Source organism: Meriones unguiculatus, chromosome 2, assembly GCF_030254825.1.
Source record: "Meriones unguiculatus strain TT.TT164.6M chromosome 2, Bangor_MerUng_6.1, whole genome shotgun sequence".
Lineage (NCBI taxonomy): Eukaryota > Metazoa > Chordata > Mammalia > Rodentia > Muridae > Meriones > Meriones unguiculatus.
In genome coordinates, this window is record NC_083350.1 from 168,384,217 (window position 1) to 168,501,660 (window position 117,444).

The window sequence follows — 117,444 nt, forward strand, 5'->3', positions numbered from 1 at the left end:
CCAGTCCTCAAGGATTTCAGCATGCAGTGGTGCCTAGGGGTAGCTCCTGGCCAGGCAATGGTGGGAATGCACGGAAGCAAAGCCCACAAACCACAGAAAGTTGACAGAACCCTTTCTCCATACACTCATTCAGTTCTTAATAGGATTATACCGTGACTGATGCACTTAATGTAAAAGGGAAGGATGGAGATGTTGCTTTTACAGGGATGGGTGGTAGGTGGTCTAGTTCCTATCTGTTTCTTTTCCTTCTCCTTCATCTTCTCCTCCTCCTCCTTCTCCCCTCCTCCTTTTTCTTCTCTTTTCTCCTTTTCCTCCTTCTCCTCCTCCTTCTCCCCTCCTCCTTTTTCTTCCCTTTTTTCCTTATCCTCCTTCTCCTTCTTCTTCGTTTGTTTTGAGACAGGGTTTCCCTATGTGTAGCCCTGGCTGCTCTGGAATTTACTCTGTAGACTGGGCTGGACTTGAACTCAGAGATCTCTTTGCCTCTGCCTCCCAAGTGCTGAGATTAAAAGTGTGCACCACCACAATCAGCTCCTTTCTGTTTTGATGATAAAAATTAAAAAAAAAAAAAAAAAAAAAAAAACCCAACAACTTCGGGGACAGAAGTTGATTTGGATTATACTTCCAGCTCATTGCCCATCATTGAGAAATATCATGACAGGAGCTTGAAGCATAAGCCATAAAAGAATGTCACTAGTCAGCTCCCTTTCTTCTCTAGTTTCCCCAATATGGCCAAAGGCCACCTGCCCAGGGAATGGAATTGCTCACAGTGGGCTAGGCCCTCTTACATCAGTTAGCCATCAAGACAATCTCCTGCACAGATGCTCACACATCAGTCGTTCAATTGAGATTCCTTTTATTTATTTACTTATTTGTCCCCAAGTGATTCGGAATTTTCTGTGTAGTTAATACTAAGTAGGACAGTAGAAAAAGGAAGAGTGTCTACGCGTTGCCAACTATAGTAAGAACCATTATCCCCTTGAAAAGTAGTTTGTCCCTCCTGGGGGCTGAGCCCACCTTATAGCTATATAGATTAGGGACTGTTGCCCTATTGGTAGCGGTAGGACAAAAATCAAAAGCAAATCTGAAACCAAAATAAATCCAAGAGAGAAATAATAGGAGTCAAATATTTTTGGAAAGTCCTTCCCACATCTTCTTCCTAAGGAAAACAAAACATAAACAAAAACAAACAACAACAAAAGTCCAAAACCAAACAAAGCAAAAACAAAAACTCCAGAAATTGTGATCTCAGTTCTCTTTCTGAAAAAAGGCTGAATGAACCATGGAGCATTGTATTTCTTTCTTACTTTCATTCTTTTCCTAAAATATTGTTAGGAAATAGGCCAGACACCAGATTAACACCTACTTATTCTGGCAATCTCTTAGAAGAATATGTTTACAAAAATATCAAGGGTGAAAAAATATAACTCTAAATTATTTTAGTTTCTACTAAACTTTACTTTGTCCCATAAGTTTCCAAAATTCTTAGATTGAAAAACAACCTGTGACTAGGCCGTAAGCCTGGAGAGGAAAACTCTGAAAAGGCAGTAATACTGCCAAGGCCTAAGCTCTATGGCTTCTTTAGCTCTCTAGGTTATGTAACCCAAATCGGCTCAATCCAAATGGTTCCTTGTGGAACAAGATTCATAACAGAAAGGACTGTGGAAAATAAATCAGGACAACTCCATCTCCATTTCAGTCTGGTTCTGCTTAGGACCTAAGAGGAGGGCAGAGAGTGTCCAAACAGAGGTGGGAAGATGGGACTGATACCACTGATAACAGGAAAGCAGGAAGGAAGATCTACTAGCAAGTCAGGCAAGCAAGGAAAAATGCTTAGGCATGATATTGCCTTAGCCATAAAAAAACACTCATTTTCCCATTCCAGTCCAAATACAAGGAATGATGACAATTTCTCCTGAGTCTTCTAGAGTGGTGGCAGGCAAGTGGTGCAGTGGGAAGAACATGAGGACATGTCAAACAGTCAGGGAACTACCCTCTCCTGGCACACAGGATGAGGTAAGAAAAGCATTTTAAACAAAGTGGCACCATTTTGCTAACCTCAGCTTCCCGGCTGTGTTCCCTTCATAAGCCCTTCCTCAGGGAACACTCTAGAGGGCAGAATTTATGTGTGGCTCTTGCTTCCCAACCCCTATACTCGAACCATGGGCTCAGTTTATCCAACAACAGGGAGAGCTCTTGTTGTCTAAAAATGTACAAAGGGGCCGAAATGAAAAATTCTGTCCCTTATGAAGGTGATGAGACTGCTCCTCTAAAGAAATTCTGGATACAGTTAGTTGGATGAGAGATGACCCTGTCTGATCTCTGTCTCCTAGCACTAATTCCTTCACAATACTGAAGACAACAGGAAGAGCTCCCCTACTGGTTCAACTTTCACACAGCCTCCTCAATCACACTGCTTTTTCTAGTCTGGTTGGATCCCTGGGGTAGGAGGAAGGCATTGACCGGCACAATGAATAGATCAGATCCATGGAGTCAAGAATAGGAAGGGACCATCTATACTAAACTTATGTCTCTGGCATAATATATCTAGTGTGGATATTCCAGAGTTGGCGGGGAAGAGTTCTCTATTATCTTCCCAAGGATCATAGCTGAATCCTAAGCACCTCCGAACAACCAGGTTGTCCTTTGCCAAGCCCGTACCACTGGGTAGAAGGGAAAGAACAAGGGCCTCCATCAAGCCAAAGGCTTGGTCTCATTTCCACATGCGCTGAAATCACTGGACTGCTGGACCCTTGGAAAACAATTTTGAACTTTTCTTCTCCTGATAGTCCACCCCACCAATTTCAACTGAAAATTTGTTATCTTGGCTAATCTAAATGGATACTATTAATATCCATATATCATGTCTGATTGTAATTTGTATCAGAAAAGTGCAAATCAGAGATTTAGGAAGAGCAATGCTGCCCACCTCTTTATGACTGTCAGCAGTGTTCAAAATGCAGGAGGCCCATGACAGCAAGTGGAAGGAAAGCCTGAGGGAAGAAGGTTATTGTATATTGGTTAAACAAATGCTTACTTGTGCCCCAAGGGAAACACAGGGATTGTGTACATATCCAGGTGTGCTCAGAGGTCAATACACGTTGCAAGATGCCCAGGCTATGCACTTCCTCCTGCCATGCCCAGAGTCCCAGAGTCCCAGGTAGCTCTAGGTCCTCTTCAAAAAGGACTAGAATCCTTAAATTCTTCATTTGGAATTTTCAATGCTAGGATCTTCAGTGGAGTTGGGGCTTTTGTTGATCCCTCTTCCCATCCCCCCTCCCCAACACACACTTAGTTTACTCCTCAATCCACAGCACCTATGTATGATATGCTCCTAGTGACTGGCAGACTTTCATTTGGCAGCTTCTGTAGGTGTGTGCTGCAGCTAACCGATGGAGGCGTCCTCAGGCTCTGCAGTAAAGGGAGCAAAGAATAGCAGCGTGCTCCTTGGTCTTCCCTGGGCCCAATGCCCAAATCCTTCCCATTCAGTCTCTGTGAAGTAGCCACACCAGGCTGCCCTACACATCTTTCAAGCAGAATTCTAAACAGGAATCATCATCTATCAGGTCTGTATACTGGATTATAGTTAACACTTAAGAAATGTGGGTAGCCTAGTTACTTCAGTCACATTGGAACATCTCTTTTAGAGGCCCATTAGTTCTTTTCTACCTTGAAATATTTTGACCCAGTTGTAGCCCCTTAACAGAGGTTTCTGTAGAAACCTTCTGCATACCTCTATTTGAGCATCTTCTGTTGTCACTGTAATGTTTTAGGCACTTGAGACAAATTGTAAACTACAAGTTGGCCTGGCTCATTGCAACAGTTTTAACTGCACCAAATAAGTATTTGTGGGAAGAGTAGCTAAGTTAATAAACGGTATGTAGACATACCAACAAATGAAATAAATCTAATCAACACAGTGCCCTATAAATTAGCTAAATTATTGTGCCAAACACAATAAAAGTAAATGTAGAAATATATCCTGCAGTATACTACTGAAAACACTAGTAATTCAGCATGGTCTGAATTACTTGGCCGAATTAGCAATTGGCCAAGTTACTGTGATTATAGTGCAGTTGTCATTACCCCTGTATTTCTCAACAACAACAACACATACAGTCAGAGAGAGAGAGATCCATGTAACTACATTGAACAAAGAATTCTGTGTGGTAATCAGAGAAAAATGAAGGCAACAGATTTGGCATATGGTTAGTAATGGCTAGAAAGAAAATGCCAAACACGGGACTACGACACGCCCTTTAAAAAGACTGTATTATTGCTGCTCTTTTGTGGGAAGAAAAGCCACACATGTTAATAGCTGTGTGCTGTATAAAACTTTAACCAATTTACTCTGCTTATATTTTATACTTTTTATATGTGCATGATATTAAAAATTTGTCTAAGCTAACCTAAAAAGTCTTTTCAGCAAGTATGCATAACGCCATATGACACTGTATTATGTCATATTTTTAATTCACAATTCATTTGGCAACTGTCTTAGTTGGGGTTTCTATTGTTGTGACAAAATACTATGACCAAAAAGCTAGCTGGGGATGAAAAGGTTTATTTGGCTTACACTTCCATATCACTGTTCATTGCTGAGAGAAATCAGGGCAGGAACTCAAACAGGGAAGGAACCTGAAGGCAGCAGCTGATGCAAAAGCCATGGAGGGGTGCTGCTTACTGGCTTGCTCCTTGTGCCTTGCTCAGCCTGCTTTCTAAGAGAACCCAGGGCCACCAATATAGGAATGGCCCCACCCCAATGGGCTGGGCCCTCCCCCATCAATAACAAAGACATTGTTGTACAGCTGAATCTCAAGCTTACCTTCATATGGATAACTCTAGTTTGTCTATCAAGTTAACATAGCCCCACAGCAACCAATTTGGAAGTATGTAATAACGAAATGGAGGCTAACATATACAGTGTGTATTTCCAAACGCTCCTGAAAGAATGGAGTTTGGTGTTTCAGTATTGTTTTGGGGTCACGAAGGAGCTAAGTAGAATGCGTCTTCTTCATAAACAGCAGTCACAACTCAAGAACCAACATGATTTGCAGAGACGCCAACTTCTCCCATCATCTCTTACAGCTTTTTACCTTTGATCACGGATTGTTATCCTGATCCGTATTAAACCTTCCATTTATCAATTTCTGCTCTTTCTGAAATTAAATTTATTATACAGGACTAATATTATTGACATAAAATTTCCCCATATTAAAGGTCTATATATGAACATAGAATCTGCCTTGTTGCATATGAAATTGTCGGTAAACCTCTTTTTAAAGAATTACTTTGGTAAACCTTTTGATGTTATTTCTTCTAGTTCAAAAAAGGAAGCTCTTCATTGTACAGCTTTTGTAAGTATAGAAAAGTATGAACACGATAAACATTGCTCTGCCTTTTGTCACCCAGAGCAGAAACAAGCATGGCTTTAAACAGGGGTGCTCACATGAACGCTGAAGCCTTACAGACTCCCCTATGTCTCACTAACAGAACCCATTCTACAGGTCTGATCAACTCAAATCATCTGTCTTTTCAGGCTCCTCATTATCCTTATGTACCAGGAGTTTCACCAGGGCAGAGTCAACCAGCAGCTAAATGAGGAATGGTCGCTGGCACCAGCTCATTTCTTTTATTCATCTACTCACCTACTTAACAGATATTTATCATCTACTGTGTTCATGGACCACAGACATGACCCCTGCCTTTTTCAAAGGCAGAATAGATTAAGCACATATAAGCATACCGGTTTACAGATTTTGATTAGTGTGGAAAAGAAAGATATCAGGTGGCTGGGGAAACAAAGGAGCATTCCAAATCAGGAGGCTTTGTGATGGAGGCACAAGCCAGAAGGCCAAGAAATGAAAGGGAAGGGTCTGAGGCTGTGGACTTGGGTTGGCTAAGCACAGCTAGTAAGAAAAGACTAGGCTGTAGGAGTAGGGCCACCTCTAACCATCTCTTAACCTCTAATAAGGATTTGGAATGTACTCATTGTACGTTCGCTATCTTTTTCTACACACTGATTTTCAATATATATTATACATAATCCCACACTAACAAATATTTTGTATTTTGTTTACTTTTACTGTGTATCATACAAGATCCAAAGTTTATGAAATGAAGAGTCCTGTTCCTTTTGGCCTTCCAGCCAGTTTTCCTCTGACTGCACACAGCAAATCTGTTTATAGTCCATACAGTATTTATTTATTTTTTTTTAATTCGCTTTACATCCTTGTTGTAGCCTGATTCCTCTTCCCCTCCCAGACCCATCTCACCTTCATTTTACCTTCCCTTTTCCTCAGAAAAGGAGAGCTCCCTTTCCCATCCAGCCCAGCTCATCAAGTTGCATCAGGACTGAGCATGTCCTCTTCCCCTGTGGCCTGGCAAGGAAGTCCCACCAGGGGGAAGTGATCAAAAAGCTGGCAAGTGAGTCCGTGTCCAATGTAGACCCCACTTCCCTTAATGGAGGAACCACATGAGGCCTAAGCTGCCCATCTGCTACCTCTTTGAAGGGGGCCTAGGTCCAGTTGCTGCATGGTCCTTGGTTGATGCTTCAGTCTCAGCAAGCCCTTCTGGGCCCTGGTTAGTTGGCCCTGTTGGTCTCCTGTCACCTCCATGTCTTTCCTCCCACCTTTCCACAAGAGACCCTATGCATTGTCCAATGTTTGGCTGAGTCTTGGCACCTGCTTTGAGGCGCTGCTGGATAAAGCCTCTCAGAAGACAACTGTCGGGCCCTTGTCTGCAAGTTTAGAAGAGCATCACTCATAGTGTCAGGGGTTGGCACTCTCCGATAGAGTGGGTCTTTGGTTGGACCAGGCATTGGTTGGGCATTCCCTCAGTCTCTGCTTTATCTTTCTCCCTGTACATCTTGTAGGTAGGGTAACTTTTGGGTTGAAGTTTTTGTAGGTGGTTTGGTGTTCTCTCTCTGATAGGAGATTAGCCTAGTTTAGAGGGCGTCCTCTTCAGCCTCTATGGCCTCCTCTACTAGGAGTCCCTGCTTGAGTACCCCTCATAGCCCAATGAGCCTACCCTGACTTAGGTCTCCAGCTTGTCTCCGAGATACTCACGCAGTATTTTAAGTAGGGGAGTGAGACCCCTTAGGGACGTTCCGGTTGAAGTCAAGTGGCGCAGCACCATGTTCCAACCAGGTTCACCCTTCCATGCTCCTTCTCCAGGGCTAGCGGGGTGGAGGTGGGGGTGATCGTAAAGTACACCTTGGCACTACTCTCACGATCGTTCCCACGCTGTGCTCCGAGCCTCGACCGCGCCCTCCAGCTGGCCCCTAAGGCCTTCCTCTACCTGCGCTCCTGCCTTCTCACCTGGCACCCTGCTCAGGTGAGCTGGTCCTGTCGGCGAAGTGACCTCAGCGCACTCGGGGCAGGCAGGGGCGGGAACTCCGGGGCTCTTCTCGGCGAGCTTCCCGGGCTACAGGGGCGGGGACGGGAGGGGCGGGGTCTAGCGTGTGGGCGGGGCCGGCGCCTCGGGCGGCTGCTGCGCGGTGCCGCGCTGTTGCCCCTGCGCTTCGGCGAGGACCCAGGCCACCCACGGGGCGGGGAGCACTGGCCGGTCTGCGCTCCGGACGCCCGGCAGGGTGAGCGCGCTGGAGGCCGTGCAGCAGGGGCCCGGGAGCCTGGCGCGGGGCGGACGGCTGGATGGAGACGCGGGGGAGCGTCCCGCGGCGAGCTGTCCCAGCCAGCTGAACTCTTTCCGAACGTCCCGCCGCGAGTGGGTGGCGAGCTCTCTGGGTGCCAGCGGGCTTGGGGCGCGGGAAGGACGCAGAGGAGACCAGATCCATCCGCTCGGCTGCGGCTCGGGTCTCTGCCCTCGGTCGCGCAGCGCGGCGGGCGGTGCTGTGCCCGGGAAAGGGCGGGTAGGCGCGGCGCTGCCGAATCCCGCGCGACACCCGAGTGACTGCCGGGCTGGAAGCCGGCTGGGCTCCAGACCAGACCGGTCGTCCGGAGGCAAAGTTTCTTCTTCGTAGGCAACCTGAGCAGCTCTCCTCCTCCTGGGGCCGGCGCAGAGGCCCCGCTATGGACGGCGAAAGCGAGGTGGATTTTTCCAGCCACGGCGTCACCCCTTTGTGGCGGAGACGGTCCACCTCTCCGCTCCAGTTGCTCGGCCGGGGCAAGCCGAGGCCGCAGTCCTACCAGAGCCCCAGCGGGCTGCTGATCACCGACTTCCCGGTGGAGGAGTTGGCTGCCCTGCCCGCGCCGCAGACTCCGGCCCGCGTGCCGGACGGCGGGACGGCGTCCAGGAGCCCCCATCTTCCGTGCGCGCATCGGAGGCCGGTGACCAATGGCCGCACGCTGTCCCCGGACTACAGAACTGCTTCTCCTCGACTCCGACGGCCCAAGTCACCCCTAGTTCCTCACGCCTCCTCGGGCGGCTCCCTGAAGTCGCCTGCTAATGGCACGGTGCCCTCGCCCGCGGCGCTGTTGCCGAGCGCCCCGCGGACTCCGGACACTCCTGCCTCCTGCGACCCCGAGGAGGACCTCGCCGGGGTGACTGCCAGTAAGGTGTGTTCACCCGTTGCCAATGGCCTCGTCCCTAAAACCAACTCACCTGGCCCAGCATCACAAACTGCTCAGTCCGCTAGGGACTTGGAGCCCAGCCCCTTGAGACTCTCTCCTGCTCCCCAGCCCAGGTCCTCAGAGCAAAACCTGCCTCTCCAAAGGCTGCCCTCCCAAGAGAATGAGCTCCCCAGTCCCTCCGTGGTTTTGAGTACCAACAGCCCGGCCGCCCTCAAGATGGGAAAGCAGCAGATTATCCCGAAAAGCCTCGCCTCAGAAATTAAGCTGAGTAAATCCAACAGTCAGAATGTGGAGCCCCACAGGAGGCTTCTCAAGGTGCGCAGCATGGTGGAGGGCCTGGGAGCACCCCTGGGCCACGAAGGGGAGGAAGGCGAAGTTGATAACGACATAGACAGCCCGGGCTCCCTCAGGCGAGGCTTGCGGTCCACGTCTTACCGAAGGGCAGTGGTCAGCGGCTTTGATTTTGACAGCCCCACCAGCTCAAAGAAAAAGAACAGAATGTCCCAGCCTATTCTGAAGGCAGTCCTGGAAGACAAGGAGAAGTTCTCCAGCCTGGGAAGGATAAAGGTAGGACTGGGCAGGCTCACAGGCCATTCATGAAATCCAAGGCAGATGTGTTGGGGACAAATTTTGAATGCTCATACATGACACGTTTGATAACATTCGAGTAGAATGAATTTAAATCAGCTGCCCCAAACATGGACCAGTTTGTTTTAATCACCATGTCCCATGTTTGTGTTTTATTGTTATTAATCCATGAGTGTGTGTGATAAACTAATAGCTTAGAACTTGGGTGATATTGTGAAATATTATACCCTGATATAGGCCTAGCAATTGCACTTACTAATATATATATGTATATATGGCCATTGTGACCTAGAGGAAAAGAGACAACTAGAGAGGAATGTTTTGGAGTATGTGCCACCTTCTTAGAAACAAGACGCGCCTAAGCAATAGGGCAAAGATTGCCTTTGGCAATCACATTTTTCTTGACTAAGCAGACAACTGGGACCAGCCTATATAAATGCCTCATATGTAACACACAAGCAAGCCTGTTTTATGTTAGACATACAGTCTTAAAGAAAAGACATTTTATAACATTTTATGTGCAACTCCCCTCCCCCACCCCAGCTGTCAAGGATAGCAAAGTTCAGTTTAACAGTGAGAGTGAATCACGAAGTGAAATGAGTGGGACTCTGGTCATTTGATGATTTTTTTACTCTAGTTTACTGGGATGTGAGGATGCACATTTTATTTTACTGTTGCATTGAATTGCCTTGAGGATTCCCTGCCTTCTGCTTTTGGAAATCTGAGGGCTATCACAAAAAGGGGCTTTTACTTAACAATAGCTGTATTTTCTACTTGGCTTATTCATACATAGTTTGCTTTTCTCTCCCCCCCCCCCCTTTTTTTAAATTTTTCCTTTTCTCATCTCTTAGAAAAAAATGCTGAAAGGACAAGGAACATTTGATGGGGAAGGTAAGCATTTAAATTTCCAGCTTTTTGTTGCAGCTTCAATATGGTACATCAATTATAAGTTGGACCTAATTGCAGTAGCAAAACTTGAGATGGAAAAACAAAAGTACCCAATTTTGTCTTGGATTATATCATGCAAACCCATAGGGGGCATTTTTATAAGCTGGTAACTTCCTCAATTCACATCTTGGGAGCTTTCATTCTTCTTTCCCCTGGCCCCATTCTTCACCTGCCTCATAACATGGGGGTCAGAGCAAGCTCCTTAGTCAGGCACTCTGAAATTGCTTGGATCTTCTGTGGTATTTCCTTAGGCCACGTTTTTTTTTTCTTTTTCTTTCTTTCTTTCTTTCTTTCTTTCTTTCTTTCTTTCTTTCCTTCTTAATCTTCTTTTCACTATATTTCCACATTTGATTTTTATTTCTGACTTCCTGTTTTTCTGCTAAGCTTCACTGTTGGGGTAATGCAGCTTTTCTGGTGGGAAAAAAAAAAGAATATAATCTTAAAATTTTCTAACCTGTATATTTGTTGTTAATGATTTCAAAAACCCAAGCAGCCTCAGCCAGGTGTTCACATGCTAATCAGATTAGTAGACTCTGTAAATAGATGGGTCAAGTGGCCAAGTAGAGGAGCCTGAAGGGAGCAGTCCCAGCTGCTCCTGGGGACAGTGAGTGCACTCACTTTCTGTCATGCTTTGAAATGCTGAGAGTTTCCATCCTCTAATGGATAATGATGGGAAATCTGCCCTTCCATGAGAAAAGCTAATGGAAAATCATGCAGATTTAAAAAACGTAATTTGGGTGATTGTAAGATAGTTTCTGCATAACTACAAATGAGCAATTTATCAATTCGTTATATTAATTGTAGAAAAATGATTGTTATTTGGAGAGAAGAAACCCAGATATGGTATTTTGGTTAGTTGGGATCAATTCATCTTCCTGATTTTGTAACTGGGAGAATGAGAAGCTTTGGCAGTTTTTGTAACTCAGCCCCTGTGACGTGTCTGGCAGCACAAGCTGAGGGACATGGAACTGCTGCTGCATGTCCTCTGCTGTTCCCTGAGGCATTGTAAGTGTGAAGCTGACAACCCTCCTTCAGAGCGGCCATTCTCAACCTTCCTAATGCTGCCTCCTTTAATACAGTTCCTTATGTTGGCGATCCCTAGCCATAAAATTATTTTTGTTGCTACGTCATAACTGTAATTTTGCTATGGCTATGAATTGTAATGTAGCTATTTGATATGCAGGATATCAGATAAGGAACTCCTACGAAAGGGTCATCTATTCCCAAGGTGGTCATGACCCACAGGTTGAGAACCACTGCTACAGAGGATGCTTTGCCTCTTGGCTTTGAGCTTGATTTTGCTTATGCCTTAAAGAATTGCAAATTTTGAGTGTTTTGAAGTTAGAACAGGCAGTGTTATATTATCTGCTTCTATCAAGAGCTGTTTCTGAGTATCTTGTCTATTCTTATACATGATGGTGTAGACATCTTTTTTTTATACATATGTAAGTGAAGAATGCAGAACTCTTAACAGTTAATGGTGTGCAGGAAGGGTTGTCCAGTTGTGAGAACTTGAGCCAGATTCTTGATGTTTCTAATCAATTGAGTGATAGGGATGCAGGAATTGTGCATCATTAAACTCTGTCTCATGGGTGAAATGAGAGTGATGCTATTCTTTGTAAGAATGACTGAGAAATAGTATCAATGATATATATGTATATATCATAAATATGTATACGTTATATATATGTATATATATTATACATGTTTTGTGTCTCCCCAGTAAATTAAAATTGCAGAAACTGAGTTTGATTTATTTATTTTCATATGTAGAGCAATCACAGGATAGTAAAGTCTTGCATTCGCTCTACTGCTACTGTAGACACATTGAACACAGAGCTATATGTGGTTGCCAAGAGAAAAAAAAAAAAAAACAGATGTGGGAAAGCATTTCTAACAGCTAAATCCTATACTAAGCTCAGAATCTTCCCCATTATGCCCGAATCTCTTCTCTCTGTACAGTCTCAAGGTTTTGAAAGCTCACCCTACTTGTCTCTACTCCCACATCCAGTCTGTCACCAGTCCGTTCTAAGTGGCACAGCTCAGCTCTCCCGTACTGTTCATTGACTACTCTGCTGGCACCCTAATTAGTCCCCTGGGTAGCTAGTGCTTGACTAGCCCATTGAAGCAAACCTGGTTCTGGTGTGTTCCCTTGTATTTAGTATAAAATACAATCATTAAAGCGTGAAAGAAACCGAATCCTTTTGAACTCAGGATAAAATCTAATCCTTTAACACAGGTTATTTAGATTTGGACTCTGTGGCTCATCTGTGTAAACATACCTTGCTTTGTTTGACCTCGACACATATCTGTCATACAACTGAGATTTTCATTACTGCTTTTAAGGCTTCTGTTTCCTCTTGCTTCAGCATTTGTCCATCTGCCTTTTCCCTGAGCTCTGCTGCTTCTCTACATTTAGAGCTTGGATTTTCCTCTTTGTTGCCTCTCTGACCCCCCAGGCTGTATCATACTCTGGCAGTTCTGTCAGAGCACCTATACGTGCATGACTTCTGTTTTGTCAGTGTGTATTTAATAAGATCATGTACCCTTGACCCTTCAATAACTTGTCATTCCTCTTGGAGTGGAAATCAAAGTCCTGTCAGTGGCCCAGCAAGATCTGCCCTGCACTTGCTCTGACCTCTAACTATGATTTTGGCCTTTTTCTTGCTATACCTCACTCATGCATACAAGGCTGACCCCTGCCCCAACACATTTATAGTTGTGGTTCACTCTCATGAAGACTTCCTTCCTGGGCTGAGAGATGTCTCGGCAAGTGAAGTGCTGGAAGCCCAAACATGGGAACTTGAGTTTGTGTTACATAAAGCCAGATGTGGTAGAACACATCAGGTGTTCCTGTGGTGAGCTGGTGTATGCAGCTGTGAATGAGTCTGTCTCAAGCAAGGTGGAAAGCAAAGACCAGACTTCTGACTTCTCAGGCATGCTTACATGACTGTGTAACACACACACACAGAGGCATACACACACACACTCAGACACACACACAGCTTTTTCGCCAGTTGTACAGATGGCTTGCCTTCTTAACTCTTACATCGTACCTCAGATGTCATTTCTGTGAGGGCCTTCTTAAACTAACCCACTTAAAACGAACTTCCTTCCTTCCCAGAATTTCCTACCCCTTTCCACCATTTGTTTTTCTCCATGACAACATCGCCATATTTGAAATACTATGAAAGTTAATTGTTTATTTCAGTTCTCTTTCATTTTTATGTCTGCTTCATGAACATGGAGATTTCTCATCTTTTTGTCCATTGTATTCCTAGTTGCTTAGCAGTTGCTGGCATCTCATAGACATTTCCTAAATGTCAGTTGGATGAATAAATGCATGAATATGAAGTTCATGTTTTTACTAACTTATTGGTTCATGAGGGGATGAGAAGTATCTTTTCACTTTTATTATTAGAAAAAAGAAATTATAGATGTACAGTAAACGTTTGCTAAATAGACAGACATGAAGAAAACATGACACATGGATTTAATTAGCCTAAATTACAATGGGTTCAGGCTGACCATCTCTCATGAGTAGTGGACAGAGACACCAAAAAATTTGCTTCAGTTGGAATGTCATATAGTCTTTGGTGACAATGTGTATTTTCTCTTTTCTTTTTCAGCTATTAATTAAGCCAACACTAAATATTTTATGAATGTAAACTTTGTTTAAAGCAAGTAGCATAGCTACTGGGAGCAATTACTGACATATCTGACTTGTTTTCTTGGAGAAAATGCAGTCCTGTATCAAAACTACAAAGAAAAGGCCCTTGACATCGACTCTGATGAAGATCCAGAGCCCAGAGAACAGAAGCCAGAGGAGAAAATCGTGATTCACCATAAGCCGCTGAGATCCACATGGAGCCAGCTCTCTGCGGTGAGTGTTTACATTCCTCTTGTCTATCTGTGGGAGGAAAAGGCCAATTTGTGGAAATCGTGCATGAATGTGGCCTTTATTTTTCTTCTACCAATGATCCTGTAATTCTCAGAAAAAGGACTCTTTGGATGGTAACTGTTTCTGGAAACTCTGCAGACGCTAATAAGAACATGGAGCTTGATCAGGAAAAGCAGGTCTGATAAAATGGCATGACATGCCCCCAGACGGATGTACTGTGGGCTCAGTTATCATGCGGTAGCTTCCTTTTTCTTTTTAATACAGCGTGCATGCAGTGATCAATGTATCCCACATGCTTTCATAATTGGCTACACGTATATATGGATGTATATGTGCATGTAAATGTGTTATATAGGTATATCGGTAGATTTGTGTGTTCATGTACAAGGGGGGATCAATTACAGTCATTTCTTGTACACTTTATTTTGTGTAACCATATCTATATTTCCTTGAAATTAGTTAATGAATATCCCTACTCTGTGCGTTTTCTGTGTATGTGTGTGTTTTAATGCTTTTGTAATAATATGTAATTTCATCTTTCTGGAACAAACGTATTTGGTTTTAGCCAAAGTCAGTTTTCTTCTGGGCTTATACAATGCTATGTGTTGCTTCGTTTTCTGGATGGAGTCTGGGCATAGAGTATCTGATGGTCTGATACGTTAGCAAGTTGAAAGGAGTTCCTGTGGCTAGGCATGGGTGATAAAAACACCACATGAAAAACAAGGTAGTTAGTCTCTGAGAGTCTTAGGTACTACCTAAGGTACTACAAGCAGAGGCAGCTCCCTCCTAAGCCATGCTGCGTGCGGTTAGTCATGATCCTCCTGGGCTTTGGGAAGCTACCAGCATAGGAAACACTTGCATATGTTGATGCAATATGCCCAGAATCATGGAAATGCTATGCTAAAGGTAGGGGGATGATTTCTGTTCAGATTCTTTCTCTCCTTGTCTAACATATATAATTTCAAAGTCTAGAATCAAGTCTCTTCTATCTCCCTTTCTCTATATTTTTTGGACAGGGTCTCGCTATGTAACACTGGTTGATGTGGAATTTGCTACATGAACCAGGCTATCCTTCAGGGCTGGGATTAAAGGTGTGTGGCACCACACTTGGTTGGTTCCACATCCCAATCTTGTTTTGTAACAAATCAGTTCCTTTCTAGTATTTCCAAGCTGTGGTTCCTATGAAACCCAAATTACAATGCTAATAGCTACAGGGCAGTCAGTGTGAATCAGTGATGCGGATGATTGTGGGTGATAGGGAGTAGCGAGGGCTGTGTTAGGCTGGTCGTTTCTACAGGAACAACTACCTCTTAGCTCATTGTTGCCAGGTCCTCCGAGACAGAAATTCAGACTTTGAGTATTATCAAAATTTGAGTTTTAGAGAAATGCTACATGAAGCCAGCAAAATATCTGTACGTCAGTCTTGGCCTCTCCACCAATAGTGTGCAGCTTCTATGATAGTTCTTAGGATTTGTTAGGAGAGGGGTATGTTGCTAGATGGTGAAATGTCTCCAGAAAGTTGGTGTAGTAGTAGTCTTTTTTAAAAATTCACTTTACATCCTGAACGTACCCCATTCTTCCTCTTTTCCTGGCCCCACCATCCCACCCTCTTCCCCTAGTCTCCTCCCCTTCTCCTCAAATAAGGGGACTCCTCCATTTACTAACCCACCCCGGCACACCCAGACCCATCAGGACTAAGCATATCCTCTTCCACTGAGGCCAAACAAGGCAGTGCAGCTAGGAGCAAGTGGTTTAAAAGCAGGCAACCAAGTCCATGTCAGAGACAGCCCCTGTTCCACTTGCTAGGGAACCCAGGTGTAGACCAAGCTGCCCATCAATTACTTATGTATCAGGGCCCTAGGTCCTGTCCATGCATGCTCTTTGGTTGGTTCTTCAGTCTCCATAAGCCCCCATGGGCCTATGTTAGTTGACACTGCTGTTCACCAGCCCCACTTCAGACAGAGAGCTAATATCCAAAATATATAAAGAACTCTAGATATTAAACACAAACAAACCAAATAGCCCAATTAAAAATTGGGGTACAGAGCTAAACCTAGAACTCTAACCAGAAAAATCTCTAATGTCTGAGAAGCACTTAAAGAAATGCCCATTATCTTTAGCCATCGGGGAAATATAAATCAAAACAACTCTGAGATTCCATCTTACATCAGTCAGAATGTCTAAGATTATATATATATATATATATCAATCAAGTGACAGCATATGCTGGAAAGGATATGGAGCAAGGGGAACCCTCCTCCGTTGCTGGTGGGAGTGCAAACTTGTGCAACCACTTTGGAAATCAGTCTGGAGCTTTCTCAGAAAATTGGGACTAGTTCTACCTCAAGACCCAGGTGTACCACTCCTGGGCATATACCCAAAAGATGTTCCACAATACAAGGGCTTTTTCTCAACTATGTTCATAGCAGCTTTATTCCTAATAGCCAGAAACTAGGAACAACCCAGATGACTCTCAACTGAAGAATGGATACAGAAACTGTGGTACATTTACAGAATGGAATACTACTCAGCTAGTAAAACCAAGGAAATAATGAAATTTGCATGCAAATGGGTGGAACTAATATATATGTATATTATATACATATATACAATCCTAAGTGAGGTAACCCAGACCCAGAAAGACACACTTGGTATTAGTAGTCTTTTACTCTAATACAACAGTCTTATGATATGTAGACATCAAAACAGATACCTGGAAAATGTGGCTGTAAATGACTGTCATTCAGCTCATTTCATAGAGGACCTGGGAGAAAAGGCCTGTTTTTGAATTTTCCCTTGGTGATGACCACTGTTCTTATAAGCCTAAGTCTTGGAATTGGTTTTGAACTCTCAGCAGAAATGTGGACACCTGTGTCACTTCCACCTCAATCCAGCTTAGCTTCAGGAGGTGCCCTGTTCATGACCTTCTGGCCTCTGGCTTTCGTTGAGATGAACACAGATGTAGTTAAATAGTACTGTATATCCTTCAGTCCAGTTTTACACAGGTGCTTGCGTTTTTCCTTTGCCAGGAGAAAATGTGCTGGTACGCCTTTACCTTTAGAGTGGGTTATCTTAGATTTGAGTGTTTCCAGGAATCTCACGTGTATTTATCATGTCACCTGGCTGCCTTGTGATCAGATTTTTGCCACCTAAATTGGTATGAATCTGCATTTTCTTTGCATCTTTTATATTTTTTAAAGTGCTATTAACATGTAGAAAAGTAAAAAAAAAAAAAAAAGCCAAGCACACATTCATGCAGATTAATAGATTTAATAGATTCCATGTACCCACCAGCTATAAGGAATCAAGGTTAATATATTTTAACCTATAACCTTCAGCCTCTGTTGTTTGTTGTTGTTGTTGTTGTTCATTTGTTTGTTTGTTTTGAAGCAGTCCAGTTCAACAGCCCCTGCTCTCCGGCAGTCTCTTTTTGCCTCCCCAAATCACTATTCTGAGGGCCTTGGCGTTTTTCATATGGTTTTCCTTTTTCTAAAATATGTTTTAAGATACAATCTCGGTGTTTACTCTAGTGTTTAACACTCAGGTCTTCTGAGTGCTGTGAAAACAAGTGTCTACCACCATAGTTATCCACAACAGGAACTCTGTCTAGTACAAAGATGAAACCTGCTCTGGAGCTTAGCAGAGTTGATCGCTTAATACCAAAAGGCAGCTACTAGAACCTATCTGTTAACAGACGTACAAGCTGTAGTCAGGACTGTAAGTAAGAGGAGGCTTTGTGAGTCACACTCTCAGGATGTCTGCCCTTGTGTCCTGATGCTTTCTCAGAGAGCAGAGGCAGCATTGATGGTGGTTCTCAGAAGACTTCTGTCATGGACACCAGCTTTGGTATCCTCTCAGCGTGCCTAACTTTTAATGGGTTGAATTAGTGGAGTAGCCCTCAACCAACATTTTTGCCTGTGTCACTGTTACCCAAAATCTTCCTGGAGTGTGGCCTTGACCCCTGAAAGGGAGTAAGGCAAGCAGTTTTCTAGCTGTCATTAGTGTTTGGCATACACTGAACATTTTACTTAAAAGGGCTCCGTGTGAGAGCACATGCGCCTTGGCCCCTTTTGAAAGTTTATTTTCTGAAACTCTCTTATCTTTGTTGCAAACACCTGCCGGCCTTCTCGTATGATGCAATTTCCATATCAGTTGATTGTAAGAAGCCTGCGGTGTGCCAAAGTCTCTTTTGATGTGCAGCAATTTGCAGTAATTTATGGTTGTTACGTAAGCTCTTTAAACCTTCACTCTGTAGTGTAATTTATCTGAGTGTTTTTATGCTTAAGACTCCTTTGATTTCATTGGATAATGCCAGGTAGGGGAGGGCTCAGCTGCCCAGGTGGCAAGCGATCCTTCTTTACAGGGATGGGACGGATTTAACTGTGGTGTTATGATCATTCAGAGAAGAGAGGCCTTAATCGCACACACACACCCCCGGTGGTGGAATAAGCATTTAGACCGCACAGACTTAAGTGACCTGGGGATATATGTATTTATCAGTGATGTCTCAGCCCACAAGTTCTTCACGTGCAAGTGGGGATGTTGTGTCGTAGTCCACAATGTGCCCGCATTCCTTCACCCCCTAGGATGGGACAGGCTTGGTCCTTATTTACGTGGATGCTGACAGGTCAGTCCCTCCAGTTCCTCCCTTTGTGGGTTTTAGTACTCAGGTTTTAATTGTTCTGTGGAGGGGATCTGAGGCTTGGGGCTTGTGAAGCTGCTGTGACCTGGAGAGATGACTACCTGGAACTGTGCCCAGTGTCAGCGAACCCGCTGCACACAGGTGAACGGCGCAGTGACTCACCGCCGTCCACAGTATGAACCCGAGCCAGCAGGTCTTAGGTCTCTGGGAAAAGCTGTGGGTTTAAAGGAAAATATTGATTGTGTTAGTCAGAGGTGGAACACTGGGTACTTGTTACACGGAGTGCCAGGTGCCCTGCCAGTTGAGCCCTGGCTGAAAAGAGAGCTCTGGTTTCCTCCAAAGTTTTGTCATTGCTAGGATCACAGGACTCCCCCAGTCTTCTGCGTGGCCTTTTGCTTTTCATCAGTAGCTCTCCCCACCAGGCACATGCTGCGGATGTTTAAGATGTGACTTGTGAAACCAGTGTTTGTTCAGTTATGTTCAGTGACAGCACCAACACAAGCCTTGCCAGCCACGCCCTGACATCCTCCCCCCCCCCCCGCAGAGGGGTGTGTTTGTATAATTTCTGTTACCTCGAAATGCCAGGTACCTTCGAGAAGGGTGTTCAGGCTCCAAAGGCAGGGCCTGGAATGAGCCGGCACACTTTCCACACCTAATATAGTCAGCGACTCATGGACTCTGTTACACTGGCTGGCATGCAGCTTTATCAGTCATTGTACATCAGTTCAGAGATTTCTTCTGTGTGCTTACAGAGTTCAGACTCTCCACTCGGGGATTGGTTTTTATATTCCCATCAGTGTACTTTGGCTGCATTTAGTGGCCGATGGTGTGATGTAGAACCCAGAATTAGGGCTTGTGTCCTCTGCTTCTTGGCATATGTAATCACCTTTGGGAGGCTTTTTTGGAACTTGTAGAAACAAGAAAGGGAAACTGGGACATTCATAAGAATTATTTTGTTGGGTTAAAGATAAGGCATATCTTTTGAATGTTAGCAGTACAGTCTGATGGGACTCACTCTTTTAGGATTCAGACCACATATATTGCAGAAGATACTATTTTTGCTTTAAACCAGGATCAACAAATGTAAAAAGAAATGAATATTATTCCTTTTAGCAGAAAGGCTTTTAATATATTAAAAGCCAAAGAAAACTTCCATTTGGGTCTTTAAATTTTATCACTTGTCCACACTTGTTGCTTAAAATAGTAACTGTGCAGTTCAGTAACTTTTCATTAATAGTTTTGTAAGATAACAATCACATAAAGTTATTTTTTACCTTAGATGGCAATTAATGCTGGCTATTGTATTTTTGAGCTGCTTTCTTCTTCTTCTTCTTCTTCTTCTTCTTCTTCTTCTTCTTCTTCTTCTTCTTCTTCTTCTTCTTCTTCTTCTTCTCCTTCTTCTTCTTCTTCTTCCCTTTTCTCCTCCTTTCCCTCCTCTTTCTTGTCCTCCTCCTTCCTAGTTTTTAGAGACAGGGTTTTCCTGTGTAGCTCTGCCTGTCCTGGAACTCACTCTGTAGAACAGGTTGGCTTTGAACTCATAGAGATCCAAATGTCTCTGCCTCCCAAGCATTGGGATTAAAGGCATGCACCACCATGCCCGGCTTTCAGCTTGATTGTTTTTTTTATTATACTCATTTATCTAGGTGCCCACAATCATGGGCCCCTGCCCATGCATGCCATACCAGTGGAGGTCAGAGTACAATTTTGGGGAGTTGGTTCTCTCGGGTCCCAAGACCCGTAACCTCCTAAACCTTTGCCTGTTCTCTTTTATGTTTAAAATATAAAAAATAATCGCCATTCACTTTTGGTTTATTTTAACCCCTTGTAATTATATAGTCGCCTTGAGTGCTAACATACATGTCCATGTTGGACAGTAGGACTTCTCGACATAGCCTTGGCATGTCACTATAATTTTATTGAAATATTCTCTAGCATTTTAAAAATTAACTTTAACTTACACACATAATATGTAATATGGTCCTCATGGAGAAAGCAATCCAAATGTTCAAATTAAACTAAAAAAGCCTTTTTCAGTCTTACCTAATCCCAGTTTACTTTCCCACATATAAGTTTTTCTAAGTTTGATACTACTTTAAAAAAAATCTACATACATATTTAAGAAAAATAGGTTATATGTACTCATGTAAATAATTAATTTATAACAGCACTTGCCTTTGTGAATTATGTGTCTTATTCGCATTTGATGTCTATATGCGATTGAGAGTGCTGTAATTGTTAAATTATGTAGGATACATATGTAATACTGTGACTTATTCATTTATTGGCATGTACTCACTGTATGAAGAGCAGATTTCATAAAGATGTTTTATTTGCAGTATATCATGTGCTTTGACTTTCTTTCCCCCATAACTTCCCTTTTGTCTCACTTGTGTTAGTTTCCTTTCTTCTCCCAGCCTTCCTTCTGTATATCATGTCATGCTCATTTTTCAAACTCTATTTTAATTGGGCTGTTTACACATCTACCCCCTTTCCACCAACCCTAGGTAGACCAGAGAAGGTTGGTGGGGAGAGGAAACTTAGACCCCTTTACTTCTCCCAGCTATTTAGGGTCAATGGGTCTTTGGGGGATATAGAAGTCTTCATCAACAGTGAGCACAGCTAGCTAGCACTCTCCTCCAAGCCACTGCACCCTGAAATGTCTCTCTCCATCCATCCGCCTGTTGCAACTCACTGCACCATCTGTCTCTGGTCTCTCCAACCTGCTACACGCCACATGCCAGCACTGCACGCCATACCACACTTTCTTTCTGGGCTCTCAGTTTATACCCTGAGAGCCCTAGACAGTGCCCTTCTCTGTGCTGCATGTGGAAGGCCCCTACCAGCTGGCCGAGAGCATCCTGATTGGCTGGGCAGTGTTGACAAGGCAGGATGGAGGAATCTGAGGCAGAAAAAATACCTTATGCACGAGTGTTCCCGTGACCCAGGGTAATCAGAGTTGAGGCATGGATAACACAGCTGGGGTTCAGGATCCTCTCTGTTAGTTCCTCCCACCCTTTGATCCCCTACTGCATGACTTCCCCAGGCTCCTCCTTTACTCCTTTCCTCATCTGCACTTGCGTGGTAATCCTCTCAGTGTCGTGACTTTAAGTATATACTGTTTGCTGATGAGTTCTTCCTATGAAATTAAATTAAAGTGGACCAGGTGTGGCTTATAGGGAGGTGGGCGGGACGCATGCGAGAATAACAGCAGCCTCTTTGGAAAATGTAGTCTTAGGTTAAAAAAAAAAGAGGGCTGATTCCTTTGAGGGGCTCCAAATCTCTGCAAAGAAAGGCTGATGCAGTGCAGAGCCCTGCAATGTGGATTTCATTTATTAGAGTTTTAATTTGCTCTCTGGACCTTAAAGTGTCCTCTGTGTCTCCTTTTGCACTCAGGGGATGAAGCTGATAGTTGGTCTCCATAATGTTTGTAGAGTATCAGGGGTCACCAGAATTGACTGTTAATCCTTACATATGGAGCTAGTCCTCAAAATTTTGTTACTCAGGTTTTCTGGACTTACCCAGAACACATATAGTCTGATGACCTCCAGATGATCAGTCTGCCTGCTGCCTTTGAATTATTAGGGCATTTGTTATCTGCACGCCTATTATTTGGGAAGACGTGGAATACAAAGTCAGCAAAACAGCTGCAGGAGAGAGAAGTAAAAAGAGAACCACCATTGAAAGAGAAATGTACATTAATTCTCTCTTTGGTGTGAGAAGCGAACTCTGCCACCTGGTCAAACTGCAGTTGACTTCAAAACAGAGCAGTTTCTACTTTGGATGGCAAGAAACCCTACTTCTGGAAGTGCTGTTCTAAGGTGTATTGTTGTCTTCTCACAGAGCAATAGGGAGGTCTGAGGAGACAGAGACACATGGATCCTGTGGAAACAGGAACAACTGGTAGCTGGCTGTCAAGAGAGCTTGAAAGTCTTCCATGGACCATCAAAATAATGATTAATTTACGTGTAGTTGAACTTTGGACATTTCATGGTGTATGTAGCCCTTGAGAGAATACCATAAAAGCTGAGGCAGCTTTGGCTCCGTTAAATATGTCTGCTTCTCTGCTGCTTTGAGACTCTTTAGATGGCCTGGAACAGAACATGTACCCAGTCACTGGAAAAGAAGGCCCGCTTTCTCCTCTAGTGCTCTGCCAATGAAATGACTTAGGTCTGCCTGCTGGCTGCCTTCTATTCACAGAGTTGGCTTCATTCCCATTTTTAGTGTGCCTCCTTTCCCTGCAGAGCTCCTACATACTCTGATCCCATAACTTTGACTTGAGGTTGCCTAACATGGCCTACTCTCGTATTCCTTCTAGCTTCCAGATGTAACTTATCACTTTGGTTTCTTGAGGAAGAGGGTTATATAGGCTAAGTTAGTTTCTCCTTCCTCACAGGACACTTAAACATGTTTCTGCCAGGTGCCTGACTAGCTCAATTCGCGCCAATTTTGTCCTCTGTGATGTGTTATGATATGAAGAATGACCACTAACCACTTCCAATAGTGCTTTTCTCCTTATCCCTGCCTTTCTTCTCTCTCCTTATGCTGCATGTCAACTTGACACAAGCTAGTGCTATCCAAAAGGAGGGAACCTCAATTGAGAAAAATGTCTCCAGAAGATCTAGCTATCAGACCTTTTCTCAATAAGTGATCAGTGGGGGAGGGCACAGTCCATTGTGGGTGGTGCCATCCCTGGGCCGGTAGACCTGTGTTCTGTTACAAAAGCAGGCTGAGCAAGCCATGGGAGCAACCCAGCAAGCAGCAACCCTCCATGGCCTCTGCATCAGCTCCTGCCTCCAGGTTCCTGCCCTGTTTGAGTTCCTGTCCTGACTTTCTTCAGTGATGAACAGCAATGTGCAAGTGTAAGCCAAATAAAACTTCCCTTCCAAACTTGATTTTGGTGATAGTATTTTATTGCAGCAATAGAAATCCTAATTAAGACACTCCTCTTATTTTATTCCCAGAAGCTGTGCTTGTAGACTAACTTTTGTTATAGGGGTCCATACAAATATCATTGCAACTATGGTCTGTATCAGTGTAGTATAGTAACAAATATATTTTACTTTCACATCTAAGCTTCCCTGTCTGCCCATCCCATAGCCTGAGCTCTCAGCCACTGCAGCACATGGCCCTCTACCCAATACTTGTGTGTGTGTGTGTGTGTGTGTGTGTCTTAAAATATTTTCACGTTTTTGAGTATTTTACCTGCATGTATGTATGTGTGCCATATACATGCCTACTGCCTGTGGAGTCAGAAGAAACCCCTTAGGGGCCTCCCCTTCTCTGAGAAGAAGGAAAGGGTGGAATAGGAGGAGAGGAGGGAGGGAGGGGGTTGGGATCAGTCTGTAAATAAATAAGTAAATGAAGAATAGAAAGTCTCCAACCTTCATAAAGAAATACGAAGGGCCCAGGAGACAAGTCAGCTGGTAGCAAACACGAGGACCTGTGTGTGTGTGTGTGTGTGTGTAAGTAATAAAGTCACTATGTTTACTAAAAGAGAAGACATTTGTATTGTCTTGGGAAAATGCTAGTATCTCACAACAAGGTATATTTGTATGTTGTTGTACTGCAGTGCGTGGGACAGATAAAATGATCTGGAAACCAGCCTGTACTCTGGGGGCTTATCAAACAGTTTAGAAGATGGTGAATATCAGAGGCTTAAGTGATGTTTTCAGAAGAATATAGGGGGAAAAAGTGAATTTGAGTGACACAGAAATCATGCACAGCAAAGATTAGTAGGGTTTTAGTCATAGATGTCAACAGATCAGACAGGACAGAGAAGCAGAAAAGTAGGTATAAGCCAATGCTTGTGCAAAGTATGTCAATAAAGTTTGGTACATGGGGAAATAGAAGAAGAAGGGAAAACACATTTGATGTCTGGTATCTATTCCTCAGGTCTCTATACAATGAGCTATTTCACTCTTAAGGAAACCATTATGTGCTTCATACATGCCTAAATAGAAAGCATCAGGTTTTGTCACCTGTTTTTTGTTTTTTTTTTTTTCCTGAAGTACATTTTGTGCAAGTTAAATTTACTGCAGACCCAAGAAAGTAACCCCAAGTGTGGGTGTTCTGAATTACTGATTGTTTTGCGTCCACCTGCCACTTTGCAAGAAGAATAAACACAATGGAACAGCAGCTAAGATGCCGGCTCCACCTGTACAAGCAGGTGTCCTTTCTTCTGTTAAGAAAGGCCTCTCAGCCCACCTTCCTCAGCCCCTCCTGACTCAGGCCTTCGCTATGTGTCCTGGCATCATTCTCAGATCATCCCCCGTATCTCTGGTGCTCGAAGCTCTGTCTGTTGTCACTCATTTTCAACACAGCCTCATAAGCCTTGCTTGGTTTGGACCTGATTCAAGTCTGTCTGGGTGCTTCCTCTTGTCTTGGTGTCTTCATTTCTTCTTGCTGCTAGTGGCTACTTCTTTTTTCTCTGGCTTCCCTTTTACAAGGAGATACTGTTACTATTGACATCTTCTGAATAGTTCTGTTTGGAGGCATTACTTGTTTTATTTCTCTTTTTGGAATGAAGATATTAAGACATTTTAGTTTTTGTTACTGAAAGTGATCTTTTCGTTTAAAAGCCAAAATGTATTTATTTATATGAAAGTCGAGAATTACTAGTAGACAAAAAAAGGAATCAGTGTGGACAATTTGGTTCACAGCATCTCTGGTCTTTGAAAAACATATATTTACAGAGGGGTTGGAGAGGTTGCTCAGTTGTTAAAGGCACATACTGCTCTTGTGGAGGACTGAAGTACCTAAATTGAGTGTTTCAACAACTACCTGTATTATATCTATGGAGATCTGAAACCCTCTTCAGACCTCCAGGAGCACCTGACTCATGTATATAAGCCCCTACAAAGACACATACTTAAAAGTCAAGGAAATCTTTAAAAGATTTTTTAAAGTATGTATATTTTCTTTCAAGTATAAATTCAATAATGTAGAAGTAGCTTTGTCACTTGTCATTTTTCCTTCAACAATGTCTGAGTCAGTGAACTTGCAGTTGTATAATTTATGTTGGTTTTTTTTCATTTAATACTGTCTCAAATGGCTTTTGCAAGTATCATACTTTCTTCTATATCTTCCTAAAGCTCATATTCTATTTCATTAAGTAAGTAGAAATTTTAGTTTCTTTAATTTTCTGTTGTTTGGCATCAAGTTTCTAATTGTTCAATTAAAATTTAATATTAAATTCTTTAAAATAATTTAAATGTGTCTTAAAATATTTTCACGTTTTTGAGTATTTTACCTGCATGTATGTATGTGTGCCATATACATGCCTACTGCCTGTGGAGTCAGAAGAAACCCCTTAGGGGCCTCCCCTTCTCTGAGAAGAAGGAAAGGGTGGAATAGGAGGAGAGGAGGGAGGGAGGGGGTTGGGATCAGTCTGTAAATAAATAAGTAAATGAAGAATAGAAAGTCTCCAACCTTCATAAAGAAATACGAAGGGCCCAGGAGACAAGTCAGCTGGTAGCAAACACGAGGACCTGAGTTAGAGCCTACTTAAGGCAAGCTGGATGGTCTCCCAGAACTGGAGTTACAGATGGTTGTGGACCACTGCATGGGTCCTGGGACTGAACTCTTTCAAAAGCAGTAAGTGCTCCCAACTGCTGAGCACTCTCTTCAGCCGCTAAAAAAATAGAATTTTATTGCAGAAGCAATACAAATACATTTTCTCGTCAGCAAAGTTGACATACAGTTCAGACTGGCGGCTGCTCTATCTTTACTCCCAGTCCCAAGCAGTCAACTGTTAATTGCTGTTCCTGTTCTGTTCCTCATTATTTTTATTAAATAATCCACTTTCTGAAATTACTTTTTTTGTTGTTAGATAACATTATGGAATTTCCCTTTTATACTGTTACATTTTTTTCTACTTTTGTATCTCTAGCTTCCATATGTTAGCTCACCTCCTACTCTTTTAATTACTGATGTATACATAAGAAAGACATCTTGCACTTATTTGGGGTAAGAAAATAAATAAATTCGGGCTCAAACTCAGAAGCACATGGGGGGGTGTAGGTGAGAGAGCACAAAATATAAAGGAAAGGAGCTTGTTTTATGGGAGAAGTGTTGGGAATGATAACTTAGTTCGATTAGGAGGACCTGCTGACCGACCAGCTCCTGGTGCAGCTCTCTTTGGGAGTCCACACTCCCACACACACACACACACACACACACACACACACACACAAGTATTGGGTAGAGGGCCATGTGCTGCAGTGGCTGAGAGCTCAGGCTATGGGATGGGCAGACAGGGAAGCTTAGATGTGAAAGGCAAACTTTTCTATGTCTAGTTTTTAACATGTAAACTTGGGCTAATATTTACTTTGAAGGGGTGTGGGTTTAAGATGCATGACTAGAGCTGTGCCTGGTGCATAGTAAACCTTTGATATGTTGGTAATAACCAAGGACTCTGAGTCAGGAGTTGGCTGGCCATAGCTAGGGAGAGCTGGTAAGAACTGCAGCAAAGGAAGTAATGCACACTCATCTCCTATGTCATATGATGCACAGCAGTTCATTCTTGTACAGCTAATTACCTATCTACTTGTATTTTCAGCCTCAGATCTGTACAGGAATAACTTAAGTTTATTTAAGAATCTTTGTCCTGCATATGACTGCAAAAGCCTCAGTCCCTGACCTGTATTATCTGACTTTCTATCATTGTAATGGATCTAATACTTGCCTGCTTGACAATGCATGCTTGCTGTTGAGGACCAAGAACTTTGGTGAGGATGATGCAATTGGGCTTAACAACAGAAGATCAGAAAGGGGATTGGTATTTTGAAGAAAGGAATCAGGAGCTCACAGGCATGCTATGTGATGCACTTTAAACTAAAAAATATGTAAGGCCTATGCCTTACTGGCTCTTTGTCTCCCTTCCTCCCTCCATTCTTTGTGTTGCTTCTTTCCTTCTGGGAGAGTGACACTGTCTCCATCTTGACATTTTAGGTCTGGTCTTAGGTTATGCAGGTCTTTGGTACTTTGAAATGTCCCATGGTGTCTTGTAGCTTATCTAATTTGATGTCTCAGTAGAGGAAGTGGAACTGGAGAGGGCCTATGGAGTGTGTAAATAGAGGGCACTCTTTTTGGACCCTACCACACAAACTGTTGCTGTTGCCATGTTTTTGTTTTTTCCTTTTTTCTTTTCTTTTGTTTTCTTTACCCCTTCCTTCCTTCCTTCCTTCCTTCCTTCCTTCCTTCCTTCCTTCCTTCCTTCCTTCCTTCCTTCCTTCCTTCCTCCCTTTCTTCACAGAAAGAACTCTGGCTCATTTATACTTGAGGGGTGACTTCACTTATGGAATACTGAAAGGATTCAGGAATGACTGTGTCCTGTAGCATAAACTTATTCTTTGCAGTGCCATTCTTCCTAGGCTGGTGTAAAGGGCACTTGTGAGTAGAGATTGGCTACTGGAGATAAATAGCCATCTTACTTTCAGCAATTGAGTTACCTCTGGCAAGTTTAAAGGGCTTACTTAGCTCCCACAGAGACCTAGGAGAAAGTGCTTTGTGAAACTAGCATGATTTTAGATATAAACATGTAGTATAGTTTTTAACTGACTACATTTCTGAGTCTTCTTGGTTTGTCAGTTTACATGGGCCCCCTGTTCTGTTTTCCCTGAGTGGTGGAGAAATAGAAGGAACAGAGATATCCATCTTATCCAGAAAGAGCCTTTCATCACAGAGGGGCAAGAACATGGCTTTATTTGCATCACAGAAATAGTTGGTGTAATGAGCAAGTACTGGTGCTCTTAATCTCGGCTCTGCACAGAGGTTATGGAGAGGTTCAGTGTTAAGGGACCTTGTTTTAGAGAACTTGGCTTAGAGAATTTGACTGATAATCCTGTCATAGGGCATAAAATGCTTTGGAAGGTCTCTGGGTTTCCTGTCGGCTCTCTGCAGTGTGAAGATGCTCAGTGTAAGTGTACCTGCTGCAGAAGTCAAATCCATGGGAAGCCAGTCTGCTCTTCCCTGTGATAGTCATCTGCAAAGCTTAGACTTGCAGAGTGCCATTTTCCAGGCTGCTATTACAAAATACCTCGACCTAGGTGGATTATGAAAACAGAAGTTCATTCCTTATAGTTCTGAAGGCTGAGAAGTCCAGTTCAAGGCAGATTTGGTTTTGTTGACGTGCTTCTTTCTGACTCAGAGTTTCCTCTTGCTGCACATGTACATGCTGTCAGGAGCAAGGGATCTCCTTTTGGCTTGTTTCTAAAAGCACCAATCTCAGTGCTGAGGGCCGCACCTACATGACCTTATCACCTCCTAGAATACCCGGCCAGCACCAGCTGATACCATCAGCTTGGAGGATGGGGTTTCAGTATGTGAATTTGAGAGGGAGACCCCAGCATTCAGACTTCAAGAAGGAAATTGGCGTGAATTAACATCCAAATGTTTCCTTTGAGTTATTTACCCTTTTAGAGATTTAGCAAACTCTGTTTAAGGATGGAACTGGACAATTTCATATCCAAGGAAGTAGTTTAGCAAATTGTTAATTTGCTATTCAGGTATATAAATATATAGGTCACAGAGATACACAACAGTGAATATAATCTATCACTGTGACATTAGTCATTTTAACATAATGACTTCTCTGTGTTCTCTGTCTTAAATCTCGGATGTATTTTCCTGTCTATAGCAGGTCAGAAGTGCAGCCTTACACATTCTGATGCTTTATTGGACGTTAATTTTTATTCACTTAAAATGGTAAAATTATTGACTATGTCTGACTTTGTGCAGAATTTGTGTGGCCACATCTGAACAGTTTTGTGACCTGGTTAGACTGTCCAAAAGCAAGAACCTCACACTAATTCAGTCCTTAAAGTCTCATGAATATACTTTCAAAATTCTACTTATTGATGAGGAGTAAAATTAATTAAGCAAGGAAGTTCACATGCAGTTACTCCAGCCACCTGCTTGTTCCCATTTATATCCAGCTGGGTCTTTGGAGATGCAGTGAATATTTAAGAAATGACAAAGGGGGCTTCCATGCTTGCATCTTGCCAAGAGGCTTTAGCTGGACTAGGAAGCTATTTGCTCAGCATCAAATGAGTGTGAAAGTTCAGCTTTGGGAAAGAAGAAATAAGAAGCTGCCCACATGGATAAACCCCATTTTCAAAGCAATTAGTACCAACAATAAAGCCAATAAAGAAGATACTGTGATTTGCAGGCTAAAATAAGATTTAAAAATAGAAATAAAAAGAAAGCTGAACAATTTTACTTTCTTTGACTTTAGATGAAAAATTAGGACTCATAGTCTCAGTGGCTGGTATTTTCTTTTTCTTTTCTATACATGGAAACAAGGGTTGCGCTTAAGGATATGGAATAAAGGTGATTATTCTTTAGATTCTCCCAGCAAAAGCTTGCAAATTTCAGAAAGCAAAATGACTTCTAGTCATTTTGGCTTAAGTTTCCTGACAAGGTTACTGTTTTGAATCTTGAATTCCTATGTTAAAAAGACTTTCTCAATATATACATATTATATACAGTCTTTCTCCCCCCCTCCTTCGAACTGTGCCTTCCTCCCTTCTTCTGTCCCTACTGCATGATGTTCCTGTCCTCTCTGTCCTCTGGCTCTGTCTGCCTTCCAACACTCTGGCCTTGTGGAGCACTCGCTCCTTGTTCATCTCTCCACACTCCTCAGTTCCTCATGCCATCTTATCTGCTCATGACCTAGTGTCTCCGGACAGTTGCCAGACACCCTGGGTGCTACTGTGGAAGTGCCCTCAGGTAGAGAGAATGGTTCCTCTGGCATCCTGTCCATGGTGTTAGTGACTGATGCAGGAGGATGGGCAGGGGGAAGACAGGCTCTGTGACCTTGGCTGACAGCCACAAAGGGACTGCTTTGTCATAACTCACCAGAGTGAACTTTCAGCCTCCCTGATTGTGCTCCAATACAGTTTCCTTAGTCATAATTCAAGAACACTTCCTGGAGTCTTTTTTATTTTTTTGTCACCACATTTGTCTGGAGGCACCACTGGCTTTTATGTATGACTTGGTAAAAGGAACATTTTGTCATTCATTGCATTAATATTACAGAAAAGTAATAGTTCTTTGCAATAGTTTAACGTCTTCAAAATATTTTGTCTTCCCACTCCATAGGGCAACTTCTTCTTTTCTCCCCTTGATTGGATGAGGTACTCTTCAACCCTCAGAAATTCCAGCTGTCATCTCTGTGGGTCTCTAAGTAGATATTTAATTTTGCTCCCTAGAAACATTTCAGATGTAAGTTCCAATTGGACAGAGAACCAGCAGTATGGCAAGGCTTGCTGGTGACCTCACCTGCAGGGATTGTGGCCCTGTGCCTGCCTGCACATCCATCCGCCAGGACTTTGTCAGGCAGGAAATCCTGCCAAGTTCCTGCCCAGGCTCACCAAATGCAGCTCTGAAGGGTTTCATTCTTCTGGCTGGTCTCCTGTCTTAGGAAAACATGAACGCCTTTTTACCCATGAGTTCATGCTGACAGGTTGACCTCAGGTCAGGCTGGTTTCATAAAGAACGTTCCGTGATAGGCATGGTCCAAGAGACACATGGGAACTTTGGTACATACCTGACAGGAGAAGAAGTCTTAGTGAGGTCCCAGCCCTTGAAATGGGGTGCCAGTTACAGCGAGCAGGAGTCACTGTGGCTCACTATAAATCATTAACACTGAAGCCTTGCAGTTGGACAGGAATAGACCGGATCCTGGCCTTGGTCCTATTAGCTGTGTTCCTTTGGATTCCAAGCCTCAGTTGACACCATCTGTGAACACTATCAAGTTTCCAGAATTTTTATGAGAGCCCAATGGGGAACTATATAAAGTGCTCAACACAGTTCCTAGCGTGTAATTAGTGATCAATGATTATTGATTTTACTATTGATTTGGGGCTCCTTCTGCTCTATTTCTCTCTAAATGGTTATCAAATGTAAAGACAATGGTGTGACTGTCTGCAGTTTCTACAGCAGTACTACACAGAGAGCATCATGCCCCACTGGCCTTCATGATAAGTAATGTGTCATTCCCCTGGGACCTCGGGAAGATCTTGAATTACGGCCAGGAATACTTTTAAGGTTTCATCTTCTAGACCCCCAGCTTCTGAGTATTCTTCTAAAAGTACATTTGTAGCTGATATTATGACAGGGCTGCTTTTCTACTTTCTTGTCTGTTTGATACACAGAGCTTTCTCTTACCCATCTCAAGCCTTTCCATGGCCTCTTGTCCTGGGTTGTAAATCTAAGACCCTAGTGACAGGATGACAAGAGAAAGTTTGAAATACTGGTTTCAGTGGAATCTTCTTGGTTAAAGGTGTCATTAGTGGGAGACATCATTATAAAAGAATTACTTTTTATACTTAATGAATTAAAATTGTTAGTAATAAGTTGACGTTGTCAAGTGTGGTGGCTCACAACTTTAATCCCAGCACCTGGGAGGCTGAGGCAGGTGGATCTCTGTGAGTCTGAGGCCAGCCTGGTCTACATAGTGAGTTTCGTGCAACCAGAGCTACATAGTGAGAGCCTATCTTGACAAACAAAACAACAACGGAACAAAGTCAACCGAACAGAAAACCCCACAGAATGTTAGTGATCATGCTGTCTTGAGTGTACCTTGTTAATGACATCTGTGGTGATTATATGTTCTCGGAAAATTTCTTTATACTTGGAGGGGATTTTAGAAATTAAACTTGAAAAATATCTCTGGTTTCCAAGTACTCCAATGGTGGTTAATAGGAGACCTGAACACAAGTTTTTATATTACATTATGAAATTTTGATAGGAAATTGACATAAAAATATGATTTTTAAAAGAGAAAAGAATAATATGTACTGTCTAGCTGCTAAGGAAATTTGTTCTCCATGGGTGATAGAGGGTATTAAATAGTTACATTTTTCATGTTACTTTGGGTGCATTTTAAAATTTGAAGATGTAACAGTTATCAGACATGTTCTCTTAGGTTTTCAGGCTAAAGATGAAAAGGTAGGTGTCAGTTTAATGATGAGGCTAGAGAAACAGTTCTTAATGGTTTGGGAAGGTAAGAGAGCAAAAGATTTAAAAACAGTTCTTTCTGTTTCATTGATGTAGATTTCCTCCCCAAAAGAAGCACATGCTTCTGTCTTGCAGCAGCCTCGTGCTTAGGGTGTGACTGTTCCTCTTCTGTTAAATGAATCGTTGACTGAAAATTGGGAATATATCTCTTATGTTGGCAGAAGTGTTAGGTATACCAGGAGAAAACCAGGCCCCTGCTTTTTGGAGCTTAGGGGCTGCCTTCATTCTCAGGCTTAGACACTGAACCTTGTCGTGTCTTGACAGCAGTCAAATAGGTGTGTAGTAAAGATGAATCTTTCAGCGACCCAAATGATGACGCCACAGCTTTATAACAAGTCCAATGCTGGTGCTCTTGCGTCTTGGAGACACTGCTGCTTTCACAGAACAGGAAGATTGATGTCCTGGCTTGTCATGTTTAAGTCTGCTGAGATCACTGGTGCTTGGGGAGGTGGTGGGAGAGCTCTCCAAGAACGCTTACAGTCCCATGGTTAAGGGATAAAATGGTTCCTACGTGTAAACATGAACATTTAACTCTTAGAGCCATCAATCATTATAGCACTCGGCGAGGCAGAGGCAGGTGGATCTCTGTGAGTTTGAGGCCAGCCTGGCATACAAAAGTGAGTCCAGGACAGGGAAGGCTACACAGAGCAACCCTGTCTCAACAAAAACTAAAAACCAACAAACAAAACCCCAAACTTTGTATCTGTTTTCTTTTATGGAGAGGAAGTAATTAGCTATTCTGGAAATAGCCAGATCTAAAGACTAAAACAAAACCTTGAACCGATGGCATTGTGTTGTGGGTTTTTTTTTTTAATATTGAACTATGCTAATTCCACATTTTGTATAGTTTGTTTTAGCTTATTTTTAAAGAGCATGCTTTATGTTGAAAGCAAGCTGTTGAAGTCAGTGAGATGAACTGGTCTGCTTTGCCTTTTCTTCTAGGTGAAAAGAAATGGGCTGTCTCAAACAGTGAGCCAGGAGGAAAGAAAGAGGCAAGAGGTATGGTTAACGCTCAGTGATGCAAGTCTGCATGCATGTGTTTTTGTCTTCACCTCCTCTGTGCACTTGTCCAGTGTTTGAAAACTATTGCTTTCTTTCTATGAACATAGCAAGTTTTGTCCTTGAATAAGGCTTCATATATCTTAGCCCCCACAACAACAGCAACACAAGTCTTCGCATCATTTTCATTTAAATAGCAAAGCACGTGGAAGACATATGTTGAAATACAAACATTAGATCCTGGGACTGAAAAAGCCAGAATTGGATTCTAGTCCATGCAGTATGCCCCGATTATGTGGTGCACACTGCTTGGGAAAAACTGGGAAAAGAATACATGGACTTATGGAATATCTCTGCAGATTTTGTATAAGTTAAGAAATGCACCAAAAAATGAAGTTGACTTTAAAAAACAGCCAGATAATAGGACTTTATAATTTGAAATTTAAACCAATACACTTTAATATTCTTGCTCTCTCTTTCACTCTTTATTCCTTTTTTCCTTCCTTTCTTTTCTTCCTTCCTTTCTTTTTCTACTCTCTCTCTCTCTCTCTCTCTCTCTCTCTCTCTCTTGAGACAGATTCTTCCTATGTAGCCCTTGCCTGGTTGTTCTGGAACTTACTACATAGACCAGGCTGGTTTTGAACTCACAGAGATCCACTGCTTTTGTCTCCCAAGTCCTGGGATCAAAGGCATGTACCACCACCTCCTGACATTGTGAAGCTGTTGCTTTCCCTCATCTTATGCATCTTAGCATGTATTTATGCATGTGCTTTTACATACAAGTAAATTAATTCAGCACAGAAACACAGGTATTCTTGTCTTACTCAAAAGGCATGGATTAAAGAAAAAAATATGTGAGTACATAATAAGGACATTTTCAGGTTTACAAAGGTTAAAGAATGTAGCCGTAGCACTTGAGGGTACCCAGAGGTGAAATTAACAGATGCAGCACATTTCGGTTTTTTTTTTTTTTCACATTTTCCAAAGAAAATAGGACTTCATCAAAATCTGTTGTTTTCTTTAATTCAATTCCTTTCTCTCTTTCCCCAGAGAGAAGTTTAATTACAAGTTGCTGTGTATTCTCCAATCCATGTTTTTAGACCATGAATGCCATATACCTTATTTTTTAGACCACTTATTTTTCACACAGTCTATTTAGAGGTTTTTCTATGACAGGCATTTTGTTTTGGTTTGGTTTTCATTTTGGTTTTGAGTCAAGTTTTCGCTGTGTAGCCCTGGCTGTCCTGAAACTCGCTCTGTAGACCAGGCTGGCCCTCAAACTCACAGAGATCCACCTGCCTCTGTCTCCTGGGTGCTGGGATTAAAGGCATACGCCACCACGGCATGGTCATGTTTTAAGCCTCTTTGTGGTGTTCCAGTCTCTGAAGGCCTATAGCAGTTTTACCAAGGACTGTCAGAGAACAAGGCTCTCCTTTTCTGTTAATATTATGGAATAGTGATACTTTTCTCTCCTTGTTTATAAAATCAGGAATTTCTCCAGAGTCTGAAGTCTAATGAATAAAAAATTCCCCTTTTAAATCTTCTGCATTTGACTTTTTGCCTCTTTCTATTGAATGCTAAAAATGTTTATTGAGATTCACGATACAAATTATCAGGACAGCTTAAGTCTCATGCTGACTCTTTTCTCTTCCTCTGCCACACCTCTACTTTTGTGCAGTCTCTAACACCCTTTGGTGTTATAGTCAACCATTACTCCTGCAACTTTTCTGCACTGGAGCCACCACTTGCCTTTTCATGTAATCTGTTCTGTATGGTTTAGGGTATCTCTTCTTTGTCTTTTATTTTGGGTGTGATGGCAGAAAACTTTGTTGTTGAAAATATTTGAAGTCATTCTAAGGCACAGAATATATCAACCACCTATCACTGCTATTTCTGTTCAGGAATGGAGAACTTTTTTGGTTTGTTTTGTATTTATTCAGGACAGTCATGTTGATTGCATAGACTTATACAAGGTACGAGCTAACTTTTGAAGTTCTTACTGTTTATTTTTTTTAAATAGTTATGTAGTTATTTCCTTGGAGCTTAGCAGAGGCTAGACCAGCATCTTTAAGGTCAAAGGCTCCAAAACCTTAGAGATGTTTAGAAGGGCAGGGACAGCAGGCTAGCTCTGCTAACCTGATGTGCAAGATATAGCCCAGCCACCAACAGCTAGGAATGCACCTACCTATGCCTGTCCTGCTCCCACACAGCCTTCATCCTCTGTACTCTAGGGCAAGGGCTTGAAGGTAACAGGACCTAGAAGTCAAGGTACCCAGGCTTGTAAGAATGTTTACACCTACACGCTACCCCCGACATGGAGAAATTTTTCTAGCATTCCCATTAGTAGAGAATCTCACTCTGAGTTGGTTGAAGAGGTAGATGAATTCTTTACACAGGGCGTTGGTGTCTCTCTAGATGTGGCTTGGCACTTCATCATTCATCGTTATCAGAAATCTCTGTGTCTGTCATCAAGGGTCTCTGCCGAGGATGCTTTGTTCCTTCTTGAGACACTGATGAGTGTGGAGTGGGTGGCTTGTGGAACAGATGGAATTATTTTCAGTTGTCTGAATTATATAAAAGAATTCCTGTGGTGGCTGAGAACCTTCTAAGGGTACTCAGAAGGTCATGCCACACAGTATTTGCTTGTCGAAGGCAAGTTAGTCATATTAAGACCTGGAGAGAAAGAACAAACACAAAAAGGGAGTGAGGGGACTGTTTGTGAGAAGATGATCATAAATTCTCATTGTCCCTGAAGCAGTGTGCTTTGAAAGCAGGCAGGGCTGAAGGAGGTGACCCCTAAGGTTAATTACTGTCACAGTGAGATTTTTATGACATGCCCTACTTCCTTCCATAGATTGTACCCTGTGGCAAAGGCACGACCTCAGGATGCCATGGAAAGTCATCCTGGCTCTGTTGCTTTTGCTTATGTACAGGCTGTAACAGTCCTCAGTTTGGGTACACAGGCCTTCTATAAAGACAGTAGTTTGGTGGTGTACTTCCCATGCCAGTCCTATACAGAATAGTGGAAGCTGTATTTAATTATCCAGTTGAAATAATTAACAAAGTGTTTATTTATTTATCTACTTCTCTATTCATTCCTCCATGCACTCATCTATTTATTTATTTATTTATTTATTTATTTATTTATTTATTTATTTATTTATTGCTTTTCCAGGCAATCTTTGAAGTCATATCCTCAGAGCATTCGTACTTACACAGCTTGGAGATCTTGATCCGGATGTTTAAAGATTCTAAAGAACTGAGTGACACGATGACTAAGACAGAGAGGCATCACCTTTTCTCTAACATAACAGATGTCTGTGAGGCGAGCAAAAAGTAAGTGCTTTCCCGTGTACCTGTGGCCATTCTGGGGCATTACTTAGCAGGCTATACCTGAGTCCTCTGACTAACTAGCTGGTGGGGAAGTCTCTTGGCCACCCACTGGCCAGTGTCCTCATCCCTTGAGTTGCTTGTTGAGATGTTTCAGCTTGGAGCTACCTCAGGTCTCTCCAGCCCTTTTGTTTCTCTGCTTGTCCCCTCTCTTCTGTTTACAGGAGCAGGGGCCTATTCTGGGTTGGGCTGTGATGCTTGTCTTTTTTAGCAAAAAAAGAGAGGCTTCAGGCTTTGATCCATGTGTGCAATATTTAAGTAGGCTCCAGTGTTTCTGTTGTTTCTGATGATTTTGCTTTGTGTTTTTTTTAACTTTTATTAATTACACTTTATTCACTTTGTATCCCCCTTGCTTTGTGAGAAGTTGATACATTTGTGTAACACAATTTCATACAGTCAAAGCTTATATTTAACCTTTTTTCCAGATTTACTTTTTAAATATTTTCAGGTGCACACAGATGATAGTTTACTGATAAATGCCTCAGTTTCTAATAATGAAAACATTTCTTTATGTAACTACACTTTCTTTTTTTCTTTCTGTTTTATTTTTTTATGTATATGAGGGGTTGGTATCTTTTGTGTTTTGGAGACAGAGTTTCTCTGTGTTGCTCTGGGTGTCCTGGGACTTAGGACCCCGGGAACCACACAACTCTTTGGTGGGACAGTGTCCTAATAGCAGGGCATCCTGACACATGGGAGCCTAGCAACCACATAGCTCTGAGAGGAAGTCTCCTCAGCTGAGCTAAGGAACTCAGGAACCTCTGCTCTGCTCTACTTCTTCCTTTTTTCTCTGTATTACCTCTTAGCTTCTTTGGATGAGAGTGTCACACCAGGGAGCAAATCTCATAAAAGGGATTTATTGGGAGGGTGTATGGTGTAGAGGGAAGAATCCAAGGTTGGCTGCCCTTGTTCCTGGGGAGAGGAAAGCAGACTTATTTTTAAAATTTTTATTTATTTTAATTTATTTACTTTGTACCCCACTGTAGCCCCCTCCCTCACCTCCTCCTAGTCCTATCCTCCCTCTCTCTTCTCCCCCTAAGCCCTTTCCCTAGTCCCCTGATAGGGGAGGACCTTCTCCTCTTCTTGCTGACCCTAGCCTATCTGGTCTCATTAGGGCTGGCTGCATCAACTTCCTCTGTGGTCTGGCAAGGATGCACCCCCCCAGGAGGAGATGAACAAAGAGCCAGCCACTAAGTGCATGTCAGAGACAGTCCGTGATCCCCTTACTAGGAAACCCACTTGGAAACTGAGCAGCCTATGGGCTTTCTCTGAGCAGGGGGTCTAGGTCTTCTCCTTGCAAGGTCCTTGGTTGGAGTATTGGTCTCTGCAGGACCCCCTAGGCCCACTTTGGGAACTTCACAAGGAGACCAACAGAGATTTACTAATTTTTAAGTGCATTGGTGTTCTGCCTGCTTGCACTTCTGTGTGAGGGTGTTGGATCCACTGGAAATGGAGTTACAGACAGTTGGAAACAACAATGTGTTCGCTGGGAATTGAACATAGGTCCTTTGGAAGATCAGCCAGTGCTTTTAACTATTGTGTTATCTCTCCAGTCCTACACTTTTCTTTATAATTTTATTCTATTTGATTTTTTTTTAATGTGTGTATAGGTGTGTGTGTCATAGGTTCATTTATTTTAAAATGTGGATGCTACAAAAAGTTAATGGTAAGACTTCCCTTTATGTACTGCTTTCTAGCCACTCAAAAAGCAGCTAAAGCAAGCATCTCTTCTATATGCATCTTACAAAATAGATTGTAATTTATGTAAAAAAAAATATTTTTTTCTCATTTTTATTTAAATGGTAACATTCTGTAGAAAACCATTCTTCCCCCTTTTACAAGCCATTACATGCCTGTACTTAAAAGTATTTCCTTTTTTAAAAATACTTTTTTAAAAAATATTATTTAGTGATAATTTAGATCATCAGTTCTGCAGCAGTTCTCAGGGTACAGAACAGGGTGGTGGCAGTCTGTCACAGATCTGTCAGTTCAGTAAGGACCGCAGAATACTGTTTCTCTAGTCTACTATGGTTTAGGTGTTGACTAAGGCATAGTTCTCCAAAGGAAATGCACATCTGTCTATTAAGGTACCCAGTGATGCACTTACTCTTTGTTGATGCTTAAGTTTTTCTATTAGTCTTAATACTCTCTGGCCGTCTCCTTGCTATACAGTATTTCAAGGTCACGCTTTGTAATTCTTGCTCTTGGACCTGCAGTCAGCCATTTTTCCGAAGAGCCTTAGTATCATTGATGTTTTTAAAGAATCCAGGACGTGCTCATTGCTGGCTGGTTTTTCACTTTCAGTAAGTAACCAAAACCACACAGTCCAACTTCAAACCTACAGAACAAGATATACTCAAAAAAAAAAGCCCATGGATATTCCAAGCTCATCAAAATACATGTGCTAAATGTACAATTTTTATGTTAGTTTAAGCTCCATTATGCTTACACAGTTTTGTCGATCGGGAAACCCGTTTTCTATCACTCTCTCAACCACCTTGCTCTCTCCTTCTACACTTAAATTTTTAAAAATTACTGGGTTTTGTTACATTTATTTGGGGGTAGGGATGCCGTGTTCCATAATGTGTATGGGTCAGAGAAAAAACTACAGGAGTATGTTTTCTTCTTTTACCGTGCAAGTTCTGGGAATTGAACCCAGGTTGTCAGGGTTGGTGGCAAGTGCCCTTAACTGTTGATTGATCTCATTACCCTCCTCTCAAAAGTTACTGTTTTTCTTTGTTTTTAATGTAAGTGTGTATACACATATATACACATATATTGCATTGCTTCCCTTAGAAAATGCAAGCGAAGTCCTTACACTTTTCCCAGCCTTTCTTTTTTCACATAATGGGATGGGTCAGAGGTTCCTCCCTAGTCACTTATAAAAATAGCCATTCTTATTTCTGGCTGTGGGATTCTCCATCCAGAGGCTGTGTCCTGGCTTTTTCATGTAGCCCTCTGCTTATGGACATAGACTTGTTTTCAGCCTCACTATTGTAGAGTTGTGGTTTGGGCATATGTTTTGTAGTGTTTTAGTTATTTTATCTTTGGAAAAAATTTTGTACAGGGATTGCAGTATCAAAGGGTAAATGAGTATGCACTTTTGTAATATATTGCCAAATGTCCCCTAAAATATTTGAAGTACCTTGCGTTCCCAGTAAGAACTGACAAGCTACCATATCTCTATAGCCTTTCTGGCAGTCTCTCTGATAAACTAGGTATGTTAGCTCAATGTAATTTTAGAATTTCTTTCAAAAGCTTTTTGTTTTTAAACAAAACATTCTGGAACATACTATAGTTCAACTGATCCTAAATTAATGGTGTTCTTCAGTATAGTGAGTAGACTGTTCTCAATAATGACCATAGGACGACGTTGAAGCCTTAGGGTAATAACAAGTGTATTCATGTGTCTCCTAACAGGATAAGATCTAAGAAATCTGTCACTATGAGGGGGTTTTGTCATTACGAAAACGCCTAAGATGGAGCACACTTGCACAAACCTAGATGGTTTAGCCTACTATACACCTAAGTGATAGCTATTTCTCTTAGAGCCACGATAAACAAAGCAGAATTAAATGAGTATAAGATTAAAAAAAAAACACTCAGAAAATACTTCATACAAGAAACTGGTATAAGTTTAACGTGGCATATTTCTTCTTATGTAAAAGAAGTATAACCTAGTGATAAAATTGTAGCTGGGAGACTCATGAACTGCTGACTCGTTTGATCACTGACAAATGTCTGTACCACTCTGCTTTCGCACAGCTGGCAGCATCTTAGGGTTGTGTACACTAGTGTCACCACAAACACAAGTACAGCATTGTTCTATGACCACATGGCGCTGGAAATTTTTTTGTGGTCCACTGCTGACCGAGGAGTTATGTGGTGTTCCACACTTCGGTCTTGTGGGTAACATGTAACACTCGTTACTTCAAGCAATCAAAAAAATCTGGGAGTCAAAATTTCTTGAAAGGGTGGACATTCAGAAATGAGTTTAATTGAGTTATAGATCTATATCAGGAATAATTATGCAATCAATTAAAAACTTTGGAAAGATGTTCTAAAATATTAAATTTTTCATAATATATTCAGGATATGAAGTAGATCCAAAGAGGAGTATTTTCAATTGTAATAGGTTTTAATTGTTTGTAAGGAAAAGTTTATCAAAATATAAAGGGTGGGCTGTGGCTATAGCTCAGTGATTAGAATGCTGTCTGGCATGCATGAGAGCCCAGGCCATGTAAGCTGGGTACGATTGGCCTACTCCTGAAATCCCAGCTCTTAAGAGGTAGAAACAAAAGTTAAGTTTCTTATCAATTACATTTTGAGCTGGAGGCTACCTTGGGCTACACAAGAGCTGTCTCAAAATAAAAAATCATTACATTTGTCTGATAGAATTATATATATATATATATATATATATATATATATATATTTAGTTTTTATAGTTTACCTTGTATAATTCATTTTACATTTACATAGACAAAGAAACACATAGAGGGAGAAACAACACAAGGGACATGAAATGTACACCAAAAATCCAGTAGAGACACTGAGCAGGTTAATGGCTGACAACCTGTCTTCAGTTTACCCTGAACAAGTCAGCTTGTGAAATTATGGGTTAAAATTCTATTTTAATTTTTACCAAGTAGCAGTTGAAATATTTCACAAATTCATTAAAAGGCTTTTGCTTCTGTGATTGCATATGGTAAATAGCTATTCTGAACATTAGTACCTGAATTTTATTTAAAGAATAAAGCTCTGGAGTCTGGATGGCTCACAGATGAGAGCACTTGTTACTCTTGCAGAGGACCCAAGTTCACTTCCCAGCGTACACATGCGTAGTTTCAGTTCCTGAAGACCCAGCACCCTCTACAGACTTCTGTGCACACACACAGGCAAAACACTCATACACGCCAAATAAATAAATCTAAAACAAAACATTAAGAAAAAAACCTAACTCTGGAGCCTCTTAACGTTCATTAAGCAAATAAAACCAGAAGGACCTCTATTGATCACATTTCTGCTTTGTTTCCTTACAACACAGTGCTCTGATTTGGATAGCTGCCCAAATCAGCCATCCAAATAGCTCTGGTGTGATCTATATTTAAGCTGAGCCCCTTCTGCCTGTTGCCTCTGTGTCTAAATTACAATAACTCCAGCTACACTCATTTGATTGAGTTGAAATGTCATTTCATAGGTAGCATCTTAAAAACTGAAAGTTCTTAGGATTGTTGCAGAGCTTTTGTGATGTAGCATCTGCTGGGTGAACCCCAGGGGTGACTTGTAGGCGAAGGTATTAAACATGGCAACCATGAGCCTCAGTGTAAGAAAATGAAAAACCGCGATACATGTTCATTACTGATGATGGACAGTGCTGGTGAAGCAGAGCGCTGCTGAGGCATCAATAGCCCCGCTTGTGCACAATTGTTCTTTCATGTAATGAAGAGTGGTAGCTGTGGGTGATAGCACATAGGGTGTAGATTGAGGAGGGAACGCTGTTGACATCCAGATTGACAGAGTGACATCTGGTGCTCTTTGGAACACCTCCGAGTCCTGTTTTCTGATTAAACACCAGGAGGCCCTTCCGTGTGAGATAGCGTTATTTGCACACAGGTAGCAAGGACAAAGACCATTTTGATTTAGAGTGTATACATAGGCAGTTGTCAGTAGTGTGTGTTCCTCTTAGAGTCTCTTCTATGTGACTAAGCACCCATTTCAGTCACCCTTACAGCCTCCTGTTCTGCTAGGCTCTGGGTTAGTGGTTGCTGGTATGATGGAGCCAGTGATGGCTGGTAAGAACAACCCCAGGTTATGGGCTGAGGCATCCCAACACCTCACACATTGCTGGAAATAAGAATGCTTGGTTCACACTAGAGGTCAGAGGATGGGGAAGGCTCCTGTGGCTGGGTTCCTGCTGTTTGCTGAGGAATTTCACACCTAGCATTTGCATAGGGGGCTCCTGTTGGTGTTGCAGAGAAGAGTGTAGAATCTGCTATAGAGAGAAACATCTGGTCATGGGAGATTTGAGGCAGTTTCAGTAACAAAACCAACCAGGATGGGAATGTGTTAAAACAAAGAGGGAGAACTCAAAAGATGTTTAGAATATGGATTCCTGACGCATTGCTGGAAAAAGAACATTTTTATTTGCTTCCTAGGTGTCTGGCTGGCTGACTGAAGATGGAGGCTCTATAATGTTGGAATTTAGTGAGGGAATTAAAGGCTTCAGTATGGGACATGGTAAACTTGGCAACGTGGAACTTAATGAAAAGGTGTCTAGTTGAAAAGAAGAGACAGGCCAGGTGTGGTGGCCTATGTCTTAATCCCAGCGCTTGGTAGGTAGAGGCAGGAAAATCTTTGTGAGTTCAATTTGAGGCAAGCAGTGAGTTTGTTCCAAGATAGCATAGCTACATAGTGAGACCCTGTCCAAAGAAACAAAACAAAACACAAATGAACAGCAATAGAAAGAAAAAGGAAAGGAAGGAAGAAAGGAAGGAAGGAGGGAGGGAGGGAGGGAAGGGAGGGAGGGAGGGAGGGAGGGAGGGAGGGAGGGAGGGAGGGAGGGAGGGAAGGGAGGGAGGGAGGGAGGGAGGGAGGGAGGGAGGGAGGAAGAAAGAAAGAAAGAAAGAAAGAAAGAAAGAAAGAAAGAAAGAAAGAAAGAAAGAAGGGAAAAACAAAATTCTAAAAAAAATTTAATGGTTCTATAGAATTGAGTCACAAAGTAGTTTATTAAACAGTGTAGTTCCTTAGCAAGTAGTTAATTAAACTATAGATTTAAATAAGTTATCAGCCTTATAGTAGTGTCTTTTAAAGTGGTGATGATGAAACCATTTACTTTCAAGACTAATAGGAAATGTATTTTTGGGTATCTTGTGACTAGGGAGTTTGACAGACATTGGTAGATGAGTTCTGGGTACAACTGGTAAGAGTCCTGGACAAATCTGAATGCCTGCTGCCTTGAAATGCATAGATAGAGTACAAGGAAGATGAGTAGCAGCACTTTGACACAGAAACAGTTGAGGACCCGCTGGCTATAGTAATGAGCTAGGTAGGTGATATATGAACCACATAGTGGGTACCAACCTTTAGTCCTTTGGTTCTAGAGAATTTGCCTCTCACTAGCATCTCTCTTGGTGCCGTGGGCCTGGCAACTGTGTGCTTTCTAACTCTTTGTTAAGAGTCTATTTGGAGGGAGAACTTAGCCTCCTGCTGACCCTTTATGTGTCCCTCCTAGAAAGAAATGCCACCCTGTTTGTATGGTATAACTAGAGAGAAGTCTGTAAAGTTATGTGGCACCAGGCTGGCTCTGGGCCAGTCTTTGACTCCCAACCATAGGCCTCCTTACTTGAACCTTAACTGAGTGAACTTTTTGCCTCTGCCTCAAATTTGTGAGCTACCTGACTCATGGTCTTTCTCTCTTTTAAGGACCAAAAGCCTAATGATAAAAAAAAAAATGAAAGCAGAAAGTATTTGCTATATTCTTCCATTTAAAAGCAAAGTTTTGTTTCATAGTTAGATAATACATGTGGCATGTGCTTTGCCTGTCTAAATAGTTCCATTTAATTCTTGTTTGGGTATCCAGTTAGAATAATGTGCTGATAATAGGAAGAGATCAGTGTTATTACCTTACATCAATTTGCAGTAGAATATATCCAATTCTGAATTATTTATGAATTTAAAATACTTCCCCATTAAAGGTTGATAAAGTCTTGATAAAGTCAGCAATGGGAATTCACTCATTTGCTGCTAGGTATCAGCCACCCTGTTGGGGTCAAAAGCTATAAGGTCTAAGCAAGGGCTAATTGTTTTAGAAAGTTTTCTGCAAAATGAAAATTAGATGATTCTTTGATGTTTTACATGTAATATATTTATATTTATTATTATATATTTATTATTATTATTAATTATAACTTATCCACTTTGTATCCTGGCTGTAGCCCCCTTCCTCATTTCTTCCCGGTCGGTCCCACTCTCCCTCCCTCTTCACCCCCTCTTTCCCTCCCCTAGTCCACGGATAGGAGAGGACCACTCCTACTATCTGACCCTAGCCTATCAGGTCTCATCAGGAGTATTTTTACCTGCAGTTCTATATAATCAATATTATGTCATGCTAGCAATATTTGTGCTGTTATTTTCATCCTATAAAATAGGTAGTGGAGACCTTTGCAAGGGGTTTATGTCCTCTTTTCCCCATTAAAAAATGAAACTTCAGATTTTTTTGGAAAGCCATATGAAGCATAAAACTATGCTTGTCTTCTGCAGAGTACAGTGAGAATGTCCTTCAATGTGCTTTTGTATCCTGAGTTGGTATTTTGTTCTTGGCATATAATGAGGAGCTAATCCAAACTCATTCCAGTTACTGCTTTGTTTAGGGAGTAAACTGTGACAACAATAAACACACTAAACAATACTTATCTTATTTGCTTGTCCATTTTAATCACGTTATATTTAAATTGAGATAAAAAGGAACAATAAATACTATTGTAAGTACACATGTCTTATGAAATTGCTTATAGTACCAAAAATGGCATTTTATTCAAATACTGGCAAAGCCTATATGCATTGTGAAATATGTTTTCTATTTAATATTAAAGTTTTAAGCTTCAATGCATTAACCAAATAACAGTAAACCTTTCAAAGTCTTTAATGGCATTAATATTAACATTTCACCCTTTTAGCTGATTCATACAGCTAACTTCTAAAAGAAAAACATATTAATGTAACTGGGCCAGAGAATACAAAACTCTTTAGGTCAAGAGTCCTGTTTAGTTTTTGCCCTGAAGTAATGGCTCTTTTGTTGTTTCTTGTTAGCAAATGTTCTTTGTTTATTCAGCATGTAATATAATTTACCAGAAACTTTTTGGAAAGTAAACCTATTACCCTACTTGTCTTTATTAAACAGATAAACTAGTTCTTTTGTTTTGTTTTGTTTTTTCTTGTTTCTAAAACCAAATTCTTCATCTGACACTTCACAAACAGAAAGATAGGAGCCACTCGTTATATAGCCTTTATTGGCTTCTTCTCCACCTGGAGATGGATGCTTATAAATGTAACTTTTATTTCCCTAATTTAATTGTCATCTCCAAAGCTTACTGCCACCATCTGCTAACCTAGATCTAGTCCTGGACGCTTCTAGCCTCCGTAAATCTAACCTAGGCCTAGAATGCTGTTAGTCTCTGAGACTTACTGCTGAATAACCTTTGCTAGCTGTTTCTGAACTCTGTATGGCTGGTTCAAGTTGGTTGTTCTGGCTCAAAGCTCTATCCCAGCTAACTTATTTATTCTAGCTTTTCTCTCGCTCTGCTTGGCCTCAGACTGACTTTGACAATATTTTCTAATCTTCTGACTCCTTCCCACTCTCTGCTTGTTCTGTTTTCACCTGTGTCTAGCTTCTTCTTCAATCTCCCTCATTCTCTGTTCTTCTCCCTTAAGTAGCTTCCCTTTCCTTTCTCTTCTTGTCAACATTGGCCATAATCCTATGCTGTCAAATATTTCTCTGATTTGTCACTTTATTTGCCACTCAATTATACATTATTTTGGAACATGGCTACTTCCTCCTACAAACTAACTTTACCTTAATTGTTTGGGATTAAAGGTGTGTACCACCACAATTGTCTCTAAGTTTTTCTTTATCTGAAACTTGTTCTGTTTCAGGCTGGCCTTGAACTCAGACATCTGCTTGCCTCTGTCTCCTGGGATTAAAGGCGTGTGTCACAGCCGCCACCACCACTACCCAGTGGGCGTCTGTTCTTTTCCTTCCACTATTGAAGTTGCATCCTTACAGGGATGGAACTCAGGCCATCAGACTTATCCATGGAGGAATCTGAAATAGGCCTGGGTCTTGTTTTTCTACTTTTTCTTTTTTTTTTTCTTCTTCTCTTTGTAATTCTCTATTTAATTGCCTCTGCCAGCATTGGTCAAGAAGAAGGCTAGTAAGTCGGCCTAGAGTCATCTGAAAGAGAGACCCTTAGTCAGGGAACTGCCTCCCTGTCTGTGGGATGTTTTCTTGATTAATAATTGATACCAGAGGGCCCAGCCCACTGTGGTCAGGGCCACCCTGGGGCAGGGAGCGGGCAGGGTTGTATAAGAAAGCAGTCTGCGCAGCCTAGAAAGAAGTGTCCCTCTGTGGTCTCTCTTCAGCTCCTGTCCGAAGATCGTTGCCCTGATTTTCTTCAATGATGGACCTCGGTATGGATATGTAAAGCCAATAAACAGCCCCCCACCCCCACTGTCCCCAGTGGGTTTGCTTAGTGTTTTATCACAGTTACAGAGATGCTAATTAGGACACTGGTCATGGGTCACAGAATATTATTATGCCACTTTAGCAATCCCCTTAAATTTGACATTGAATGAAATCAAGGTTAAGGCAAATGGAGGTCACTGTGATCATACAGAATATATTAGGACTTATTTGGTAACTAAAACCTGAGTGATTTATTTTTCATCAGGCTGGTGATTTCCATGTGAGTAGTAAGGTCTACTCACAGTATTTGGAAAAGGCCCTAGCATGCTCCAGCTGCCAGCTGGGTTGTTCTGATTACCTTTTTGGAGGCATTTAATACTACTGCACCCCCCACGCACATTCCACACCCCACTCTTATGTATTGCCTGCACAAGCTCCAAGAGCCCATGCGTTCTGAGTTGACACATAAAGACTTAAGCGTAGATAAAGATCCCAGTTGGAACCCCTGCACTGTTAGCAACTTAGGCACTGTGATCAGCTTTTAGCTAGAGTGGAAAGCTATGGAAAAAGAAACAATGGTTGGGGTTTAGCTGCAGTATTTCATCTGCCTTGCATTTGCAGCTGTGGATTTTAAACCATTCTTGGATTTTTGACTCTGCCAGTTGTGAGTAAAACAAGCAAGACCACCCAGGTTTTTTTTTTTTTTTTTTTTTTTTTTTTTTTTTTTGGCAGTGGAAAAGAACTTAATGTAAACTTGACTGTGTAGTGTGTTAAATCTAGTTCTTGGTTTTTAAGCACAAAAAGGGAGGTTGATAAATGAAGTTGCATTGGCAAGCTGTTGTGAGTATTCTAATTGTTTGCAGCTAACTTTGTTCATTCATTATTAGCATCTAAGCATGAATTTCCTGTAGATTCAACACCTGGCATTTCATCTTACTAGATCCTGTAGGATACTATAAAGTACCATCACTTTACATCACTGAGTGAAGACAGGAAACTCAAAGTAATTATGTGAATCTACTTATACTCCTTGCTTCAACGAGATTGAAATAAGTGAGGTTTTGGTTTTTCAGATGTATTTACCTTGAATATACATGTATAGCAGGTAGCAGTTTAGTCTAAAGAACTAAACTTCAACTTAGCATACTAGGGAACATATACACTTGCACAAACACACATATATACACTTATGTTGTATACACACACACACACACACACGTGCGCGGAAAATTACTGATTTACTCTTTTTGGTATACATCCTCCAATGGACTCAGAGTTGTAAATGCTTTTCTTATATCTAAATGGCTTTGACCTCCTCGAATATAGAGGTCTTAGAAGCCAAGGCATTGCACCCTGTTTTCAGCCCCCTGTTGTGTCCTCGTTGCCACTGTAAGCAAGGGGAATCGTCTAGTGTCTTTATTATAAGTTGTCTCTGAGTGTGTCCCTTCCCATTGCATTGCTACAGTATAATCTAAAAATGCACTAATAGGTCACATGAGTATCTGACAGTTCATAATTAATTGTGTCAAAATGGCATCTCAATAGCCTATGTTAAATTCCTTCAACCACTTTGACAGTGAGCTGAGGAAGAAAAGGAAAGTTTTATTTCCTTTCAATTCATATTTATAATTTTCTGATACTCAGTACAAAAAATACATTTCCAAAATAAACTTTCATAAAAAGCTTTGAAAGCCTTTCAAGACTTAAGCGAAAGAATTCTTTAACTCTTGTGATTATGTAAATATTGAGCAGTCTCTCATCAAATTTTATTTTAATTTTTTAAGATCTCAACTTTATGAAAAAAAAACTGTGAAAATACGATTTCCCTTAAAAATACAAAAAATTATTTATTTTTGTATTCTGAAAGGAGAGATGAATACTATCTTAAATATCAACTCAGCATATTATTACCACTTTCTACAATTTTTCAGGCTATGGATTAAGTCTAGAAGTCTGTCCTGTGGAACTCATATATTTAGCGAATAGTATTAGGTATAGGTCTTAGCAAAGACTTTATCTACACAGTGTTTTCTTTGGATTTCAAAAAGGTTTCGGGAAATGACTTGGGCTTGGAAAAAAAATTTGTGGAAAAGTTCCATGGAAATGTCAAGATCGGCTCAGATTGACCCTGCCACTTGTGGGGGACTCAGACAAAGGTCTCCTTGTGCAGAGCAAACTGCCTTTGTATTGGGAGTTCATTGGAATGTCTTTTCTGCAGAGGAGACCCATCTGCAGAAGCCCTCCTGGGCACAATAGCCGTGTTTGTGCTCGCCTGTGGAAGTGGCCCTGCTTCTCCTCTGAATTGTGTGTGCATTCCATGTTCATTTACTTGCATGTGCATATACAAATCTGTACTTGTGTGAGTCCATGGATTCCTTGAAGAAATGAGCTGGGCATTGCCTTCCAGGTTGTCTTCAATCACCTATCTAACCAAGCTGAAATTGTACCCAGCTCCATTCTGTTGGGAAAAACAAAACAAACAAACAAAAAACAAAGTTATTATGGCAGTAAATTACTTTCTCAGGTTTCTCTAACATTAAGGCCTTTTAGGAGGGATACTTTTTTAGCCTCCCTGTTGCAGGTTTAGCTGTTGTCTTTAACTTGGGAGCATCTAATGCTTTGGGGTGTGTTTTAAGAAGTCCTCATTCTGAGGGAAGGATTGGTGTGCTTCCGTGGTGTGCATGCCACCCTGGTTTTGAAGTCTTGCTTTCCCTTCTCTCCTTTCCCACCTTCCCGGCCAGCGTCTGGTTTACGTGTCTACCAGATGTGTGTGATCAGAATGGAGTCAGTTTGCAGTGCCATGGCACCTGTGCTACCTTATCTTAGGCTCACAGTTGGAGAGCTAGCTTACAACTATTATTGGACCAGGTGATTTCTATTTGTCATGACTATCCTAGAAAAATATTTGGATTCAAAACTCTCTCTTTTTATGAGCTGTTGAGCAAAACATATGAAGAAAATCACATTTTTTCCCCTTCTATATTCTTTAGGGAAGTTCAGTGGAGGCCTTTGCCTATTTTATTTTAGCCTTCTAAAGCAGGAACTGATTCCCAAGTTTGAAGAGTGGTGTCTGTTGATTATATTTCTTTTCCTGATTATGGAGGGAGGAGTCTCTGTCTCGTCCTGGGGCTGGTCACTTCCCCACCGCTGCCCATCAGCTGCCAAGTGAGCTTTTTCTCAGAGAGGGGCTTGATCCAAAGCCGTGGCTCTGAGGTCTTTCCTGAAGCAACATCATCACCAGTTCCCACTGGAGATCTCTGTATCACTGCCAGTGCCTTTCCTGGGCTTTCAATTCTTCCAGTGGTGTGTGCCTCAGAGCAGTGAGCCTCACAGAGATAGGACTGGCAAACTTTACCTAAGGCTCAGGTCTAAGGGCTCACAACCCACAGAGTGAGAGCCAATGTCCTAACAGGAGATGAGGCTGAAAATTATTTTCTGAGAGTGAACACTGAGGTTCTAAAAAGGTGGAAAGAGGGCTTTATAAGCATATCAGAAGGCTTTGCACCTTATTCAAGGAAAATATAGCATATTTTGATAATTTTAGCTAATATATTTCTTTGAAAGGACCTTGCATTGGCTTGTAGGCAACGTTTGAATTCATGAAAGGATGAACTATCCAGAACTGCTTTTGACCCAGTAGTGGTGGCTGCTTTTTCTTTCATAGCTACATGCCCCGCCTCAGGGCTGGCTCAGCATTTACCCATCTGGAGGAGGTTACTCTTTTACAACTCCAGGAAACAGTGGTTTAGAGGCTTCATCTGCCACCACTCAAAATAATAATTGTATACATGGAAAATTCAAATTCTTTCGAGGACTATGCAGTGAAAAATAAGTCCCTACAAGAGCAGCTTGGATCATAGTGTCCAGAGGTACACAGACAGAGTTTACACATGGAGGTGGGGGACTTTCTTTCTGTCTGTCAAATAGCCAGTTTTAAATTAAAAGTAGCACTCAGTATCCTCTCTCCCTTCCTTTACTCTCCAAATATGCACCGTGTTCTCTCTTTTCTTCTCTTTCGGATCTTTAAAATTTTTTCTTATTGGTGTGTGTGTCTGTGCGTGGGCGTGTGCGTGTGTGAAGGGTGAACACACCACGGTGCGTATGTGAATGTCACAGGACAAGCAAGTCAGGTCTCTGTTCTGTCCTTCCAGCTTTCCGTGGGTTCTGAGGGCTTGAACTCAGATCATCAGATCTGCTCTGTTGGTGTGGCAGGTGCCTTTACCCGATGAACTGTCTCACTGGCCCCACTTTGGGAATTCATAAGGAATAGCTACACATCGATAGCAGTCATTTCTATGAACATGTGACCCTTTTAAGTATTGTATCTTTTTCATTTATAACATGTTTAGGCCATGAGATGTTTGTTGTTGTTGTTTAGAATTACTTGTTGAGCACCTCCTGTGGGCCCAGGCCCTAGAACTACAACAGTAAATATAATAGACAAAAACACCCATTCTGTAACTTGGCAAGATAAGTGTGCATGGAACAGATGCCAGAAAGACAGGGAGTCTCTCTAAGTGGGAGTTTCACCCGGTGCAGGGAGCCAGGAAGTGGCCATCCTTACCTCATAATCACTGTTCAGGCCTTTGTGACCGATGAGATTGACTTCATAGGTCACGGCACTCACACATCTAGAAACACTGTACTCATTCCAAGTGGTGATAATTATTTATATTTAAAAATAACTTCATTAAAATTGGACAAATGACATGTGGAACGTAGCTTACCTAATAAACCAACATTTCTATGCTGCAAATAAATTGGTCTTTTAGCTGCAATTGGAAGATATATTATTTCAGGAAAACCCAAACCGGAGTGATACCGCAACTCAAAATACTAAATATACGTGTAGTTATAACGTATAGTTTTTCAAGTATTTCCCTGCATCTGGAGGGTTTACACATTTTGAGGGTTGGGCAGTGGAGGTTGCTAGAAGGTACGGAGGAGGCACGTGGCTTCTGCATGCCCACGACAGTATCATTTTACATCGTGTCCGCCGAGAAAGCTTAGCTCTGTTAAATTATCTGTAAGTCCAAATTTCGCCTTATTTTTAAACTACTCAGTCAACGTATTTGAAATCGCAAATGTAAACAGCAGCAGCAGCCAGAGCTGTATGGGCAGCAGACCTCTGGTTTGACAAAGGCGGCACTCACCGCGGTGAGTTTATTTCTCATAATAAACCACATGGCACATGTGAGTTCGTTTTAGTTTTACGTTGTTTTGTGATTAACTTTTTCCATGCACACGTTTCCAGCTTTTTGAAGTTGAACAGGACAGTGCTCTGCCCATACTAACAACTACTTCTCGTTGTTGTGACAAAAGGCAACGTGAGAGGACAGATTTCCCGTGCCTGGTTTGAGGGTCCGGTCCCTAGTGATCGGGTGGCGTTCGTGGCTGCAGGAGTGTGTGGCTGAGACTCCTCACTCTGTGTGGACCACGCAGCAGAAAGAAATGAATGCTGGCCCTTAGCAGGCTTTCTCCCTATTTTTTTTTCCTCTCTTAATTCAGTTGAAGACTCTGGCTCATGGATGTGCTGCTCATGAGTCTTCTCTCCTAGTCAATCCTCTCTAAAAGAGCTTTCACAGACACACCATAGGGTGCTCCTCACGAAGGACCAGTAATGCAGTCAAAGCCAACGATCTGCTGCCGTGTCCTTAACCATGTCCTCTGGTGAGTTGGTGACATGTAACTATGCTATAAAAACAACTTCTTAAATGCTAATTTTCCCTTCAGAATGTATGTGAAAATTGGTATGGACAAAGGCCTTGTTTAGCTGACTGCTTTCCACATACTAATTATTACAAAACCTGAAAAAAGTTGGTTCTGCTTTCATTCTCCTTAACTAAGGTACCCGAACACCAAGGATGCCAGGCAGCTTGTCCACATAGGACAGGAGGTGAAATGCTTTTTTGCATCATTTTGTTTCAGTTGTGATTTCTGTTACTTAAAATAGTCTTAGAGCAGCAGGCTGGAGTGCTGTCAAGTGTTTCATAGACTGTGCAGAAAATGTGTGCATTAGATAAATTTACACTTGTTTTAAGTTGCCTTTTTAATGCTGTTGGCATGAGTTGAATGTCAGCAAATCAGCATATTTACAAATTACAAGTAAAGCTGCAGTTGTATTAGCGTGAGTTTATATTAAAGAATCAGATATTTGTGTATGTCTCCCTATATACATGTCTAATAAGGCATATTGTCATTAAACAAGGTTATGTATTGATTATCTGATAAAAATACCGTGACTAGAGGCTCCTAGGAGCTTAACCCAGGTTTCTCCTAGCAGCTAATTTGTTCAGTCTCCACTCACACGGCGTTTGTAGCAACCTTATGGGACATAAGTACTGTGGCTACTGAGAACCAGCAAAAACCAGAAATATCCCACTGTTTGCTACTTGGCTTTATTTCTTTTCATTGCATCCTAGGGCAACATAGGAATAACTTAAGTTTAGATGTAATGAAAAGGAAAACAATTTCACCCTAATAGTAAAGTGACTCAGGACTGTTAAAATGCTGATTCCTCTTGATCGCTTGTTTTAAGCATTACCTTGACAACTGAAATGCTGCCAGTGGTGTCTTACCAGCTTGGCATGGTGGCTAAACATGCTCAGAGTCTGCCCAGCGCCAGACTCTGTTTCACCTCCTGTCCGGTGCGGCTATGTGGGGACAAGCCGCCTGGCATCCCCGGTGTTCATGAACGTTAGTTAAGGAGGGTGAAAGCAGAACCAACTCTTTTCGGGTTTTGCAATAACTAGTACATGGAAAGCAGTCAGCTGAGCAAGGCCTTTGTCCATACCAATTTTCACATATATTCTGAAGCCAAAACTAACGTTTAAGAAGTTGTTATTACAGCATAGTTCCATATCAGGATATAGTGTGTTCAGCCAGGTGCTAGTCACATCTGTTTGTATTTGAAGAAAATTTATCATCAAGTTTCCTGTGGACATTTTGCCACACACGCTCTCTTGAAGACTGAGTAGGTTGCTGCATTGGTGTTTTGCCAGAATGATATAAATAATTGACCTTAGCTTCTAACATAGTTTGTTCTGGCTCAGATCATGAATATATATTGACAAGATTTTTCTGCTGGCAACAGTTCATCAAGAACACATTAAGATCATGAAGAAATGGCCAGGCACACTTTCCCTTTCATGTAACTCGCATCTGTAATTGAACTGTAAGTGTCCCCTAATTAAGTAGACTACTCACAGTGCAATCAATTACTGAAAACTGCAAACCTCAAAGCCTTCCTAATGAAAGACAAATATCTTACAGGTATACATTTGTCAAAATGTGATGGTAATTGCAGTAATTAATTTTTGCTCACAGTAAAAATAACTCCTTATATACCTGTGAAAGCTTCGCTCTCATTTATGCTAACATGAGAAACCCTTTAGGTGTGGGGCACAGCGGTTGGCATACGTGTAGCTTTTTCTGATGAACAAGGTGCTGCTTTTCTTCGGAACTAAATAGGAAGCAGAAGTTGCAAACATGTGTCAGTTTCTTTCCCCACAGTAAACTGGCACTTACAGGTTCCTGCCAGGCAGAAGTAAAAGGTTAATGAGTCCCTAATAACTAAAGTTGTGTCTAAATTAGAGGAATTGAAATAGACTTCCATAATTGTTTTGGCTTCAATGGAAGTTCTTCAGTAGCGTGTCTTATATGCCTATTATGATGATAATAATGGCTGTCGCCATTTATGTAGGTCAATGTGGGGTGTACTGGGTTCTCTTTACCTTATGTTTCCAGATCTCAACCTCACCTCGTTTTTAGCAAATGAGAATTAAAGGTTAATTTAATAGTGCCCAAGTATTATGACCAGCATTCAGACCCGTGTCTCAGTTACTTTCTGCGGGGAGACAGAGCAAGCTAGCTAGTCTTGTTGCCCAGGAAGACATGCTGGGTATTGGCTGAGTGCCAAGGGATGACCATACCCTGAGTTATGAACTCAGCCAGCACCAGCCTTGCCATGCTCACTTCAATAGTGCCAAGTGTCCAAACATTTCAGGAAAATTGGGAACTCTGGATGTGAGGATGAGATATTTCTTTTTAATGTTGGGAGATAAACAAGTGACTGTGCTTGCATATAGCTAAACCCTTCTGCCACAGGTTACCAGCCCTGCGGAATACAGCATTGGTTCAAAGTAGCCTGATAAGTGGGTAGAGCCTGTGTTCAGGGTCATGGTCTTCAAGGTCCTCAGAGATCCTCAGTACAACCTCAGCTAGAGTTGGAGGAAAAAAGGAAAATACGTCTTAAAGTAATAGGGTGAATGCTGCCATCACAATTTGGAGAAACTAAGCACAAATGCTTTCAAGCACATTTATCTCTAATATTATGTAATTTGAGACATTTGCAAAATATAGTTGTGTGTTTTTCAGTGATAAAATATGGTTACCTTCTTTTATTTACCCTCTTGGCTCACATAGGATAGGCATCGTTGAGTAGTACTTCTCAGAAAGATGTGTGTGTATTAGAACAGCTAACATAGCAGGTATACATATATGTATCTACATGTATGTATGTATGTATGTATGTATACCCATATTTACTTTTTTTTCTAATTGAAATTGAGTTGATCTATCAAGAACATAAAACAATTACAAAATACTGAAAACGAATGCATTAGAAAACACATAGATAAGCATCGGGTGTAGGGGTACATGCGGGTAGTTTTATCACTCAAGAGGCTGAGGCATGGAAGGAGGGTCTTGAATTCTGGGTTGAAGTATAAAGCAAAATCCCATTTCAAGGAATAGAAATATAAACGAATATATAGATTAAAAAAAAACAAACACCTTTGTGTGAACTGAAAAACTGATGGCAGAGAGACCATTTTCATACTGAATCCCTGGGTCTAAATGTGATGAAGCTGCCTCAGCCTGAACAGTATATTTTATATGAGGGCATTCTGCATGTAATGTTTTCATCCTCTGTTCTTTCAAAGCACCATGCTCACCACTCTCTGTCGTAGAACAGAGGTAAAGTTTGAGTTTTGAAAGTCTGGGGGACTTTCTTGTTGCTTTAAGGCTCTGTGGACACTGGGGGCTTCGTGGCAGACCTCTGCCCCTGCCCCTGCAGCTTCGTTTAATCAGTGCTGAGTCGGTAACACTGAAGTCAGAACCAGCAGACTGGACAACGTGTAGGCCAGGCGGCAGCTGCTGCTGGAAGGAAGTAGGCACTTTGCCCACCTTTTTACCTAAAACGTGATTGTTTGGTGGGCTACAGTGATGGTCAGTGGTTTAAAGCACCTGCTATTCTTCCAGAGAGCTGGAGCTTGATTCCCAGCACCATACGGTGACTGACAACACTCTGTAACATCAGTTCCAGGGCAATCTGACACCCTCTTCTGGCCTCTGTAGGTACTGCACATGCAGAGCACAGCCATACCTGCAGGCAAAACACCAATACACAGAATAATTTTTAAAACACTTAATAGTTTTATTGATTTTCCACAGAAATTAAATTTTCCTTTTATTTTTCTCCCATTAATCTTTAAATTAGCTTTAATAAAAAAGTATTTCAAGTAATTAATTTTCAGAAAACTGGAGATTTGTAGAAGAAAGCAATTTCTGTGAAATTGTTTTTCAAAATCTGAAGCCCTTAAAATCCCTAGTTAGGCAACTTTTCATGCTTGTACAGTACTCAGATGAAAAGACTGTTCTCTGTAGTTGAGTGAGGCTTCTTGTCATCTACCCCTGGCACCACAGAAAAGTCTTCTCATGCTCCATTTTGTTTTGTCTTATCCTGGTTTGTTTGAGAAATAAATCAGTGAGTGTTTCTTTTGTATGGTTCTAAGGGATTCTAAGGAACACACTTGGAAATGGTACTGTTTAACAGCAAGATATGTAAAAGTCCACATGGAAAATAAAACACTGAATAAGGTATAGTTATCAGGTATAATAATTTTAATTAAAGTTCATGCTGGCTTTGTTAGCACAGGTACCAAGGTATTTCCAGAACCTTATGTTTGAGAGAAGGAAGAGCTGCCAACAACTGTAGCCTTTACACCTGTTAGCATTTCTCTCACACAAATGTACCTACCTCCGTCCTTCCTGAAGGACTCTAGGGCAGCCCTCCCAAGTAAATGCAAGAAGGTAGTTTCTTTGATCTTCTCCAATTCTTATGAAAAGCTGGGACCAGGTCTGCTCTAGTGGCAGAGAGTGAGAATGGGAAGTGCACTGGGAGTTATGTTTTTGGTAGAGAAGGGGCCAATTGCAAAGTGTGTGTTTGCTGGAGGAGAGGGTGGTTGGCATCCTGACAAGCTTTTTATTTATTGTAGTTTATTAACACTAAGTTACTAAGTTAATAAGATGTAAGTTGTAGAAACATCAGTGAAACTGGAGAATGTCAGATTGCTTGCAAGCTGTAAATGATCACGTTACCCTGGACCACGCACTTCGTGTCATTGTAAATAGATGGCCATGGTGATCTGCTATGACCCTTCTTAGCATCCTTATGAAGAAAAAGTTACATGATGGTTTAGGTAGATCCAGGCACTTAGACAGGCCTAAATAAAATGGCGAAGAGGGCAGAGTAGGAAGGAAGCTGGAAAAGGTTTGTATCCACATGCATCACCGGGTAGACTGGTTAGAAAACGTTAGTTAGGAATTTGATTTGGAAACCCAGGTAGTCCTTCAGTTAAGAGGGGATGATGACTACAGAGAAGATTTAAGGAAGCAAGGTTTTGTGGAGTTTAGAAAATGGGTCAGAGCAGAAGAGAGGACAGACATAGTGCAAAGGCCCATTAGCGAATCTGTGCTTTGGGATCTGGTTTTAATTAAAGAACTAAGAGAAGCAAAGGGTTAAATATATAAAAAAAATTTTTTTCAAACAAAAGTGACATATGGATTTTATGGCACATAAAGTGAGGTCAGGAAGCAGAAAATACATATTTAAGAGTATGCAACCTATAGACAGACATCTGTAGTGGAGGAGATCACCTGCTTTGCAATTGAGAAACTTGCCATAGTTGAAGAAAGTTAAAGGTTGCCAGGGCCTTCATAATGCTCAAATACTACATAAGACTTTGGGCTATGAAAGGGGTTTTCTGAGCACTTTACTCCTTCTAGACTACGTTACATCCACTGAAGCTCCAGAAAGATTCAATGGTGAGAAGGTGTAGAAATAAATTCTTCCTAACTTTCTCTAAACGCAGCTGGTTCTCCTGATTCTGGTGTCAAGTGAGGTGGTTGGGCTGAAGGGTGACTGCTGTGTCTTAGGTCGAAGTGCTGTGCTTGGTGGACCAAGCCTGGCTTCCACGAGGACATACAGTCTCCAGTTCTCGGGTGTGACAGGGATTTGGGCTGCCTTCCCTACAAACATGCTTGACATTCTCACATATCTCAGTATGGTGGATGAGTGGAATGGTTTCAGATTGCATCCCATGAGCCTAAAGGCACTTTCATGTCAGAGAAGGCAAACAACTGGGCTTGGTCCTCCTGTCCCTGCCTCAAACAAGACAGCTCTCCTTTATTGCTTGTCGTGGGACTTTATAGGCGTCAGTGGCAAGGTGATGAAACACATTACACATGCCATCTGGGGAGCAGAAAAAGAGCTCTGTATATGAACAGAATTAGCTGATTACAACCCTTGTTCCTCTCAGCATTTTCTGGCTCCTTTTTCTAATGGCCTCACTCTATGGAGAGAGTAATTGATATAATATAGAAATAGCCCATTTCATTCATATAACTCACTAGTTTTCTGTTGTAGTCACAGATTATGCAACCAGTACAATCACTTTTATCTTTGTACATTACTCAGAAAGAAATGCAGTGTGCACTAACATGCATTCTCACTGGCCCTAGACTTCCCGAGCTCTAGGCAGCTTCTGGCTCCTTTTCCATTTGTTTGTCCTGTTCGGGTATTCATGGCAGTGAGGTCACATTATTGTGATCCTCTGTCACTGGTTTTATCTACTCACACAATCTCTTCAAACTCAGCCATGATGCACGATTACCAATATCTCATTTTCACTGCTGATAAATGTGTCACATCTTACCTATTCATTCACAAGTCCCTGGGTGTTGGGCTGTTTAACCTTCTGCTACTGTAAATTTGTGGCTGTGAACACTTTGTGTGAGTGTTTGTGTCTCAGGTTTTTATGTCTCTGAGTGGAATTCCTTGGGCTCCTGGAAACTAACATTTTGAGGAGCTCCCTCTTCCTCTCTCTGTGCACCATATGGACATTTATAACTGGTCTCCTCAGTTTCTCTTTTTTACCTTAGTTCAGCCTTGCCCAGCATGCTGGCCTTCACCCTTCTGCTTTTAGGGTTAGCATAATAAAACATCAGAAATCTTGATGGTTCTGTGACTTAAGCAAGTGTTTCATACAGAGCATTAGGGGCCCAAACTGCCTTCATACTTTATCTTCCAGTTATTTTCCTAGGTTTATATATATATGTCAGTGTTAAGAGCTTCATTATTCAAGCCAGAGGGCAATGCATTTCTTTTCTTATTTGTTTGTTTGTTCGTTTAGTTGTTTCAAGAGAGGGTTTCTCTGTGTAGCCTTGACTGTCCTGCACTCACTTTGTAGATCAGGCTGGTCTCAACATATATTTCTTTGTGCTACAGACTTTTTTATTTCAGATCTATAAGCATACGTTTAATGTCTCCTACAAAAAAAAAATGTATGTTTGTACTGATGCAACAAATATGGCATGCAAGGTCAGAAGTTTATAGTTGTCCTGGAGATCACTAGCAAACCTTGACATTCACTCTCACATTCCTGGGCACAACATGTGTGCCCTTGTCTCCGCTTATGCCGCCGCCTCCCTCCCCCTTCCTATTTTCTTCCTCCTACATCCTTCCTGGTGCTCACTTGTAATGTGGTATCATTCCTTTGGTGTCTGTCATTGAACATGGAAGAGAAAGTGTTAGGCTCCACCATTGTGCTGGTGTCTGTAGCAGGGCTCTGAGGAGATATGGGAGAAAGGACTCACCTCCAACAAAGGCAGGGGGGAATTTGGAATTGTCTAGACTGTGTATTTTGAGTGTATAGAATGGAGCCTGGTACACAGTCAGTGTAAACAGTCCCTGGGTGAGTAGGGGTGGATCTCAGTCAGACTTTCTTTGTTTTGACAAAACACCTGACACAAAAACCTTTAGGGTAGAAGGATGTTTTCTCTCAGAGTTTCAGAAGCTTTGGTTCATAGTTCTTGTCTCTGTTGATTCCAGGCAGGGGTAAGGCAGAGTGGCATGGCTACAGTGTAGCCTATCATTGAGTATCCTCAATTATAGTGAGCAGGAAATAGTAAAGAAAGAGAGACCCCAGGACCTGAGTAATCTTTAAAGCCACAACACGAGGGAGCTAATTCCTCCAACTACCCCCACCTCCTAAAGGCCCCGAAACACTTAGCTGTGGGCTAAGTGTTCATTGCTGAAGATTGTGGGACATTTCCTTTTCAGACCACATTAGGGGTAGAGCTGGATCTGGAACCTCTCCCTTTCTGTGCTGAATGAAGTTATAAGACAGGCCCTCAGTAACCCAGCCCATGGTAATGGAGGGGCATAGTAACCAAGGCCATGACAATCAAGGGGCACAGTAACCAAGGCCACAGTAATCAAGGGGCACAGTAACCAAGCCCATGGTTGCCGAGGGACATTGATGCAGACACTAGGTATTGGGCACTGCCGAGGGAATGGAGTGGTGGTAAAAGAAAGATTCTAAGTGGATTAAATGGATGCATTCATCTGTTATTGCTGCTGCAACGAGTTACCACAAGTTTAGTGATCTAAAACCACATGGATTTGAGATTTATTCTCTCATAGTTCTGAAGGTTAGAGGTTTGAAATCGGTTTCATGTGGCTAAAACCATAGGGTCATCAAGGTAGCTTCTTCAAGGGGCTCTGGAGAAAACATATGTCCTTTTCTTTTCCATATTCTGGGGGTCATTTGTCTTTCGAGGCTTGTGACTCTCTTTTTCCTCAGAACCAGATATGTAGCATCTTCTTTCCTTCCTCACCCCTTCTCCCCATTGCTAATCTAACTGCTGCCTCTTGTGAAGACCTTTGTGATTCCATGGGACCAATTGGGTAGACCCAAGATAATTTTTTTCTGTCTTAATATTCAGAACTATTTCTATGGAGTTGCTTTTACTCTGTGAAAATAAGGAACTCCACAAATACGGACTTTGTCAGGGGCTATTATATACCCTTTCATAAAGAGAAGAGATAAGAGTAAATATGTACCTTTTATTTTTGTCAAATATGTCTGTACCTCAACTCTCTGAGACCCCCCCATTTGAACATGACTTATTCCTCACAATAATTTGGGGGTTCAAGGTCAGGAACCATTATTATTTCTAAGACATTTTCCCTCTTTCTCAGTCTGGAGGACAGTTGATTTTCCATGGTCCCTGGTTTCTCCATCTGTACCTTACTATGGAGGAGCCTATATAATTGGACCTGAAAGTCTGTGCTAGGTCTGCCTTTATTTTTAATCATTGATAAGTACTTGTTACATTTTTAAAAGTTGCTGAAAAGGTGTAAAGCTGCATTTAAGCATGGATCTAGTTGATAGCAGGATTCTGTCATTTCTCTCTGTCCCAATTTAATTTCTAGAAATGGAGAATCTAGACTTGGCATCCTTGAACTCAGTGGACTGGGAAGGGAAGAGAGCTGGCAGGCAACATCTGTAAGATATGTGGGTTTATTTGGGAGGGGTAACTTATTACACTTACCTGATAGTGTTGAATCCTGAGAACCACATGAGGTCATGCCATGATCATTCCATTTTATAAATGGTGAAATAGGGACACTGAGGCCTCTAATAAGTTCCTAGGGTTTCATGGGTAGTAAAAGAGGCCCTGGGATTTGCGCCATGTGGTTTGGCTTTAGAGCCTACACTCAAGACAGGGTAAGTGATTGTAATTGCTGACTTGTAAACAGTGGGCGAACTGTGCATGGCCTTTACCTAGAAACCTCTACACTTACAGGCATCCTGTTCATCTCCCACAGATGTAAGAGGTTCTGGGCTTCAGCAGCCAAGGGAAAGGAAAGCATGAAGGCTGGGAGGAGAGAGCAGAATGCATGAGCTGGGTTTTGAGCTGGTGGCTTGTGGGCTCAGTAGGGACTGTTTCTTCCTCGTCCTTTCCAGTATGCTCTGCTGGGTTACTGGGTCTCTTCTTCCTGATTTGTTTCTTCCCTCTCCGGATCACCAGTTCACCTTTGGGAGCTAATGACTGTGATGGACCTGAAGGTTGATAACTCAGATTTCTGCACTTGGTTGCTTTGCCTCAATTAAAAAAAAAAAAAAAGGAAATTCATTGCTTTTCTCAAATGAGGGCAAGAACTTTCTTTTATCACAAATACATTTTTTTTTCAGGTGCTTTACTTGCCCATCACAGTAGCCATCCATAAAGAAGGCTTTTTAAAGTCTTTCATAAAAGTTTAAGGAGAGGGCTGGCTGTGTGAAATGGACAAATAGGAACTGACTGCCTCTTAGATGGAGCGGGTCTGAAATGCAGGGAGGGCCAAGAATTCTGTTTACCTTTTTCAGACAGCATATTAGTTTTCCTCTGCGGTTATAGCTTAGGAGTCTGAGCACCAGTATTTAAAGACTTGTTTCTTTAGGAGGATAGGTTTGGGGTGTAAGGCACGGAAACTTAAGCGAGCAAAGACTTAGAGCTGATTTTTACATGTTATTCTTTTTACCTGTTGATTGAACTGTGATTTAAAATATTGTGTACACACCCTCCAAAGGATCGGAATGTAGTGCTCAAAAAGAGTGTGTTCTTTTCTATGCTGATTTTTATCCCAGAATGACCAACCTACAATAGCAAAGAGGCCATTGGCACGAGGAGCCCTTTTTCTTTTTTCTATTTTCTTTTTTTTTTTTTTTTTTTTTTTGTTAGCAGTGTTTCCAGGCAGCAAACAGGAATCTTCATTTGCCTAGTTTGCTTTTAATTTATACCCAGGATTGTACTCATGAAAAGCTTCAGGCAACTTACAGTCCGTGACATGTATACAGTAAGTCTGTTAAAGTGGGAAATGGAAAACGCAGCAGGGACCTAGACAGCCAGCATGCCAAGCCATCTCTCCCCAGGGAGTTGCCTTGAGTGGGGATTAAACACAGCAGTGTCCTTCTAGGCAGCCAAGGCAAAAGGTCACAGAACTGTTTGTGTAGCCATCACCCACTAAAAGGAAACAGCCCTTCTGAAGTCATAAACCTTTTCTAGGTTTGGGGTTTTTGGAGAATTTTGCTAGGCCAGGAATTAGAACCCTCAGGAAGAGCCTCACGCTTCATCAAAGATGCTGTGTTGGGCGATAGTGGTGATGGCTTTGGAGGCTGCCCTGGCCACAGAATCAGAGCCTTTCAGCACTGCCTCACTCCTCACCATCTCAGCCTCAAGACCCTCATATTTTACCATAGCAGCTCTGCTACACCCGATAAGTGATTGCTTTTTGTTGCTGGTAGTCATTGCTCTCCTTGGAAAGTGGCATTGGGACAAAGAGGAATAAAGTCATTTAGTATGCCTTCTGAGCATTTATTATTCTTAGGTCCTAGACCTTGCCTAAACCAGACATGGTTGGTCTAGGTCTTCATTGTCATATATGTCTGTAGTGAGCTAGACTTTCCATTCAATGGATATTAATGAGCAAAACCAGAAACAGAAAATCTTCCTAACAACCCAGGGCCACTCAGGCTCCCATCTCTCCCTGAAGGGTATTTTAATGAGTATTATCTTGTGCTTTGTGTCCTTCTCACAGTTTATCCTGGTTTCCAGAAGAAATTAGAATATGAATGAGTGGGCTGAGTAGCACAGAACACTAGGTGCAAGTATGTAAAAAAGTTACCATGGGAACCAGCCTTTTTTGTGTCCACTTTCTCATGAAGAAGTTTCAGATGATAAGTACTTTGAATTTGTACTTTTAAGTAAAAAAATTAATGGCATTTAAGTTTCAAGGATTTAAAAAATATTGTAATATTTATGTGGTCCTGGGTATATTCCTTCTAGAATGTAAGTCATCCCTGAGCATATGGACTAAGCAAGTATGGGCTTTAACTTCTGTGCCAGCCTCCAGGTACACTTGGGTTTTATAGTGCTTTTTCATCCCTGCTTTCCAGCAGAAAGTCACACCTTTTTGTGGACTTTGTGGGGGGTGGGGGTCGATTGTGAACTGAACTGATCTGTATAGATGTGAATTTAAAGCTAAGCTTTGAGCTGTGCAGTATAATGGGTAGGAAGCCCTTTGCTCTACATCTGGGAAGAACCCTTGCTTACCTCTTTTATCAGTGTCTTCTGTGTTTTCCTGCTCCAATGGAGCATGATGAACATATCTCTGTGGTATGTTCACATACATTCAGGAACATCTTAAAAGTTTTAACAAATTTAGAAGAATTTTAGGATGCTGGAGAGATGGCGTGGCAGTTAAAAGCAGGCCATTTTCCAGGGGACCCTAGTTGGATTCCCAGCACCCACATCAGGTAACTCACAACCACTGTGATTCCAGCTCCAGGAGATCCAACACTTTCTTCTGCCTTCCCTGGGCACCTGCACATATACACATAAATAAAAATAAACCTTTAAAAAGAATCCCTAGCAAAAATTACCCTAGAGATTTAAAGGGGGTGAACAGTAGCTATCAAAATGGGAAAGCTGAGCTGGGAAAGGACTCAGTCCTCAAACATGAGGGCCAGAGTCCAGATATCTAGCACTTATGTAAAAAGCTGGGAGTGATAAAATGCACCTGAAATCCCAGGGCTGAGAGGTGGAGACTGAAGGTCTCTAAGGACTTGTGGGCAAGCCAGTCCGGCCAGGAGGTAAGTTCCAAGTTCAGTGAGAGACACTGTCTCAAAAATACAGGGGAATGATAAAGACACCCAGTGTAGACCTCTGTGGCTGCATTCACACACATACACCACGCACAAACAACACATGCCTACTCCCTCCCCCACCACCACAAAATAAATGAAATAAAATGGGAATGCAAGCTACTGGAACAGTTTCTTTTTTTTAAAGAACTTTTTCTTATTCTAAACCACTTAGCTTTAGCTTTATCATTTTATTATCAGCCCAGATTCAAAATAAAAAGCTGAAATAGAATGTGAGAAGGTAGAGAGAAACACACACACACACTCAAGCATGGGGTGGAAGAAGAGTGAGAGAGAGAGAGAGAGAGAGAGAGTATGTCTGTCTGTCTGCCTGTGTGTGTGTCTCTAAAGAGGGGAAGACTTCTTTGGACCTTTTTCCAGATCGGAATGTAAGATCTTATGACTGAGGTATGGCAGCCCTGTGTTTCTGTGGAACCAGCTCACACTTCCTCAACTGTAGTCTGGTGATGGACAAGATGAGCTTCATCCTGTCTTTGACTTGGATTGATGGACAATGACTGCCTAGAATGCAAGCTGCAGACCTGGGCCTCAGTCTTTTGATCATGGCTGTTGTAGGTTGGTGTTGGCATTTTTTGCCAGGTGTTTGCTACCCTCAGTTCAGTGTGTTAAAACAAATTGATATCATTAGAGTCGACGTAACTATATACCAAATAATATTTAATATATATTTATTTAATATATTATATAATTTATATATTATATAATATTATACATATAATTATTATATTATATTACACATATAATTAATATATATTATATATATCACTTACCCATAGCAGAGTATAAACCCATTCTGATAGGGTACCAAGCATTTAGGCAGTGCTGATAGAGTACTGAGCAGCACATGGGTGTTGAATTATTTCTATTTAGAGAAGATATTTTTATAATATAATAGCAACTCATGTATGTGCATTCTGTCTGGTTTGTTCCATGTTTTTAATCTGACTGATTGTGATCCTGTCTGGTGAGTCACCGTCACCATATGAAAGTGACAGACAGCTTAGGTTGACAGACAGCTCAGTAATGTGAAGAAGTCCAGGAGTGAGCTGAGTTTGCTTTAGGCAGATGGGTGTTAATGAAGGAAAAGCCTTTTAAAGGATGCCATTTCAGGCCACAGGACAGCGCTGATGGTTGCCAGAGCTCTTCTTGCTGTTCTTCCAGAGCTGGAGTGCCGGGGAATGCTGGGCTGTTCTGCCTTGCTGGCACACTTCCTAGACTGGGTGAGGAAGGGCTGGTCAGGCAGGTTTTTCAGAAAGTACAGCTGTCACTGAAGAAACTCAGACTGCACTGGGTCTCACCATGTCTCCATTTGACACGACCATCAAAGCTTACACTGGGAGTCTGTGTCTTCAGGGACGGAGGACATTGCTACATCTAGTTTGCATCTGTGGTGGTGGCCATAACTACATTTAAGTAGTTCTGAAGGCTCCACTTGCCCACTGTCAGTAAATACACGCTAACTGGATTTTCTAGTGAGAAAAACAAGAAAGAGAACTTTGTATTTTTGCTTAGTACATTCTTGGTAAAATAACAATAAAGCAAAAAAAAAAAGAAAGAAAAGAAAAGAAAGAAAGAAAATTTCAACTTTATAATACTGTTCAATTTAAAACAATAAATTAAATTAATGTCTCCATTTATTTACTTATCAAACACTGACTGTCTCCAAAGTTCAGGTACCTATGGCCATGTGCTGTGTATATGATAGTGAACGTAGCAGGACGCCTCCCCCTTGACTTTAGTGTTAGAGAAGAAAAATTATAAAATGTTTAGCTGTGGTTGCAGTAGGAAGAGTGAAGAAGAATAGAAGATCATCTAGTAGAGTCATAAGACAAGAAACAGAATGCAACCCAGCTGAGTTGGTGAGGGTTCCAGTAGCATAAGGAATGTAATCTGAGCTGTGAGTAGGGGTTCAATGGGCGAAGGGTAGGGTTGCCAGGGACCAAAGTGATGGGAAAAGAATGGTTCCCGGGTATTTGCACAGGACGCTGTCGACTGAGCTCGTGTGTTTTGGTCCAGGACTAGCTCCAACTGTTGGCTTCAATCCTCTGATGACCTTTCCTGGAGGCTGAGCTGTCCTCACGTACTCATGGTGCTGTCCTCACATACTGCCATGGCTTGGGTCTCCTGGAAAGGCCACTGCAGTCTTTGATTACATAACACCCTTAGTCAACAGCTGTCCTTGGAAAGTAACAATTCCTTTTAGTCACAGCTGTGGTTTCTTCCTGGGTGTGTGTGTTGAGGGCTAGCCAGTACTGTCAGGTAAGAAAGATGAGGCGTCACAGGAGAGCAGAGGCAGCAGGTTTATGGGTTTGACCACAGGCTGGGGTTGCAAAAGGCATCTATCTCTGGCTTCATACTGAAGTTCAGATGCCTAGAGTTTTTACTTGCACTCTGTAGCCTTGGTTTTATTGTTAAAATGGCTACAGTAGCTGTCTCATGAAGCAAACATGAGGACTAAATGACATTGAGACTGCATGGGAGGCATGAAGCACTGGCCTTAATCAGGGCTTACGAAGGGTTTGTTCCCTGACACCCACCAAAGCCTGCTGCCCAGTGCTAGACAAAGGGAATATACTGAAAAGCAAACTTTAGGTCTGTGTTAAGTGTTTCAGTCTCTTCTGCAGATGGATTTTCTTGTTCATACTGGTATGCCAGCTGGTGTTGTTAGTATTCTAGTCTTGTTCAGGACGCCAGCTTGTTGACATTTTATGGGTGTATTTTCCCTGTCATCCCTAGGGGATACAACCTAACAGCAGGCATCCTAGATCTTTAGATCTTACATGTCTATCCATCTCCACTTCCTCAATTTCCCCCAAGTCTTGGGTGTAGGCGTTGCATTGTGGATGTATTAGTTGAGTTTGGATTAAAAAAAAAATCACTTACCTTTTGTATTTTGACCAGATGTAGATTTCTGCATTAATCTCTATTGTTTAAAAAAAAAAAAAAAAAGCTGCTTTCATGAGGAATGAAAGTTACCCTTATCTGTAGGTGTAAGTGTTTAGAATACAGTAAAGAATTATACTGGTTTAAGAAAATGGCAATTAGGTTGTCCTCTCAGATCTAAGGCCTCTCCAGCCATGGGGAGCTGGCTAGGTTTACAGTAGTAGACATGAATTCTCTCCTATTGAGCAGGCCTTAAGTCCAAGAAACAAGTGCCACTCTTACACCATTGCTCCTTCCCTTGACAGCTTGCCTAGGACATCCAGAAAGCTAGTCCCTAGTAAGATGGCTCTCTGATCAGTTGCAGCTTGATTCCTCCGTGTCCTGCGTCCTGGGTGTGTGGTATCTTCGGCAGTAAGGTCTTACTACAAGTTCTTGAGGGCAACCAAAGGCAGTGGCTCTAGCCATGTTGTTTTCGGGGATAGTCATGTATTCTCAACCAACAACTGGAAAGGCAAGGAGGTTTTCGTACCTGGCACTGGGGTTTTTACTTGATAGTGTATGACTTTATCACTCCATGTTGTATAGTTCCATTAAAACACACACATTATCATACACACACACACACACACACACACACACACACACTTTTAAAAATGAAACTCATAAAATAATATATAGCCCTATGGCTTTTCAAACGTGCTTAGTGTTATCTCCCTTCCTCCCAAATTAAAGCCCTCTGTTTTCCTATCACCCTATTCATGTTCATGGGGCTTGCCTCCTACTATTTTCCTTTCTAGAGCTCCTTTTCTCTCCCTGTCTCCCATCCTCCACCACAGTCCTTTTCTGCTTTCCCAACTTCTATGGATATTTCAAGTTATATACTCAAATATAAAGATTCAGAGCTAGAATCCACAAATAAGAGAGGGTCTGTGGATCCTTTTTCTGGGTTTGGGTTGCCTCACTCTGCATAGCAACTTTCAGTTTCATACATTTACCTGAAAAGTTCAGGATTTTATAAAGAAGCCTATTGGTCAGTAATGGGCTGTGGCCATGGCTACATCACCTTCCTGGTTCTATTCTATCTATTCTACAAGGGCAAAGGGAGCTAGCTTAAGTGCAGGTACTGTGCATCCAGGAAACAATTACTCTACTCTTGGTTTTGTGTACTCCTCAGAAATACAGTGCCACAATCTAAGAATGCAACCACTCTTAGATTCATGCAATCCATTCCCAGACTGAAGAATGTCTAGCCCTTTGTGTTTCTGGGAAATGTCGAGGTACGGGTTATGCACAAGGAGTATGTTCTACATCAGGCTTTCTTCAAACAGACTCTTTAAGTGAGTTCTTTGGAACTCCCACTAACTGACAGGGTGAGCTTGGGTCCTTTGGTGATCTGACTGTTGGCTAAGGCACTCACCTGAAAAGGCAGCAGTTTCTGGAAGCAATGGAGGAATCTGCCAGAATGAACTACTCTGGTAATGCTGTGTTAATAGCCACGATGTTGAGTGAGCAAGCGAGCGAGGGTTTCTGGTTAGGGAGGTGTTCTGAGGAGACCTCTCTGTCTGCCTCCACGCCTGCAATGTCTTATGATGTGGACAGTTAGTATGGTTAGTGTTGGTTGGGGACGGGGGTCTGTACAGCTTGGTTGACATTCTGGCTCGTGGTGCTTATAGGAAGGGAAGAACTCAGTATTGTTGAGAAGGGAAGAGATTTCACAGAGGCAAAGTCCAAATTCCCCTTTCAGAATTGTTGCCAGATTGCTCCTTAACCTTGGTCCAGGTTCATTCAGAATCCCAGTGCTTCCCCTCAGCTGCACATTTGATTTGAATCACCAGCCCTTTTTGGCTAGTGCAATGACACCTTCTTCAGAAATATATTGGTCTTTTTGCAGCTCAGCTTGGTTAGCAAAGTATACAAATTTTCCAAATAACCAATAGCTCTTTTCATGTTGAAAACTTTACATTACGCCCCTATTATGCTAATGCCAAAATAAAAGCTATGTAGCTTGTGGTTTATGTTGTAAGTTGCATGAACAGATATTTCACTACTACCTTGTTTTCAATCCTGTATTTTGGCAAACGTAAATGATATTTTCCTCTTCATTAGGGAAAACAAAGTATTGTTATTTTGCTTATGCAAGTTATGTTCCTTAGACAGTGGACCGTTGCTATAGGCAAGAAGCTATAAAGGATATTAACTTGTAAGATAGTTATATTTTAGATTTACATGGTGATTACTTGCAGTATCTTATCAGTTTTCTTTTAATATTTTCTGAAAACTTGCATTAAAACAGTTGGATTCAAATCAATTATAAATATTGGCATTTATGTGAAATTCCACTGAAAATGAACCAGTCCTAACCCTGATGTCCTAACCCTTGCATTCCAGGGCCTCTGAATTCTCACAGATGTGTGTTTTCAGCTGTCCATTAGACATCATCCAGGCAGAATGAATGGCTTCCTTACTGCTTCTGCTTCTCCTCCTAAAGCTCCTGTCTTCGTTCTGGGTTTAATGACCCACCTGCTCTGCTTTCTCAGAAACCCCAGCATCTTCCTTGACTTTCTCAATTTTATTCCTTTTACCTCCAAATTGTTGCCCAACCTGTATTCTCTCTGTAGTTGGGTGGTTCCTTCAAACCTACTCCCTTCCTTGTTGGCTGGTTTGCTAGAGCAGCACACAGAATACAGGAGGGATTTTTCTTATTATCACTAGCTCATTAAGAAGGGAGGGCCAAATGAAGAGCTATTTAGGACACAGGATGGCCCAAGTGACAAAGAGCCTCCATACCCTCTCCACTCACCAGCCAGCATTCAGCATGTTCAACCCTCTCTGAAGCCTGTTGCTTAAGGGACTTCATAAAGGTATCATTGTATTGGACATACTAAATCTTAAGCCCTTGGTAAATGAACCTGAATTCCAGCTCTGTCCCTCCTTAGAGACTAGGAGAGAGGGTCTGAAAACCCCAGCTTTGTAAAGGTGGCTTGGCTTTTCTGGTTGTCAGTCTGCATCCTGCAGCCCCCCAGGCTTCCCCAGCATCATATGAGAGTCTTTATTGCTATAGAGATCCCAAGGGTTTTAAAAGCTGTGTTCAAAAACTAGGGGTGAAAACCAATTTTTTTTATTCTAACACACCTCTGCTTTATTGTAATTTGCCCCATGCTTCCCATTAGCCACTACTCAGTGCATCCAAAGGGGAAGGATAGTTTTTAGTTAGCTTTTTATTTAGTATTTTTATTTAATATTCCCTGGCATGCAACACAGATTCTTCTATACCAATTTTTGGTAGTACATGATTATGTCTTGGTGTATACACTCTAACTATTGAATTCCAGTCTCCCAGTTTTGAAAGCACAGATTCAAACAGGTATGAGACTAATGAGACTATTCAGACATGGTAGCCAAAAGAGCCATCAAAAATGATTGAGAAGCCAATGGTTATGCTTGTGTGTAAAGTGTGTGTAATAACTAAATCAAGAAACCTTAAATTACTGTTCACCTGCCTCATACACAAAATCTGATTACTTTGAATTACAGCCTAATTAAATTATGCACATAGAAAATGCTGTGCACATTAATACGTTTAAAATAATGTGGTATTTTTTTGCAAGGTCATATGAGATTGGGTTCCTTTCCGATTCGTTTTGTCAGCATTCACGTGGGTGCTTTGCCTATATACATTTCTTCTTCTTGTCTGTTTGGAGACAGGACCTCACTATGTTTCAGAGGCTGGCCTGGAACCTGCTGGACTGCCCAGGTTACTCATACTCATGATGTTTCTGCCTCTACCTGCCCAACGCTGAGAATACAAACATGCATGATCTATAAGCATGTGCACAGCAAGACAATCTATAAGCAATTTATAGACTCTTCCTCCATTAGCGAGCATTCCTAAGAATAGGAAAATCTGTTTTGTTTTTTTTTTTTTTAAAGCCCAAAGGCAGAGAAATAGACAGGATTATCAATGTTTTAAGATCAACACCTAAAGCAATAATGTATTTAATAGATTTAAAATTAGAAATTTTTTTCAGTTTTTTTTTCCTTGTACGGGGGGTATTGTTTTGTTTTTGCTTTCTAAAAATCTCTTTAAATTTTAATTTAATCTCTTTTTAATCATTTTAATAAAAACAGTTATTATTTTTAGACCCTACATGGGGATAATTGTTATTATCTATTAATGTTTATAGACGAAGTATAAATGCTTTTCCTTTTTCTTCCAGATTCTTTACAGAGTTGGAGGCAAGACATCAGAATAACATCTTCATAGATGACATAAGTGACATTGTAGAAAAGCACACAACATCCACATTTGATCCCTATGTGAAATACTGCACCAATGAAGTCTACCAACAGAGGACGCTGCAGAAGTTGCTGTAAGCAGGGTTGTCCTTTGCCCCACTTTTCATCATCTCGCTCACTTTTGAGTAGAGCTCACTGATAAAGATTAGTTGGTCACGGACATAGGCAAGCCTCCTAGAAGACAGCTTCCTCCTTGGGAGGTGGGTTACTTCTCGAGTGAAGATGTTGGTTCTGGAGAGGTTTCTCTCTAAAGCATTTAGAAAATGAAAATTAAAGTACGTTGAAGTTGTTGGCCCCCCTGCCACACACGCCCCTTTCCTCCTCTCCGTTATTCTGAGCCTTGACTCATCACTCAGGCTCCCACTTTTGGAAGCCAGTAACTGGCCATTAAGCAGTTTGCCAGAGTGCAAGAGGGGGGTTCTTAAGTGGACCAAAGCCAGACACTAGTATCCACGATTTCCCTTAGTAGTCTAACTTCTGTAAGCTGTTTATAGGAGCTGCAGGATCTCCTTCCCCCTCCCTGAGTAGACAGGGATGAATTGCTGTCCGAGAGTTTAAAAGAACAGAAGAAAAAGACAAGCTTGAAGATTTTAATTTTGCCACAGAAGTAGTCAAGCATTCTGTTTCTCTCCACACTTTTTCCCTATGTAGATTATTGAGAGTTTGGGTGTGAGGTACAGGCCTGTCCTTGTCTTTGAAAGAATTAACAAGTGTTGAGCAGTTTATATACTGATTTATTTTTATAGGCCCCAGTTGTCATAAGTAGCTAATTTATATGGTAGTTCTCCACCGTAAACCCAGTTTGGGACTTCCTGGCTATTGTTATTCTCAGTCTTTTCTTTCCTTGGAGAAGTGACATTTATGGAGGCTCTTCTGGTCACTTCAGGCTGGGTGTGAGGTCTTTGAAGAGGGGATGGTGCCAGGAGAATATGAACCTAGAGACTGAAACACCAAGATTAACAAATGGAAAAAGCTAACTGGGAGAGGAAGGCTGGAAACCTTGCCCACCTGGGTTTCATATGGCAAACAGCATGGCTGAGAACTGTCTTCAGGTACAAACTTGGAAGAAGCCGGTAGAAAGCCTTTCCCTCAAGACAGGACCTGCAATCAGGTCCCCTCTGAACCCAGATCCCTGGCTCAGCACTTCTAAGCATGTTACCCAGGTACTCTGGACCTACCTGTTTGCCGTTTGGCTCCTTGCCAACCTCTGTTTCAAAAAGCATTACTCCCTGTCTTACTCTTCCCAACCCCCATTCTCCAGCTGAGATTTTCAATGCCTACCCCCGATCTTGGTCTCCCCACAACATCTCCATCTCATGCTTCATGAGTAGGATGGAAACACCCAGCGGCCACCTCCCAGTTAGGTTTGTCACGTGCAAAACTGCACAAGTGCAGTACTTTGAGATTTCAGGGCTGCTAAGTCTGTTCTGGTGGCTTCTCAGTGATTTCAGGGTATTTAGCCCAATACCTGGCTTCTACCCACTTGATGCCAAAAGTGTCTCCAGATTTTGCAGAACGTCCCAGAGAGACAAAAATCACACTTTTCACTTTCCTTTGCCCCATACCCCCCTAGGGCCCTGTAACTGAACGTACAGGTTCATGCTTGAAAGCAAAACCTTGAATTTGAGAGAACACTGCTTTTCATTAGTTTTGCAGGAATTAGAAAAAATAAAAGTGAATACTTACTGCTATGTATTATATGGTTTTCAAAAATAGATTTTGTCTGGATTACCTTAATCAAACCATCATGGGAGCTTTTACATGGAAATTAGCATTTGTGTTTTTAGGGACATTCAAGGTTAGAGCAGTGACTTTCTTCTTCAGCGGCAGGTTAGAACCCCCAGAAATCCTCAAAGCCTAAGCAACAAAGATTCTCAAGTTCATCACAGACTTCTTAACCAAAACTCCCAGGGTATGGGAGGAGCCTGGGACCTGTGTGATTTAAATATGCAACCTACATGAACTTTGTTTTTAATTTTCTAAAAACCCATTTTAAACTGTTCAGGAGTGGGGTGGGGGCAGCGCGCATGCCTTTAATTCCAACACTTGAAGGCAAAGATAGGCGGATCTCTGTGAGTTCAAGCTAGACTAGTCTATAGAGCAAGGCTTCACAGAGAAACCCTATCTGGGCAGAGTGGTGCACAAGACCAAACAAGAAAAAAAAAAAAAAAAAAAAAAAAAAAACTGCCAAGAAAAGGATATCTAAAACTTCCCAGTGACAAAATGAAAATAAGACATTTCTGTGCAATTTCTCTAATTTGGTATTCTGGATGTTTCACACTTTATTTTTAGTAGTCTTGGATCACATCATCTAATTTTCAAATGATATTTTTTTACAAAATGATAATCATGACCGCTGTCCTGCTTCCTGGTTCTGAGGGGCCCGGTGGCTCTCATGAGGACTGTAGATGCTGCAGACCTCTGCAGGAGCGAAGTGAGGGGGAAGATAGGTGAGACTGAGGGTCAGAAAACTTCAGTTTGACTTCATTCTGTTATTGTTGTTGAGTGTGTGGCAAGTCAAGAGCCTCTGCAAGCTCTGTTCTCCTAGAACCTCCGCCTCATGCCCCTTTAAGGTTCTCTGAACAGCTCCATTGAAATTGTGTATGGGGGTACCTGGCTATACTACATGGCTCTATACTGGGATCATGGCCCTTTTCAACTCATTAAGACAGGAAGAGAAATAATCTGGCATATGTGGCCAAAAGGTTTCCTGGCTAGACATACCTGTAATTCTAGGACCCAGGAGGATTGCAAGCTGGAAGCCAGCCTGGAGAACATCCCTCTCTAGAAAACTAAAACTCCCAAACAATGAAGCAAAAACACACCAAAAAGTTTTCTTTGTTAGAAAGAAGATCTTTGGAAAAGTCAAAATAACCTTAAGAATCTTATCATCAATTAATTACTATTTACTTGTTACTTATTAATTGATTATTAATTATAACAACAAATATTATTCATTAATATTGTTAATTATGCTATAATTTATGATAATTAACAATTAGTTGTTAATATTACTCATTGGTTAATTATTAGTTGTTAATAATCTAATTATCGATAATCTTATTACTAATATTTTTCTGGGGTCTGCCCAGATCAGGGCAGTGGTATGAAGCATGATTATTGTATTGGTGGTGTGTGTTTGTATATGATCGAGTATGAAGATCCGATTTGTTAATTCCAACTCTTTATTGACATGTTCTTCACGAGCATACTATGTCCTCGCCTTTACATCTCACTTTTACAAATGCCTTGTGCATAGGTTTTGTTTTATAAATATTGTTTTAGAGCACTGCGGCTCATGTTTAACCATTAAAAATAAAAGACAGAAAAGACACCTGTGTTTCCCAGTGTATTATGGCATATGTTGGCTTATTTACTGACGAATCATTGGTAATGTGGGAACTGACCTCAGTATTTGGTAACAGGTTTCTATTTGCTTTCAAGCTTGCAAAGGGAGTATTTTGAAGTTTCTCTCTGCTTTGTCTCCCCTGCAGAGCCACCAACCCCTCCTTTAAGGAAGTGTTGTCACGGATTGAATCCCATGAAGACTGCAGGAACCTACCTATGATATCTTTTCTCATTCTCCCCATGCAGAGGGTGACTCGCCTTCCCCTGCTGATGGATGTAAGGCTTGGTTTGGTGGCTTTGTTTTCTGAATATCAGCCACTATAAAGTCCGATTAACTAAGTTACTGTTATTCTGCTTAAATGGATGCGTAACTCTTTTATAAATCCCCTTAACTGAGAAGATTTTGTCCAATGGCAAAGTCTGTCCTGTTTGAGATTGCTGGAGTTTATCTTTAATCTATACTGTGTGGTCACTCTGGTAAAACTTGCTTACATCACCCACTTTTTTTGGAATGGGACTGATACTAGCTTCTTAGAGTCAAGATGCTTGGATTCCATTTTTGTCTGAGTCACTAAGCATGAGATCTCGAACAAGTCACTTTGTTTTAGATCCCTTCCATCTTGAATGTTCCAAGATGCTTTAGGCCCAGTTTCACTTGGAAATGGGATTCTTGTAGTTTGTGCCATGCATTGTGTAAAGGGGGTTAAAATCTCAGCCTCCTTTTGGTATTAGGTAACCATGATAATGGAAACAAGAGTTTGACTTTGAAAAATGACAAGACGTACTGAAGGAAGGGGACAAATACCATCTGTCTTGTGATAGGCCCTGCTTAGCCAGTGGGCAGACAGTGTCTTCTGATCTAATTAGGACAGACTGTCACAGATGTACTTTAAAACTGGGTCGTTATGTTGGCAGGGTATCAGTTTTTATGTATTTGATTTTGCAGACCAAAGCACAGGATAAAAATTTATCAGAGATACATAATTGGGTAAAGTTGCAAAAGTATACTCCATTTTCTGTATTCTACTGCAAACGCTAAGATACTCTCAAACAGCAGCGAGATTTCGAAGGACAGCGAAGCGTGTGATGATTGTCATTTTCTTACTCTGTTGCTGCTGTATCACAGCTTTATCAGTTACTTCAGAACTATAATTCATAACCTCTTCCTTTCTCCTCTCTTAGTCACCTCAGTCTACTGTGCTTACTTCTTCCCTGTCTCCTCCACCCCTCCTCAGCTCCTATAGTTTAGGAAAGTATTTCCTGCATAAACATAGTCACAGCTGGTTAATGATGACGACACATTCTGAGAAATGCATGGCTCACAGTACCAGTTCCATGTAGTGTCACTTAGCGTATTTGTTCTAATCCAACCTAAGCATCTCTAGCAGAAATAATCTTGTAAGTCTTATATGTGGTCCATCATTGGCCCAGTGAGTAACTTGACATTTTGAGAAATTCGATTGATTATTTTTTTAAAGATCAGTATTTATCTTATCTGAAGATATAATTCATTAATAATTAATTACCCAAAGCCAAATTTGGAGATAATTGGTTAAACAGAATAGTAAACCTATTTCTAATACCCCAGACTGCACAGTGCTTGGCATGGTTACATAGTGGGTTTTTTATGCTTTTGTGTCACAGCCTGTTGGGATATTTTGAGTGAAGCTATAGCCGGTCTTCTGAATTAATGTATGCATATAACTTTATGTAAAATTTTATTATATAGTTTTCAGTGAAGGATATTTGTTCTCTTGGAAATAACCCAATATTCTTCATATTGCTTTTATAGCATTAAAGGAGAAAACCTGATTTTGGAATCATGAGCAGAGTTTTAAAAGTACAATAGAACAGTTATATATATATATATATATATATATATATATATATATATATATATATATGTGATATATTTTAGATGTATATTCGGCTCATAATGAGGTTAGATATTCTTTCTAGAAACCCTGTTAATTTATTTGTATATATGAACTGGTTATAGTATAAATGCATTGCTTATAGCAGGGCAAAAACTTGAGGGGAGCATCATTACTGTTACCCCACATATGATGCACTCCACGTTGGTCTCACGTGGCAGTCCCACTGCAGACTTCCGGATTTACACACTGCACTCATTTGTAGTTAGGGCACAGTGGCCTGCTACTTACCAACCTTATTCTGCCCCTGCCTGATGACTGGTGCCCTCATCTGTTCCCCATATGTGAGAAACCAAGCAGAATCAAATGTGTTTCAAGCTCTATTACATTTCACCTCACTAGGAAATTTACTTAAATTTGTTAAGGGGACGGACACTTTTAAGACAATTAGACAGATCCCTTGAGCTTTCAAAGTTACATGTACAAGCTGAGTGTTCCTTACTAAGAATGCCTGCAGTGAGGTGTGTTTTACATTTTGAATAACTTTGGAATGGTTTCATATATATAATGAGGTGCCATGGGAAAGGAGCCCAAGGCTAAACATAAAATTCGGTTGTTTTCCAGGCTTACCTTCTATGCATACTCTAAAGACAGTTATATGTATCTAATTATTTTGAGCATGAAACATTTTCTTGGTGTGGAGTTTTCCATTTGGGGTTTGGTTCTGTGTAGTTTTAAACATTTAGGATTTCACATTTTTATATTTTAGACTTTCATAGTTCACCTTACCTCTAACTGATATCAGAGTAACTTCTCTTTTGATGGGAGCCAGCAGTATACTTGACATTTAGATAAGATGTATAGATCACTTACCATTTAACTCTTGGAACAGGGCTGGGGCGGTGGCTCTGTAGAGTGCCTGTTCAGCAGAGGTGAGGCCAGGTTGGATCCCTAAACAAAGAAAAAAAAACAAACAAACAAGAAAAGCAGCAGCCTCTTGGAATAGCCTGTGTTATATCTGGCATTCCTGCAGTTTTGAAGAGGAGGAAGGTGACACTATCTACAGCCAGTCTGTTGCCCATGGTCAAATATCTAGCATAAGGCAGGTCTGAGATTTGTCAGCCAACCAACTGACCTCTGAAGCTTTCCCTGTTAATTTAGCTGGATTAACGTAGGCTCTACGAAGTTAAAGAATATTTCCTTGTTTTGTTAGTTGCATTTTAATATCCTTATTTCTAATATTGTGCCCAGAAAAAATGCTTTTTACAAACAAAAGGAAATGGCTAAATAGAATTTTTTTTTCATATGATATATCAATTGATTTTGCTTCTTTTTACTTCTCCTTAGACTATCTGTCAAAAAACACCTAAGGACTCTCCAAAGTATGAAGTCTGCAAAAGGGCCTTAAAGGAAGTAAGCAAGGTAACTGTGTTTCATGGTAAGAGTAAACCATGCAGAAAGCCGGGAAGAGTCTAGCAGGTCTGTGCTCACTATATAAGACTGAGATATCTGCAGCCGTATTCAAGTAAACGTGTATGCTGTCTGCTTTCAGACAGGTTTTGAGTTATGTGCCCATACGTATCTCAATATTTGTTTGTTTTCTCACCCAACAAATGTTTATTGAGTATCAGCTACTATAGGAGGAACAGTGCTGGCCTCTAAATATTTGCTGACAAGGCAGGTGTGGTTATTGCATTCATGGTATGTGCAAAATAAATAAAAAGGCATACATTAAATAGAATTACAGTGAAGAGTGATGAGTGATGTGGGAGGGAAATACAGAGTGATGTTTTAACTGAGATCTGCAAGAGTAGCTGTGAACCAGGAGATGAATAGAGTGCCTTGGGTGTGGAAAGATCCAAATACAAGTGTTGGAGAATTTGAAGAACTCATTGGTAGCATTAGCCTCATTGTTTTACTCATCTTAAAAGCCAGTTTATGAAGTTTATGGTCATACTAAGTATTCTTCAAAGGCCCATGAATCCACTTATTTGCACATAATCCAGTATTTTTAATTGAACAGAGCTTCCTTTAGCTGGGTGTTGCTGAAAAATTACCATGGCTTCCCTCTTCCAACATCTCTTTGTGGTCCCATGGTTTACATGTGATACTGCTTAGATTTTAGCCTTTAGAGTTGGTAGTCTGCCTGTCTCCTGCTGCTCTGTTCTGGAAGAGAGAAGGAGCTGGAGCTTGCCCTGAGATAGAGTGGGGTTCTCATAGATAAAGATGGAGCTAGGCTGAAGATAAGAGCAGAATAGATAGAGACCTAAAGTGTGTGATGAAACCTTGGGGGAGGGTGCGAGCCACAAAGGAAACATACCTCTGAAAATCTTCTGAGTTCTTCCCTGACCCCCAACTGCGTTGGTCACTCCTGGTTGCACAGTCCGTATCTGGGCACAGTGTTCCAATTGGGTAGAACTGCGTGTTCTCTACCTATCAGAAATGGGTCCTGGGAACTTCTGGAGTGTAGATGATTCTTGGAGAGACCTGAAATTGAAAATGTGATTTCCTGGGGGAGAATGGGCCATATAAAGTAAAAAAAAAAACTGAGGCTTCTCTTCAGATTTAACTTTCCTCGTGTTGTGTTCCCAGTTGGTACGACTGTGCAATGAAGGAGCCCGGAAGATGGAGAGGACAGAGATGATGTACACAATTAATTCCCAGCTGGAGTTTAAAATTAAGGTAGCCTTCTGTTTGTGTTTATTTTATTACTGCTGCCTAAATCTTATCTAAATGGATAAAGTTGAGGCCAACAAAGTAAATTGGAATTAGCTTTTCAAAGAAAGATTATAAATTGAGAAGAGAAGCTGACAGAGGACTCCTCCGATGCATAGGAGAGTCTCTAGGCTTCTCTCCCGGCCATGAAGGTATGACCTTCTCCAGGAAGCCACCAGAGAGTTAAAGTGACTGAAGGTGATAGTTGATAAAGGAGAATAGTCTTCAAGCATTGTTGGTTCAGATCCAGGGCTGAAGTGCAAAGCCTTGTGTTCCCGGCCCTTGCAGCTCCCAGGGACCTAACCTGACACTTTTGTTTCTGTAGCAATTCTTAAGCACACTGGTCAGAGCTATCTTGAGCTATCTTTCCCTGTTGACCTCACAGGGCTGTTTCTGTTAGATAATTGTGTGGTTCAGATTTAAGGGGCTGGAAGCCCCATGGCCTCCCTTACAAGCCAGTTTGGAAAGCTTGGGTTTAGCCATCATCTTTCATCTTCCTTGCTAAATTCATAGCTAGCTGATGGACAACTTTCTTATAAAAGCCCCTTTTAAAGCTGGAAAACTATGAAATCCTTTCTTTGCTTCTTCATTTCCTCCTTAATATCCTCAATTTCCTTTAGCTATTTTTAATCATTCTTCACTTAACAGGATGACATCTGCTGTGCCGTATTACTGTGCCCGTGTTCTATGTATCTAGGAACTTTTACTTATTTTATGGATATATGTTTTTAAATCAAGTTTTTGGCAATATGCATTTCTAGTAATGCATTTTTTTTTTAAAAAGGGAAGAACTCTAAGGGGTACAAATTATTCTGCGGTTTTGAGAGCTTTCCAGTTGGCTTGAACAAAGCTGAATAAAGTAAAGGTAGTATGTAATTCCTTGGATGCAGCCTTTTCTGGAAGATTAGGAGGGTTCCTGAGAAGGACTCCATTTTCATAGCCAGACGGTGGCATGAGGTTTTCAGAGATGTATTTACACAGTGCAAGCTCCATAAACTTAAAAACAGGTCCTCTTGGGAATATGGCTCTTTAGATTTCTTCTTTTTTCTTCAAAAGTCCTTTTGTAGTTCATAAAGGGAATACTGACTTTTAGACTTGTCCCCTGGTAACTGCAGATGTCAGTCGATTTCCATATTGTCCGTGTTCTACTTTGAGATACTTATAACACCTGATAGATTTCATCACTAAGTTTTTCAATTTTAAGTGACTCCAGTTTTTTTTTATATAGTTCAGAGTTAATAGAAAACTCATAATTTTGTTGCCCAATAACATATTTTTTGTGGCTTCAGTTTTGTATTGACAAGTGAATAAGTGTTTGACGTTGAAAAATAAATGGTATTTTCTCTTGGAGAATGTGCCACCTCTAGTTGCATTTTAACATTATTTGCCTGTAAAACAATGATGCGAATCAAAAGATTATAATGTCTGGTTGGCCTTCCCTTGCATGTGAGCACTGAGTTTTTCTTTCTTTATAGCCCTTCCCCCTCGTCTCCTCATCACGGTGGTTGGTGAAAAGAGGGGAGCTGACAGCCTACGTGCAAGACACGGTGCTGTTCTCAAAGAGGATGTCCAAGCAGCAAGTCTACTTCTTCCTCTTCAATGACGTGCTCATTATCACTAAGAAGAAGAGGTGAGCAACCAACACGTGTTGCCGGTTAGGGCACCATCCTTCTGAAGCCTGGGGGTTCCTGAGTGTTGAATCATAATCACAGCTGGCTTTCACTGTCTCTAAATACAAGCCTGGTTAAGTCTGGATTATGAAGCTCGAGATCCCAGGCATCCTTGAGTGAGCTTTCACAGAGTCTAAACCAGGGCTCTGAGCATCTGACTCACCCACAGCACTCCAGGCTCCTCCCACAGCTGGGGAGGCCGCACTCTATTCCAACAGCAGTTTTCAAACTTCTTCAGATACGGCTTTTGTACAAATCAAAACAGATGATTAAGGAGTTGCTAGGGGCAACTCCAGTACGCCTTGTGACTTAATGTAAAAGATGTCTGGAATGGTTATTCACCTAGGTGTGCCCATAAACGGCCAGGTGTTGAGCACGCTCCCTCCTTGTGGGGGATGAGGCACCTCAGCGGATGGTAAAGTGTTTTTCTCCTTCTGCCTTTCTGCTTTGCATTTCCATTCTTCTTGAGATGACCAGGAGGAATACCATAAAGCCTTATCTTTACAGTTTTTGTTATCTCTAACTGTTCTTAAGACACACACACACCTACAACACTCCTTACCTCTGCTTTTCTACAGCAAACATTCTCTATCACATGTATTACATGATGAGATTGCTCAGGACATATAGGGATATACAGTAATTTCCTGTTGGTATAAGATAAATTTCACATCTTTGCTAGACTGTGGAGTGGAAATAAAAATGGGAAACTGTGGGCCATTTCCATGCATGAAGGGAAATGGATGAATTGATGTCATAGGATGGAATGAGTAGTTCAGAGGGTAAAATGTTAACAGTAGAAATAGGGTTTTATGAAAAATCTTAAATAAATGCCCCTATTCATCCTGGGAGATTTATTCTAAGTTGCTGACTATGTAGACTGGTAAGTCAACCTAAAAACAAAACAGAGAATGAAGTGCTTTTTAGTCAGGCAGTGTTATGAATTATTCAGTTGTACCTATGACAGACAGAAAGTTTGGTCGTCTACCCCGAAAGTAACTGGAGGAGGAAAGGGTTTATTTTATCTTACATTTCAACAGACTAGTTTATCTCAGAGAAAAGACAGGGTGGGAACCAGGAGGCAGGAACTGATGCAGAGGCCATGGAAGAGTACTGCTTACTGGCTAGTCCATTGCTTACTTTTACCACCCAGCATCACTATCCACCGTGAAAGGGACTCAGCATCAACCATTAATCAAGAAGGTGTTGCACAGACTTGCGTACAGGCCGGTGTGCTGAAGGCATTTGCTTAGTTGATGTTCCCTCTTCCCAAAGGCCTAGTGGGCAGAGCATCTTTTCCTGACTTTCATACCTATTTTTTTCTTGGAGTTGTTGGGATTTTAGGCAGTTTCTCTAGTTAACCCAGGCTAGCCTTAAGCTCACTATGTAGCCAGGCTAGCCTCTGTCAGTCACTCCTGGCTTGGCTTCCTCAATGCTGGGATTACACTGTGTACTACCGTGCTTGGCTTTCAATATTAATTTTTAGGGAGCCCAACTATCTGTGTCCCTCTAGTGGCAGTGCTCTTGATTGCTAACATCTGCCAGCTGACCCAAAGTTGTAACTCATCTTTTGAGGTGAATGACAGAATAAAAATCGACAGTGCCATGCCAGTTTTAAATATCAGGGGTATTTTTTTTTTTTTTTTTTTTTTTTGCTATATTGACTGGCAACTTGATGAAAGTTATCATCTTTAGAGGTAGTTCCAAAACCAGGATAATACAGGTTTTAGTCTTGAAACTTGCACAGAATAGTCAATAAATACAGAATTAAGGCAAATGGCATCTCACTTAGCAGCCGATTTTTCTCTTCAGTAAGCTTTGCCATCATGTTTCATGTTGATCTGGCTCTGCCAAATTCATGTGCTCAAGTATTTTTGAAATTGTAATCTTAATGACAGGAAAAAATATATATATATATGTATATATTCCCAATAGAGAGGGCAAACTGAGAACCTAATTAACTGATATTTTCTTGCCCTGTCAATAGGTTCATCATCTCTCTAAGGTCCTCTCCAGTGACAAAATGCCATTAGAAATTCTGCTTGTTCATGACGGGAGTCTGTGGGAAAGAGGGCTGGTAAACAGGCTGGGTGTGAAATGTACAGTATGTGCTGCTATATGTACACAGTAGCTTCAAGGAGGGAACTGCAGATGCTTTGCATGCCAAAGACAGCAGCGAACAAGAGATAACCACTTTGAGTCAGGCAGTAATTCAGACATGGCTAGGAGGGAGAGATAAGGCATCTTCATCTCCGCCAGCTCTCTGGGGCTCATCCACCCACTGACTGAAATTACAAGGCTTAGGCGGGGGTTTAGCTCCTGACTTCCACTAGTTTTCCGAATAGGAGGCTTCCTTTCTAGCTACTGAGGATAGCTCCACAGGAGGACCATTTGTTATTCTTGCTCCTCCAATCCAGACTGGCAGGTGCTGTGTACCAGGCCCATTTCCTACTTTGCTGAGTGTGTGGCCCTTCAGCATACAGTGGGTGCTTGTAGAACAGTTTGCTGCAACCCAAGGGCCAGTCTTCAAAGACAGTGCTTTTTCTTTTCTTTTCTTTTCTTTTCTTTTCTTTTCTTTTCTTTTCTTTTCTTTTCTTTTCTTTTCTTCCTTTTCTTTCTTTCTTTCTTTCTTTCTTTTTTCTTTCTTTCATTTTTTTTTCTTTTTACTTTTTTCGATTAGAAGAGAATGTAAGAATTTTTATCTGGGATGCTTATTAGTCATTAATAGTTTATTCTGCCAAATTTCAAAGGGATCCATCTTATTTGACTACATTTGCTGAGAAAGTGAATCTCTGGTTTTTGAAGCTGTAACTGGAAGTTACCTGGGTCTCACGATACCTGGACCTCAGCGGTATTGACATGTCTTCTCGTGTGGGGTACCCCTGTGATGGAGTGTTGAGCAAAATCTGTAGTGTCTACCCATTGTTTTGCTAACAGCACTCCTTCCCACTGTGAAAACAAAACCTTCTCCAGGTGCTGCCTAATGCCTTTCTGGGTGAGAGCCACTTCAGAACAACACCAGACCTTAAACCAGCTTTAATTTCCAAATAGCATTGGTGTGTGTCAGTGCATGGCTTGACATAGCAGTAACAGTAAGATGGTATTATAAACATGATAGGTTACTAGGTAGTAGTGGATTAATATGTACTAACACATAGGAACTGATATGTGCCGATAATAACACACTAATAACACAGCATACCCACAAACAGCCTTATGGAGTTAAGGCTGCACAATGGTCCTATTTTTGAAATACATAAACCAAATCTAAGACCTTAGCTGGTTAAGACTTTGAAAGTTTGGGAAATAGTAAATATAAGTTTCTTATCTTATATTTATTGAATGCCTTGTATATGGTTAGTTTTTCTACTAATTCTATGTGAATCTGAGAGCAGATGCTCTGTCCCTGAGCTGGTCTCCCATAATAACTGCGGTACTACAGTACGAGAAACTGAGTGGCTTAGGAGTCCAGAAGGCTGACCTGCCCCCCTCAAGCTCCCAATGACTCCAAGCATGCTTTCCAGGCTGCCTGTGTTTCCATGGGGCCTGCTTCTCGGCCATGTTCCTCTGTGTCTCTGGCTCCCCCACCTCTCTTCACTTAGTTGTCGGATGCAGAGCCTACTCAATCCAGCATGCCTTGACTACATTCACAAAGGCTTTGTTTCTAAACAAGGCAACTTTCAAAGGGCCAGGAGTTTAGGACTCCATCATGCCGCATCTTTGCAGCATAATAGTCCAACCCTCTACCCTCCCTGGCCGCTTACCATCACCTCACTTAAACACCGTTAAATGTGCAGTGAGGTCCTACAGCAGTTCTGGGCCACATGTTGCATTAATTTGCCCCATTTTTTAATAGGCTTCAGAACGTTGTCATGGTCATGTGACTTGATGAACTTCTCTGTTTGGTGGTTTCACAGTTTACTGTCATATCTAGACCTTCTCTCTCCAATCTCTCCTCCTCCTGGGTCCACTCCTTTCTTTGTCAAAGGACCCTCTCTCTTCTAGGAACCGTGGTAAGCCTCACAGATGACCTCACTGTCTGTGTTTGCCGAGCTCCCACATGCAGCTGGTCTCAAGATCTCTAGCTCATGAAGTGCCTTCTCTTTCACCCGACCACCACTCTTATACCTTAATACTTCTTCCAATAAGATAGACCCAACGGCTTTCAGGCCACTTCCCCTCCTGGCTCTTTACCTTTCATATTCAGAATACATTGTAAAAGATGAATCTATTTAGTTTACATCTACACAAAACCTACCATCCTGTCTTACTTTTAGCACAAATGGCGTGCAAGGATCTTGTCTCCTGGGACCTCCTCCTTTTTCATTTGTACCCCTTTACTGTATTCCAGATACCAGGACCAGGACAGGTTTTTCTCTCTCCTAGAATGCTTTCTCCTCACTTCAGGCCTTTTCTAGGCAATATTCTCATCTATTAGGTTTACATTAATCATTACCTCCATTGGAGTCTGTTTTCTGTCTCCCTGTGATCCAATGAGACTGGGCACTTTCTTTGCCATAACATTTAATGTCAACTATGAGCCTGTGTCTCACATTGACCTTTATGTCTTCAGTGTGTAGCCAGGCACTGTGATGTAAGAATGCTCATATAATGAGTATTAAGGATGAACCAGTCAGACTGATCTTAGTGAGTAGTTCTATTGCTGTGAAGAGACACCATGATCACAGAAACTTTAATAAAGTAAAACATTTAATTGGGGCTGGCTTACATTTTCAGAGGTTTAGTCCATTGTCGTCATGGCATTGTGCAGGCCCACATGGTGCAGGGGAAGGAGCTGAGAGTTCTACATTCAGATCTGAAGGCAGCAGGTGGGGGTGGGGTGAGGGATTGGGATGGGAGAGTATCGGGCCTTGCTTGGATTTCTGAAATCCCAAAGCCCAACCCCAGCAACACTTCTTCCAAGGAATCCACCCTCCTAATCCTTTGAAATAATGCCACTCCCTATGAGCCTATGGTGGCCATTTTCATTCAAACTACCACAGACGGCTATAGAAAAGCCATATAGAAAAGCCCCATAGCTTGGATGCACTATTCATTCTGTCTCATGTCTGGAGCATCTCAGAATCTGGTTTAGTCTGGCCTTGCCCTCCACTGTGGGTACAGGTTGTCTTCTGCCTTCCTCAAGGCAGAGTTAGTGGCCCTTGGGAGCTTGTTGGTGGTGCAATGATCCAGATTATTTCTCCTTAGGGTCCATCTAAGGATATTGGTGCTGAATCACAGCCACGGTGACCTCGGCAATAGAGATGTGGCTGATGTGTGAATTTTTCCTTTTGTGTGCCTCTGTGAATCTTTCCTTGTGTGTTCTTGTCATTCAGTTTCGCTTTGGCCCAGACGTCAGGAAGGACATTTATGTCTTTCTTTGTTTTGGGTACTATCTTTATAAATAATAAACTTTCATTCTCTTTTCCTTTCCTTTCCCTTTTTTTATTTTTCTTTTCTCCCTCTTTTCCTTCCTTTCAATACATATCTCAGGCTAGCCTCAAACTCGCTCCATAGCCAAGTGCCCCTGTAGCCATTGTGCTCCTGATCCCCCTGCCCCCTCCTTCATAGTGCTGAGATTATGATGTGGACCACCATGGTTTTATATGGCGGGTATAGAATTCAACATTTTGTGCACGGCAGGCAGGCATTCTGCCAACTCAGCTACATCCCCAGTTCCTAAATAAATACTATGATTACTTAACCCTGATAAGAACAAATCTTGGCCTTGTTAGTCATGTGGTTTCTGACATTTTCTGGAACATAACCCATATATTTCTGAAAACGCCACATAGCTTCAATTTACAAAACTTGAGATTATTTGTAAAACTAATCTACGGAAGCAATTTTTACTTGCTTTTTATTTTTATTATAGTATTGACTAATGTTTTAGGCTCCCAGTAAATGTGACCTCATATAAAATAGTTTAAGTACTAAAAATACTGATTTATCACCTTTTTCACACTTTCTGTCCCAAAACAAATGAGAGAAATGAAGGCTTGGAAAATCTGGTGCGCCCTTTTCTTCACTGGGAAACTCATCATAGGATCATTGACTAAGCTTACAACAGAATTCCAGAATAACAGTGGCTCAAACAATAGAGATGTTTGATTTTCACACGACATGTGGGGGATGGGACTCCAGGCTCATTCATTAGCGAGAGCTCAGCTCCTTTCTATCCACAGCTAATCTGGAATCCGGGCTCACTTTCTGCACCCATGCAAAGAGCCTCATTTCATGCTTGTTGATATCTGCAGCAGGAGGGTGTCCTTCAATGACAGGAAGCTGTGTAGAAGCAGGCTGCCAAATGGCAGCTTTCCTTAAGTGGCTTTTCCTTTTGTATTGGCGGGGGAAACTCCCTCAGACAGTCTCCAGAAAGCAAGGTCATCGTCAGAGGGGAATAGAAGAGCTTTGCCTCTTTTGGTTCAGTCGTGTGATATCCTGAGCCAGGTCAGTGAAGCTAGAGCTGGCTAGATATTAAACAGTGACAGTCCCACCCCAGAAACCCTTCTCAATAGGACACCCTTTAATAAATGGTGAATGAGAGTGAATGCTTGGGAGAATGAGCAAAGTTCTGTGAAAGTCCTTGCTTTTAGGATAGGTGACGAGGGACAGTGACAGGCTCTCTTCCTTTTCCTGACATTGGCCACGTACCCATGGCTCACTGAGTGTCTGCTTGGCAAGGCTTCTTTGTTCTCAGTAGCGCAGGCACACAGGTCAGACACTTAGGGCAGACAGGTAGATGGGCCTTGTTGGGATGTTAGGCATAATACCAAAAGCATGCCAAAATCTGCTTTGTCTTGACTTATTTTCCACTCATCTCTTAATTTTCTATCCTTCCACCATTGGGCATGTTGTTGTTTTCAGTTATGGCTTCTAGTTAGATCAGTGCTCACAGACAGGAGCATGTGTCGTTGATTATGTGCAGCCAGCAGTTCACTCTACTCTGGGTGTGTGTCCTGTAGTTGCCACAGTCACCTGCAATCATTGCCAGGTCACAGATCATGACACTGATGAAAGTACATAAGACTGAGTCTCCCTTACTCAGAAATCTGAAATGCTACAGAAAATCCAAAATGTATGTGAGCTGGCCAGCAGAAAATTCCACACCATGGAGCTCTGGCTCATTCACGGTGTTGTTAGAAGTATTGTTTCGATGAGAGCTTGCAGGAGGCAGTTCTCTATCACCATTCGGGTCCTGGGGTTTGAAATCAAGTTAACAGGCTTGGCGGCAAGCGCCTTTACACATCGAACCATCTCGTCAGCCCAGGAGAAAAGCGTGTATCTCTGGGTACTTAACATCCTGTAAGAGATGAAACAGGGGCTAGAGAGAGGGCTCAGCCGTTAAAGGCTAGGCTCACAACCAAAACTATAAGAGATGAAACAGGTACTCGGGGGTAGAAATGATCAAAATACACTACGTGCACTGGTACAATTCTTAAGGAATAAATTAAAAATACAAACTATGAAGGGAAAGGGTTACCTTCAGCTGCGTGTTAAGGTATATGTGAAACATTAGTAAATTTTGGTTCACGATTTAGTACCACCTCCCAAATAGCTCATTCAGTATATGAAAATACTCTCATCTGAGTGTACTGTTTGAACCCAGTGTGCTCAACCTATGTATTTTTAAGGGTTTTCAACAGATCCCTGCTTGCCTGAGTCTCTAATCCCAAAGGCTCAGTTTTTTCATTATCTCATGATTTCATTTTCTAATAACTTTTCCCACATTCTCCATTGTCATTAGGAAAAATAGAGTAGACATCTTTTAAAATTTTTAATGTTTTTGAGAATTTTATACCCGAGTACTGTATTTATATAATTTATACACATCTCTCTTTCCTGTTCAACTCTTTCCATACCTTCCCCACTCTCAAATTCATGACCCCTTCCTCTTTATTATCGCTATAAACACAGATAATATTGCAAACAACTTGAATTACAAACAAATTGAATTAGTGTTGCTTAAAAAAAAGGGAAATCCCAACCATTCTATTTTACCAATAAAGACTCAAGAGCCAGATCCAGCAGTGCAAACCTGATAGTTCAGAGAGGCAGAGAAAGTAACCAGCTGAGTGACCTTCCTTCTCAGCTCAGGTCTGGATGGAAAAAACCCAAAAGGTTCGCTAGCTCAGCGTACAGCCCAGGAGCAAAAGGCCAAAAAACCCAAGGCCAAAGGCTTGCTAGCTCAAAGCCCAAGAAGCCAGAGAGCTGAGGAGCTGAAGCCTAAGGCAAAGCCAGAGCTTGAGCTAATTGTCCTTTCTTCTTCTCCACGCTGTCTTAAATACCCTCAACTCAAAGTCCCTCCTACTCTTTAATCCCTGTCAGCTAGTTTCTTGCTCCTTCTTTTGACCTAGGGTTAACTTTATTAAATCCTGTGTACAGAAAGATCTTGGTTTAAAGGTGTGTGCTAGGGGCACACCATTCTCACCAGTTTACAATAAACAAAGTTCTTGGATTAAAGGTGTGCAATAGGGCTCAACCACACCAAAGATATAAATTTTATAGTTCGAAATGTTGGGGTTCACCTTGGGATCAAATATCCTGCAACAGTTTAGGGCTGACTGCTTGGGATCAGATAGCCTAACTGGAGAATACTGATCCTCCGTCCATTAACAGTCACTGCCTATAGTGTGTCATCTAGGACTGGTGCCTTGTGAAACATCCACACTGGTATGTTGGCTGATGTTGTCATCATGAAGTCTTGTGTAGGAAACCATGTTGTTGAACTTTCCTGGGAGCTGCTTCCCTGCTCATGTCTAGAAGATACAGTCTTGCAGCGGGAATTTGTGTCCTCTGGTGCTGACAGTCTCTCTGCCTGCCTTTTGTAATGTTCTTTTAAGTGCAGGGGTTGCCTTTGTACATGTGTCAATTGTGATCAGTTGTAGCTCTATTTCTTCAGGTCCTCTGTGTGCAAAGTATGTAGTGTCTTCAACAATGGAGTTTGACCTTCAAGTTCTGGGAGGCAACCAAGACAACAACAATAGTCCGTATTCTTTGGGGAGTCTCTTGGAGAACCCCAGATAACAACTGGAAGGGAAGCTTTTATTGCTTATCCCTCCAGGTTGTTCTTGCTTATCAGTTGCTTTTAAGGGGAACATGACCCCATATGGCAGAACTCCATTCAAACCACACACACACACACACACACACACACACACACACACACACACACGTGCATGCACGCACACACATGCAAACATACATTATATATGCATATCTAAGTAAGCTTATAAAATGTTTCCCTATGTCTTTAAAACATCCTTAGTGTTATCCTTTCTTCCTCCATCCCCCTTTGCATTACACTTTCTCTTTCCTCTCTAATTAAAGGCCCAACCCATTTTTACTTCCTTGTCCCCTTCCATGGCATCCTACTACCACTTTCTCTAAAGCTTCTTCTTTCCCCTCATAATTTCTTTCTACTTCCTGGGCTTCTACGGTTACTCCAGGTTATACACATCTAAAGATTCAGAGCTAGGATTCACAAGTAAGAGAGAACATTGATCATTCATCTTTCTGGGTATAGGTTACTTCACTCAGTACATTTTCAAGTTCTACCCATTTACCTGCAAAATTTTCTTTACAGATGGATAGTATTCCATAGTGTATATGTACCACATTTTCACTATCCATTCATTTACTGAGGGACATTGAGGTTGTTTTCATTTTCTAGCTACTATCAATAAAGTGATACTGTGAATGGCTGAGCAAGTATTTCCATAGTAGAATATTGAGTCTTTTAGACATATGCGAAACAATGTATAGCTGGGCCATGTGGCAGAGCTACTTGTAGCTTTTTGGGAATTTTCCACACTGAGTTCAGAGTGACTGTATTGATTTGCAATCCTACCAACAGTGAATGAGGATTTCCTTTCCTCACGTCCTTACCAGCATTTGTTATTAGTTTTACTTGATCTCAGCCATTATGTCCAGGATAAGGTGAAATTTCAACGTAGTTTTTACTTTGCATTTCCCTAGTTACTGAAAGTGCTGAACATTTAACACATTTCTTAGTCTCTGTTGTTTCTTCATTTGAGAGCTACATGTTTAGATCTCTAGCCCACTTTTTTAAATTAGGTCATTTGTTTTGATTATTAATCTTCTGTCTGATATATAGCTGAAAAAGGTTCTGTCCCCTCTCTAGGCTTCCTCTTCCTGATAAAAGTTATACTTTTTATTTTTGTGCTTGTTTCAACATTTTAAAACTGGAACTGGGACTGAATCCTATCTGCAGGTTCCCCCTGTACTTCCCATTCCTGAGCTGGCAGTGTGGTGGGTTTCTCCTTCACTGTGCCTTCCTTTAAAGCTGTGGTTCCTCTTCCTGTTACCTGGTCCTTAAATCCGGGTCTTTAAAACATAACTCAGCTCTGGGGCAAGCCCATGGGCTTTAGAAGATGGATTGGCTGTCATGGAGCCACCAGATCACCATCCTGAAGTCAGCGGCTTACACCAGAACTTGGTTCTCTTATCAGTTTTGAATGCCCAGTGTCTTCAGGCAGTGTAGTTTCCTTGGTGTCCTGGCCTGGTTCCATCCTGTCAGAAGTTTTTCCATGGTAGGGTTCTTTCCTATTATAGAAAACTGAAGCCACTTGATGTAAGTTGTCTTTCTTCACAGAATAAATTTCTTGGGAAATCAACCGTAAAGAATTCTGATTCAAATCACTTCTCTTCCAGATCCACTAAGCCTGTAGATCATTGTAGCATTTGCTCCTAAATTGAAGACAGTGAGATGGGAGAGAAATGAAAGAATGATTTTTGTTCTATTTCTCCTCAGTGCCCCACATTCTTTATTACACTGATATCACAAAGTATTTTCTTCTGCATCCCTAAAGGGAATCAACATTGCTCCTCTGCATTCAGAGCACCATTGGCTAACCCCACAGGACTAATACCTGGGGTCAGAAAGAGTTAGATTCAGTTCCTGGCCGTGTGACCTTGGAGGAGGCAATTTCAGCCTCTCAGTATCTCAGTGACCCTATCTGTAAAGTAGGAGGGATAATGTCATCTAGATGATGGAGTGTATGCAAGTTCAGCAAGATAATGCATGTAGAGTCTTAGCATCTTCAGTAATCCCTAAGAAGTAACTGATATATTCAATATTAACCTCAGGGATGGGTGTATCTCTCTAAAAATTCTTTGAAACAAATCAAATTATCCCTTTTTAATTTTTATTTTATTATTAAATTGGAGTGATTTAGGAATTAATGTCTGTCTTTCCCCATCACCCACCATAGCCATCAAGGGAGGGATGGCTAGTGATAGAAGCTCATTCTTCACAAAGAGGTGTGAATGGTGAGTTCTTTTGTGTTGGAGGGAGATTTTTCTAGTACCATGCCTTCCTGTGGACTCATATTGTAGTCAGCCTCCATGTCCATGATTTCATCCTGAGGTGGAAGGAAAATAAGGGGCCAGAGTTGCTGTGCTGCACTTTCACAGACACTTTCATATCACTCTTTAGATGGTATAGCATAGCAATTATTTTCCTAGCGTGCTAGTTATTGTAGGTAATGCAAAGCATATTTAAAAACATGACATGTGAAGGTTATAGGCAAATATACAGCTTTGTATGAGGGACATAACATAGATTTTTTTTGACATCTTTGAAGTTTCCTAGAACCAGTCCCCTCCTGATGGTCAAGGACAACCTGACTGAGCATTTTTCATTTTCATTGGTGTAAACTAATGGCAGTAAGCCTAAACTGGAGTGTGGGGGTGATTCCTGTGTCTGGAGTAACCTTGTTACCCATGTAAGCTGCTGTCTACTTGTTCTCTGATCATGCTGCATGCTGGTCCCTCCAGCTAGAATGCTCTAGCCAGGAGCTTGCAGCCTCTTAGAGTTTCTCGACTCCTCTTCCTCAAGGACCCTAGGTACTGCAGGTGTTGGGCTGTGGGATCTGACGGTCCTGACGTCTCAGTTAATCACAGCAGATGCTTCTCCTACCACTGAATGATATCCTCACTGCTCCTCTTTGTTAGTCTATGGACAATGGACAGGAAGTGTGTGGCATGTTTGTTAGTCTTGAGAGCTATTTTGAGGAATTGAATCAGTAAGGTGATTTGGAAAAAGTTTCATGTAAATATTGCTCCTTTGCTAGTCAGAGCTCTTGGCAAACATCATGAGTCTTTTGATGTTCATATTTAATTCAAATCCTGCTTAGTCTACTTGTCCGTTTGCAGGCCATATGAAATTATGAGGCCTCTGAAAAAATTCTCAGGCAATTTAAATGGATAGTACTCAATTAGAAAAACAAACAAACAAAAAACAATGGCTAACATTTGGTATAATTCAGGACTGATTACAGGGATTATACACAACAAGAAGATACACGTATTATCTCTCTTCATCCCCGTGACAACCTTGGTACTGTTACCATCATTGCACAGATGTAAGCACTGAGGCATGGGGAGGATTGGAACCCTGCTGAGGCTCACAAAGCAGGTGTGGGATGGGCTAGTGCTGAGCAGGCCTTTGGAGCCAGATCTGTAACCTTACCTTCTGTGCTGAAATCCATTACTTCTGAAAACCCCATGAAACCTACTTCTTCGGATTGTCCTAAGCCAGGCTTTACACACATGAAATCAGTCTCAAACAGGTAGATCAGTTTTGGTCTTTTTTTTTTTTTTAATTCCTTAACTTGAAATAAATTCCAGTGTTGTTCAATGTCCTCTGTCTCAGCAATGTTTGACTGGAGTATTTTAATGCCAGTTAGGCACAAAGGCAAGTGTAGGGATTTTGAAATCAAGCTATTGAATGAGCAAGGGAAACAAGTTGAAATCTGCAGAAGAGCTCCTGTGTGTACCCTGGAGGAAAACACGAAGAATCTCTCTTCATTTTTTTTTTTCAATCCTGCATGCTCTTGGCCTCAGGATTCCTGGGGAGTCACGGCAGACTCCCTGTGAGAAAAGCAAGTGGCTGTAGAGAAATGGCTCTGAAGAAGGATGCCTGGGAAATGTCCGGGAAGGGAGTAGGAGGGGAGAGCATTTCAGAATGCCACAGGTGCACGCCACCGTTGACCTCTGTGCCAATATCCAGAAGAATAATGGCAAAGCCCAGGTCACTGGATTTCATGGACTGTCGGGACATAGCGACTATAGGGAGCTGTTTCATTTCTCTGGCTTGTGAGGACTGGCCTGAGGAATCACAGGCAACTGCTGGCTCAAGAGAGACTTTTGTCTTTGTACTGGTGTGTTCTTTGTTTGTTTTTTAGGACAGAGGTTGTATGAATGTTTTAAACAAAACCTATGGGATAGGCACATTGAATAGGTTAAAAAAACCCATGCCACTACCCTGAGGATGTGTGCTGGGAGTCGTTGTGCTGTTTTGCATTGTACTCTGTAACACTCCTTTCTTTTAATTTAACTTTTTATAAAAGGAAGAACTGAAACTTTTGCTTAGGTTTCCATCAGTTGTACTTGGTCCATGTAAGAGAGGTAAGCAAGTGATCTCAGGAAAGAAGTAGGGAAGCTGCCCTTTGCAGTATAATCTTTGGCCTTCCCTTCTTTTCTTCACCCCATGGATCCATTTTGGAAAGCAGCCTTTCCTGATTTCTGAACAGCGAGAGTGGATATTTAGGATGATCGCTAATATAGGGCTCAAGGTGAGACTCTTTCACCAGGCAGTGCATATTTAAAAGGCCCTGTCTCACCACAAGGCAGGCCTGATTTGTCATCCACCATCTGCCCCATTATGACTTTAATAGATGTGGGCATACCCCATCTAAGGATTCAGTTTGCCTTAAGGAATGAGATTGGAATGCAACATTTTAAGCAATGTCAGATGTTTCTCTAAATCTCCCAAAATTATTTTTTCATTATCAGTTCCTCACATTTGAAAAACCACCTATACCATATGTTAAGTCCCTAAATGTGTTTAAATTAGTTTATGAACTCATCAGTCTATTTCGCTAGTCTATTTGTCAAATCATGGCCAGGCCTGGTTCTTGAATTACTATAGATTTAAAAATGTCTTAGTATATCCAAGGGCCAATTCATTTTCTCCTTGTTCTGTATAGTCTTTCTAGTTGTTTCTGCATGTTTATTTTTCCACATGATTTAACATAACTCAGCCCCTTTTCCTCAGCTTTCTTCCACAAAATTTGTATTTTGATTATTTGCCTTAAAATTATAAGTTACATTAAATAACAGATACTTTATTATATCAAGGATGTTTTCCTGTAAAAAATCTTGATAAGCTTTATTCTAAATATTTTCAGAGATATTTCTGATGTTATAAATGAGATAGGTTCATCAATTATATTTTTGTATTAAAGTTTTTATTACATTTCTGTGTGTGTGTGTGTGTGTGTGTGTGTGTGTGTGTTTATGTGTCTGTAGGAGTGCCATAGCATGTATGTGTGGGATTCAGTTCTCTCCTACTTTCATGGACTTAGGTGCTGAACTTAGGTCATCATAGCCACCCTTATCCCTGGCCCTCATTTATCATATTATCTTGTTGGCCTTCATTGATCATATTATTTAACTGTATGTTCATTAATATATAGGAGAGCCACTATTTGGAGTTCTTTCTTTCAGTCACTGTACTGAATTCATGGTCACTTTGTGGTTTTATTTCAGTTAGTGCAGTATTCTACAGACAGGTGTCAGGTAGAAGTGCAGATAAGATGTTCTATTACCCAGTTGCTGATTCAACCATACACTTAGGCATCTCCAGACACCTGGACTACTGACAGTCTTCACCTCTCTGCACTTATGATTTAAAGCACATTTTCATTTTAAATTTATGTTAAAATTTATGTCAAACCTGGAGAAAATCATCACACACTTATACACTGAACATCCAAACTTGCCACTTATTTAATGCAAGATACTTTCCTCTTAAACCAAACAGAAACTCCAAGTTGAAGAAAATCGCCCCTTTGTCCTCATTCTGTCCTTCCCCTTCCCAAACTGTCTCTGTCAGAATGGGTGCTTAATTCTCAGATCTCTGTGCTAAATGCTGCAAATTGCCATGTATCTATGGCATTTGGATATTTAAACTTGGATTTGTTATATGTGGTCTTTAAATATCTTTCTGTTCTTAAATTAATAAATAATATTCATAAATAAATGTCCACCATAAGAAGTCTCCCACCCTTTGTAGACATTATGGGACAGGAAGTTAAAGTGCTCCTTAATTACTTGTCTAATAAAGGAAGGGCCAAGGATGGAACTCATTGGTGCCATGCTGACCCGGGATATGTGTGCAAGGGCCTGGGATCTAGTTCCAGCACCATGAAAAAGCAAAAAGGAACACAATCAGGCTTATGTCACATCACCTCAGTGATGTACGGCATACATGCAGACACTGAACTTCTTGATACAGAATTCCGGAAGGGAAAATAACTGCAACACATATTTAGCATCGTTTCCTGTTCTCTACAGATATTTATTTTGTTTAAGATCATAATTTACAGGAGCAGAGTCTGGATAGAGGCTACTAGGACACCAAGTGGGTGTCCACAGGGAGACTCATCATTGTTTAAGGCACAGAGCAACAGACCTCTGGGCTTGACTGGGTCCCTGCACTTGACCCACGATGGCTTTCAAAGCAGGACGCCTGAGCAGCTGTGAGTTTTGAGCATTTGTGACACAATGGAAGGAAGTGTCCCTGTAAACTAGTTCATGCAAGGAAAAGGTGGTTTTTCCATTTGCCTTTTTCTGAGCAATTCAACTTCCTAATTATATGATCAGGAATTGTGTCAACCATATGTTTGTTAAATGATGGAGACAAGCATAGGGAAGTCTGATTACAGACAACTTCCCTGAGGAAAGGGTTGTTTCTTTCCACTCCATTTAGCCTCTGGGACCTGAGTGAGCAGAAGGGTGATGGCCTGGCAGAAGGGTGCCTGGTAGTAGGCTCCCTTCCTTTCTCCAACACATACTGTAGTCAGTTGTCCTTCTGAGCTAGGGGAGCAGTTGCAGGGGCTGACTGACAGAAGAGTGACTTTCATGCAATAAAGCAGATTCAAAGGCAGGGGAATAATGGCCACTATTCCGACTATTTGGGTGACTAAATATTTATACGTGAGTGTGTGAGACAACATACCAGAAGTATCTTATGAGAGTGAGCCAGCCACTTACCAGTTTCTGTTTCAGTGGGTTTAAAAGTAGCTGACCAGGATAAATAACCAGTTTAACTTTAGTACTGTTAAATGATATCGTTGTTTTTTGTTTTGTTTTGTTTTTCATATGAAACCCAGTTTTAAAAAGTAGTAAAGTACTAAGCTCTGTATTTTTATATAGTGCAAAAGTTTACTATCTAGATAACAGTGATTTCTGGATGGGTGACTGCAAATCACTTAAAAGACAGACAACTTCTTTCGTAGAGACTGCCTTAGATATCCAAACTAAGCTAAGTTATCCATTCAGACATAGTTTGGACAAACACTGGGGGTGGAGTTCCATAGCTATGAGTAGGTTGGCTGCAGTTTTACATCGAAAGTGGACGTTTAAAGGGCTGACTGGCCTGAACTGGGTCAAGCAGCTGCCTTAACTCACAGTCAATGGCATTGTACTCACTGCTTAAAGAAACAGTTAATGCACATTCTAAAACTGTATCTGCTTCTGACTTTAGTGATTCCTTAAACATAGAGATTCAAAGCATTGATGAAATGAAGTTTTTTGTATTTATGTTTTTTATAATTAGGTTTTTCATATTTAGTTTTTTTATATTTAGGTAAATACTGGAAGATATGAATTCTGGAAATGAAGAGGAGTAAAAACTAATCATCATAGTTTATTTTTGTCTTTTGTAGCTATTTATTTGGACCAAAGAGTGAGATAAGAAGAAAAGAGAGTAGTAAGGCATCTCTCTTTTCTATATGGTTTTTGTTAGTGTTATTGGGATGTTGCTTTTGCTATCATGTTTTTTGTCTTAGGGCTCTCTCTGTTTCTGTCTCTGTCTCTGTCTCTCTGTCCTTTCTCTCTCTCTCTCTCTCTCTCTCTCTCTCTCTCTCTCTCTCTCTCTCTCTCTGTGTGTGTGTGTGTGTGTGTGTGTGTGTGTGTGTCTGTGCATGTGTTAATGGTGGTGGCAGTAGGGTGCGTGTTCAGGCACATCCTGAATCCGGTGCTCTTAGATTTATGTTTGAGATGTCCTGGCATTGTAAATATTTTCTGTCTTGCTAACAATTGACTTCTTTGTTTCTAGTAAACAAGATCTTTTAAAGATAGAGCCGTGTTTGATTGTGAGGTGTGCTGCCCTGTTTTTTTGCCTTTGAGTATAACGTGTACTTTGCTAGGTCTCATTTTAGATGTGAAATTCCCATATAGTCCTAGGCATAGCCACCTCAGGACAGCTTTGGAGATCTTCTTGTCATGGGAACTTGCAGTAATTACATACATGATTTGGTTAGAGGATACATTTTGTATTTATTGTTTTTAGCGATGGAACCTGTATGTGCTGTTTCTGAGAGGAGAATCTATCAAACTAAACTTAAAAAAGAAATGTTTTCCAAGGAAAGTTACAAAGCAGAATGTTTACTTCTGAATAAATAAGGCCCCCGAACTTTTGAACAAAACATTTTGTTCTAATATTCCCTAGTATATTTGGACACGGAGTTTTCTTTCAGTTCTTTTAAGTTCATGTATTTTTGTTTGTCATTAAATGAAATAATGTCTTTGTTGCTAGAGTATGTTAGAATGTATTGTAGTGTCAGCTCTTTACCTTAGTTCGGTTGAGGTTTATCTGCAGGGATGGTAGAGAGCAGAGAGATGTATATAGCTGGATTTGGAATTTGCCAGGCAAGGAAAGCATTCGTGCAAGAAAAGATTTTTAGCTAAATACAAGGAATCCAAACTGGGTGATTAGATATGCACAAGTGAGGGGACACGAGGAATGGGGAATTAATCAACAGGGGGAAAGGCCACAGAGTCAATGAGTAGGAACTGCTGTGTTAAGTTTGGAGCTTCAGGATTCGAGTTTGTGAGCTAGAAAGGTGGGTGTCAGGCAGAGCATGGTATGTGGAGCATGGTATGTCTAGGGTGCTATTGAAATGAATGAGAGGCTGCGTTTAGCACTAATGATAAGTGTCGGTAGGTGGCTGAGGTAGCGGTCCTACAGCCACTGGAAAAATCAAAGAATCGAGAGACCACAGCAAGAGAAGGAACTGTTCTTGGAACATAAAGGAGGAAGTAATGCTGGGAGTCACAAGGAGGATTGCGAGATTCCGAAGTCTGTAGAGGTTTGTGGATTAGGACAGAGACTAATAGTGTGAGCTCCAAAGTCTAGGCCTTCTTGGTAGCAAGAAGTGATCATTTTCTGGAAGTGAGCAGAACCACCGGGTGATATGGCATCTCCAGAGACAACCAAGATTCTGTTTGAGGAAACTTACTTGATTACAAGGTAGAGGGAAAGTTCAGAAAAGAGGCCAAGGCTTTAGACTTTCCTGAATTCCCCAAGGGAGGCCACTGCTAGAAGGGCACAGGGGGAGGCATGCAGGAGCCAGTTGTCTTGAGGGAATTAGCCATGCTCAAGGTGTGAAGGTGGAATAAAGGGTCCCGGGAGACCTGGAATAAGCAAGGATGGGGACACAGCAGGATAAAGCCTGGTGGCTTCTCAAACATGGGGCCCTGTGGGAGTAGATGGACTGATCACTTTGCCAGAGCAAGCAGGCCTCCTTAGGGTTCTGCTTTGACAAGCAGATCCCTGAAATTTGATCTCTACAAGCAGACCTCTGGGGTTCTGCTTCTGTCCTCTGCTGTGGTCACTTAGGGGTAGGGGCTGAACCCTGGGCTACACAGAGCATGGGTAGGCTTTCACAGCCTCCTCTTCATTCTGTGATGGAGGTGTGTAAAGCCAGGGAGGCGCACCAATTATCAGGATGTGTGCAAGTCTCACTGATTTTAACAGATACAGAGTGGTGGCGAGTGAAGCCTCAGCAGTTCTGTACTGGGTTAATTATTCAGCATTCCATGTTTTTAACCTTTGTGTATTGTTCCTAGGCTGCAGGGTATTTACGACTCATGGTGTTGCTGGCTAGATAATTAGATCGTAGGTAGAAATTTCACATAGTTTGTACTCAAGAAGTGCCCAACTTTCATTTGTGCTGATTTTAAGCCTGTGTAATAAATACTCTGTGCTTTCAAAAATACATTGCTCTTTTATCTGAGATGTACTGTAGTGTGCTGTATACGCAGTATTGGTGCTTCTCTTGATTGGTAATCAGTAGCTAAAATTCAGGTTCCAATTCCTGTTATAAGGCAGATCACTCTCTCCTCCCTCTGGATGTCCTGCCCACTTCTCCAAAAATGGGACTTGAAATCTGACAGTGTCACAATTGTAGCAACTGAGTTATTAACCTATTTCTCCCGTTTCTTACAGTGATGAAAGCTACAACGTCAACGATTACTCCTTGAGGGATCAGCTGTTGGTGGAATCTTGTGACAGTGAAGAGCTTAATTCTTCTCCGGGCAAGAACACTTCCACAATGCTCTACTCAAGACAGAGCTCTGCCACTCACCTCTTTACCCTGACTGTCCTCAGCAACCATGCCAATGAGAAGGTGGACATGCTACTTGGGGCTGAGACCCAGTAAGTGTGCAGCAGGGAGAAGGTTCAGAGCGCCTGGCCTCCCTCTGCTTCGCCCAGCGGCTCTTGCTCTCTACAGACAGTGGCTCCTTTTGCTGTGTCCCTACTGTGTGCGGAGCATAGCATCCAGGGGTGCTTTTAACAGATATGACCTCCTCAGTATCTCTAGAGAGGGGTGTTGCTATTTGGCTCCTGTAAGTCCTGATGGATGGATGGATGCATCTTAGTTGAATGTTTTCATTGACAAACACATTTTATTTAAATACTAACCTTTTTTTTTTTTAAACACAAACATTAGGGTACAGCTTTTTCTTATTCGTTCCTTCAAGGTGATTTGGAATCTTCAGTACCTTTACAGCAACCTGCCCTTGTCTTTCTGTAGACTTTAAGAAGCTGCTTCTAGTGCCAGAAGCTAGGACATGGCCACTTAACATTGGACACCTTGTAGTTGCTATTGCTACAGTTTGCAGCAATATGGCTCATCCACATTAGGTAAAAGGATGACGTGGTAGTTAGAGTCCTAGCAAACTTTGCTTTGCTCAGTATTGAATTTGTAGTGATTTCTGAATCATCTGTCTTCAGTCACACAGTGCACAGGGACTCTCAGAGACATAACTTAGAAAAGCACGTCATGATTTCTCTTTCCAGCCAGCCTCTGAAGGCAGGACAGGCATTCAGTGTGCAGTCCACTCTCACACTGGACAAGAGGATTAGGGCTTGATTTGCAAGTCCACCTTGAGGATTTCATTCATCTTAACGTCGCTGACCAATTTGGTTGGAAATAAGAAATCTCTGGGATATTGTTACGGGCCAGGTGCTATGTTGAGTTAGGGAACAGAGCGATGGAGGAAAGGGTTCCCTGTGCATGTATCCTCTAGGTTCTTACCATTTCTGCCAGCATTCCCATGTAGAGTCATTAAAATAGATCAGCAGATAGTAGTAATAATAGCCCCAACTATAAAGTGTTTTTGTAAATGTGTATTCTTACACAAGAGATCTTTTTATAAGTCCCCACAGTTCCATCCTTGGAGCTGTAGAAAAGCTCCCCGCACTGCTTCAAAGGTTTGCTGCTCTCAAGAGCAGCTCATCCTTGCTGCTGTGCGTCCAGAAACCAGCATGGGACACACCCAGGGTCAGGCTCGACCGAAGGTGTCTCTTCAACTCTATAAGTCCTTGGGTAACAGAGGCAGACCTAGGCTTCTTTTGTGCAGGGAACATCTTTAAAAAATGGAATTGGTATGCTGGATTTTGTGCAACTTTGAGAAAAGCTGAAACTCTTTGGGGTTTAGCACTTGACAAGACATTCCAGGAAATTCATGTATGTCGGGAATGCCCCCTTTGTACTTAGTAATGCAGAGTGTTGCTTTTGCTTGTGTTTTCTTCCTCTTCTAGTCACAGTTTGTTCTTTATTCTGGCCTAACCAATGAATTGGCAGAACTCTTCCTGAGTGCCTCATACATAATTTATAAAAACTCCCTTCACTTCTTTCTTAGATAGTCTAAGTTAATGTCCTGCTCTTTTTATACCAATGCTAGATCGTTTCCCAAGACTGTAGAATCTGTTCCATTCTCTTGCCTTTGATTTGCCTTACACTGAGTGGTTGTCCATTTTCTTAACCAGACATGTTCTCAGAATATTTAGTTATGTCACCCATAAGCCCTTGAGTATGACTCATATTTGTAGTTCTTTCATTAATAGCAAGAGAACATTCCAGAGGGGATGGGGCGTGGGGCCAGAAGCCTCTCTTTGGGAACAGAAGGAGGGACTGTTATTCTTCTCTTCCCTCCTCTGCCCTCAATTACAGATGAGAAATAAATGAATAGGCTGAGCATGGGAGATGGTTCAGTGGTTAGAGCACTTGCTTTTTGTGCTGAGGACCTGGGTTCACTTTCTAGCACTCACATGGTGGTTTATAACTATCTGTAACTCCAGTTCCAGGGAGTCTAGAGTGCCCTCTTCTGGCTTCTGTAGGTACCAGACATGGTTGCTGTATGTATACATACACACAATCAAAATATTTATACACATAATGTAAAAAGAATAATTCTCAAATAAATGTATAGATGTGTGCAAGATACAAAATAGCATTGGTAGAGAAAAAAACAAAACACCAAAATGTACCTTTCTTAAAGCAGACACACTCAATCTCATGCATAATTAGTTGTTTAAATGTGTAATAAATTGCTGCATGTTGTAAGTAGGTATATGTAGATTAGTTCTGAGTTACCTACTTCTTTGTTTTTGTTTGATTTTAAGCTGAAACCTGGTAACATAAAAGCTGAACAAATTAATAACACATTATGATCTGTTTAAATAAAATTTATTTACCTCACAAACATTTATCATTTCTTTATGGTATGGTCTATATGTTTTTGAACAATCAGTTCTAGCCACTATAAGGAATGTTCTTTGCACCTAAGATTTGTGAAATGCATAGCTTGATTTTTGGTTTTTAATATTTATTCTTGTGTTTATGTCTGTGTGCATATATAACATGTGTGGGCACACATGCTTGAATGAGCACACAAAGGCCAGAAGAGAGCTTCACTGTCCTTTTCTATCACTTCTTTCCTGTTTCTCTGGATCAGGTTCTTATTCTTGAACTGGGGCTTATGTCTTGGGTCTGGGGACTCTGTGCCTGCTTGGAGGTGGAGTTATCGCATTTGCCAGAATGTTGAACTTGTTACAGGATACCATGATCCAGCTCTGGCCCCCACAAAATTATGGGTTTTCTTTTCTTTTTCTTTTCTTTTCTTTTCCTTCCTTTTCTTTTCTTTTCTTTTCTTTTCTTTTCTCTTCTCTTCTCTTCTCTTTTCAGCTCTTCTCTTTTCTTCTGTCTCCTCTCCTCCTCTCCTCCCCTTCTTTCCCTCTTCCCTCCCCCTTCCTCCCCTCCTCTCCCTTCTTCCTCCTCTCTCTTCTCCTCCCCTCCTCTCCCTTTCCTTCCTATGAGTGCTTAAACCTTTCTACCCTGTCCACCCCCACCACTCTCATATCACCTACATCCCACTAACTAGCCCCGCACCCCACCACTCTCATATCACCTACATCCCACTAACTAGCCCCCCACCCTACCCCTTAAGATGTCCTATTCCTCACTGACCCCTTCCTAGTTTCCTGGCATCTCTAAGTTGCTAAAGCAATTTTTCCCACCGCAATTCCTCCTGGTTTTTTGACCTGTGTTCTTAAGAACACTGCTGGTCATTTTGTACACAGTTTTGATGTTTGCCTGTCACAAACTTTAAGTCACCGTACTGCTAATCAGACAATAGTGTGAATAATGTGAAGACTTAGTCTTCTTGAAAAGACAAGGGAAGAATGCTTTCCGGTCATCTCTTTATTCTCTGGGCTTTTCAGGAAGAATGTGGGAGATGGAGAGTTCCCTTTGTCCGCCTTCATTAAAATGAGGCACAGGCAGCTGCAGCTCCCACAGGCAGCAGCGACTGACTCCTTGCCTTTCTGCACTCACAGTAGAATCGGGATGCTCTTTGGCCTCAGGGTATTCAGGGATGAGATATCTAGTATGTGTTCAGTGAGGGGACAAGCTTTGCTTACTCGTTACCTCTAACTGTAGGATAGAATCATCACAAATGATAATCAGAGATCCTTCCTAGCATTTCTTTCACAAGAGAAAGCCGGGAGCCTAATGAATGTGGCTAGTGCTGTCAGCTACCCAGACTGGGTGCTGGACCTCTGACAAAGAGGAATTGTTTGCAGGGAGCTTTGCGCTCCTCCTGCTTCAGTTAATGATTTAATTACAACAGGAAGTATAAAGATGGAATAAAATTGTAAATGGTATCTCAGACACAATCATATTTTTCCTTCCGTTAGGAAAATCACAACATAAAATAAACAGCCTATATGGGAAATATATTTCAGGTGACAGTTTTTCTTTCTTTTTTTTTCTTCTTTAATCTAGATTGTAGGTCTAAACCTGATATTTCACATTTCAGTGGTGCTTCTCAAACAACCTGTTTCCTTTCTGAAATCTGCTTTTAATGAACAAAATCTTTCAGGTAGAAATAGACAGAACATTTTTTAAAGATTTATTAATTTTTATTTTATGTGCATTGGTGTTTTGCCTACATGTATGTCTGTGTGAGGTGCCAGATCCCCTGGAAGTGGAGTTACAAATGGTTGGGAACTGTCCTGTGGCTGCTGGGAATTGAACCCAGGACCTCTGGAAGGGCAGCCAGTGCTCTTAACCACTGAGCCATCATCCCTCCTGTCCCATGGGCAGAACATTTTTAATAGCACATAGCAATGTCACATGTCCTTGAGTGGGGGGCCAAAATAAGGAAGCCTTCAGTTGAAACGTTGAACAGGTGATACTTACAGTGAACACTGACATGTCATATGAAGAACATTAACAACTTCATAATAAGTCCTGACTTTTGGGGTGGGGGGATGGGGAATGACAGAATTATAAGCCTGAATTAATATCGCTTATTTTCTAAATAACTGCTTTTATTAAAAAAAAAAGAAGCAGGAAACATAAACTGCCCTTTAATGCTTGTTTACTTTGGAGACAAGGTTCAGGATGTAGCTCATGCTAGCCAGAGACTTCTGATGCTCCTGCCTCAGCCTTCTAAGCGCTGGATTGCCAGTGTCGCTGGGGTTGCAGAGTGTGTGCTGTCATTTCAGAGCCTTCCTTCTTAATGCTTATCTAGCCTTTAGCAGATGCCGTGGGAAACTGGATTTCTGTGTCTGTGACCTTTTCCCAAGCAAGTTTAAACCTTCCCTGCCTACTAAAGAACAGGACCAAGGGGCCAGGCTGCTGACTCCCCATGAGGAAACTATCATGGCATCTTACAGGGCCGAGCATTCAAAACCGGGGGTTTAATGGAAGGACTGCTAAGTCTCTTCTCCGTTTCGTCTTCTTCCTCCGCTGGGGTCAAATGTGGTTTAAGAAGAGTCTTTCCCAGCACACTGCACACTGTTTGGGGCTTTAACACGTTTTGTTCCACTGTCCTCTTCGTTGTATTGAGGGTTGTGAACAGCAAAGCATAACCTGGGGTGGAGCTTGTGCACTTGATGGAGGCTGGCTGAAGGAGGGGTGAGTTGGCCTTGGAATTTGATACCCCACAGGTATCAGGGCAAAGGGAAAAGTCTGAGTGAGCGGCATGTGTGGTAGGTTACAAATTCCTCTTGTTTCATATTGTCACTGGAGAGCATGGCTAGATAAGGGCGAGCCATGGACTTTAATAATGGTTTTCTTGTCTGCAGGGTTCTGTCTTACAGCAAGTGCTCTGCCCCTGCCTTAGAGATACAGTACTTCCAGCTTCTTGGTGGGGCCCGCTCCTTGGCAAGGCGCTCAGAAGCCCCAGGGGAAGTGGTGTGGTTTGACAGCTTCTTGGAGGGGGTGGTACTGACTCAATTGAAACATTTTCAAGAAACAGCTCCATTCAGCAAGGGCAACAACAAGTGTCTTGTTCTGTCCTCTCGAGTCCCAGCAAGGGGCCACACTGTCTACAGGACGCCGTTAGTATCCAGACAGCATGGCACGGGAGTGAATGATTTCATCTGGACTGCTCAACTCGGTGGCAGGGGCCAGCTGCTGGATCTTGAGATTGGCCTTGCTTGGAAAGTCCTGTGTAAAAGACTCAGTTGCAAAGTGCTCTGCTCTGGGAAGGCAGCAGTATGGGCAGGATAAGAAACAGGATAAAGGCCTACTCTGCCTTTGGTATGGCAGAGAGAGAGAGAGACAGACACTGGGCTGTGGAGACCGCTCTTGGTGAACCACTGACCTTCTGCTCCATATTAGTTTTCAGTTGGCATTGTACTTTGGAAATTCTAGTTCAGCCTGTGGCATAATAAGGATCTTTTCCCACCAAGCAGCAGAATTCAAAGTGTTTACTTGGGAACTGGTTTAAAGGAAGCTGTAAGTTACTTATTCCTTACAAAACCAAGGTAAAGCTCTTTGTTTGGCATTTGAAGTTTGTAGAAGCAAAGTGGTATCACCAGTTTCTAATAACTGTATGCATTACTATGGGAAGCCTCAGTTCCTCCATTCTCTGTATGTAAATGTAGGCATCAACATGCCAGAGTGTGGGTCACTGTCCCACATGGTAATCCACCTGGTCTGAGCCAGAGCCTCATTGCCACTGTGTGCACCAGGCTAGGTGGCCCCAAAGCTCCCCGAGATCCTCCTATCCATGCCTCCTGTGTCCCTGTAGGAGACTTACGATTGCAGGCACTCACGGTACAGCATGTGGCCTCTTCATGGGTTCTGCGGATCCAGACTCATGTGTGGCAGGAGCTGTGCCCTCTGAGCAATCTCCTCGACCCCTCTTTTTGTTCTTTTAAAAACATTTGCTTGCGCATACATGTTTCATCCGAGCTGCCGTACCTGTTTATTTTGCTTGTAAACGTGTATTAATATCTTTATTTTTGGCTTTTGAAGTCAATCTCACATTGCAAAGAGCGGCCTTTAACTTGTGGCAATCTTCTATAACCCGATTCCCGTCCTGCCAGATAACTGTTCAGTGTGTGATTAGTAATATGATTCTCTAGTGAGCAGATATTTACTGAGCCACAGTTTATACTAACCTGTGCTCTGGAGATAATCCAATTAAGCAGGCAGCCCCACTGCCTGCTTTCAAGAAGTTACTGTGAACCAGCAATGTGGTGAGGCTGGAAGAGGGTGCCTTGGAGGCAGACTATCAGGGGTAAGGAAAGGACTAGGTGTCCATACCAGGGGAAGTTACTTGGAAGAAGTGAGGCTTATATTGTCAGTATTGAGAGACCATAAACAAAAGAAGCCCCAAACAAAAATGTACACTGTAGAACCTCATTTTCTAATACATATAAAATGGTAAAATTAGAATGCCATTTTCTTTAGACAGAAGACATTGGTTGGTCCCTGGTCTGGCAGTGTATAGACACGTGTTTGCATAAGTAAGCACTTGAAGAGTTGATTATGCTTAAAGCACTTCGCTTTCGCTTTTGTTTTTTTTAATGTTGTGACACTGATTTTTAAGATTTATTTTTAATTATATGGATTTATCTTTGCATGGGTATGTGCCTGTCAGCATGGGTGTTTGAAGAGGGCACAGGCAGCAGTTCCCCTGGAGCTGTAGGAGCAGGCAGTTGTAAGCCACCCTCGGTGGGTGCTGGGAATTGTACATGAGACCCCCACCATCGCAAGGGCAGCTCTGAGCCATCTCAGCAGCCCCAAGACGCAGTGTTTTTAAGAGGTAGTGGTGAATAGGTGAAGCCTGCAGAAAGGAAAAGGAAGCAGCAAGATCACAGAGGAAAAGCATGGCTAGATGTTGCCATGTTGCATGTTCTTTTTTTTTTTTTTTTTTTTTTTTTTCAATGCAGTTTATTTACGAACCTTGAACAATCATCTGACCCTGGGGAAAGCCAGCCCACAGCTTAAATAGCCTCTGGGTAGCCAACCCCAGAGTGCCACGTGGGTAATGCAGATAGGTCCACATACATGGAAGCAAGCCAGATCCTCAGCCTTAGCCAAATATGGAGTTGTTTGTGACAGAGAGCACTCACCATCGGGAAGGTGGAAGGCGGAAACCAGCTCCATCTTTAAGGCATAGCATTCCGCAGCTCTCTACAGTTCCCCCTTTTTGTTTTAGACGCATCAGGCAACCCTGAGATTTCACCTTACACCCATGAGAATGGCCAAGATCAAAAACTCAAGTGACAACACATGCTGGAGAGGTTGTGGAGAAAGGGGAACCCTTCTCCACTGCTGGTGGGAATGTAAACTTGTACAACCACTCTGGAAATCAATCTGGCGCTTTCTCAGACAACTAGGAATAGCGCTTCCTCTACTCTTGCCTGTTGCATGTTCTTAGGTGGGCTGCTCTGCCTGATAAGACATGTCGGGGAGTGAAAATTGCTTGTGGAGACAAGTTTAGATGCAAGGTATTCACAGATGGTATTTTGGGAGAAGTATATGAATTAATGGATGCTGAATGCATGTGTCTGACATATATGAGTTTAGTGAGTATTTGAAAGAACTAAAATAGTGTATACACGTAGCTTGATTTAATTAATTACAATTCTAATGCTTGCTTTTCTAGATGCACAAGGATAATTATGTGATGGAACCCTGCTTACTTACCTGAGACTCGCAGTCATAGTTAATCTTTTGTTTCCTACAGCTGTACCTTAGCATAATGTTAAAATATTTTGTCTACTTTTTCTTTTCTAACCATACTCATGAAAACATTTTAAAACATTTCAGCATAGTCTAAATACATTTAAGTAAAAAAATTTCTGTTTCAATAAACTTCACACTTGGCAAAGGGATTTCTTGTCTTCTTTTTTTTCCCTTTTTATTATTTATTACAATTTATTCTGGCTGTAGCCCCCTCCCTCATCTACTCCCAGTCCCACCTTCCCTCTTTCTTCTCTCCCTATGCCACTCACCCCTCTAGTCCCCTGATAGGGGAGATCTCCTCCTCGTCTATTTGACCCTAACCTATCAGGTCTCATCAGGACTGGCTGTATCATCTGTGGCCTGGCAAGGTTGCCCTCTCTGGGGAGGGGGAGGTGATCAAAGAGCTGGCCACTGAGTCCATGTCAGGGACATCCTCTGCTCACTTACTAAGGAATGCACATTGAGACTGAGCTGCCATGGGCTACATCTGTGCAGGGGTTCTAGGTCCTCTCCTTGCATGGTCTTTGGTTTTACCAAAATGGTTGAGTGTGTGGGAGGAAAGGATTAGAGCCTAGCCTTACAGGTGAAATTGATACTTTGAACTGTTGAACACCAGACCAGGAGTGTGCTTAATATCTGTGATTTAATGTGCTGGAGTATTCAGTTCTTCATTGTATGTCCAAGCTAGCCAGATTTATATTTGACAATAATGACTGCTCATCTGTCATTTTGAAAATCACTCCTGCCCCTGCTTTAAAAGGTCAGTCCCCTACCCTCCAGGATCCCTTATGTTTTGGGATTTACACTGGCTCTGCGGGATAAAATAACCCCAGTGTCTAAGGGACGAATCTGAAATGCACCCATCTTCTGTGTTCAGGAGTGAGCGAGCCCGCTGGATCACGGCGCTGGGACATAGCAGCGTGAAGCAGCCACCCGACAGAACCAGTAAGTTTCCAGGAGAGGTAGCTGTCCCGGAACACGGAGGAGCTCCGCCCTCTGCTGGCCGGCATAGTTACTGACTGGTCACACTATCTCTACCTGTTTTACAAGGTTCCATGTGCAGCTGTTAGACAAACATGCTTACTTAGCCTGAGTTTGCTTCCCCCTCTGTGAGTCAGAGGCGTTGGGTTCACTGTGGGTTATTGTGAGGACTAAGGTAAATTACAGAGGGTGAAAGCCCTGCTTGAACCATAACGTGCTTACATTTAGCTGTTATTAGCAGGTTTGAATATGAGCAGAAAAGTGTGGGGTGCGCTTGATTTTTATTGTTTTGTTTGCGAAAAAGATTTCCAATGTAGCTCTGCCTTGCCTGGGTTTCACACTCAAGGTTTTGCCTCAGTTTCCTGAATGCTAGATTACGGGGTCTGAGCCACCCTGTCTGGTTACAAGCTTTGGGTCTAAAGAAAATTACATTTTTTTTTTTCCTGATCTTTTTTAGTGGAAGTGGCAAGTCCAAGAAAAGGTACTTTATTGTTCTGGTGTCCTAGGATGCTCTTTCTTTACTTGATGCTAGAGTTCTGCATAATGAGTTGGAGGACTGAAGGATGAGGCTTGCAAAGTGGTTTTCTGGAACTCTAACAATCAGAGCTTTTAGAGTCCAGTAAGTGTGGTTGGTTTGATATCAAATTTTATATTACAAACCAATCACGAAGCCATTTCAGTCAGTTCTGCTGAAGTTGTCTTGTTGTAAGTCAGCATTTGGGGGTACGCTGAATTAGTCTGAATAGCTTTTTGGTTGGAGCCCTCCCTTTTTCTAAGCCTTGGCACAGCTTCTTTTGCCTGATTGCTAGTAAGATAGTGTCACTGTGGACTGAGCTTGGGTAGTGCAGATAGTATGAGTTATATGATCTTGGCCTATCACCTACTCTCTCGCCTCAGTTTCCCCAATATGTAATACAGTGAATGACACTTGATCAAGAGTATTGTTGAGCATAGATATGCGTCATAGGAGCCATCTTAAACACAACTTTTAAAACTTTTTGAAGTTTAGAAGCAGGCATGAGGCTTCTTTAACTTCCCGCAGAAGCCCGGCCCAGTCTTCGGCGCCAGCCCCGAAATCACAGAGCCAAGTGAGTGAATGCATACTGCCGCTTTGTACAGGTTTTGCTCGCCAGCCCCTGGAAGCTCAGTGTGTCCCCTTTCCTCCGCAGCACTGACCCAGGTGGAGATCATTAGGTCTTTTACCGCTAAACAGCCGGACGAACTCTCCCTGCAGGTGGCGGATGTGGTCCTCATTTATCAGCGTGTTGGCGATGGTGAGTAGGACTATTCTCCTAGGCACTGGTGGACTGGTGCTCAGGAGCCTCTGGTTCAAGGAGCTTCATGTTGTTACCAACACCTGTGTTCCATACCCTGGCAGTGATGCTTCCTCAAGACATCCTTTACTTCGTCCTTGTTCTTAACCCCTTCCTGACGATTCATATCCCAAATCAGAAGCTTCTCAAAGCCCTACAGATTGCTCAGAGATGATCCATTTAAAAAACCCTTACCTTGCCCACTGTCTGCCCTTCTCTCCATGCTTACTTTTGAAACACGATAAGCAGCCACCATGAAGTTTCCTTTCCTTCCCAGTCCTGCAGTCACCTAGTCTCACCTCCACAGGCTTTCTCCCTGCCCCCTTGCCTAGAAAGGGAAGGTTTTCCTGCCACTCCTGCCCACAAGATTCCCTTTCTGCTAATTCACACACTCTCAGCCTCCTCCCTTCAGAGCTTCTGTTCATGTCCAGTCTCTGGTATATCACTCATTCTCTCTTGAAACCTTGTCCTATTTCACCTCAAATGCTTTAGCCTGAACAGTGATCTAGTGCACTCGTTTCTTCTTGACTATTATCCCTGGAACCCATCCCACAGAAGGAAGATACCTCTGCGTGGGCATCTCCTCTTCAGAGTGAGCTGGCACAAGAAGATCCCTCCCGACAGTGCTTGGTTAATGCAGCCTGTTTTTCCTTGCAGGCTGGTATGAAGGGGAACGTCTTCGAGATGGAGAAAGGGGCTGGTTTCCCATGGAATGTGCGAAGGCCATAACATGCCAAGCCACTATTGATAAGAATGTGGAGAGGATGGGGCGCTTGCTTGGACTGGAGACCAATGTATGATCTCTCAGACGCCAGCAGAACGGGGCTAAGTTTACCGTCGTCACAGTCCATGTAACTAAAAGGAGGAAAACACTTGCCTGTATGCTTGCCAAATTGTTCCACCCTCTTAGAAGAACAGCCGCCAGATGCAGTTAGTCCACACAGCTCGGTTTTAGCATAACGATGCTCCTAGAGACCTTCTTGGATCCACTCAGCAGTCCACTTCAGGGATGAGGGACCGTCTTGGCTCCTCCCACTTCCACTGAGTTATGTAAGATGCTGTTCTTCAGCTTCTCTATCCTCATTTCACTCCTTGGTATTGTCCCACAGCATCACTGAGTTTATCATTAAGGAGTGTCCATTTTGTAAATATTTTTGTGTCTTAGTCTAATGGTGTTAATTCCGAAAGCAACTAATAATAGTTCAGTTAGGTGAGCTGTCATGTTTTGTAAACCTCTTTCTACGAAAGGGAAATTGACACTTGAACTTTGCTGCCATTTTCCTCATTAGAAGGAAAGTGAGGAGCGACCCAGTGAGGGTTTTTAAAGATCCATCTCATTCAGTATTGGTCTTGGATAACTATAGCCTAATAAGCCTAAAGTACTAAAATGACATGGGATTTACAGTTCTCCTATGTGAGGACATCCTGAAGATAGGATATTTCAGGTCACCTGCTAAAGAGCTGACAGGAGACTGCTCTGCCTTCAGTAACACATGGTTCCTAACTATTCTATTTGTTTTCAATTAAAAATGGCTGGAATACACATTAACAGTTTTCAGGAAGAGAAAGCTTAGAGAGTATCAAGATGGCAACAAGGCACTTGCTTGAAATATCTTGACCTTAACAGGAGTTTATTGCACTCAATGCCCAGCGTCTAGGTTTGGAGTCTCTCATAGCTGATTTCCTATAAGACATTATTTTTTTTTCCCACTAGGACAAGGAGAGACAAGGTAGTATTTAAAAAGTTCTTTAAAAAGTAATGAAGGTTTGAAAGAGTGACAGGGGAAAATTATTTTCATTAGTAGCTTTAACCTCTCTATTCGGTTCACCAAGTAACATCTAAATATACATTATCAGAGAGCTCAGATCTTTGTCCCGCGTCACTGCTCCTATCTAGACAGGACCCAAACCGTAAGGTTCCAGAATCCCAGTGTGTAGGAGCTGGCCCGGACCCTGCAACCCATCCACCTGGGCAGTAAACAAGAGTAGGGATCCCAGGCGCTTCTCACCTTTGGGTTGTTTTCCTTTTGCCTGTATATATATTCCTTGCAAAAGACATGTCAGGTCTTGAGTTCTTTTTTTTTTTAATCTTTTTTTAATTTTTTTATTAATTACAGTTTATTCACTTTGTATCCCCCCATTATCCCCTCCCACCTCTTCTCCCAGCCCCACCCTCCCTCCCCCTTCTTCTCGCTTGCCCCTCCCAAGTCCACTGATAGGGGAGGTCCTCCTCTCCTTCCTTCTGATCTTAGTCTATCAGATCCCACCGGGAATGGCTGCATTGTCATCTTCTGTGGCCTGGTAGGGCTGCTCTCCCCTCAGGGGGAGGTGATCAAAGAACAGGCCTATCAGATTATGTCAGAGGCAGTCCCTCTTCCCATTACTATGGAACCCACTTGGATACTATGATGTCATGGACTACACCTGTGCAGGGGTTCTAGGTTATCTCCATGCATGTTCCTTGGTTGGAATATGAGTCCCTGTGGAGACCCCTGTGTTCAAATTTTCTGGTTCCATTGCTCTCCTTGTGGGGTTCCTGTCAGGCCTTGAGTTCTTTGAGGTATGAGTTAGTATGTGAATGAAGCAATAGCAGTGGCCTACAGCAAGAGATGTCCCACATTATAAAACAAGAAATCTGCCTGTTTTGTAGAGAGGAATTATAGAGAAGAAAGTTGTCTCCTCTTCAATGATGTCACATGCTGTTTAGAAGAAATGCTAACAAGCTGTTGTTTAATCTACTGTCATGTGTTACTTAGGACAGAGCATGTTGCCTGTAAGGGGAATCATTTTGTATTATTTTCGCTAACACCCCTTTGCAGCTCTAAAGGAATGCTACGAATCCTGTAAATTAATTTATAAGCGTTAAACAGTGGAGATGTATGTGTCCTTGAAGTCAAGCAGCTGAACACTGTTATTAAAGTGTCCCCTGTAGAGCAGGTATTTAACAATCACAGTGTTTCTTTTTAACTGTGATTGTTTTTAACAGAACACATCTTTACACAAACCTGTTTTATATGCCTTCTTTGAAATGTACAGTGACTTCACTGCTGTAAAACAGAAATATTACTTTTGTTCCAATAAATTGAAACTGCTTGTACACTTTCAACAAAGCTTATAAAGATTGTCTATATACATTTGTTTCTGTGCTGGCGGGATTTGATACACTCATGGTGTGAAGTTTATGGTTTTAGGGATTTGTGTTCAATCAAAGCTGCACTAGGAAGGTGTCTATAGCATTACAAAAGACTCATTTTGTCTCTTAGGCATGCCCTGGCATTAGCTACCCTACAAAACACATGCTTTTGAGAATCTTGTTTCTATTGTTTTTGTGCTGATGAAATTTTATCACCTAGTAAATCATGGTGAAAGAAAACACCCAAACCTTTTCTATATTAACTTTCCATTTACTGCATAAGATTTCTACAAAATGAAGTGACTTGAAGAAATACTCAGAGTCTGTATAGAATCTCACAGTTGGAAAAGTCAGAAGTCCTGGGTACATGGCTGCAACTGCCTCATGATCCTTCCATCTTCAAGGCAGCACTAGAATGCTTAATTCTTATACTCCCTGTTCATGTTGCATGAAGGAGTAAGGGGGGGTGTTGCAGGATATTTGATCCTATTGTGAGCCCCAAAATAGAAGACCTTAAAGCCCTGTTTAGTGCTTCTCCAGATGGCCTAAAATGGAAGCATTAAATGAAAAGCTAAATAACAGAACTGAAATTATCTCAATACCAATTATAATTAATATTATTTGATTATTGTTTAATTTATTCTTACTAGTCAATATGGCTTTCTGTACTTACTATAAGAAAAAAACCTTTAAAGAAACAAGGTTTTACAGTTCACAATTTTGGGGTTCACAATTGGATCAAATATCCTGCAATAGAAAATATCCTTTAAAGGTTTCATGATTAAATTAGGCTCATGGAATAATTTCCACAAAGATTAACTTGAGATTAACTTATTTCTTTAAGTAGGCAAATTAATGTTTCAGAATTGCCTAATTTTAGCTCTTGGTTAGATCTGTACATTTCCTTGGCCATTCAACATAATACATGATGTAAAAAACAGGGGAGGTGGAGGTTAGCAGAGTCTTCTTGGAATTCTGCTTTCCTCATCTAGCATAAACCCTTAAAATGCTAGATACTTCCAACTTTCTCACAGCTGAAGTACATCAAGTGACAGCAAATACCCACTAAACCCACTGAAATACAATTTTGAAATCTAAGTCATCTTTGTTATATTTCTACTGAAGCTGGCCGTAGATGAAGAGAGGAGGGTAAACCATTCCTAGTGAGTAGCAGAACACATCATCCTCTGCGTCAGTTCTCCAGTGCATGGGAAGCCTCAGAGAAGCTAAGACACTTGGATTTGCAGTTTAAGAATGCAGGGCACTGGAGTATGTGGAGACTGAGTCCCTCAGGAGCTTACTCTGGTGTGGGATTATGAACCTGAAAGACAAAGATTTGCCTGCTTGACTCTAACACATTTAAGTCCTAGTAGAGGGAAACCAAACCCTCACTGACTCAAAGCACCAAAACTCAGTTATTTCCATAAGCAAGTGGGTGTAGGTCCAGCAAAGACTCAGAGACATGGCACTGTGACACAAATAACCAGCCCAGAGACACTGGATGCTAAAATAAGAGGTCATAAGAATATCCATGAATGCTATTTGTAGAGATAATGCCACACTTTAAAATGGAATAGAGATCTAGTATCCACAGAACTTTAAGAGATAAAACCAACTAGAAATTTTATAGTTAACCATCAGATTAGACAGTTAAACAAGATCCTAGGAGGTTTGAAGAGAGGCTAGAAGAAACTACAAGAAATCAGAGGCTATAGCCATGGAGAATATAAATATTTAAATGGAGTTCTAGAGAAAGGCCAGAGGAAGGGAGCATTGCCAGACTGGGTAAGAAAGGTCATCCAAGCAGTCTAGGATGTAAGCTTCACTAGGAAGGGAGAGTGATCTTGGATACAAGGGATCCCTCCAGTGAGTACATTTTCTGGAGAGACAGATAAAGGAAGTCAACTGATAAACACTCTTAGCACCTACATGAATACATACTTTTTGCTAAAATGTCACAATATTCAAAACGTGTACCAGCATTAGATAAATGACCTATAAGACAAGAGATTTGACTAAAGATAATGCCTGAATGCCAATGAAGGTTAAATATAATCAAGGATAAAATAATTTATGTATCTACACAGTAATATGGTCTTAAAATGTAAATAAAAATTAGAGAAATATAAATCAGCTAAAAGCTAAAGCATGGCTGTGTAAGCGATAATCCTAATCTCAGCGCTGGAGAGGCAGAGGGAGGTGCGCTTGTCCTGAGTGGCCAGCCAGGTGTACATAGTGAGACCCTGTAACAAAAGAACAAAACACTGAAAGGGAAGACCCTAATAACCCCAAACACTGATGAGGAAACAGGAACAGGAACTCTTACTGCTAGCTGAAATGCAATAACCTCTTGGGAAGGAAGTTTGGCAGTTTCTGACAGAACTAAATATCCCTACCATATGATCCCACAATCACAGGCCTTGGGTTTTATCCAAATGAGTTTAAAAACATGCCCATATACACAAAAATGTGCATAAATGTTTATAGCAGCTGTTTTCACAATCATCAAAACTTGGAGGCAACCATGATGCCCTTCAGTAAGTGAACGGATAATCTAT

At 41.7% G+C, this 117,444-nt stretch overlaps 1 protein-coding gene and 1 long non-coding RNA gene across 3 annotated transcripts; one reads left to right on the forward strand and one right to left on the reverse strand.

Annotated features, from left to right (window-relative positions):
• Positions 1-8,012: 8,012 nt before the first annotated feature.
• Positions 8,013-114,887, forward strand: Arhgef26 (Rho guanine nucleotide exchange factor 26). Of its 2 annotated transcripts, none has more exons than XM_021658389.2 (14): positions 8,013-9,095; positions 9,968-10,007; positions 13,802-13,947; positions 33,569-33,625; positions 36,801-36,961; positions 72,130-72,282; positions 75,703-75,832; positions 78,778-78,852; positions 80,023-80,112; positions 81,621-81,775; positions 101,134-101,343; positions 110,337-110,404; positions 111,610-111,714; positions 112,411-114,887. In XM_021658389.2, exons 1-14 carry the CDS (start codon positions 8,028-8,030, stop codon positions 112,551-112,553), a joined length of 2,601 nt encoding a protein of 866 aa, XP_021514064.1. In that variant the 5' UTR covers positions 8,013-8,027; the 3' UTR covers positions 112,554-114,887. The 2 variants fall into 2 exon arrangements, with proteins under 2 accessions (XP_021514064.1, XP_021514065.1); XM_021658390.2 differs by having other exon boundaries at positions 13,811-13,947.
• Positions 30,537-31,287, reverse strand: LOC132652478 (uncharacterized). Its single transcript, XR_009590117.1, has 3 exons — positions 31,155-31,287; positions 30,887-31,023; positions 30,537-30,812 (listed from the first exon to the last, which is right to left on the reverse strand). It is a non-coding gene; the product is annotated as an uncharacterized LOC132652478 (long non-coding RNA).
• Positions 114,888-117,444: the final 2,557 nt, after the last annotated feature.

Coding starts and splice junctions, on each gene's coding strand:
- Arhgef26 (XM_021658389.2), top strand. CDS start 8,028: ATGGACGGCGAAAGCGAGGTGGATTTTTCCAGCCACGGCGTCACCCCT. Junction 13,948..33,568: donor CATGGAGCCAGCTCTCTGCG/GTGAGTGTTTAC, acceptor CTTTTCTTCTAG/GTGAAAAGAAATGGGCTGTC. Junction 101,344..110,336: donor CTACTTGGGGCTGAGACCCA/GTAAGTGTGCAG, acceptor TTCTGTGTTCAG/GAGTGAGCGAGCCCGCTGGA.